Source organism: Notolepis coatsorum (assembly GCF_963971535.1).
Source record: "Notolepis coatsorum genome assembly, chromosome: 3".
Classification (NCBI taxonomy): Eukaryota; Metazoa; Chordata; class Actinopteri; order Aulopiformes; family Paralepididae; genus Notolepis; species Notolepis coatsorum.
The window spans coordinates 36,365,661-36,487,556 of record NC_140167.1 but is presented as its reverse complement, the minus strand read 5'-3'; the positions used below and the strand labels follow the sequence as shown (position 1 = coordinate 36,487,556).

At 44.0% G+C, this 121,896-nt stretch overlaps 2 protein-coding genes across 3 annotated transcripts; one reads left to right on the top strand and one right to left on the bottom strand.

The window, feature by feature from the left end:
* Nucleotides 1-1,338: 1,338 nt before the first annotated feature.
* Nucleotides 1,339-96,279, bottom strand: eml5 (EMAP like 5; the record flags this gene model as incomplete). Its single annotated transcript, XM_084309714.1, has 42 exons — nt 1,339-1,375; nt 1,988-2,088; nt 2,740-2,893; nt 7,754-7,857; nt 8,933-9,095; nt 9,906-10,078; nt 10,485-10,673; nt 11,048-11,162; nt 11,582-11,739; nt 12,115-12,323; nt 13,960-14,133; nt 14,697-14,717; nt 15,268-15,366; nt 15,653-15,782; nt 16,081-16,159; nt 21,050-21,176; nt 21,707-21,908; nt 22,076-22,252; nt 22,657-22,745; nt 22,945-23,076; nt 25,069-25,221; nt 25,331-25,472; nt 27,115-27,242; nt 27,612-27,723; nt 27,870-28,063; nt 28,310-28,410; nt 33,418-33,511; nt 34,100-34,205; nt 35,631-35,817; nt 36,158-36,276; nt 36,397-36,503; nt 37,250-37,417; nt 37,521-37,733; nt 44,513-44,769; nt 45,496-45,633; nt 46,886-47,087; nt 53,010-53,145; nt 62,089-62,274; nt 73,082-73,150; nt 73,671-73,769; nt 77,747-77,906; nt 96,083-96,279. The coding sequence occupies 42 exons, from the start codon at nt 96,277-96,279 to the stop codon at nt 1,339-1,341; spliced, it is 5,901 nt and encodes a 1,966-aa protein (XP_084165840.1).
* Nucleotides 96,280-97,783: 1,504 nt separating this feature from the next.
* ttc8 (tetratricopeptide repeat domain 8) lies at nt 97,784-109,186 on the top strand. 2 transcript variants are annotated; one of them, XM_084309744.1, is made up of 15 exons: nt 97,784-98,114; nt 98,644-98,673; nt 98,809-98,929; nt 99,011-99,074; nt 99,261-99,420; nt 99,566-99,655; nt 99,764-99,808; nt 100,100-100,185; nt 101,095-101,182; nt 101,267-101,377; nt 105,649-105,788; nt 106,182-106,356; nt 107,198-107,320; nt 107,447-107,530; nt 108,156-109,186. In XM_084309744.1, exons 1-15 carry the CDS (start codon nt 98,001-98,003, stop codon nt 108,270-108,272), a joined length of 1,548 nt encoding a protein of 515 aa, XP_084165870.1. In that variant the 5' UTR covers nt 97,784-98,000; the 3' UTR covers nt 108,273-109,186. The 2 variants fall into 2 exon arrangements, with proteins under 2 accessions (XP_084165870.1, XP_084165871.1); XM_084309745.1 differs by lacking the exon at nt 98,644-98,673.
* Nucleotides 109,187-121,896: the final 12,710 nt, after the last annotated feature.

Genomic DNA, 121,896 nt, shown 5'->3' with positions numbered 1-121,896 from the left:
AAGGAGAAAAGCTTTGCACTTTCTTTCCTATTTTCTCTCTGATAAAACATTCCAATTAAGCTATACATCTGGTTACATAAAACACAAACTTACTCTTGAAAAAATAGTCACACTTATCTCAACATATATAAATTATTACGCAACAATATTAACACTATAGCAGCACACTGAAAAGTGACCAAAGGAGAAATTGCAACAGTGACCGCATATCCCACACAATGACGGCCATTTTGCTTCTATGTCACGTTCAGGATGGGATTCCTTTCCACCGTGTTCGCAAAAGGAATGCCATCCTGACACGAGAGCAACATTGAAACATTTCCCCTTTGTTTCTTGAGGATATTGGTTGGACAGATTGTCTTTCGATAAGCCATGCACGCCCATTGCACACACAAGTCCTCAAACAGATATACACACATAAATTGTCAATTTGGGGGGGGGTTACTGCACAAGCTAAAATATTGCTACACACTGCTGAGGGAGGTTTCTTTTGGGGGGTGGGTTTGAACCAGTCACTAACACAATCACATGAATAACACATCATTAGGGCAACACAGTGACCAGGTCGGTGTACAGTGCATAGTATGCTTTGGCATGCTGACATCCAGAATATAACGGTGGGTGTTACATTCAGGAGGAAGGCCACAGGAGTTCAAATGATATACGTTAAAAAATAAATACGATTATCAAATAAATACCCTATACTGTATGATTACAAAATGAAAATAAATTCCAAGAAATTACTATACATTTTTTTTTTTTTTTCATACAAATCCAAACCCTCATCAGTTATTACACTCAGATTAAGGCTAATTCAGTTTGCTACATGCTTTTTTTTTCTTTCTTCTAAAATGGCATTGTCAGTAACACAGACTCGCACCAAGTGGCAAAACTGGCCATTTGGGATGTTTACACACAAACACTCGTACTGAAAAAGAATCTTTCCATCAAAATGATATGCGGAAGTTAAGAGACAGGTTTTCCTACGTTGACGTGGTGCTGTTAGACAGATCTGTTATGGCAGCAGGGCTGTACGCCGCCACCTCGTGTGGTAACGATCTGGACTGATGCTGTGGTTAGAATGAGACGTGCGCATCATGCATGCACCTAGTGTTGAGGCAGTAATTAATGAGTCACCTCTCCCCTCATCTACTAGCTGCTGGGTCTGTCCACTTCTATTCCTACTCCTACTACTACTTCTCCTCCTCCTCCTTGACATTCATCCCTCCTGCAGCGGGTGGGACCGGGTCCTGCTCTCTGTGTAGCCATGCTGGGAAAAGCCCATGCAGCCCCTTGGGACTCAGAGGTGTTGGTAGAGGGGTTCTCCAGGTGTGTTCCTCAGTGAGGGGCGTGGACACACCTCCAGACGAACAGGCTAGAGAGGATGGAGATGGGAGAACACATACAATGAACACGTGACAGTCATGTAATCATTTGTAAAACACAGTGGTGGAAGAAGTGCACAGTTCCTTAAAGTAAAAGTAGAAATACCCAGAAAATTGTACTCTGGTAAAAGTAAAAGTCCTCCATTCAAATGATTCTTAAGTAAAAGTAGAGAAGTATTTGCTATTGAATGTACTTATCTAAAGTAAAAGTATGCATTCTACATGACGTTTGTCTATTCCAGTGCTTGGGAGCATTCAGCCCTCGATCCATTGACCCCTATAGGTTGTGTTAAAGTGGTATGGTCCAGTTATGCTGCTCTGATTACCCTTTTGAAGTTGACAGGCTTCAAATGTGAAAGTATATAATCTTCATACATCTTTGCCATGTTTTCTATGCAAAATCCCTTTCTTCAAAGTAACTAGTAACTGATGGCTTCAGATAAATGTAGTGGAAAAAAAGTACCATATTTCCTTTGAAATGTAGTAGAGTAAAAGTATGAAGTTCCCTAAAATGAAAATACTCATGTAAAGTACAAGTTGCTTGAAAAGTAGAGTACTTGAGTGAAAATACTTAGTTACTTTCCACCACTGGTAAATCATACCTTCTGTCATCTCCGCCGGCACTGATGACGAAGCGATCTCCGCTTGTGAAGCGTATGTTAGTCAAATGGGCAGAGTGGCCCAGAAAGCGTTTGTGTTTGGCCTACAGGAGACAAGAGCAGTGTCATCAAAGTGGTCGTCTTCAGGCTAAAGTCAACAGATGTACGTATCAAGTGGCACTTTGATTACGTAAGCCTGGTCATGGTCTATCACAGGCTGTACTTGTATCACATGTACATACAGTGACACAAATAAAGCTATTAAATGTAGCCATGCAAATTACATTAGTATCATCGGAAATGCACAGTATGATCAATGAACCTCTCTCAAGCCCCGCCCCCTTTTCTGGATCTTCCAACTGTTGTGATTGGAAGATCAAGAAAAGAGGGTGGGGCTTGAGATAGGTAAATTAAATTTAGTCATCTTTATTATGCAGTTTTGTTAAGGGGCCAATTACCAGCATTTTGTTTAACTTCAATAATGGGAAATGATAACAAACAGTCTGACGCATGAACTACTATAACAATAATTATATTGGATGCACATCCAGCTTTGGGTAGTTGGTAGGGCCTCATATGATCCCTTTTTATGTCTGTAAAAAGAATTACAGACTATTGTGAATGGAAAAATTACACATTCATAGTGATCTTACAGTTTACATTTATCTTATTGAAACATGCAGTTAAAATTCAGACAAGTGATCAATCAAAACCATACACAAAATAGTAATAATCACAGAATTATTACAACTTACAAACTTCTCTGGGCAGGGGAAGTCCAGCAGCTTGACCATTCCAAAGTCGTCGCCCGTGACGATGTTGAGGGCGGAGTGGGACACGCAGGCACAGGTGACGTCTGCCTTGTCAGTGTTGCGGGACCAGATGCCCACGACCTCGTCTCCGAGAACACTGAGCAGGAGGACAGAGAGGCAGGGGTTACATTTGTAAGGGCCAGGCGGTAGATCTCAAGATGCCAGGATCTACCATTGAGCCCTCTGGAGGTATCGTGGTGGATCTGACACAATGAAACACCTGTGACGATGAGCGAAGCCCACTTGATCACACTAATGACGTACCCACACTACCCACAGCCCACTCATATACCCTCACATACTAAGCCCCTAAGTGTGTACTCAATTGAGTCTACTATGGCACAAGCCACAAGGGGTAGTTAAGTCTTATGGAGTGTATTTATAAATATAAAAAAAATATGTCATGACCAAGTACAACCTATACTAGCACAGTCAGTAGTCAAGTACAGCTAGCATCAGCCAGTAGACCTACTAGCACAATCAGTAGTCAAGTACAGCCAGCATCAGCCAGTAGACCTACTAGCACAGTCAGTAGTCAAATACAGCCAGCATCATCCAGTAGACCTACTAGCACAATCAGTAGTCAAGTACAGCCAGCATCAGCATGTACCAGCAGCACTGACCCTAATAGAAAAGTTCTGCTTATATACCCAGACGATTGTATAGTTATTCTTACACAGAGATAGAGCAAACTTTTAAAAGAGGGAGGCTTGTAGTGGAGCACTGGTGTGTCAGGTGTTGGGTAGGAGAGCTCCCCAACTTCCTCTCATCTGAACCCTTTCTCCCCCAATGTGATACCATTTAATATCCCCCCTTTATTTATGATAGGGTTACTGTTTGGATATAAAAGGTTTCAGGTTGCTATGCTCTGAGAAGGCATTACTTGTATTCACTAGGAATATCCTTGTTACAAAGATCCCCTCAATTCTGTATAACAATTCATCTATAAGTCTTAAATTTATATATATAAAAAAATATATATATAATATTCTTTTTTATCATTTCATTTGGGCTGTGGGGGGTGCTTAATGTAAAAGACTGACCTGAGGAAAAGGCTGCAGGGAGAAAGCACTGCAGTCTAGTCGATTTTGTGTTTTGAGCACAAAGTTCATCATAGATCTAGCCTCTTTATTTTGCTCAAGTGCACCAGATTGATGCATTTAACTTTAAAATGTAAAAAATAAAAAATAGTTCCGGGGGGCCATGCCCCAAGGCACAGCACCGCTGCGGAATTTCTTTTCAGGGGAAACACTGCTGTAACTAATGTCTAGAACTAATAGGAACCCAAAAAGGACAATAACACTACCTTATGCATACTGCACCTTATGTGAATACTGTGATACTGTGAATACTGTATATTTCAGTTAGTTAGATAGTAAATTATAACACTACCTTATGCATACTGCACCTTATATGATACTGTGAATACTGTATATTTCAGTTAGTTAGATAGTAAATTATATTGACTTATTTGTTTACACTGCTTGTGTTGTTTTTACTACCTGTACCCCCCCCCCCATCCCCCATGCTGCTATGATGCATGAATTTCCACAAGGGGATCAATAAAGGAATATCTTATTCTTATCTTATTCTTATAACTGTATTTTATGTGTTATGGACTCCAGGAAGAATAGCACTGCTGTGACTAATGGGGATCCAAATAAACTTGAACTTAAACTGTTAGTCTGCAACACTACTATCACCGACATCTAAGAAGGGAGATCCCCCCTTGAATGGCCCTTCTAAGGTTTCTCTCCTCCACACTGCCTGTGGAGCATTTTTCCCTATTGTTAGGTTTTAGTGAGTTTTTCCTTACCTTCGCGTGGGGTATGTCTGGGAGTGCTTGCATTCTTTCATTTATTTGCATTTATTTTAAATTTGTTGGACCTTATGGTGTTCTTGTTCTGTTCTTGACTTATTGTTATGTTTCTTCTTGACTTGTTTAAAGAAGACATGTCCGGCCCATGGGGACATTAACGTGTGTTGTCGGGCCTTACAAATAAATTTGATTTGATTTGATATTCTATATTCTATATTCTATAATCATATTTCAAATTGCATGTGTCCCGATTGCAGAATTCAGTACTGTATCTACAAAACCTTCTGTTTAATCATCTTTCCTTTATTCATTTGCTTAGATTGTTCAGGTCTGGTAAATTTGAGCATGGTGTTATTCACAGTAAAAAAAAAATAAAAATAAAAAATGTATTGATATTCTCCTTTGGTTCATTACAACTTACTCAAGCCTAGTAACAGACACAATATTTCTGACACTGGGAATACATTCCCTGAGATCCATAGATGTCCCTAGAATCAGATACCAAGAACGTGCAAATGGACCATTTAAAAAAAAAATCTGTAAATGTTTATTCTACGTTCTTATGGAATGAATGACATTTAAACAAAATAAATAAATAAATCTTTTTAAATATTACATTTATTTTTTATTTTTTATTTGGAGAAGGAGCCACACATTGATTGATTGATTGATTCATTGGTTGATTGATTGATTGATTGATTGATTGATTGATTGATTGATTGATTGACAATTTTATTAACAGATTGCAGAATGGGTACAATACAGTACATCTCAATACACACAATTGTTAATGGTATGCAGACCAGAGTAATACTTTTGTCTTGTTTACATCAGGGTCCCCCATTTTCAATTCATCATAACATATATGACATACATGACATACAGATAGACTGTACATTGGAGGAGGTTGGGTAGGTGGGGTGGGGGGGACAAACTGTACATTGGAGGTGGTTGGGTGGGTGGGGTGGGGGTGGGGGTGGGGGGGGGGGGTAACTGTACATTGGATTATCGACAAAACCTTACTTGGTCCCAAGAAGATCAGTCTCGTGTATTATTGGGTTAGGACATTTACTGTACATTGGAGGGGGTTGGGTTAGGACATTTACAGGGGCCAGTTTCGAATTGCAGTCTCCCATAGGTGCTCTTTGAGAGTGGTTTTGAAAGTGGGTAGTGATTCACATTCCTTTACAGCTGTGGGTAGGGCGTTCCACATTGATGTGGCATAATTGCGAAACGTGTTTAGTCGCCTGTTTGAGCTGAATCTGGGTTTAACATGATTTGTGGAGCTCCCTCTGGTGTTGTGGTCGTGGTATTCACTGACCTTTGGGAAGTATTTTGACATGTACATGGGTACCTTAGTCGTGCAGTATAGCTATCTTGTAGACCAGGCCCATTGCAAGTTGCTGTGCTCTGTCGCCATCCTAGGTTGTCAAAGTGGGCAGGGGTGAGGTGGGTTCTAGGAGTAAGGTCAAGCAGTAGTCTGACCAGTTTGTTTTGTGATGTTTGTAATTTTGTTTTTAGCGCCTTTGAGGTGCTTTGGTACCATAAGGTGCAAGCATAGTCGTAGTACCCTTGAATGAGTGCTCCTGCCAGAGTCTTCAGGGTATTCTTGTTTACCAGAGAGGAGATCCGGTATAAGAATCTGGTTCGTTGGTTAACTTTTTTTTTATTACATTGGATGCCATTTTGTCACAGGAAAGATTTGCCTCTAGGATGGAACCTAGGTATGTAATTTCATCTTTCCTTGTGACAATATTGTCACTCACTGTAACTGAGAAGCCGTCGGTCTTGCTGAGTTTGTTATTTGAACCGAAGAGAATGGACTCTGTTTTACCCAGGTGTAATGATAGTTTGTTATCAGCGAGCCAGGTGCAGATTTTGCCTAGTTCAGAACTGAGGGTTTTTTCAACCTGTAACTTGTTCTTGTCAGAGACCAGCAGGGCTGAGTCGTCAGGCGAACAGGAACAAGTTGCAGTCACAAGCAGACGACAAGTCATTCGCATAAATTAGGAACAGTAGCGGTCCTAGTATGCTTCCTTGTGGAACTCCACAGCTCATTGGGAGGGGGGGGATAGGGTACCGTTTACCTCCACCATCTGTTCTCTCCCCTCCAGGTAGGATTGCATCCAGCTCACTGATATACTATCAAAACCAATTGCTTTTAGCTTATCAATCAGAATGGAGTGATTGACAGTGTCGAAGGCCTTTTGTAGGTCCAGCATGACCATGCCGCAGTATTTGCCTGTGTCCACCTCTTGTTTGATGTGGTCGTTCAAATAGAGAAGGCATGTGTCAGTGGAGTGGGATGTTCTGAAGCCAGATTGGAATTCGTCGATTAGTTTTTTTTCCGCAAGGTACTTTTCGACCGAAACAATTTTTTCCATGACTTTCGAGATGGAGGTAAGAATAGAAACAGGGCGGTAGTTGCCTGGGTCCATTGACGGGCAAAGAGCCGTATGCGGCTCGCGAGCCGCGGGTTGGCCACCCCTGTGCTAGATCATCAGCCAGCCTCAGCCAATACTAACACAGACCCAGTACACTCAGTACTAAATTGGACCAAGTACAGTCAGCCTCAGTCAGTACTGGCACAAGCAGAAGTGAAGTAGAGCCATTGTCAGCATGTACAAGCAACACAGTCCCTAATAGAACAGTTGCTTCTCCACCAACTGACCCAGAAGATCGTATACTTGTTCTTACACAGAGAGAGCAAACCGTTTTAAAAGAGGGAGGGTTGTGGCCGGAGCACTGGTGTCAGGTGTTACATGGGTCGGTTAGGAGGGGCCCCCAGGAGAACGTTGCTTAGAGCCCCAGGTAGGTCAGAAAAGGCTCTGCCAAAACCAAAACCTCAAAAGAATCTACAGATTTACATTCAGATCAAAAAGCCTGTCAGTCCTTACATTAAAGCCAGCTAAACACAAGTTTCTGAGTCTGTAAAATATTTTGTTTCCCAAAAGTAGAATCTAAAAGTAAAAAAATAATAATGGCTCATTTAGTGGTTGAGTCCACAAGGTCCTCATTCCATTGGGCTGGCAATGAGGAGTTTGTTGACTCAAGCAGTAAAATGCATGCTTATTCCACATAATTGTACATAGTCCGTCCTCATTTCAAATGAACGAGAACCTTTAACAGCCTCCTCACCTTGTCCATGTAGCCCAGGTAATTCTGTCAATGTGGACCTGCTCTGTGACCTGCTTCCCAGATGGCACCTCATACACTAGCCGTTTATAAGCACCTGTGGATATCTGTTCAAGGCAAATACAGTAGAGGTTACAGTTACATTAGAGCCCTGTATAGGTTACAGTTACATTAGAGTCTTGTAGAGGTTACAGTTACATTAGTCTTGTAGAGGTTACAGTTACATTAGAGTCTTGTAGAGATTACAGTTACATTAGAGTCTTGTAGAGGTTACAGTTACAATAGAGTCTTGTAGAGGTTACAGTTACATTAGAGCCCTGTATAGGTTACAGTTACATTAGAGTCTTGTAGAGGTTACAGTTACATTAGAGCCCTGTATAGGTTACAGTTACATTAGAGTATTGTAGAGATTACAGTTACAATAGGGTCTTGTAGAGGTTACATTAGAGCCCTGTAGAGGTTACAGTTACATTAGAGTCTTGTAGAGATTACAGTTACAATAGGGTCTTGTAGAGGTTACATTAGAGCCCCGTAGAGGTTACAGTTACATTGGAGTCTTGTAGAGGTTACAGTTACATTGGAGTCTTGTAGAGGTTACAGTTACATTAGAGTCTTGTAGAGGTTACAGTTACATTAGAGCCCTGTAGAAGTTGCAGTTACATTAGAGCCCTGTAGAGGTTACGGTTACATTGGAGTCTTGTAGAGATTACAGTTACAATAGAGTCTTGTAGAGGTTACAGTTACATTAGAGTCTTGTAGAAGTTGCAGTTACATTAGAGCCCTGTATGGGTTACAGGTACATTAGAACCCTGTAGTAGAGGTTCAAGTTATTTTAGAATCCTGTAGAGGTTAAAGTAATTTTAGAGTCCTGTAGAAGTTACAGTTACATTAGAGCCTAGTAGAAGTTACAGTTAGTTAACGTACAAAAAGGAGGGCTATATTGTGGTTTACTAGCACACAACCTTGTTCCTTTGGGTGCAGTAAACCTGTGCCAATAAAACCCCATATAACATGACATGATGATTATGTTACTGCTTTTTTTTTTTTTTTTATGGCCATAAATTAACATTATGGTTTAAAGTACATACTATCTACATTAAACATGGTGAATAAAGCTAAAGGACTTGAAATGGGTCACGGTCTTATTGTTTTATTGTGAACATATGAGTCTTGAGTCCATACCTGGACATAGCTGCTGTCAGCAGAGAAGTCCATCTGCATGACGAAGCTCGGGATGTCTCTGCAGCAGTTGATACGGTTGAGCTGTGGTCCCAGAGTTAGATCATAGAAGTCCACCGCACACTCTGTAGAACCCACAGCCAGGTAGCGAGAATCTGGACTGAACCTGGGTAGGAAGAATGTGAGGTTAAAAGACGGTAACCCAGATGTATGTAGGCCAAGTCTCAAGTGTTGCACTAATGCTCTTAAATGAAGGCAACACCACAAAACAACATCTATCTAGTTTTTTTTAGAGCCTTTGGTGAATGTTTTTAAAAGTATTTCTGATAGGAAATAGCAACGCTGCTCTGATCCAGTAGATTTTAGGATTCACTCCGTCAAAACAGCGTCATCAAGACTTGGGTGATATTTTTGACAAATAACACCCGTTAGAGGGCAGGCAAGTGGGAGCTGCCAGACAGCCGTTCCCCAGATGTTTTCAGTTTTCAAAAAATATTGACCTTGGATTGATGACGTAATTAGCTATTTGCTATTTCCAGCCCTGACACGTTACTGTGTATGTTTGCCTAAGGCTTTAGCAATGTTGTTTTGTGCCTTTCTTTTAAGTGAGATACTCTTAAATGCTTGCATTCTCCAGTCTTCCCAAACCCCCATATAATGGACTGCATTTATATAACCCTTTCATCCAAAGTGCTTTACAAGTTATGCCTCACATTCACCCATTCACTCACACATTCACACACCGACGATGGAGGCAACCATGCAAGGTGCCAACCTGCTCATCGGGAGCAGTCAGGGGTTATGTGTCTTGCTCAGGGACACTTCCACACACTGCCTAAAGGAGCCGGAATCGAACCGGGAAACTTCTGATTACCAGACCTTCTGATTGCTCTACCTCCTGAGCCACTCTCGCCCCTATATAGACTAGTTCCATGGCTGTGAGAAGCACACCCATCCACCTCCAAAGGTGTCTCACCTGATATCCTGGATAGGGGAGCGGCGGTCTCTCTTCTTGCCCCAGATCTTGAGCGAGGCCACCAGCAGGATGATGAACTCTCCATTCTTCATGCCGATCGCCACCATGTCCCCCTCGGGGCTGTAGCTGACGGCACGCGCTGGATGGCCCAGGTTCACCTTATTCAGCATCTTCTGTTTCCCCACAAAGGGAAGGCCGTCACATAACTCAGCGTTATTACGGACTGTACACACAGTGCCTCACAGAGAACACCACGCCAATGGATTGAGGTCAGCTATTTTGAAATTCACATTTTAACGATTAACAGGCCTTCACGCCTAGAACAAAGGCAATGAAGATAACGCTTAAAGTCGTTCTACCTGTATAGAATGGCTGTGCCCCAATGATAACTATTTGTGCATATGCTAGAGAAACTATGCATATTGATAGTTAAAGTTATTGTTTATGGTTACAGTGCTGGATGTGATAGTGGCTTTGATGTTTAATGTGCTAAATTACAAGAGAATAACAGACTGTATGAAAGACTGCTGTCAGAATGAGTAGTTCATGAGGGTTGAAGGTGACAAGAGCCCTACTGACCTTCTCTGGGATGTCCCACAGACGTACAGTACCATCCTCTGCAGCGGACAGGAACACATCCCGAGACGGGTGGGTCCCTACGCCCCAGATGGGACCGTCCATGTGTCCGTTTACCAGGATGTTGCATGCCGCATTCTTCTCCCCTACCTCAATGATCTCTGCGTTCCTGGTCCCCACTAAGATTTTACCCTGGAACAAGAATGAGAAAAATATGGTTCGTACAGCTTTTCAAAAGTCAAATTTAAGCATGTGTTCAACAAGCACCTTCTAGATGCAAAGTCAGAGCATTGGGTAAACACAGCATAGTCTTATTGGTTTGCCAATTTATTATTATAGTTGCCTACACCAATTAAATACATCTACATATTTTCCAGCACTTTATTCAAAATTCAAGCATATTCCTGACCTTTAAAAAACACATTTGAATTCAAGCATTTTCATGGATTCCCTGCTCCTGTAAAAACCCTACATTCCATGTGAGCAATAATGAACTCAATGAATCACTAGCACTAGAGTGATGGCTTTATACCCTAATATGAACTGCACCTACAGCAGTTGCCTACCTTTCCCCTGCATACAGAACGAACGCAGTCTATGACCTGTCCAGTCTCCAATCGGAAGGCCCTGCAGCGTTTCAACTCCTGGTCCCACAGTTTCAGAGCACCTCCCTCCTTAGACCTGCGGGGGGCAGCAAACACACACTATCTATTTCAGAACTCCCAACGTTTTTAATCAATCGTATCCTGAATGCCTAAATGTAACATTACGGAAGCGTATTGCTTATAACGTGAAACCTTTATGTTATAACGTGAAACCTTTATGTTATAACGTGAAACCTTTATGTTATAGCGTGAAACATTTTATGTTAAAACAAGAAGTGATCACGTTATAATGTGAAACCTTTATGTTATAACAAGAAGTTATCACGTTATAACGTGAAACGTGAAACATATAACGTGAAACCTTTGTTATAACGTGATACAGATAAATTTTTTCTGGTGTGGCAGCAATACGCTTCCGTAGTAACATAGAGTACACTACATTTAATTTAATTTCCATGAAGACAATTATGTAGCAGAGAAAGTAGCAGTACTCACGGTCTCTCCTTGCCCCCCGTGACGATCAGGCCATCTCTCAGAGTGGTGTACATGGTGAACACAGGGCCTGTGTGGGCCTTGGCCACTACTCTTACTAGAATGTGTTCCTTCCACACACACACATCCCCACTAATGGTACCTGTAAACGTCAAGTTATTCTGAAAAGAAAACAAACCTGCACTAATCTAGTGACCTAAGAGAGCAGAGCAAGCAGTGCAAAGAACATACATTCAAGCATAATGATGGCATGGTGTGACATAGATATATCATATTACGAAAGGAAAAGTAATATGTAAGAGCAATGGGCTTAAAGTGAGATGCTTAACATTTACCGACATCAAGATTAATTATAACTGGTACATTTCATACACAGTGATAGTGACCGTTATGCTGTATGAAATAAGGTATTGTATCAAATGAAGTGACTAATCACAACGGGTACATTTCATACGCAGTGACGGTGGCCGCTGTGCTGTATGAAACAAGGTTGTCATATACAGTATCAGTATTTCAAGCGAAAGAAAGTGACTTACAGCTCCAAATGCCACTGACAGCATGGTCTGCATCCGGGCGTCCTCTATGGAGCTCATCACCCCCTTCTTGCTGAGTAAAGCCCGGCCGGCCAGTGTCCAGAAACGCACATGTTTGATTCCCACGGACACAAAGTGGGTGTCCGAGTCGGGACGGAACTCGGCCACAAAGATCCTCTGGGTGTGACCCAAGCGGCTGGCCACTTTGGCACCTTGGAAAGAGAGTGTGATGGGAGAATGATTCCCCCGCAGTTCATATGTTGATGCAATGTGGTGGTGGTGTACAGGTTAATTTAGAAGTTGCTTTTATTCCACATCTTTGTGAAATACACATACAGTACATGGCTATTTGCCACATCCCTGGATCATGTAAGGGTTCAGGGTTTTAACCCCAAAGCAAACCTGTGGCCTTGCTTGCAGTCATAGGACAGTCTTGCTAACCAGGGGTGGAAAGTAACTTAAGTACTTTTACTAAAGTAATAAACTTAAGCACAGATTTGAGAGGTACTCAATATATTAAGTATTTAAACTTTAGGAGACTTGATACCTTATATTATGAACTATATTTTAAAAGGGAAATATTAAACTTTGAACTCCATTACATTTATCTGAACCCTGCAGTTATTTGTCACACTGAAGAAACAAGGTTTTGCATACAAACAAACACGTGAACAATAATGAAAACGATTAAAAGTTCAAGCCTATACGACTTTTAAGAGGAAGTAGTCAAAGACCACGAGCCACGTTAAAATATAACTTTCAGATGTCAATGTAGAATCTGAAGAATTTAGTACCCCAGACGAAGAACCATATAAGTCTGTTTTAGGTTTTCAGAGGAACATTGTTTTCAAACTTCATTATCTAAAGATGGTAACTATGTGTTCACTCATAGTTAAAGTTGAGGTTGAGCAGTTTCTTGTGATATATCACATTCGCATTCCAAGTGATTTAGATTAACTTCACAACTGAACATTTTCAAAACTGACTTATATGGTTCTTCAGTGCAAGGGTTCATGAACGCTACCACGCTTTGACAAGAACGTCCTATACAGTGTGTACTTTTTCTTTTCATACTTACAGTAGCTATACTTAATATCAGAAAGTAGATATCTTAATAGAGACGTTTTTATTTTTACCACTACCAGGGCACTATCAGGCCATTTCTACTTTTAGTTAAGAAAATTATTTGTCCAAAGAGCTTTACAATTTATGCCTCACATACACCCATTCACTCACCGACGGCGGAGGCAACCATGCAAGGTGCCAACCTGCTCATTAGGAGCACTTGGGATTAAGTGTCTTGCTCAAGGACACTTCGGGAGGAGCCAGGATCAAACTGGGAACCTTCAGATTACCAGACAACCGCTCTACCTCCTGAGCCACGGTCGCCCCACCTTGTACTGAGGTACACCAACTTACTGAAGTACACCATACTTACTGAAGTACACTATACTTACTGAAGTACACCATACTTGACATGTATGAAAGGTGCTTTATAAATACTTACTTACTTACTTACTTACTTACTTACTTACTTACTTACTTACTTACTTACTTACTTACTTACTTACTTACTTACTTACTTACTTACTTACTTACTTACTTACTTACTGAATTACTGAATTACTGTTTACAATAGTGAATGTTTACTGTTACCAGAGCACCATTCTTATCTTATCAGGCTATTTCTACCTTTACTTGAGAGAAGAAGATTAGTGTACTTCTGTACTTTGTGTATGTCTGTACTACAGTGCAACAACACTGTCTCTGACCACCAAGGTAAAGGTTAAAGCCCAAGCATTAAGGTAAATGATTCAGTATCACTGATCACAGGTCAGCCTGTTCTACCTTCCTGCCACTTCCATATGGTGACGGTGTGTTCTGGGTCCAGGCCCACAGACAGCAGGAGTTTCCCCGTGGCGCTGAAGCTGACAGAACACACCCCGCTGGAGTGGAAACATCGCAGCACAGACAGGGTCTGTTTAGTCATGGCGTCCCACACGTGAATGGATGGAGAGGTGGCTTGAGTGAAGAGAGAAGGGAAGGAAGGAAGGAAGGAAGAGAGATCAAAAGAGATAACTCAATCGGAGAGATCGGACATGAAAGTCACTTGGTTGTCAGTCATAAATTGTCTGTTATATGTAAAGCCTGCATATGACATACAGATGACCTGATGGGACCTATTCAGCTCTCAAGTGCAGATGAATGACCAATTCCAAGCTAAATAAATGTGTCTTGTGAAAAAGATATTTTTATGTCAAAATTAGCAATTTAGCTCCCAATTGTATGTGATATTTCAGAATAATAATTATTAACAAAGCCAAGGTATATCCTCATAAATAAAGACCAAACCTTCAGGTAAAAGCAAGTTTGTGTGAGGCGCAGACCTGCCTTAAACCAAAGAGCCGCTAGGTGGCAGTGTGTTAAAGCAATCTCTCTGGTCTCCGAACCATAGCTGGTTATCATCATTATGTTAAAGACAACCAAATATAATTTCACACAGACTATATTGACTTTGTGACAGTTTTTTGCTTTGTAAACGATCTTCATTATATCATGTAAAAAAAAAAAAAAAAGTTCCTTACCCGACATATCACCAGTATCACCTGAAAAGTAGGAAAAAGAGAAACATTAAAGGATCGTTAAGCATTCTTACAATCACAGTACACATCTTATGGAGTAGTTGGAAGCCAGGAAGACTAGGTGCCACTGTGGTGTCAGCTAACAGGGACCCTAATTAAGAAATACGAAATTAAGAAAGAGTGTGTCAACTAATAACTCAGACAAACTCATAAAGAGCTGTAAAGTCAATATTCAGGATGTTATAGAATTTTTTACTTTATTTCCAAATGTGAATTCCACCGGGTTATCCTCATAAAACCATGTGTGGCAGTTTATTTCTTGGGAGTAAAGATGTTTAGAGAAAACATCATTATGTAAAGGTCCTCTGAATAGTGAGGTATATATAGCATGCATGACAATGCCTTACTAATTCAAGCGTGTAGAGACTGCATTATGCAGGTTAGTTGCTTTAGAGCACAGATAAGAGTGGGGGAGGGGCGTGGTTAATCCCCCGGTATAGTTGCACAAGTCTGTAGGGAAGAGGAAAAAAGATGGTGGCTGGTGACACGTGAGGTCAACTTCTCACAAACATACCTACTTGGCCAGTTGCCACCACGTTGGGGAATTTGGGATGTTGATTGATAGTCAGGCACAAAATGTCATCACTGTGTTCTACATAGAAACTTTGGCAGGCTGTGAGAATAAGAAAACACGCATAGCCACACATAGCCACACACACACACACACACACACACACACACACACACACACACACACACACACACACACACACACACACACACACACACACACACACACACACACACACACACACACACACACACACACACACACACACACACACACACACACACACACACACACACACACACACACACACATGTTGAAATAGATACTGTATTATACATATAGCACTGAGTCCTTGTGGACAGCATCCATTGTCCTCTGTCCTACTCACAGGTGGTCAGGTTGAGCACGATGCCCACTGATGCTGTGTGGTAGATGATATCCGCTCCCTCGTTCAGGTAGTGCACGTTGTTGCGACAGTCATTGCCACGGTAACCAAAAACCAGATCCAGCACCAGGTCCTGTGGGAGAGTCGGGAAAGGGCCAGAGTCAGAAGGGTCGATGCCGCCATGGCAACGGAGATGTTTTTTAGCCAAGTGCCATTTGAAAGCGCTCCTCGTTATTCAATTACAGGATCATCATAGTCCCCACGGAGGTTGTCTGGACAGTGTATGATTGCATTAGCAGCCTCCCTGTCCATTCGTTCTTCTGCAAAGGAAGATGCCTGCTAACGACAGCAGGTGGGCTCTCCTGATCCATCTAATCATTTGCATCTGTGTGTGTGTTTGGGTAAAGACAACATCCATTATCCTTCCTCACCTCAATGGGCCTCTTCTTCTTCCCCACGTTGTTGGTCTGTAGCTTCTCTGGCTGTGGCAGAGCCCTACTGACAGCAGGTCTGAAACAGACAGCAGAGCCCTACTGACATGATGTTTGAAACAGACAGCAGAGCCCTACTGACAGGAGATCTGAAACAGACAGCAAAGCCCTACTATGGATCCATTATTGATAGAGTCACTGAATATAAATATCTTGGCATTTGGCTTGAACATTTAAATACCACATAACCAATCTCACTAGCAAGCTGAGACAAAAGATTATTTTACAGAAACAAATCCAGCTTCCCTATGCTTTGCAGAAAGAGGATTGTTGAAGCAGTCTTTATGTCAGTTTTGGATCATGGTGATGTAATTCATAGAACCGCTGCGTCGTCCACTCGTTTACCCCTAGACACCGTCTATCACTCTGCTCTTAGATTCATAACTGCTGATTACTCAGTTATGGCACTCATCATTACATCCTGTATGAAAAGGTGGGTTGGTCTTATCTCTCAGAAAGACGAAATATACACATTGGTATCTGTTTATCTTTAAAGCCATTGGAACCAGTGGAAAATTGCCACCATATATCTCACAATGATGCTTGATTGGTCTGCCTTTTGTTTTGATGCACCAGCTTCCTGGAATGATCTTCGACTCACACTAAAAATCAATACTCGTGTTTAAAAACATGATCACAAACCTCCCTACCTCAGTAACTGTTTTTAATTGAATTTGATCTTTGTTTTTTTCTCTTTTCACCCGTGTTTTGTCCTATTTATGCAAATGTATTTCCCCTTTTATATAAACTTGAATTGTTTGAACTCGACAGCATTGCAAATGAGGGTAAAACCTCAATGTTCATTTTGAGAATAAATAAAGGTTTCAATCAATCCGTCTGAAACAGATCACTACTACTACTACTACTATTGCTAGTACTACTACTACTACTACTACTACTACTACTACTACTACTACTACTACTACTACTACTACTACTACTACTACTACTACTACTCAAGTTTCAAGTTTCTTTAATAGTTGTCATACAGAAGTACAGAATACTTTTATACAAAATGCTTTTTACTGTTACGCTCCAGAGACTGTGCTAGACAAGATAAGTATGAAATAAAATAGTATAGCATGTAAAATAGAAGTAAAAATAGAGGTCACAGTGTTCAGTATAGACATATGTACAATGTTCGATGCAGAATAGAAGTAACTGAGTTACCATACAATATACAATATACTATGCAATGTACTAATATACAATACTATATAGTGCAAAGCAGAAATGGGATGAGGTACAATTTAGGTACAATTTACAGTAAGGTGTACGAGTTGTAGTGCAAATCCTTTACCAATAAATATAAAGTGTGTTTAGGTGATCTAAAGTGTGGAGAGTGGGTGCTGCAGTGTGTTGTTTGTTTAAAGTGAGTGTGTGCGTGTGGATGTGTGTGCTGTGTGCATTTGATGGTTGTTGCATAGTGTTTATTGTTCGTTGAGCAGCCTGATGGCCTGGGGATAGAAGCTTCTTCTGAGTCTTTCTGTGCTCGCCTTGAGACTCCGGTATCGCTTGCCTGACCGCAGCAGTTCACGTACTACGTACTACTACTACTATTGCTAGTACTACTACTACTACTACTACTGTAGCCGGTACTACTCTGAACATGCCATGAGTGGGAGTCGAACCCCGGGCGTCCGCACCGCGGGCGACATCACAGACCTCTGTACCAAGAGGTGAATTCACTTCTAAGCACTCAGTCTGGATGCCTCAAGGGAGTGAGTTTTACTTCCTGGTACCGCTACCGTGCCACAGTCACTTCACGACGTCCGAAGTTCTTCGTGACTGGGCTTCGCGGTACCATCCGTTACACTAATACTACTACTGCTGCTGCTACGACTACTGCTACTACTACTACTACAGATAATAGATAATGGATTTACTCTTTTAAGCAAACTGTCTCTGTGTCTAGCCTGACATGTTCCAATGTCTGGCAACAGACTGATTGCTTTTAGTGTTTAAACTAGATTTTGGGGAAACTCAATAGTTGGAGTTTTACATATTGGCCTTAAGTTATGCCTCTGTTCACTGGAAGTTAAATGGTCAGAAACATAAAGGGCTAAGCCATGAATAAATAATATAAACATTTTCAAATCCATTCTAAATTCAACAGGGGTACAGAGGATAAAATGGGAGGAACATGGTCTCATAAAAGTGCAACTGCTCCATTCTGCATTAGCTGTAGTGAAGAAGGAAGACTAAAGAGAGTTATAATAGCCATGGTTCAGCAAATAATAAAATGACACATCTTTTCAAGAGTCAAGATTATTAATATCTTGTAGAGACAAATATAACTGTGTATCATCAGCATAGTAATGAAAATAAATGTGTTGTTTACTAATGTTATGACTGACTAGTAGAAGCGTAAATACCTGCTGCATCTTTAAGTATTTGAAGAGGGCATACTAGGAGTAACTTCCACCTTTCATCAACCAACCCCTGCATTAGACCAGGGGTTCCCAAACTTTTCAGGCCAGGGCCCAGAAAATAAGGCGTCAGAGAGCCACGGCCCAATGGACATCGTCAGGCTTTTTTTTTTTTTTTTGCCATGTGACCGATTTTTTAAGCCAAATATCACTTCAATCCTTTTAAGTTAGTTCAAGTTAGTTATTCATTTATATGTGCTATTTATGAGAGGGCTAACTTGTTGCAAAATAATAATGATAATAATAATAGCCTCATTAAAATACTATTGTTGCTTCGGTTGTTTTCAGCGTTTTATGTGCATAATCTGTTATTTAGTTTGAAATGTTCGTTGAAATAAGTAGATTTTTCGTTTTTGTTTATTTATTAAGTTAATATAAAACCATATAGTCACATTTTAGAATACAATAGAATAGAATTTTTGAATACAACTAGAAACACTGTCCTGGCCTGCTTCTAAGTTCAGTGGCCTGGTAAATGGTAAAATGGTAAATGGTGCATTTATATTTACAATTTGTTCCTCACATTCACCCATTCACTCACACACCGAAGGCAGAGGCAACCATGCAAGGTGCCAACCTGCTTATCGGGTGCAATTCATCGAGGTTAAGTGTCTTGCTGAAGGACACTTCGACACGCTGCCCGGGAGGAGCGGGAAGCCGGGAACTGAACCGGGAACCTTCCGATTACCAGACGACCACTCTACCTCCTGAGCTACTGTCGCCCCTATGGAAATGCCCTCTTCATATCAACAGGTGTAGTATGGCATGGTAACACATGTCTCTGAACAGGAGAAAAGGATAATCATCTGATTAAACGTAGCTTACCTTGACCCTCTTCATGGCAGCAGTGGTAAAGAGAAAGCAAGGGTTAGAAAAGGGTTCTTACAGCGTTGAGAAAGGGCCCGCCGACACGGTGTAACAGAACACTTCAGCCACTGGGGACATAAAATATTTTACTGTCAGCACCATGTTGTAACCATAACAACCAATACCTATCTCTATGACAACCGCTACCCTGTCGGTGCATGATGCCACAGTCAGAAGCTAACGAGACGATGGATATTATAGCCCAAAGCGGTAAGTGTCTCATACAGTCTGGTGCATGAATTCCAATGAGAGAAAATATTCCTCTTCCAAGAAGTTTATAAAGTAACCCCCCCCCCCCCAATCAATCTAAAGACAATGAAAGATTACTGAACATAAATGGCTTTACTGAATAATGCCATTTAAAGGTAGAATATGTAATGTCTCTTGTATTATAATTTAAAGGTAGAATCTGTAACGCCGTCAAACAGCTTCTAGGCAAAAAGTGTGGAGTTGAGTGAGGATAGGGGATGGGTTGCTATTGCCAGTCACACTTCAGGTTCTGACAAGAGCGTTCTGGAGACATTTAGAGTATAATCAATTACAAAACAACTCCTAAACAAACTGCAATACCAAGCAGGGCACTTTTACCTATAGAGGTCACTGTTTGACGACATTACAGATACTACCTTTAACGTAAGGTTTTGTTTTAAAGCCCATATAGGGGCTGTAATAACCTGGCTGAAGCAGCTGCAGCCTCGCATGAGACTCCCTCCCTATCAGTCTACTCACACCAGCAAGGGTACATGTTCACCTCTCCTGGACAATATGCCATGCCTTTTGACCACAGTTCCTGTTCTACATTCAATTGTATTGCTTTTGTTTTTTGATCCACTTTTTCTCCTTATTTTCTATTTTTCTCCCATCCCAATTTCGTATTTCAAATTCTTCCCTTCCCTGTCTTGAACGTTGCTAGACTATGCCTCCCACTGTAGTGAGGACAGAAGCCTTGCATCACGTGTCCCCTCCGGTACACGAGGAGGCAGCCTGTCCCATCTTTTCACCGCAGCAGCTCGAACTCTCAGTAGCGAGGAGTAACGCGTGGGAGGCTCATGCTGCCCCCGCTACTTCCTGTTTCCGCCGCACCGGCGTCACCCAACCGACTTGTAGGAGTTGCTGTCCACAACGTCCAATCCCCACCCACCGGCTTTCCCACCCTCTAACACTGCCAATTGTGTTAGTATGACGACCGGCCAAGCCGGTAGTAACGCTGAGAGCTGGGCTCGATACCAGCATATCCTGCATTAGTGGCGAGCGCCTTGCCCACTGCGCCACTCAACCGCCTAATTGTATTGCTTTTGTAAAAATAAATAGGCAAACAGGAGCATAGAATCTTACCTGACCACCCCTTGCCTTCAGGTGGTATTTAAAGGAAGGCAGGATAGAGACAGATGGACAGCCATTGAGGAGAGAGGAAAAGCAGAGAAGGACAGATTATTCAAAAGGGAATAGAGATAGGATTGGAGTCACGTGAAGGAAAGAGAAGATAAAATAAAACGACTGAAGATGTCGGCTCGGTGGTTCCAGCTTCGTCTTGATACGCGAGTCATCGGGTGTTTGTGTTTGTCTGATACTGTGCTTCTGCTCCCTGACTACACAGCTCGGCCACTGGTTACCTCTCGTCCACAGATGGCTCCTTCAGCTGCAGGTGGGGTTTGACCCCCGTCATGGGTCGCACGTTGGTGGATAAGGCCTTGATGGTGTAGTTGATCTCGTTCTCCCGCGTCACATCGCTGTCGTAACCTGGCGGATGGAGGAAATGATGATGGTACACCTCTGACAATATGAACAAAACTACTGTCACAACCTCATGACTCTGATGTGCATGTTTGTACATGAATTTGAGGATTACATTACATACAGTACCAGTTCAATGAGAAAGGGTGTCCAACCTTTTGACTGGTACTGTAATTATCTTAGATTACAGTAATAGATTACGTACATTACATTACATTACCTTGGGGGCAATTGGGACCCTGCCTGACATTCTGTTCAGAGTAAACAGCAGTATTTAAAAGAAATACGAAATGTTCAGGAATTTTTCCAACTTAAAATATGGAGTCACCAGGGAGAAAAGGTTAGGAAGCCTTGTTAACAGGTTTAACAAGTACCATGAATTTAGAGGGAAAATCTGTTCAAATCCCATTGTTATAAAATAAATGTGATCAATCTAAATGGTGATGAGATGTGAGGGTTTCATGCGAGGGTTTCATATGATAGCCGCGATGTACGGCGACCTACGCCTATAGTTATGGTGACAGTCTGCCTCTCACCTCCGTCATCCTCGCTCTCAATGTCCGACTCCTCGCTGTCACACTGTCGGATCCCTCTGTGGCCCTCGGCCTCGTGGGCCCAGATCATGAGGCACGTGTCCCCCCCACCGACTGTCACCAGGAGGCCGTCGTCGTGGGTCCATCGCACATTGGTAACATGCGTGCTGTGGGCGACGTAGCGCTTGAACTTTGCATACTTTCCCTGTGGGTTGGAGGGCAACGTTTATTTACTAGTCACAGTAATGCAAATGTATATCATTTACATAATTACATAATTAGCATGAATCATAAAACACAAGACGAGCATCTCACTGATATAGTAGTATAGGTCTATTGATGATTACAGTGCAAATACTCAATGTGTCTTACCTTAACAGGGTATCGGAAAAGCTTGACATATCCTAGGTCATCTCCCGTTGCTAGCACCTTTCTGTCATTGCTAAGGCAGGCTGCCGTCACCTCTGTGACCTCACTGACCACAGGCCAGATGCCTTCCACGGACATTCCCAGGACACACGTCCATGTGCTCCAGTCTATCTTCTCCACCTGAGGGGGGTGGGGGGGGTGGCGAGGGAAGAATGACAAGGAGGCTGAATGCATCATGAAAGCATGAGACAAGAGAACTAAGAAGGAGAGGACAGGAGAGCCTCTCCTAGTACGGGCTTTAATGACATCTATCACCTAACCTTTATTTTGTTAACACTCCCCTGCACTCTGTGCCCCACAAGGTGTATGAATGTCACAATGTATAAAGGGGCGCCGAAACACTATCCCCAATTCCACTGGCAGGTTTAGAAGGATACTGGTGTGAGAAGTGGGCCGTGTTAATGCTTCAGCGCTCTTCCCCCCCGAGTCGGCTCCTTATCCCGGGGGGAAATGTAGGCCAGCGCAGCTGCACCATGACCACAGCGCAGCCACGGAACGCTCCTTGTGCTGCTGCCTCCGCTTACCTCCGTAGCCGGGATGGTCTGCCTCTTGCCGCGGGGAGCTTCGAAGAATAACTGCTCTTTAGCACCAGTGTTGACTTGCAGTAGTTTCCCTGTAAACGAGAGAGCCCAGAGGACCCCAGGGGTGTTATTGTGTTTTTTGAGAGAGAGAGAGGGACATTTTCGATCCATAATAATCACCAACTCTAAATGGTTCTTGGAATAGCCGGATGCACATTATCGTAAAACTTCCCCATCACTTGCAAAAGCTCCCTCCGAGGGGCAGCGTATTGGTTGAGCAAATGTGTTTACCTCTCTTGTCCCAGTCCAGATGAGTAATGTAGTTGAGGGAGCCCTTGCACACCCCAACCCTTTTGCTGTTCATCACGTTGTAAATGTCCACAAAGCTGTCCCCTGACGCTACCGCCAGGTACTTCCCTGCACCTGAGCAAACAGAGTAGACAGGGCAAACATTTAACAGTCAGCTCCACAGGAGCCATCCTGATCAACAGTAGCCGACAACTACAGATGAATCAAGGCAAACTCGTTTTCATTAAAGGTGCACCGGGTGGTTTTGTCGGGGGGAAAAAACTAACCTCTGAAAAGTCTAAATAGAGTATTGAATACATAAAGTGTTACAAAAGAAAAACTGGATCCCTGGAGCACTTTTTGAAACTGGAAATGGCTGTGGTGCACTTACCCTCCCACCACCTTTACCATGCAAGCCTACCCTCCCACAGCCTTTACCATATAAACCTACCCTCCCACAACATTTACCATATACTGTAAACCTACCCTCCTACCACCTTTACCATGCAAGCCTACCCTCCTACCATCTTTACATATACTGTAAACCTACCCTCCCACAACCTTTACCATATAAACCTACCCTCCTACCATCTTTACATATACTGTAAACCTACCCTCCCACAACCTTTACCATATAAACCTACCCTCCCACCACCTTTACCATGCAATCCTACCCTCCCACCACCTTTACCATATAAACCTACCCTCCCACAACCTTTACCATATAAACCTACCCTCCCACCACCTTTACCATATAAACCTACCCTCCTACCACCTTTACCATACAAAGTGCAATGTTGGGTCATGTTTTGGGTGATGTTTTGGATTTGTGTCTCGATTATAAACAATATTCAAGCATTTGTGACTAGTTATTGTAGAGGTAATTTATTCTTCTCAAAACTACCCGGTGCAACTTTAATAATAATTATTAAAAATAAGAATAATATAAGATATTTACATCACTCAAACCAAATTAAAGGGATAGTTAATATGTTTAAGAAGCCTGTTTGATTTGTTGCAAACTGGGAGGCCTTTCAGTTCATTCATCAATTGCATTTGTTATCATGGTAAGCATGCTTGTGGAAGTGGGAGGCATGAAGCATGAATGTTGCCCAGCAACAGAATTAAGAATCATGGCACCCACTGACTCCCACTAGCATGCTAATAAAACCCTGGAGCAAGTGTGTTTTTGGACTGAAATTAGTCTCCATTTGTGACAAATCAAATCAGTTGGCATCGACGCACGAGACGAGTGATCCACCGCTAAGAGTTGTACTCTTTTTTGTTTTTGTTGTGTATCCCTTTAACACTTTCACTACCACATTACCAAATGGTTAACCCTTTCACTATGACAATACAGAAGGTTAACCCTTTCACTGCCACACGACAAAGGGTTACTATTGGTTCTGCTTAGTAACAAACTGTATAAAGACTGAATGTAGCCGACACTACACTCCGGTATACAGTACATGCTGGGTGGAGGCTGATGAGGGATCCATGGGTGCTGGGTTGAGACAGTGGACCCCCGGTGGTTTAGATTAAGGTTATTATAAGTGTCCCGGAGAGGAGATTTTAGTCTCGTGCTCTCACTCTGTCCTCCTCCAACCCCTCTCTTCTCACTCCGCATACATCTTACTACAGACAGCCATTAATCTGGGTCAGGCCAGCAGCTATATACATATCTCCCCTACTCACAGCAGGAGGGAAATACAAATGCCTGCTGGCTGACCACATAGTATCAGCCTCTTAAAGGAACATGCCAACATTATGGGAAATGAGCTTACTGTCTTCTCCGGAGTCAGACAAGAAGATTTCCTCTCTGTGTGTTCAGTTGAAAGCTAACCGTCTGCAAGCTAGCCTAGCTTAGCACAAATGAATGGAAGCGGATACAGACCACTAGCCTAGCTGTTGGTCAAACACAACTCTCAAAGTTTTAAGCTAGGCTAGTGGTCCGTATCCACTTCCATTCATTTGCCCCTTTAGAAACTAAGAAAGTTCACTTTGATGGAGCATCTTAAATCGACTCGGCTGATTTGGTGTTGTCCACCCCCCAAGCCCCCCCCCGGTGAGGATTTGAGGATGTGTCCTGCTGGGCAAAATTTGTGAAGGGAGAGGGGGGTTGCTGACCTGGAGAGAACCTGATATCAGAGATGATGTCCTTGCGGTGGTGGAAGGACACCAGGTCCTCCAGGGTGTCCGCGTTGACGATGAGGAAGCTGCCATCGTTTAGACCCACTGCCAGGGCCTTGCCGTCGGGGGAGAAGCAGCAGCAACGCCCCCCTATGGAGGGGACAAGGATGTTTGTTTAACCTGTGGACCAGTGCATGCACCCATCAGGACTGAAATGAAGGGGGGGGGGGGGGGGGGGGGGGGGGGAGTGGTGACTCACCTTTCCTGAGCTTGCGTACCGCCAGCATGCAGTGGCTGGGGGAGAGGTCCCAGATACGCAGGGTTTTGTCATCACTAACGGTGGCACACAGAGGCAGGTGGGGATGAGTGGCTAGGCCCCACACTTCACCCTCCATGTGACCCTGCAGGCACGCACACATGCACGCGCACACATGCACACACATACACACACACACACACACACACACACACACACACACACACACACACACACACACACACACACACACACACACACACACACACACACACACACACACACACACACACACACACACACACACACACACACACACACACACACACACACACACGCACACATGCATAAAGGTCAGAGAGGGTTATTGCATTCTAAAAAGGTCAAAGAAAGCTAGAAATGCACTATATAAATAGAATTACTATTATTATTATTATTATTATTATTATTATTATTATTATTATTATTATTATTATTATTATTATTATTATTATTATTATTATTATTATTATTATTATTATTATTATTATTATTATTATTATTATTATTATTATTATTATTATTATTATTATTATTATTATTATTATTATTATTATTATTATTATTATTATTATTATTATTATTATTTTCATTATTATAAAGCAAGAAAGAACACATAATGTTAATAAAGTCAAAGAACCCGCTGCCCTCAGGCTCCAACATAGATCCATTAAGCAGTATGTTAGACAATGCAAGGGCATGCATTATATATACCACTATTAATCGTGCATGACTGACTTCATACATGGAGTTCCAGTATTCTAAATGACTAAGCTACGTATATAATTAAAAACCGTATTACAACAGACCTACCAGGGGCGCCTTGGAACTGCTATCAACTGACTTCAACCTTTTGCTTATTTCCAAAAAAGCATTTCAAAGGAGCAATCAATAACATTAACTATAGCTGGCTATGATCGGGGGCGTCTGGGGACAGAGCAGGACCACTTAACTAAATTACCAATCTGAGACCCTGCAGCGCCAATTCATCTTCAAAGCTTGAAACCACTAAGCCATTTCCTTAGTGAATTTGCAGTGTAACCAATTTATTATGATAATAAGGAGGACAGTTCTACTCTATGCCAGCCAGCTGCTCAGTGCGTGTGCAGATCTTCAATCTAAAGTAATCAGAACCAACCTGACCCCCTGATCCACATCACCACCACCTCCATTACTGACACCTCCCTGGCCTCCACCCAATCTGAGAATACCCAGAAACTCTCACTGGAAATTGTGTCCCGTGTATGAGATCTGCCTAACCAGGCTTAAAAAACCTGCCTGTTCCATTACTACGTTGACTGAGCTAGTGAAGCACAGCTGGCGCTTACTGTAGTGTGAATCGTGACCTTTGTGACAGGTGTTTGGGTTGCGGCGTTTTTACACTAAACATGCTGTTAAAGGGATAGTTCTGATTTCTGAACCCCTCGCCATATTTCCTACTTACCAATGACGATGTTGATCAGTAGAGTCCTTTCTCAGCACAATCCATGCTGCTCCTCATACTAGCTCTGGCTAGTTATCCAAAACCCAATGCAAAGGCAGTGGGAACAAGCTCCTCCTGTCTGTACAAGCTGACTGAAGCTAACTGAATTCTACTGTGTGTGCACTATGGAGTACATCTCAAATGAGCTTCAGTCTGCTTATACTGACAGGAGCTTAACCCCATTGACTTTGCATTTGTTAGGAAAGGAAATAGGGCAAGGGTTCCAAACATCTGAACTATACCTTTAAGCGAGTCGCTCTCTCACCTGGACCAGCAGAGTGATGGGACCACTCTTGTCCACCTCCAAGATCTCCCCGTTCTTGGTCCCCACCAGGATATGGCCGTGGCCCAGAGATATGGCACGTATAGAGGGGTTGTCCTCCAGGAGCAACCCTACAGAGTCAGTGTGATTAGAGCATCAAGTCAAGAGACCACTTGAACCGGAACATAAGAGGGCAATCTTCATTACCGCTAAAAGCATTGCATGTTTTTAATGGATTCTCATTGGATGGTTGCATTGTCCCCCCTGCGGCGCTTGGGGAGATGTAGATTGAATCTGGGACAATAGGGGAAGAGAGAGAGAGAGAGAGAGAGAGAGAGAGAGAGAGAGAGAGAGAGAAAGAGAGAGAGAGAGAGAGAGAGAGAGAGAGAGAGAGGGGGGGGGGGGGGGAAAGACGGAGAGAGAGACAGACAGACAGAGAAGGAGAGAGAAAGACTGATGCAGGGAAGTGCACAAGAGAGAGAGATGGAGAGACATTTTACCTTTGGATCCTGGGGCCAGCACTGCTCTCTTGATGGCATATGTCTTCAGGCATCTCTCAAAGGTGTCGTCCCAAAGAGCAACAACGCCGTCCTTCCCTCCTGTCACGAATCCCTGCAGAGTGAGACATTACGATGGAACATTTAGAGCTGCAACGATCTCCCGCGGAGTGTACACTTGTCATTCTGACCAAGCAAGATACACAGGGTCTTTTGTCATCAACCCTCCGGTTAGTGTGTTAACCCAGTCCTGTCCGGTACCTTTTCCAGTGCGTGCATGCTGAACACGGGGCCGTCGTGGGCCTTCACCGTCTTCACCAGGAACATGTCCCTCCAGATACAGATGTCCCCTGTGCACGTGCCCGAGAACACCATCTCCTCTGTCCAGCCGTACACGGCGCACATCATAGTCTCCGTCTTCCCCATGTTCCCCTTCCGCCCGATCAGACCGCCACCTGATGATAGAGAAGACAGCCTGTCAAGCTCACACCGAGGTGTCATGTTTTAAGCTATGTTAGTCTCTTCTTCTATGTCTTTTCATTAAGATGCGATGCACCGCTATGACTGGCAATGTCACCCACATTATTCACTCACTCGTACATCACTCACAGCTAGCCGCTCTGCCACTAGGACAGTTCGCAGGCATTGCATTTTGTGTAAGACTCAGTTTGCTTTGCATCTGTGATTCTAAAGGGTCTTACCAGCTCTGTGCCAGAACTTGATGTGTTTCACGCCGGCTGTGATGAGCTTATCAGGCATGTATGGATTTATTTTGACGACGAATATCTTGTCCTTGCTTCCCCTGAAAACAATTTCAGACAACATAAATATTCCAAAGAAGGGCGGGGGGGGGGGGGGGGGGATCATGTGGCTGCAAGCATTAGAAATGGTTAGAATGGTTTCAACAGCTTTTCTCTGGGACAAGTCATTGGGGATTGCCGATACTACAGACTTCCATGGAATCTTCTTCTCTATATTATTTATTGTTGGTTTGATGTATTCCTTCCATTGCTAAACGAAATAAATGCGTTAGTGAGGCAGCCTCAGCGCACGAGCACACACACATGTACTGTATATATATGTGCGAAATTAATCGTTCCAGCAGTAGGATTCTATTATTCTAATGACTTGTTTTATTAGGTATTATAGTAAGTCCTACTGTAGAAGTCAATACTGAACGACGCGATTGGCTCTTGACATGGCTCTACAGACATCCGTGGAATTAAATAATTATAATGATAATAAATACGACTATGTCTCGATGTATGGCGTGCACTGGGGAATGCTTCAGGCGAGCTCCAGTGACGTCACTGAGTTTGCTGATGTTGTTGTTAGCTTTATAGCAACGCTAGCTGACGGTATTGTCCCCACGAAAAAGGTGCGAGTTTTCCCAAACCAGAAACCATGGGTGGACAATTCCATCCGAGTGGCACTGAATGCTCGCACCACTGCTTATAACCTGGGCAGAGCATCAGGAAATATGGATGAGTATAAGGCTATAGTCTATAAGGCCGTAAAGCTTGCTAAGAAGACATACGCTGGCAAGATAGAGGCACAAATGGCCCAGAACGACACAAGAGGTTTATGGCGAGGACTACGGACGATAAGTGCTGACGCCTCTCTCGCGGACCAACTCAACTCCTTTTACGCGCAGTTCGGTGCAAACAGTGGCGACGCTAGCTCACCGGCTAACGACGTCACTGACGCACCGGTCGTCGTGGAGGGGGGGGGGGGCATCCGCAGGGAGGGGGAGGGGCACTCTCTCATTGACGGAACACAGTGTGAGAAGAGCATTTATGCGGGTGAACACCAGAAAAGCAGCTGGCCCAGATGGGATAACAGGACGGATACTTAAGTCCTGTGCTAACCAGCTAGCCCCAGTGTTCACCACCATATTTAATCTATCCCTGACTGAGTCCGTGGTCCCTGCCTGCTTCAAAGTGTCCACTATAATCCCGGTATAGCATAAGGATATATAGTATAACTGTAGATTGTATAGTATAGTATTGTATAGTAGTGTACATAAGACCCAGTGCCTCATCCGTAGCTAACATTGTATTGCACTATCGCAGGACCTTAGCATGTCTTTTACCATGCTTTTTGTAAACTTTATGTACATTATACCTGTTATGTCTTATTCTTATTACTTGTATTATTGCACAAATATCTTATTCTTATTACTTGTATTATTGCACAATCGCTGCGGGCATGACCACCCGCATTTCACTGTATGCTTGTATGCCATGACAAATAAAACTCTTGAATTGACTCTTGACTTGCACCCGAGTTTGGAAGAGCCTTCTTTTGGACAAGTCCTTGGGGTGGATTGCCATCACTTCTATATGACAGATATCCGCGGAATTAAATAATTATAATGATAATAAATACAACACTATTTGTATCATTAACAATCACGTTTTACATATAGTCATGACTCAATGAACCATGTCCGAAAATAAATAAATAAATAAGAACTAACCCCCGATCGCTATAGTGGGATATACTATTAATATTCCATATACTGTCTTGTTATTCTTATATTATTTATTGTTGGTTCTATTTATTTATTACATTGATTGCGCACATCTAAGAGCCAGTGTAGAAACGGCTTGATTGTACTTACATTTGCACTCTGGTTGGATGCCAAACTTATTTTCGTTGTATGTACTTGTGCTGTATGATGACAATACATTTGAATCTAATCTAATCCAATTTTGAGAGATTATATAAAAGATTATCATTTGGAGATGCAAATCGCTGTCACGCTACGGAGCACGTGCGTGCATGTGTGTACAGTATCAGCTGCTGCATCGTAGATTTATGTGGAATTCGTTAATCTATTCTTAGTCTATTCCAGTATATCGCGCAATTGGGTTATTAAGATGCAGCAGTGTGTGTGTGTGTTTGTGTGTGCTCACGCGCTGAGGCTGCCTCACTGGATCCTACACAATGGAGCATTTATTTATCCACTCTGGTTGGATGGTGTATTGTACTTGTGCTGTATAATAACAATACATTTTAATCTAATCTCATTTCGAGATCAGTCGCAATCGCTTCCGTGCTACTTGTAGAATACATTTTTACCAAGATATTTACCAAGGCATTTACGAAGACATTCGAGAATGAGGACCATTGTTCACAACGATTTGCATATATCGACTGTGATTGGGCCTGACATCGAAAGGGTTACAGAATACAAATATCGTGGCATCTGGCTTGATGAGAGATTTACATTTAAATACCATTGAGACTATCTTGCAAGATAGTACATTGTGGCAAGAATGGGCTTCTTGTACAGGAACAGAACCAGCTTCCTAATAATCAGGGATCCTCAGAGAGGATCATTGAAGCAGTTTTTCTACATTGGAACTATGGTCCCTATCTGACACGCTCAAATGGCTGGCTGATGCGTAAGGTCTCCAGAGTGCAGACTGGAATCATCCCCAACTCCTGCTAAAAATCCATACCCCACTATCGTATGGACAGCTACAAATCTCCCTGCTTCAGTCTGGCTTTAATTTTTTTTTGTTTTTTTATGCCTGTAATCTCGATATATAAAGGATTGAATGAATGCCCCCCTCTCCCTCTCTCTCTCTCTCTCTCTTCTCATCTACACACTCACTCACTTCCACCATTGCTTACCCTCTCCCTCCCCCATCCCCACTCATTCTCTCCATTTTTCCACCCCCTTCTCTCACCCCCCCCCTCGCGTGCTCTCTCTCTCTCTCTCTCTCTCTCTCTCTCTCTCTCTCTCTCTCTCTCTCTCTCTCTCTCTCTCTCTCTCTCTCTCTCTCTCTCTCTCTCTCTCTCTCTCTCTCTCTCTCTCTCTCTATCTCTCTCTCTCTCTCTCTCTATCTCTCTCTCCTCCTCTCCCAGCTGAAGACTAGGCCAAGGCAGGCGACTCTGTCAGGCCCCATTTCCCTCTGCCTGCCTCACTGCACTGCCCACCAGGGTCTGCAAAGCAGCTTAGTGTGGCTCCAAGCTGTCCCCGAGCTGCTATGGGGAGCCCAGTGAACAGAAAGCAAGCAGGAGAGAGCGGCCTGCGCTGTGCGACTAGCCGAGGGGAGGGGGGTTTCAATGGAGTAGATAATTAAGTGGGCTGGGGAATAAGACAGAGACAAATATTGGGATGCCTGGAGGGGTTTCCTTGTGGATTCGATCCCTTCATCATTTTGCGCCTCGTGTCTAAGAACCTTTTTATGAACGAGGGCCCAGGTTATGACGAGCTGGTTAGAAATGGAGAAAGTCCCTTATGAATTCCCTAATTTATTTCTGTATTCCTTTCTTTCTGGAGACAGTAGGAGAGGAAGTAGGAGGCAGGGAGGGATCTGATCCTAGGCCAGTAGGGGTACATGTGGTCAGTAGGAGACATGGGGGGATCTGATCCGAGGCCAGCAGGGGTACTGTAATGTGGTCCCTCGTTCATCCCTTCTCCTTTATTATAGCAACTCATACTGCAGGTCTGACAATTCATTATGCTTTTATCTGATGTACAAGACTGGTCATTGTCTACATCTGGTCACATGTATCATTCACTATGTGAGCGGCTTCTATGTGTGCGGCACCCGTCCCGAGACACTAGTTCATGGGAGGGGATGAGATAGTTCACGTGGGTTCAAATATTTCAGATTTATGACAAGACCGCAAGTGGTTCCCCAGACCAGACCTCCACTCCAATCACTCAGACCTGCCTTGGCAGCGCTAAAGTGTTCTCTATTCAGAGAGGGGACAGACTTCATACATTATGGGGCGATTCAACATACCCGTGTCCTCTATCAATCATACTATATAAACCCTGGACAGCATAGCCAGTTCAATATTACCCTCATCTATAAATGTCTATTTAAAGTGGAGGTACTCAAACTGTCTCCAGAATATTAAAGGGGAAGGTTTGGAGAGGACAAACGGATCCTATTCTTGATACTGCATCTCTCATCCTACTGCAGGGCACTGCTGCTGCTGGGTGGTGACAGGTTGATATTAAAGCATGTAAAGTTATGACATGAAAGCATGTATACTGACCGTATGGCCCAGAGCTATTAGCACATATACTGACCGTATGGCCAAAAGCTATTAGCACGTATACTGACCGTATGGCCAAGAGCTATTAGCACGTATACTGACCGTATGGCCAAGAGCTATTAGCATGTATACTGACTGTATGGCTGAGAGCTATTAGCATGTATACTGACTGTATGGCTGAGAGCTATTAGCATGTATACTGACCGTATTGCAGAGATCTATAAGCACGTACTGTATACTGAACGTATGGCCTAGAGCTATTAGCATGTATACTGACTGTATGGCTGAGAGCTATTAGCATGTATACTGACTGTATGGCCTAGAGCTATTAGCATGTATACTGACTGTATGGCTGAGAGCTATTAGCATGTATACTGACCGTATGGCTGAGAGCTATTAGCATGTATACTGACTGTATGGCCTAGAGCTATTAGCATGTATACTGACTGTATGGCCTAGAGCTATTAGCATGTATACTGACTGTATGGCCTAGAGCTATTAGCATGTATACTGACTGTATGGCCGAGAGCTATTAGCATGTATACTGACCGTATGGCTGAGAGCTATTAGCATGTATACTGACTGTATGGCCCAGAGCTATTAGCATGTATACTGACCGTATGGCTGAGAGCTATTAGCATGTATACTGACTGTATGGCCCAGAGCTATTAGCATGTATACTGACTGTATGGCCCAGAGCTATTAGCATGTATACTGACTGTATGGCCCAGAGCTATTAGCATGTATACTGACCGTATGGCCCAGAGCTATTAGCATGTATACTGACCGTATGGCTGAGAGCTTTTCGCCTTTCCTCCAGTCCCACAGCACGATGGTGTGATTGTCATCCAGGCCAACCGAGGCCAGACGCTTTCCATCCGCTGTGGAGAAATTATATAAATAAAAAAATAACGTGTTCAATACCAGACAGTTCCTGTTAGGAACATTAAAGTGGTCTGCTTGGGTTCGATCCATGGCACGTAATTCACGGATATTGACATACAGAGATCACCCCTTCACCTCTGCCGATGGCAAATTAGGGGAAGTGAGATGAGTGGCTCTACTTTGATGCTGCCAGCGCGGACGCACAATTGTTAATTGCAAATTGGCTATGGGTTTTGAACACATGCCAATATCCTCTGTGAGGGAGAGAAGTCTCTCTTTTCAGTTTTTTCAAGCCAGAAGATCTAAGATAAGATAAGATAAGATAAGATATTTCTTTATTGATCCCCTTGGGGAAATTCAGGCATCATAGCAGCATGGGGGAGGGGGGAGGGGAGGTACAGGTAGTAGAAGACATGGTACAGGTCATATAATTATAGTACAGTGGAGAAGTAAAAATAGAAATAAAATAAAAAAAGGCAGTGAATACAATATAACCATATAATTAACGGGATAGCAGGTAGCACCTGCTAGCACCTGGGTAGCAGGTGTCAAAACATTCAGTAAACAAGCTCCAGGGTTTGTACCTGAGAAGTCCAGGGCACACACCCCGAGCTGGTGGAATCCTTTGAGCACAGACATGGGCTTGAGAAACTCTGTGTCCCATATGTGGATGGAGGAATCTCTGCCCACCTGAACAGAAAACAAACATTCAAAGTGTCAATGTGTGACTTTGCCCCAACCTACACAAAGTGCTTCGGTGTTACACTGCAGTCTGCCACAGATTCATTATGCAATACAAGATTTCATGAATGCAAGGCAAACGACTAGGCTGTACATACTTTGCACACACACATCAACAAGGCTAATCGCATCGTACACAATAAGGTCACTCAAGCAACAACACAACCATGAAACAACTATGCCCTGCAACATCATCCTCATCATCATCCTCATCAACCAAATCAGCATTATTTAGGACTTGGGAATGCAATTGAGGATGGGCCCTCATTTTCAATGCAGCCAAGATTGCATTATTAGGTAATAAAATACATAGTTGAACATACAATGATGATGAAAAAAGCAGAAATAAAGATAAAAACAAAGCTAAAACAGGGAAAATCACCTAAAAGGCAAGATAAAAACATAGATAATTATTTTTTAAATCAGCTAAAACAGTTCGACTAATACACAATGGTTAGTGATCATGGTTCTGAACTGCGTGTGTCTGCAGCATCATTGATAGCCGTGTTTAGTATTTAGCTTATCCCGTTTTGGAGACTTGCTTTCTCCCATTTATTTTTCCCTGTTTAGTGCTTTTGTTTTACGTATCGTGTTTTGTGGAGACTGAGCTGTCTCGTCTTTTGTTTGCTACGTATCCACGTGCTACTCGCTACTCGGAAATAAAGAGTAATGCTTATATTGTGAAAATCAACTCCTGCATCCCGTCTCCTCTGTTCTGCACTGCACCTGGGTCCAACACATACCCAAGTGATCATGGTTCTGAACTGTGCATAGGTTGGAAGAGTATTGATCTTTAAACATCAAGGATGTTCCATGAGCATAATGGAAAAGGCAGACCTTCCAAGCTCAGAACAAGCTTGAGGAACCTTAAGCCAATCATTTGAGTGAGACAATAGTGAGTGTCATACTTGTCACCAGTAATGAATCTTAGGCCAGAGTGACAGACCGAGTCCAGTGGTTTAAGAGTGGAAGCAGCAGCATGTCTAAATACATCACCATAGTCTAAAACTGCCTAAACTATCCCTTTCCTAGGAAAGGAAAGCTGGTTCTTTTCTGTATAAGACGTCGATTTTCTGTTGCAGCTTGCTGGCAAGGTTGTCTATGTGGTATTTAAATGTACATTTCTATTAAATATTTCTGGCTCTAGTAAAACAGCATGCACTTTGTTCAGATGGGTGCAAAATAATCGATCTCTCTATCGACAACCGATATGCACATCCTTGAGTCCTATAGCCACGCAGAGAGCCTCCAGGTCCCCAAGGGTCTTCCCTAGAGGTCAGCCACTCTATTCTCAGACCTGGGTGGGCCCTGACCCTGAGCCACTCTACTCTATTGTCTCTGAATATTTCATGCTAGGAGTGCCGTGTTAACTACCTGTCCTGTTGCTACAAAGTCCTTGAGGGGGTGAATGGCCAGACACAGGATGTCATCGTCATGTCCCATGTAGAAGCGCTGGGTGTTCTGCTGTCTGTTGTACACCACCCCCACAGCTGCCACATGGTACACTATCTCCCCTGTCTGGGTGTAGAACAGGTTGCTCCGGCAGTCGTGGCCCCTGTACCTGCAAACGAACAGCACATTGAACAATTCTTGAAGAAAAATATTTATCCAAATATATATATATATATATTTATATATATATGGGCATTCCCCGTTTTCACACACTGAAGTCTTTGAGACAAATAGCTCTGCAAGCATTTGCATCAAAGCCAACACTGAATAGTCTTCAAATGCTTTTGATATACACAAATTGGGCGACACGATGTGAGTTATTCAATGTCACTGCACGGAAATTCCTGTACAATTGTTTTGTATTTAGCCAATAAAATGACTTTGATTCTGGTTCTGTATTAAGTTGTTAGGTTGGTTTAGAGGAGGACTCTGATGCTGTGTTGTCCTACCCATGAATGAAGTGCAGTTTGACCCCGCTCCCCGGCGCTCTCTCTCTCTTCTTCATGGCCATCGCTCGGTGCTTCTCCTTGCACTGCTCCTTGAGTTGAGGTAGATCTTCTTTATAGACCTGAGTATGTGCAGACAGTACCGGGATATCTTACAAGCACTGAAAATATTCCAACAATGTACACTGTTGTTCACAAAAAACGCCAAGTTAGATAGGACAGAGTGCGTTGTTATCACCGACCTGTCGTCGATATGTGAGCTGCGTCTCCTGCTCGATCTCAGAGTCCATCTCTGGCACGTCAGACTGGTCAGAGTCTGATTCCTCGCTGTTGGAGTCTGCCAGTGTCTCTGCGGGGGGGGGGGGGGGGAGGGGGGGGGGGAACTGCGTCAAACCTCTTCATAAAAAAAACACTTTCCTGCCTCTAAATCACAAAGAAATATCCCACAACTCTGACAACAGGACAATAGAAAACATGGCATCCTGTTTCAGTCAAACAATAGTGTTTGACGGTCGCCGTGACATCTCCGATTTATCAGGCTGGCTCGCTCCACAGTGACACTCGAGATAAATACACAGAAAACGCTGACGTGGAGAAACAGAGCCGTGCCAAGACGAGGCAATAAGCGGCCCTGGCAGCCTGAGCACTGTTATTCACAAGATCCATTAGGAAAATTAAATGGAACGGAAGTAATGGTATCATTATAGTTACTTGTTCAAGTAATGCAGTACAGGGGTCCGTGCACAGAGTATAATTAATCTGCAGCTGTTTAGGGTCTGTTTCCTAATTTCATTGTCCTACCCGTACTAATATATGTTGACGTGTGAGCTCGTCCTTCGAGAGCCGATGCTGCCTAGACGCTGTTAAATGCTTTGCCTGCGTTATTGTCCATTCAATATCATACTTCTTGTGGAGTGTTACATAAAAGCTAAAGACAAAGAAAGAATGCAGGCTGTTATGTCACCCAATTTCATATTTTCCCTGGAAAAGTACACAATATTCTTGTGTTGGGTGGCAAGGGAAAAAAAGCATTTTAGTTGTATATTTACATTAATAAACTGGATGACTAACAATGCTAACCAGCTGGAGCTTTACCTTGAGGTGCTATGTGCAGGGCCTCTTTAGACTTCCTCTCTGGAACAAACTTCCATTGGAACACTGAGTGGTCTGCGCCACCAATGGTTATCACCCACTGGTAATCGTATGACCATCTGGCGTTGGTTATATGGGCTGAATGACCTAAATACTTTTTAAATTTTGCACCTGAAATCAATAGGGAGATGTATCAACATCAACATGACACAAAGACTAACAGAAATAAACTGTGTATTCCATAACCAATATTAAACAATGTGGGTTTCCTTACCTTTTTTTACACACGGGTATCGTAAAAGTTTTACTAGTCCATAATCATCTGCTGTTACTAAGACTTGATTATTAAAGTTGGCGTCCACAGAGTTGATGTCGTTGATCTCGGAGTACTTGGGCAATATTCCATTAACCTCAGGACCCAACACACAGGTCCACGATGACCACTGCACCAGCTTCAGCTCCTCCCTGTTGGTGATCTCCTTACCACCTGAAGATAAGATAAGATTAAATAAGATAACATACGATACGTAGCTATATACGTGGTGTGTGTGTGTGTGTGTGTGTGTGTGTGTGTGTGTGTGTGTGTGTGTGTGTGTGTGTGTGTATGGGTGTGCGTGTGCGTGTGTGTATGTGTGTGTCAGGGCGGTGATCAACTGGCCCCCGCCCCTGTGTGTGTGTGTGTGTGTATGTGTGTGTGTGTGTGTGTGTGTGTGTGTGTGTGTGTGTGTGTGTGTGTGTGTGTGTGTGTGTATATGTGTGTGTGTGTTAGTTATATGGAAAAGACAGGTTTGGTGCCACTATTCGCCCTTATAAAATAACATACCCCATGGCCCAAATATTTGGCGTAGAACTCTAACCAAAGAGAGATATCTTACATTCTACTGGTCTAAATAGGTAGTACCTGTCTCTTGAGGGGGTGGACTACAATGAGATTCCAAACAGGGGTTTAGGTGTATACACTGTTAGAAACCTGTCTTGTCTAACCAAGCTAGTTACATATATATGGCCACGTGTCGAGCATTTCTTTTATTTTTTTTATTTTTTTTTGAATTATTATTATTATTATTATTATTATTATTATTATTATTATTATTATTATTATTATTATTATTATTATTATTATTATTATTATTATTATTATTATTATTATTATTATTATTATTATTATTATTATTATTATTATTATTATTATTATTATTATTATTATTATTATTATTATTAAAAAAAAAATATATATACAGGGTGCACAAGGTTAGCTGTAATGCTAGGCACAGTCAGTGTTACTATGGCTGTGAGTAGTCACGCCCCACGGGGACGTGAGAGGGCGTTCTATGTTTGTTTGTTTTTCATTGCTAATATTCACAGTGAATATTTTTGTCTATTTTTGTTTATTGTTTTTTGTTTCTATTCTTATGACTTTTTCTCATCTTTAATTGTAAGCACCCTGGACCACCACTTTGCCATCTCAAATGTCATGAATACTTTTTCACTTTGTTATGCCAGTGTTTAATCCTAATAAGGGGTCAGGGGGCAATACTAACATAATTAGTTGGAATGTGAAGGGTGTAAATAACCCCTTGAAACGTACTAGGATCCTTACTCACTTACAGCAGCTTGGGGTTGGCATCGCCTTTCTGCAAGAAACTCACCTCCGGCGAGTAGACCACCGTCGAATACACAGAGCTTGGGTAGGTCAAGTGTTCCACTCTGGTTTTCAGAGCAAAGCCAGAGGAACAGCCATTCTGATTAACAAAAACACACCCTTTACTCCATCTGATGTGATCTCTGACCCTAATGGCAGATTCATTATAGTTTCAGGAACTCTCTATTCCACAAAGGTAGTCCTAGTCAACGTATATGCTCCCAATTTTGGTGACACGCATTTCATCAATAAACGTATCTCTGCACTCCCCGACCTGAACTCTAATCAACTGATTATGGGAGGTGACTTTAATTGTGCTCTTAACCCAGCCTTAGATCGATCATCATCTAATCCAGCTCCACAATCTCAGACTGCTAGAGCCATAGTGTCCTTCCTGAAGCAATATGGTATTTCAGATGTCTGGCGCTTCCTTCACCCCACCGCCAAACAGTACTCTTTCTTTTCACCAGTTCATCATACATATTCTCGAATTGATTATTTGTTTATCGACAACACATTTCTATCTCAAGTGTGTTCCTGCTCTTACGATAGCATTGTTATTTCAGACCATGCAGCAATAGTCTTAGAGCTAGCCTTCCCGGACAAATGTCCATCATTCAGGCCGTGGAGACTTAATCCACTATTGCTATCTGAGGACTCATTCTCGTCGTTCCTGTCCACTAAGATCAATTTTTTTATTGAGGTAAATTCTACCCCTGGCATGTCTATGTCCATCATTTGGGAAGCTCTTAAAGCTTTTCTCCGTGGAGAAATTATTTCTAACTGTGCTCGACATAATAAACTGCGCAACAGCAGACACGCTGAACTTTCAGACCAAATTCTTAAATTGGATTATTCATATTCAGTAACTCCGACACCTTCACTTTATAATGAAAGAGTGACTCTACAGACGGAATTTAACCTCCTCTCCACCAGACCAGTCATGCTGAGCAGCTTCTACTCAAATCACGCCAGTCCTTTTTTGAATTTGGTGACAAACCTAGTAAAGTGCTGGCACTACAGCTAAAACACTGCACCGCTCAGAACTTGATCACGCAAATTAACTCTGCCACTGGAGAGATCTATACGGACCCATTGGAAATAAATGGTCAATTCAAAACATTTTATTCTTCACTATATACCTCTGATTCCCCTAAAGACCCCTCTCTCATGAATAGTTTTTTCGCAGATTTGGATATACCAGTCATAGACAATGATTCAATGATGCTTTTGGAAGAGCCCATTAGTGCTGATGAAATTCAACAGGCTTTAACTATGATGCAGAGTGGGAAAAGCCCAGGCCCAGACGGGTTCCCAGTGGAATTCTTAAAAAAATATTCCACCCAGTTATGTCCCATTATGGCTTCAATGTTTGAGGAATCATTTCAATCCCGCTCGCTTCCTCCGACTCTCTACCAAGCCTCAATATCCCTGCTCTTAAAAAAAGATAAGGACCCGAAAGACTGTGGCTCATATCGTCCTATTTCTCTCCTCAACAATGAAGCAAAAATCTTGGCAAAGGTACTCGCTCGACGACTGGAATCTGTTATACCAAGTATTATCCATCCAGATCAGTCTGGTTTTGTGAAGGATAGAATGGCTTTTTTCAACCTGCGGCGCCTTATGAATATAATTTACTCTTCCACCGAGTCTCCCGTTGCAGAGGTTGTTGTTGCGCTAGACGCAGAGAAGGCCTTTGACCGGGTTGAATGGGACTACTTATTCTATACTCTGCAGAAATTCGGTTTTGGCGAGAAATTTGTGTCCTGGGTCAAACTTTTATACTCCTCTCCAGTGGCATCAGTGAACAAATGATGTGACTTCGGAATATTTCCCCCTACAACGCGGTACAAGACAGGGTTGCCCTCTCTCCCCGCTACTATTTGCGCTAGCGATCGAGCCACTAGCTATTACCTTTCGCATGGACCGCCATGTCCAAGGCATCATTAGAAATGGACAGGAACAAAGAATCTCGCTATATGCGGACGATGTCCTGCTGTATATTGCGGATCCAGCGGCCACACTTCCACGTGTCCTTCACATACTACACGAGTTTGGTGTCTTTTCTGGTTATAAATTAAACTTAAACAAGAGTGAACTTTTCCCCATAAACTCCTTAGCTAGAAATATCCCCCCCTCTATGTTCCCCTTCAAGCTTTCCCCAAGCAGCTTCCGTTACCGTGGCATAACGATAACACATAAACATTCTAATCTCATAGCGTCCAACTTCACCCCTCTACTGGAGCGCACCAAGCAGGATTTTATCAGATGGTCATAACTTCCTTTATCACTTGTTGGCAGAGTGAACACTGTGAAAATGAACACATTACCGAGATTTTTCTGTACTTATTTCAAAATATTCCAACCTTCATTCCAAAGTCATTTTTCAAAGCCCTCGACAAGGCAATATCAGATTTTATCTGGAATAAACGCCCAGTCCGAATAAATAAAATGGCCCTCCAGAAGCCTAAATCGCAGGGAGGCTTTGCACTACCCAATTTCTTGGTCTACTATTGGGCTGCAAATATTCACAGCATTCTCTATTGGAGTCATTCCCATTACGGACTCTATCAGTGGGTACCGGCATGGGTGGACATGGAAAGGGCATCTTGTTCTAGAACATCTTTGCAATCCTTAGTTTGCTCTTCGCTCCCAGTCACAACCTCCCAGTACACCAACAACCTCTTAGTACAACACTCCCTCCGGATCTGGTCCCAGTTCAGAAAACACTTTGGTCTCCACGCCATGTCACCGTCGTCACCTGTCCACAAAAACTTCCTTTTCCCTCCCCCTATGGTGGATGAAACCTTCAGCAACTGGTTTAAGAATGGCATTCTGAACATTTATGATTTGTACCAAGACAGTTCATTTATGTCTTTCACACAACTGTCCCTAAAGTTTAACTTGCCAAATTTTTTTTTTCAGATATCTACAGATACGTGATTTTGTTAAGAGCAAATTTGCCCAGTTCCCCCATACACCTCCAAAAACTGTGATCGACCGCATCTTGGAGGTGAAGGTTGTAATCAAAGGCTCAATATCTAAACTATATAACATCATATCCCTATCCCTACCCTCCTCAGTATTGGCTATAAGACAAAACTGGGAGTCCGATCTAAATCATCAATTTACAGACAAAGAATGGGAAAATGCTCTTGCCCGAATACACTCTTCTTCAATATGTGCCCGCCATTCACTGATACAGTTCAAGCTCCTCCACCGTCTATATTGGTCAAAGACTAGACTTGCGAAGATAAATCCTGGCATGGATCCCACATGCGACCGGTGCCACCAAGCCCCTGGCTCACTTATTCATATGTTTTGGCATTGTCCAGTACTGGCCCCTTTCTGGACTTCCATTTTTAAATCGTATTCAGACATATTTTTTATGAATATTGACCCATGCCCTCTTATTGCATTATTTGGTCTGACACCGGAGAACGCTGCAATATCTATTGGGCAATCCAATGCCATGGCCTTTGCCTCACTCATTGCCAGACGCCTCATCCTATTCAACTGGAAGGCAGCCACTCCCCCTTCACACTTACACTGGATGAGGGATGTCATGTCTCTTATACATATAGAGAAAATCAGATTTACAACACAAGGCCACACAGATACCTTCCACAAAACATGGCAGCCCTTCCTATCTCATTTCAAAACCCATATGACTCCTTCCAAACTTGGGACCCCATGACCCCCCTCCTCCCCCTATCTACCTTCCTGACACTGCTAGCCCGCGTATGGCTGGGGAGATGGCATTGTGGTGGTCTGCTAAGGGTGTTAAATTTACTTTCCATTTTATTTGTTTTACCATCTGGAAATCACGCTACTAAAATGGAGAGTATTACTTATATTATATATTATTATTATGGTCTTTCCTATTTATATATATTTTTTTCTTTTTCTCTCTTTTGTTTTCTTTTAATTTTACTTAATTTCTTTTTGTGTAGCTTTGTCTGCCACATCTGTACTTATGTTTAATTATTTAAATTTCTTTATTTTTTATTTTTATTTTATTTCTGTATGTTTGTCGTCGCCCTCACTGGGTGGGATGGGGTGGGATTAGGGGATAGGAATGGGGAAGAAAATGGAAGTTGTATAATTTGGATAACTGAAATGTATAAATATGTACCAACTCTTCCAATAAAAAAAGATAAACCTAAAAAAAAAAAGATAACATACGATAAGATATGTTAGGGTATGGTAAGATAAGATAAAGTAGGGTAAGATAAGGTAATGTAATGCAGGTGCGATAAAAACCACCTGCAGCTAAATGTGGTGAAGACCAAGGAACTGGTTGTGGAGCTGGGGGGGAGGAGGAGTGCACCTGTGACCCCCGTTTCCATCAGGGGAGTCATGGTGGAGGTGTACAAATACCTCGGTGTGCACATCGACAACAAACTGAACGGGTCAAAACATGCAGAGGCTCTACAAGAAGGGCCAGAGCCGACTCTACTTCCTCAGAAGGCTGAGATCCTTCAATGTCTGTACAAGGATGTTGAGGATGTTCTATGAGTCGGTGGTGGCGGGCGCCTTCTTGTATGCTGTGACCTGCTGGGGCAGCGGACTGAGAGCAGTGGACACAACCAGGCTGGATAAGCTGGTCAGGAAGGCCAGCAGCGTGGTTGGGGTGGAGCTGGACTCTCTAGCGAGGGTGGCGGAGAGGAGGAGCCTTGCTAAGCTCCAGGCCATCAGGGAAAACCCCACCCACCCACTATACACAGACTTGGCTGACAGGAGGAGCATGTTCAGTGCTAGGCTCACACTACCCAAATGCAGCACTGAACGGCACAGGAAGTCCTTCATTCCAACAGCCATCAGACTATACAATGCATCACTGTGCCTCACTGCATCACTGAGCACAGAGCGGCAGCTCAATAGTGGCAGCGACTAGCGGCCTCCAGGCTCCAAAACAGGGGGCAGCGACGGCTGCCAGACATTGACCTTGGATTAATAGGAACCCAAGGAGGACAATACACTACCTGAAGCATACTGCACCTTATGTGACACTGTGAATACTGTGAATCTATATTTCATTTAGTTAGATAGTTATATTGACCAAATTGTTTACACTGCTGTGTTGTTTTTTACTACCTGTACCCCCCCCCTTCCCCCATGCTCAGTATATCTTTACTGTATTTATTTCTGTATATTTTATTTCATTTTTATTCTATTTTACTCTACTCTTATCCTAGGCAACTTGATTGATTTGTGTTATTATTCTAATTTGTGACCTGTCCTGTCTAAATGTTTAAATGTTGAGCGATTTGCAGTGTCAAATTTCCCACGGGATAATAAAAGTATTTCTATTCTATTCTATAAGATAAGATAAGATGACATTTCATCTAACTTGACATTTCATCTCACACAGTAAGTGTTAACAATGCAATAACACAACAGAGAATAAGGCATAAGAATGGTCTAGCTGGAAACTCCACTCAGCAGAGTTGACCTGTCCCACAAGCAAATCAAGCAGGGCCCCCACCAATGAGAAATATGGAAAAGGTGCTGGGTTACAAAGCATGGGGTGGCAAGAGTGTTGAGAAGCGGAGCCCCCCCCCCCCCCCAGATTGATTCTCCCCAAAAGTCAGGGGATGCAGCCTCTGCCAACAGCCACTTACTTGGCATCCTGTAAAAGAGTCTCCTCCCACTGCCATCGTTGGTCTGCAGGTACTTGCTGTCTGTGGACCAGTCCATGTGGGTGATGAAGCTGGTGGAGCCGATGCACTCGCCCACCTTCTTGTACCGCTGCACGACACCATAGACGTCTACCGAGTTGTCATTGGAGCCCACGGCCAGGTGGCCCCCGTCTGGGGAGTACTTCAGCTCATGGATGGCCTCCTTCCTGTCCTTGATGTGGACTACCTCTGTCATGTCTCTGAAGAGAGGAGAGGAGAGGAGAGGAGAGGAGAGGAGAGGAGAGGAGAGGAGAGGAGAGGAGAGGAGAGGAGAGGAGAGGAGAGGAGAGGAGAGGAGAGGAGAGGAGAGGAGAGGAGAGGAGAGGAGAGAGTATCTGGTTTGATTTCGGCTTCAGGTGTACACATGTACAGTACACCAGGCACTGCTTCATCAGCTCTCTTCTCTCTGTACGTGTCCCTCACAAATAAACAAATAAACTAAACTAAACTTGTAAAACTCAAATAGATAGGTTTACTCTGGGTTTTACATTTCTAGAGCTTTGAATCCAAATGATTTGTCATGCGAGTGATATTACTGCTGGTTCTGCTGTTTGTATCATGTATGGATAAATGTGGATATGTCTTGTATAGATATATTTATAGATTTATTAGCTGCAACCAGCAGCTCGCTATAGGTCGGTCAGTCGGTCTGTCACCCTCTAGAGAGAGCTGAAATTGGGCATGGAGGTCAAGTGTATGTGTGTGTGTTCATGCGAATTGACAGGGAGCGGCCTATTGCAAAAAGGTTTCAGCTATTCCAAATTTGCGCCTGTTCATAATCTAGGTACTGTATGTGTGGATGTGTAGCCTACTGTGTGTACAGACTTCCCGCGAAGGACAGTAAAGAATCTATCTATCTAATTAATCTATGGACTAAAATTCTTCAAGAGGAATGTGAGATGGCCATTGACCTGCATACTACCCACCTCACTCTGAGGACGGTGAAGGAGCCGTCCTTCATGCCGAGTGCCAGGTGAATGCCATCAGTGCTCACTGCAGCACAGCGTATGGGCTCCTCCATGTTACACCGAGCTATCAGCGCATGATCTATGAGGCTCCATATCCTGTCGATGCACACAGAGAGGGATCACTCTGGCAGTATGAGGACGTTAGTAGCTCACAGTTCTGTGGGTAACTCATTACTGTAGCTGTGAGTTAGGTAATAATAATGTTACTTTGATGACTAACCAGGAAATACAACATATTAAGTCAAGCTGTTATCCATACTACGATTAACTTCCTGTTGTTGTTAAGCACAAACGCAACTGTGATGTCATTCTGCATACTCCTCTCCTTGCTTTGTGGAAATTATCATTACTTTGAGTTAGCTGACAGTTAAATGAATGTAAAAACAGCTGTCAAATGTGTCTCCTACATTGGACGAATAACACAATTAACTTTCAAATAATTTTTATGTGTTAGTAAAAGTAACTCCAAGGCAACATCTCAACCTGTGATACACTAGTATCTACAAATATAATGATTTAATATCACTCATTACTTTGATTGAAAGGTACTTAGTTAATTCATAAATGTTTATTTTTCATTAAATAACACCACAAATAACCACATCACTGCTGGCAACATCAATAATTATGAATTATTATATCAAACCTGCCCCTTTTTCTTGATCCTCCAATCGCAACTATTGCTTCCCTCGGACAAAGCAACAGTTGTGATGGGAGGATCAAGAAAAGAGGGCAGACGAGGGGCGGCCGGGTAGCGCAGCGGACTAAGTGTCTGTCCACCACCGCAGAGACAGTGGGATCACATCCGGCTGCCGCGGTCCCTCCGGCTTGGTCGGTCGTCCATACCGACACAATTGGCAGTGTCAGCGGGTGGGAAGCCGGTGGGGTGGGTCCTGGTCGTTGTAAACAGCGACTCCTACAGGTCGGTCAGGGCGCCTGCACAGCGAGGGAGGGAACTGGGGAAGGTAGTGTGATCCTCCCACGCGTTACACTTCCCCAGTGAGAGTCCTCGCTGTCAGGTGAAAAGAGGCTGCTGGCTGTCTCTGTATCGGAGGAAGCATGTGATAGACTTCAGGGCTCCCTAGACCGGCAAGTGGGGGGGAAATGCGCGCAACAACCAGGAAGTGGAGGGGGAATTGGCATAACGACTAAATTGGGATGGGAGAAAAATACAGAAAAAAAAAAAAAAAAAAAAAAGGAGGGCAGACGCAACTGACTGGAATTCTGCTGAATAAATCATTCATGATCCAGTCTATTGATTCAGGACGTCTCCCTCCGGCTGCGTGTTCTGTGCTGCGAGCGCACAGGGCCAGTCTCAGTACTACACACGGTGCTGATGATGACTCACCTGACGGAGCGGTCGTCACTGCCGGTCATGGCCAGGGGCTTGGAGGGGTGCACGGCCAGCGCCCACAGCTCGCCCTCGCAGTGGCCCTGCATGATGAGGAAGGGCTTGTTGCGGTCGTGGACCACCACCTCAAAGATCTCACTGTCCTGGGTGCCCACCAGGATGTGGTCCCCCCGCCAGCACACACTGCGCACAGACAGACCTGTCGACACGCACCGCAGACAGACAAGTCAGGACAAACGTACAACAACCAGAGCCAGACAGACGTATGCCCACACACGTACCAGGGTGGGTGTCATAGACAGGACAGGGGAAATCACAAGCTTGTGTAAAGAGCCTTCTATTGGCTACCCAGGATGGGGAATTAAACCAGAAATGATGGACATGGTGTCAAGCTGGTCTACGGCTGACTCTTGGTTAAATAACAGATAGAACGAGGATGGAAGAGGTATGTACTGTATACATTCATACACGCAGATGACATCTGTTTACAGTTCAAAACTACTGTACAGCTGGGACTTGAGTCACTGACAAGAGGAACGTAATGATGCCATGAACACTGACATGAGTACTGACACGGTAGTTTACGATGCCATGAACACAGTACTGACACGGTAGTTTACGATGCCATGAACACAGTACTGGCACGGTAGTTTACGATGCCATGAACACAGTACTGACACGGTAGTTTACGATGCCATGAACACAGTACTGGCACGGTAGTTTACGATGCCATTAACACAGTACTGGCACGGTAGTTTACGATGCCATGAACACAGTACTGACATGGTAGTTTACGATGCCATGAACACAGTACTGACACGGTAGTTTACGATGCCATGAACACAGTACTGACACGGTAGTTTACGATGCCATTAACACAGTACTGGCACGGTAGTTTACGATGCCATGAACACAGTACTGGCACGGTAGTTTACGATGCCATGAACACAGTACTGGCACGGTAGTTTACGATGCCATGAACACAGTACTGACACGGTAGTTTACGATGCCATGAACACAGTACTGACACGGTAGTTTATGATGCCCGCCTTCACAGCGTTTACCCACCTCGGCTATTTTCACCTCTAGCTACTGTTAGGTCCAAGAATACAAATCAACCAGACGGTGAAAAAAAAGAAAGAAAAAAAAGAAAGGAAAAAAAAGAAAAAGAATGTTGGTGTTGAAGCACAGAAAAGAGTGGGTTTCTTTGTTTACGATACAACAGAAGGCTCTTTACTTTTGCACAGTTCTGGCAAGAACTCAGTAAACATCTGGGCCCTCATTCATCAACCCGACTTACGCACAGATTTGTGCTTAACCTGTGCGTACGACCATTTCTAAGCAAAGAGTGGGATTCATCAATTTCAACTTGAACTTGACTCCGTGCTTATGTGTACGCACAGCTCGGAGCACACTTAGCTGACGCCCAGTGGTAGAACATCGTTACTACGGCATAAGCGCTCCTCAGTTCTGCATTAGTTTCAAGGCGGAAATAAGCTTCCGTGCATTAGTGTTCAACTTCTGTATGACCCGTAATTCATTATAGTTCATTATAAAATAGCGACAGTAGTGTAATTATAACGGGCTCACACGCGAACAAGAGGTTGGCCTGCTTGTTTGGCACGGGGGGGCAGACGCAAAACACCAACCTCCAAACGCGATTAAATATTTCAAATAAAAAGCGAATTATTTTGTGTTTCATGTTTCCAAATAAGATTGGTCACGAAATGCTTTCTACTTCAATTTGTTGGTTAGAATAGATGACCTCCGTTGAAACTTCACTGAGACTAACAGTCTATTTGTGAGCTCCCGCTCAGATGTGATGATAATAACAATAATAATAATAGCTTCATTTTATATAGCGCCTTTCAAGAGACCCAAGGTCGCTTTACATAGATAGAGGGGGGGAATAACAAAGTAACAGACATAGTGGACAGACACACAACATATAAATATGATGATGGAATTCATTCAAGATCCTCTCCACCCTCGGGTCTTTGCCACCGGCACGGTCCATCGTGATATTGGAGATGGATCGAGCAATAGACTGTTACTGTAGCTGTCAAAGCTCCATCACAAATGCAGTTATGTGAATAGAAAGGGATTCCACTAAGTCAATGTTGCGATGCGCATTTGCCTGATACATGTCGTGGCTGCATGCCGGGAGGAAGGCGATGCTGAATGTTTTCAATTCATTAAATAAAACGGATACTTTTTGCAAGGGTTTACTGACTGTCATACAAATAATCAACCAACTACATACTGTAACTTTTCAGTGCACGTTCTTATTTACATTGTGACAACAGCCTTGTGAGTTCCCGCAGTGACCCGCACACAGACATGATGGAATTCAAGTTCAAGTTTGTATTGATCACATATAGGCAGGCTACACATGGCGTATCGCTACATCATTGGCAGTGAGATTCATTGTTCTTGTATATGCTCTCGTATTATTGTTTATATAGGCTACCCAATACTGACATCAAAATAGATTGTATGACTCTAGAAATCATATGCAGCAGGTAGAAAATTGACGGAAAATCCGTCGCGATTTGGAATAAAATTGAGGAGAACTTTAATCCCTGGGTATTAATCAAACAAAACGGGAAAAGGCAGTCATATTCCAGCACGGTCTTTATTAGTGTTTGCGCTGCCCAGGCAGCAATGGTTAATAGATATCATATCCGACATCTACGTGTACACGTCTGTCAGCCTGTCACATAACACGCTTCCCTCGGCTTAGTCCATTTTTCCACATTTCATGGGGGTATTCCATTACCGTATATGGTTAATCGGGGCGGTTCTGGTATGCAAATACTTGAAACAGTGCACGAGCTCAAACGTAGGATCAAAGACATTATCAAGACAGGTGTGCGTAGAACCTGCGTACGCACGTGTGGTGAATCCCGTTTTTTCTGTGCGTGCACTGATTCTACATTCTGTGCTTACATGTGGAAATAGAACATTTTCTACGCCACGTTGATGAATGAGGGCCCTGGTCTGTACTGAAGCCTTACTGTAGCAGTGCTTTTCACTATGAATTGTAAATGGGGGACCCTGATGTAAACAAGACAAACATCTTTCTCTGGTCTGCATCCCCTTAACAATTGTGTGTATTGAGCCGTACTGTATTGTACCCATTCTGCAATCTGTTAAATAAAGTTTTCATTCATTCATTCATTCATTCATTCATTCATTCATTCATTCATTCATTCATTCATTCATTCATTCATTCATTCATTCATTCATTGTTTTTTCTCCAATCCCCCAACTTAGTTGTTATTCCTACTGTCGGCCTGGACAGGGTGTAGACCACCGCCTGCCTCCTCCAATACATGTGGAGTCGCCAGCTGCTGCTTTTCACCTGAAAGCTGGGAGTTTCACTGGGAGAGAGTAACACGTGTGGAGATTCTCGCTATCTCCCCCAGATCCCCTCCCTGCTGAACAGGCGCCGACCAGTAGGAGTCGCTATTGCAAAGACCAGGACTCATCCCGCCCACGAACACTGCCAATTGTATTTGTAGGGATGGCTGACCAAGCCGGAGGTACCGTTGGATTTGAACCCCCGGGTCACTGTGGTGGTACTAGGCGAGTGCTTAGACCTCTACACCACCCAGCCGCACCTAGCTTTGCTTTCTGTACTAAGGTTAGTGTGGGGGAGACAGAAGGTGCTGCTGAAAGGAGAGAGGACTGGAGCTCCTCAATCTTACTTATAGTCAAACCTTTAGCACATCACACATGTAGTTTAGAACGTGTTTACATTATTATTGTTACACGTTAAAACCAGCAAGGCCTAAAAACTGTAACATTCTACAAGCCATCAATCTTACCAAGACAGTTCTACAAGCCCTACATCTTAGCTACTTCATTAGATGGGCAACACACTGTTTAATCTGCGCTACTGTGTCCCGCCATTTTTCTTTAAAAACACACACACATACACACACACATCATTGGATGGGCAACGCTCTGTTTATTTGTTTTCTTAAACAAAAAAAACGACAAGCCTGTCCTTCCTGGCAGAGAGGCACAGCCTCTCTGGCAGAGCCCAGTACGACTCTGTACACACTGTGAACATTCCGGCCATGGAATCTTATGCCGTGGAATCTTATTGGATGATTAGAATTGACAATTTTTTTTAAAACTGTAACATTCTACAAGCCATCAATCTTACCAGACAGTTCTACAAGCCCTACATCTTAGCTACTTCATTAGATGGGCAACACACTGTTTAATCTGCGCTGTGTCCCGCCATTTTTCTTAACTTTTTTTTATTTTTTATTTATTTATTTATAAACACACACACATACACACACACATCATTGGATGGGCAACGCTCTGTTTATTTGTTTTCTTAAACAAAACAAAAAATGACAAAAAAAAATACGATAAGCCTGTCCTTCCTGGCAGAGCCCAGTACGACTCTGCTATACACTGTGAACATTCTTGTAAAAGAGCTGTCTATTAGAATGCATCAAACGCATTAGGTATTCTGAGGAGGGATTCTGAAACGCCAATACCAGTCTTCAACATATCATTTATAAAGTAGACAAGTTTTAAACCGCAGAAATGTGTAACATGTGTGGTAACCTTGACTTCATAATTTCATAATTTCATAATCAAATTGTTAGAATAACCCTGAAAACTGAAAATATCTGTAGTGAGGCATTACATAGACTCTCAGAGCACATTTTGGAGAAAACCTGCAGGCCAAGCCTATAGGGTTGTTTACACGGTTGTACAAGAGACATTCCAACCCCCCAAGAACCAAACACCTAGACATGTGACAGTTGAGCACAGCAGAGAGACCAAAAACGGAAATGCCTCTGTGAGACCAGAGTAATGTGGTCAGAAAATACAAAGTGTCAGTTGGTAGACAGGGTTTTGGGATGGCTCTTGTGAATTGAATAGTATTAACCTAAGACGCACTGAATATACTGGGTTAGTGTTTTCAACACAAACACTATTAAGGCAGAAGTCACCAGACCTCATCAGTTGAACACCACCAGGCGACACCTCTCTCATGACGACATTGTTTACTCAGTCACACACCACAGAAAAACGGTGACTCAATATAGCACTAAAGACAGTTGTCTAACCAAGATTAGAGGTCACAGGAAATATAATTGCATTATATTAGTTTAGAATGAAAAACAAGGTTGGAATAATAAAACAAGAGTATAGTAACCTATTAGAAAGTAACTTACAAAGAAGAACCATATAGAAGGAATGTTAAAATGATTGATTCATTCAAAGGAGGCCACAGTCCAACCCCCCCTCTGGCCAAAAAGGAGGGGGCTACCCATGGCTGTTACAGACACATACGACCAGGAGACACCAAATGAGGACTGCCTGTGTTTAGATACTGGTGATTGGTGGAACTAGGTTAAGAAAAGTGAGGTCATGAAATCTATAAGTATAAAACAGTGGGTTTTGGTGAGGAAGGCCAGGCCAGCTCAGGACACCCGCCACACACCGTTACCCAGGGGGTCTGAGTCTGCGTCCTCCACCATCACCACGACCATGGTCTACTTTGTCCCTATGTGAGTAGAAACTGTATATGGAATAATGTGATAAACTAGAGTAAGATGCCTATCTTAGGCCCAGGTTTCATCATGTGGTGACGGAGAGTACTATGGTCTTATTTCATTAACATAACATGACTAAAATGTATGTACAATACTGTCTTTTGATGTAAAAAGCCAACGAGGGCTATTGTGATTTACCTGCATCAAATCCTTTTGTACAAATCATGTATTATGTTTTGAAGTGTCCTGTATGTAACCAATGCATTATTCCAATCTCGGCCCACGCTGCAATTAAATGAATATTGGACCATAGCTACCGGTTGTCTGGCTGTATACAACTTATTCTCTACTGGCTAAATTTGGGAGCCCAGATGAGGACCATTGTTTCTATCACACTGTGATCTTTCCCTTCCTCTAGTTAACAACCTCACTACTGTGCTGTAATTAATGGATATTCATGTTGTGAATATACAACACATGCTAATCGTTTAACTATAGGTACGAGTGATGAGCTCCCATCCTTTTGTTCCGATGCAGAGGTTCGAGACTGAGACTGGGGGGGGGGGGGGGGGGGGGGGTTGACTTCACATCACCTTTATATCCTTGGTCTGTCTCCCTGAGATCGATGACGGTAATTGGTTTGAAGTTGAGATCCCACAACCGGACGCAGCCGTCTCTGCCCCCAGTGGCGAAGCCCTCCTCACAGGCGTTCATGCTGAAAATCCCTGACTGGAGGAAATGACAGACTGTCAGAGGGGATCTGCACAGCAAATGGACGAGACAGAACGAGCCGTAGCTACAGAGACGGCATGGCGGCGGCACACAGCGCAGCCAGGCCATTGTTTAACAAGGCTTTCACGATTACAAACTAGCTGCTGAAGCCTGGAGATAACATAGCGCTGGGTTACATAAAGCTTTGGCTGTATTTCCTTGTATGTGTGTGTGTGTCCATTCGTGTGTCTGTGCGTACTTGTGTGCGTGTTGGTTTGTATGTATTATTTGCAGACTCTGGTGGTGGCCTGCTCTGGCTCAATGAGAGTGCTGGTAGACCAGGAGGCCCTCTGGTGGAACCCCCAGAAACAGAGTAACCGGGCGCGACACAGCGTACAGAACAGCAGGAATGAACGTGTGTTTTCACAGTCCCCTCCCCCCACCCCTCCACCCAGCTGAGAACACAGATATCATTTAATCCCGAGTAGTAAACGCTGATCCTTTTCTACTGAGCACAATCAAATGAAGCCACAGGGTTGCATGGGTCAACCCAACCCCACCCAACCTCCCCTCCTTCCCCGGCACAAGTTCACCGGCGGGTCTTGCTGTACGAACATTACAACGGCCCTTTCCCCACCACCTCAACGATAAGGAGAGGAGTGTACTGTAGGCGGACGAGGTTGACGTAGTGATATGTGTATAACAGCAAGAGGTACGTATGGGCTGAGCAGAGCAAACCTTTGCAGTCACACACTCCTACGCAGAGCTGTCTCTATGCCTGTTAATCACCTCTGCCCGAGAGAGCAAAAAAGTTCTACCAAATTGGGACAACCCCGGGATCAAATTGGTTTGAAAGAAAATGCAGCTCTAGCGTTGAATTGCGCGTATACAGAGTATTACTAATAACCACAGATTAAGCTTGTCTGAACATCTATGAGTTATGCAGTTATACCTTTATGGCTGCGTTCATCATTGTTTCCATAGATACAGTGAATAAAGAGGCTGTGAAATTAAATTATTTATAAAAAAAACACCAACAAATATGAGGGGAACAATAATATAATATAATTTATGAGATGTTTGACAGTGGAGCGCAGTGGAACATCGTCCATCTCTCTGCGTAGGAGAATGTTTTGCAGTAGGGTGGGTGGAAGCAGCCAATGTGGTTGAGTGAGTCTGGGTCTGAGTGTGCGAACAGTCTGCCTCTGGCAAATGTGTGTGGGGGCTGCAGAAATGGGAAAGCAGCCTGAGCTGTGTAGCACGACATCCCTTCATCTGAGAGGAGCCTGCTTAGCATTTTCCGCTAGCCTGACACGCCAGACCCATGGAATGTACGCAAGCTAGGTCTAACTCTAGTTCTAACTCTAGTTCTAACTCTAGTTCTAACTTTAACTCTAACTCTAACTCTAACTATAGCTCTATTTCTAACTCTAACTGTAACTATAGCTCTAGTTCTAACTCTAACTGTATATAGCTCTAGTTCTAACTCTAATTCTAACTATAGCTCTAACTCTAGCTCTAACTAGATCTCTAAATCTAGCTCTAACTATAACTCTAGTTATAACTCTAGCTCTAACTATAACTCTAACTCTAACTCTAGTTCTAACTCTAACTCTAACTATATCTCTAACTCTAGTTCTAACTCTAATTCTAACTAACTCTAACTCTAACTCTAGCTCTAGTTCTAACTCTAACTGTAACTATAGCTCTAGTTCTAACTCTAATTCTAACTATAGCTCTAACTCTAACTATAGCTCTAACTATATCTCTAAATCTAGCTCTAACTATAACTCTAACTCTAACTCTAGTTCTAACTATAATTCTAACTAGCTCTAACTCTAAGCTCTAACTATATCTCTAACTATAGCTCTAACTATATCTCTAACTCTAGTTCTAACTCTAATTCTAACTATAGCTCTAACTCTAACTATAGCTCTAACTCTAACTATAGCTCTAACTCTAACTATAGCTCTAACTCTAGCTGTAACTCTAGTTCTAACTATAACTATATCTCTAACTCTAACTCTAGTTCTATATCATACTAGCTTCCGCTCAGCGTCATTCTGCACATATCTCACTTCGTGCATATGCACTGAATAAAAACTCACAATGTACCTTTACATACCAATATTCGTCTGGCCACACCCCTATCCGCTACCTTCATAAGCAGGTGTGTGGCCCCACACTCGCCTCCTTCTTCACTTTCACCACAAGAAAGTGCCTGTATACCAATCACTTGACAAGGGTATTAAGCTGAAGAAAGTTGAGTTACGTGTTTACATTTTTTCTTGGTTTTTTCTTTCTCTCATACTTTTACAAAGAAAAAAGCTAAGTCATAATGTTTACCTCGGAGGGTCGTGCTAGCAACGTTACCCTTCACCAGCGGTTCTTAATTTCCTCCTCTGCCGTATGTCTTGGAGCGGGGTTGACGCCACGGTCGTGGACGGCATCCGCGCCCGGTAGGCGTCCGGTGGGTAGTTTGCCTCTCCAAGGAGCTGGTGCACCAGCGCCGTCTCCTGTGAGATGGCCTGGTTCCTGCTCTGGTTCCTTTGCCGCCGGAGAGTCGTCCGCTGTTGGGCGGCCGGCTCCTCTGGTGGCGGAGGATTTGAGACGCAAGCTTTTTGCGTCTGCTCGCTCCCGTCGTAAGATGGTGGCTTGTAGACGCGAACGGCCTGGTTTTGGGGAGTTGCTGGAGCCGGATGAGGATGCGTCTGCTTCTCCGTGGCAGATGGAAACTCAGGACTACATGGTAGAGGCAGACAGGTTCTTGTTTGACACCCCGGTGGAGACATGTCCACCTCCCGTCCAGGTTACACTGGCGGGGGGTGATAGGTCTCCTTGGGGTCCCTCGTACGCTGATGTTGGGTTAGAACCTCCGACTCAGCGGCGGGATGCCCTGCTATCAGCCACATCGGAATGTGGCTCTGCGATGTCCAGTAGTCTGCCGCATGTGAGGGACGCGAGCTCGGTGGGGGAAAGTGTGCAGGGGGAACTGCGTGCTTTGTTCTCCGAGCTCATGGCGGCGGCGGCAGTCGCAAACGGTGTGCCGCTGCCGCAGCCACTGCCTGTTCCTGTCCCTGATGATCTCATAGGTCATCTATGGCAACGTCGTCCTGTGAGAGAGACGGGCGTTGTCTGCCCATTTTCCCCCTCGATGGAGGCCTACGTCCGTCAGGGACAGGTGGTCTCCCACATCACGGGCCTCACCCCCGCCTACGTGCGAGTCACGAGGGTGGTGGGCTTGGTAGAAGGTATGAAGGAGGGGGTGCCTCGGCTTGATAGGCCGATGGCAGCTCTCCTTTGTCCTGAGGTGTTGTGGGAGCCTTTACGGAAGCCGGTTCCCCACGGGAAATCGGCGAGGCGGTTGGCTTACTGGAGTGACCAGTCATTCATCTCCGCGACTCAATCTCTGGCTGCCACGTCTAACATCCCGCAGCTGGCGATATTCATGTCCGGGATAATGACGGGCGGTACGGAGCTGACCGAAGTGCAACGTGATCAGCTCGCCCAGGCGGCAGGAGCCATCCTGCATCTGATCCAGCTGCAGGCCGTCGCCGCTGGGAAAGTACGCGCCCTGGCCACTCTAGCCCAGCACCACCTTTGGCTGGAGCAGGCGCATGTGCCGGAGAGGAAGAGGACTCCACTTCTGACGGCACCCCTCTCCGATGTTGGGCTCTTCGGGTCGGCGTTGCAGCTGATTACCTCAACCTGCAGGGAAATGCAGTAGGAGCGTTCCGTGCTCCAGCCTCATTTCCCCCCGCCCGATGTCGCCGGTGGAGTCAGACGGAAGGCTCGTTGTCAAGGTTCCGCCGCCGAAGCCACCGCTGCTACCACCGCCACTGCTGGTCCTTCAGCGAAGAAGGCCAGGAGGAGAGAGGGCGCCTCGGCCACTGCAGCCGGCCCATCCACGCTCGGAGGTGACGGTAGGGATCGTCGAGACCAGCCTCCAGTCCTTTACCGTCCCTCCGGGGCTCCCCGGGGTGGCAAACCCCGAGCGGCTCGTGGCAGGCGTCGCTAGTGACTTTTTCCCTCTATTGGTTCCCCCTGTTCCCTTCCCGGCCCAACATATGATTTTTGTCTAAAATAAAAGGTCCCTCCTAGGAGGGACTGTATTTTGTTACAAACTGTGTGTTTATTCACTACATATGATGGGGATATGATGTGTGAACCTTCGCTAGTGTGGGTTTGATAGAAGGGCTAGACTTATAGTCTTGTTGGTCGCTACATTTCATGTTATAGAGCTTAAGCAAGGCCTGCAGCTTACACTCGGTTGAAAAAAGGTTTTTTCTGCCTCGACCTGAAGATTAGGTTCTTCACATAAAGGTAGAGGTTAGTTGTGTGCTCTGTTGCTTAAACAGTGATATTGAGCCGCAACACTGTTGTGTTGGTCTGCAGTAATGCTTGTGTGTGTAAAGGTACCGCGGTCTTTCAGGCCGCTCTCTCTCTCTATCAAATCTTCTGTGTCTTGCAACATAAACACGGGTGTCGGGTTCACACATATAAAACTTTGGCCTTGTTATAAACCCTGTTCACAGACTTGTCTGTGGCTAGAGTGCATTGAGTTAGCTTTGCGCTGTTCATTAGCATACTGGCTACTTAAGGTATCATATGGCTATTTGTTGTTGTCGTATTCAAGGGTTGGGCTTGCGAGGGGGTACCGGAGGGTTTCCCTGACTCCGCACCTATCACGGGCAGTTGAGTCATGGGATTCCCCCCGTCATAGAATACGTCACTGGGCACGTTTCTATTGGACGACGGCTTCCGTGAGTTTTTTCAGACCCATGTATGGTTCTGTTATTGTCAAGTTGTCGGGGCAGAGCGTAGGAACTTGGGGTTCTGCTACGCTCGATATATGTGTAACTTGAGTCTGTTGGTCACATGGCTCAATGTTACCGTGACTTTTCAATTCATGGCTCACGTGGGAAGTCTCTCTGAGGATTCCCGTCTCCTCCCTGTGGTGAGGGTGGCGGGATGTAAAAATGAAAAAAATAAATTTTACCCTCAGCAGCGTCACGTGGGATTCATGTCAGTCTGTGTTTTTCTTTCTTTTTTAATAAAAAGAGGAAATAACATGAAGCACGACGGCTCCTTGTCGTTCTCCCAGGCGACTTGGAGGAACAATGTCTGGTGTCTTGTTGGACTATCCATTGATGTGTTTGGGTCTCGACGCGTACATAGTGCTGGCTCGGGGTGTTTCTGAGGTTTTTATAGGGCAACTGGGATGGAGGTTTTCTCTTCCGAGCACCTGTTACTAGGTCTCGACGAATTCTCGTTCATATCTGGGGGATGTTAACGGAATAGATCAAAACATAGGTAGAGGGGTCTCATGCCCTTGGGGTGGGCCACTGAGCGCGGTACGAATGGGACTGTCTGGGTGGCGCCCTCTTTAATGTTTTAGATCGACACGCGTACCTACCCCCTCTCTTGGAGTGGGGATGTCGGCGTGATTAGGGCACGGGACTGGTTCTGGTCACGCTGGTCCAGGTCAGTTAACCCGTTGTCCGCCGGGGACGCAGATCTTCTGTTCTGGTACCCTGAGGGACTTGTGCTTTTTTCAGGGGGAAAAATGCCGGGTCGGCCCGGGTGTCACAGGGTTGGGCGTTATGGAGACCCTTTGTTGGGTACATGTTGTACTCTGTGCTATCATAAAGGGGCTGGTTCTCCATTCTTTTCGCCCCTCTCTTACGCATGGTGAAGAGGGGGCTGTTGGGGTGGTCTTATGGACCTCCTCTGGCATCCCTGTGTGTTTCCCGATCCACCGGGCCCGGTCCAAAGTTGTGTTTCGTCGACCCGTAGGCCTGGGATAACCCCTTTTTGAAAACTGAAACACTTGTACTGCGGTATAGCCAGTGTATACCCGCAGGTGTGTTTTGGAGTTTTTTCTTGAGGGGTTATAGGAACAACCACCGCATGTGGTACCAAGAGGGTGGTTGATTCCCTGGTGTGTTGGAGCGGAGTCAACTCCCGGGTTACCCGGTTGAGTGTGCCCCTGCACGTTCATGACGTCTGCCAATCGTGTCAGCCTTCTCTGCCTCGGCCCCTCTGGGTCGGGGTTTTTTGGTGGAGGCTTTGTCATGGTGCGCAACAATGCCAGCATACGCCCCTTCCGCCGGGGTGCTGTTTTCAGTTGACCCCTTTGGCGCCTGTATCGTCCGCAGTGCTCCAGGCTCGGGTCAAGTGCCTGCTGCCTGGATTGAGGGATCGACCTCTTCTGGAGGTCGTCTCCCCGGTGCGCTGCCTGCTCCCGCTGTAGTGTAGCCTCTTGAGTGCTTCGAGTTACAGCCATGCTGACTGCCTGAGTATGCCAGGGTCAGTGTGCCAGGCGGCGTGCTAGTGGGGGGAAGGGCCCCCTCTTGGATGGGCCCTGTCCGAATACGCTGGTGATGTGGGGGGCGGTGTCACTAGTGACCGCCTGGTGAGGTCTTGATGCTGTGGCGTCGTTGACCTCTCCGGGGCCCCTTTTTCCGAGGGATCCAGTCCCTTCAGTGGGTCTGGGTCTTCCTTCGCGCTCCGCTGCTATGGCCTTGCCACGGGGTTGAGTTTGCTCTTGACCCCGTGATTTTGGGGGTGGTAACAAGGTTTGTTCCTTCCGTTCGTTCCCTGGTGGCATGCGGGTTGTGCGTGTGCGTAGTCGTGGGGTCAAGCCACGGTCTGCTCACCCTGTGCTTTGAGTTGCTCGAGTTCCTCTTCGCACGGTCGGATCCGTCTCCCTCCCGTCCTCTAATAGGGAGGGTATCCTCCATTAGGGAGGGTCGGGGGGCTCGGTCCTCCCCGGTTCTGATGGTTGTGGGGGACCTCAGTGGGGTACATTTGTCGAGCTTCAAGTTCCCGCTCAGCTCCCGTTGTGCAGAATGACGCTGAGCGGAAGCTAGTATGATATAGAACGATAGGTTATGAATATAACCGTAGTTCTATGAATACTAGTGACGCTCAGCGTCTAGACGCCACTGCGGCCTTTGATCTTGCCTTGTGGTGAAAGATTGGGAAGGAGGCAAGTGTGGGGCCACACACCTGCTTATGAAGGTAGCGGATAGGGGTGTGGCCAGACGAATGTTGGTATGTAAAGGTACATTGTGAGTTTTTATTCAGTGCATATGCACGAAGTGAGATATGTGCAGAATGACGCTGAGCGTCACTAGTATTCATAGAACTACGGTTATATTCATAACCTATCGTTCTAACTCTAGTTCTAACTTTAACACTAACTCTAACTATAGCTCTATTTTTTTTTTTTTTTTTTTTTTCCTCCATTTTCCTCCGATTTTCTCCCATCCCAATGTTAGTTGTATGCCAATTCCCAGTCCCTTCCTGATCGCTGCGCACTTACCCCCCACAGTCAGATCATCTGGGAGAGTGGAGGCTACCACGTGCTTCCTCCGACACACGTCCAGCCAATCACCGCTTCTTTTCACCTGGCAGCGCGGATTCTCATTGAGAGGGCGTAGCGTGTGGGAGGACCACACTATCCCCCTCACGTCCAATCCGCGCTTAGCAGGCGCCCCGACCGAACTGTAGGAGTCGCTGTTTACAACGACCCGGACCCACCCCGCCAGCTTCTCCCACCCTCTGATACAGCCAATTGTATCAGTGCAGACGGCCAGCCAAGCTGGTGACAACCCCGGAGCTGTGAGCTGGATTCGAACAGGCGAATCGAGCTCACAGCTCCGGGGCTGGTGACGAACGCAATCTCCGCTCGGCCACCTAACCGCCTATTATAGCTCTATTTCTAACTCTAACTGTATATAGCTCTAGTTCTAACTCTAATTCTAACTATAGCTCTAACTCTAGCTCTAACTATAACTCTAACTCTAGCTCTAACTCTAGCTCTAACTCTAGCTCTAAATCAAGCTCTAACTATAACTCTAACTCTCACTCTAACTCTAGCTCTAACTATAACTCTAACTATAACTCTAGTTCTAACTCTAACTCTAACTATATCTCTAACTCTAGCTCTAACTCTAGCTCTAACTATAGCTCTAACTATAACTCTAACTATAGCTCGAACTACGGTATATCTCAAACTCTAACTCTAGCTCTAACTCTAGCTCTAACTCTAGCTCTAACTATAACTCTAAATCAAGCTCTAACTATAACTCTAACTATAGCTCGAACTACGGTATATCTCAAACTCTAACTCTAGCTCTAACTCTAACTATAGCTCTAACTCTAGCTCTAACTCTAACTATAGCTCTAACTCTAGCTCTAACTCTAACTATAGCTCTAACTCTAGCTCTAACTCTAACTATAGCTCTAACTCTAGCTCTAACTCTAAATCTAGCTCTAACTCTAGCTCTAACTCTAACTATAGCTCGAACTATATCTCAAACTCTAGCTCTAACTCTAACTATAGCTCTAACTCTAGCTCTAACTCTAACTCTAGCTCTAACTCTAACTCTAATTCTAACTATAAAGCTCTAACTCTAACTCTAGTTCTAACTCTAACTATACCTTTAACTTTTAATGAAATGGTTTTACATACAAGAAATGCAAACTTCAAGAGGCAGCCATGACTGGTCCACCAACCATTTTAGCTTAAAAAATGCATCAAAGATATTTTTGTACCGAAACGTGAGGACATTAAGCACTTAACATTTAATATGAAGTACTTTAATACTTCTACATATTGTTGCTGTCGGGTAAAAACCTTGCATCTCACAAATGGGTCCACTTTTGTGAAGCACTACGTTGGGGGCTTTGAATTGGTTTCAATGTCCTTCGGGTCACAAAATGTATAGTCACAACATCGATAACCATGAACACTTTAAATTCAAATAAAAAACATGAAGAAATCACCAAAATTGAAGATGAAAAGTTTTCACCTGACAGCAGCGATATGTTGGATTTTGAACGGAGGGTTTTTCCTTTCACTATAGTACTATGTCTACTTTTACTGCCACTTTTAAGTAAAGGATTTGGGTCATTCATCCACCGCTGCTCAAATCCCCGGCCACTAACACCTACCCCGTGGGCTCCCTGCACCGTCCTCATCAGATTGATGCCTTTCCAGACGTAGATGTCACCATTCAAGGCACCGGAATACGTGACCTCGTCCTTTGCACAGGCAAGACAGAGGATGGTTTGGAGATCCCCGGTTTTGCCGAAAACACCTCGCTTGGGGGTAAGGGCGTTGCCACATAAGCTCCAGAACTGAAAACACAGGGGGGGGGGGGGGGTTAATACAACTGTGAAGACATTGTACATTTGTACATTTTTAGATGGTATTGAAACTGGTATTTCAGTTGTGACTGATCCTCAGTCACTGAGATGTAAGCTTCATGGTTGAGTGCACACATATACACACACACACACACACGTGGTAGGCTACATGCATGCCAACTGTACTTAAGAAGTCTTTGGTGCACACTTGCAAGCAAGAACACAAAGCAGAGCACTGACACACAAACATCCACAAATAAATACCATAGCATACACCAGCACTTGCACACACACACACACACACACACACACACACACACCAACCTCTCCATATAAACAGCCCAACATTTTAAATCCACCTCTGAAATGGTGAACTGAGGTCAGTGCTGTAGTCACCTGATCAGCATGCACACACACACACACACGCACGCACGCACGCACGCACGCACGCACGCACGCACGCACGCACGCACCCACACACACACACACACACACACACAGACAGACAGACAGACAGACAGACAGACAGACAGACAGACAGACAGACAGACAGACAGACAGACAGACAGACAGACAGACAGACAGACAGACAGACAGACAGACAGACAGACAGACAGACAGACAGACAGACAGACACACACATACACACACACACACACCTAACACACGCACTCACGCAGAGAGCCTCATGGTTTATGAACAAGGTCATTGGGATGCACGGCCACAGCCCCGTCTGTGGGCTAAAATCCATCATACGGGGAGACTGTCTGCATCATGATGAGATCACAGATAGAGGGCTCATGGTGTGTGTGTCTGGAATTCTGAGACAGAGGGCTCACGGTGTGTGTGTCTAGAATTCTGAGACACTGCCACCGGCACGTGACAGAGAGAGAGAGAGAGAGAGAGAGAGAGAGAGAGAGAGAGAGAGAGAGAGAGAGAGAGAGAGAGAGAGAGAGAGAGAGAGAGAGAGAGAGAGAGCAGCTGGAAAATGACAGGCCTTTTCATTTTGTGTCTAAAGGAGGAGATCCCTCGCCACATCTCTGCTGCTCTGCTTTAGATGCTCGTATTAAAGCTTGGTTCACCAACACGTGAAAATGTGAGAAAGAAAAGAAAAGAAAAAACTTGAAGCTTAGGATGTTTCTGTGGGAGAAGCTGAAAACGGACTCTGCAAGGTTATGTGTCTGCGCCCACTACCTCTAATAGGACAGGAACAGAGTCAATGAGCTCCTTCTATCACAGCAGCCTGTCAGCCTCCTCCTCACCAACACACCTCGCTTCAGTGACTGATAGGGGCTCTGCGTGTTAACAGGGGGGTCGATTATCGGAGGCAGGCATCGCTAGGGCTCTGATTCAGCCCTGCTGTCAAACATCTGACACATCTATGCTACCTCAACAGGAGAGTGGCAGCCTATTTCCTCCAGTGGGTAGGAGGGGTGGGGGCATGGGGGGAGGAATGGAGGCACAGTAGAAATAAGTAAAGTTGTGAAGGTCACAGACAGGTAAGTGAGTAATCTGGGGGTGGGATGGCGGGGAGCAGTGTAACTGTGAGGGCTGTGCAAGGGTCAGGGGGGGGTCTTTCTGGTGCTGGCCTGTTGCAGAGGCTGGCGGGGATGGATTGCAGCGTGACTGCACGGCCCTCCCTGCTTGAGACTGATAAGGCAGGGAGACACGGGCACCGGCTAATCCCCTCACTGCTGAATTACTGACAGGAGATGCATGGGATGCTGCAGGCGAAAGAGAGAGAGAGAGAGAGAGAGAGAGAGAGAGAGAGAGAGAGAGAGAGAGAGAGAGAGAGAGGGGGAGAGAAAGACGGAGAGAGAGACAGACAGACAGAGAAGGAGAGAGAAAGACTGATGCAGGGAAGTGCACAAGTTGAAGCCGGCTGTAAAACAAGAGGTAAACTGACAGGCGGCTGAATAAGGGAACCGGTAAACAGTGACATATCATTACAGTATTACAGTATTACAGAATTAATTTCTCTCTTAGAAGAACTCCTTTCTCAACTGAAATAGAACCCCATGAAGAGAGGCCATGGTGGATCCTGGTCTTCCTCAGTCCAGAATTAGCAGCATGTCAGTCAAGGCGCATGTTGACAGCCCCCCCCCCCCCCAAACCGCTTTAATGTAATCAATGCAGAGAGGGTGTATAAATCATCAGTTTGCTAGGCAACCCAACCCAACCCCCTCCCCACCACCACCACCAATCTCATTCATTATATCCCCTCTCTCCAGAACAACCTCACTGACCCTCAATGTCACAGTGCTGAGTGCTACATTACATTAAGCACTAAGGCAGAGACAGAAGGACGATTCCTTCGTGGCTAACTATGGATACTAGCTGTGGTTAAGAGAGAGAGAGACACAGGTTCCTTAATCAGCTTCAGAGGTGAACTAATCACCCCCTATACAGACACAGGGTGGACGGGTTAATGTGTGTGTGTGTGTGTGTGTGTGTGTGTGTGTGTGTGTGTGTGTGTGTGTGTGTGTGTGTGTGTGTGTGTGTGTGTGTGTGTGTGTGTGTGTGTGTGTGTGTGTGTGTGTGTGTGTGTGTGTGTGTGTGTGTGTGTGTGTGTGTGTGTGTGTGTGTGTGTGTGTGTGTTTGTGTGTGTAGTCATGATCCATGATCCTCCAGAAGGAGACCAAGCCAAGGTTCTCCTTCTGGCTAGGAGGAGCTCCGTGGGGAGGGGGGGGGGGGGGGCTGTGGTAGGTGTGTCCAGCAGCAGCTCTGGTCCTAGTCACAGAGAGGTTGTGTTTTCCTCTGCCCTGCTAGTGAAGGGATTACTGGGCTAAATCTCCTGAATGCACTGAGTGCTATAATCGCTGAGTGAGCACCGAGCTAGGGAGCAGATGTCACATGGTCCGCAGGGTAACGGGGAATTATGTGGGACGAATGTTGGATTGCCCTGGCATCATGAAACAGAAAGAGAGAGGAAGGAAAAGGAGGTGAAGGGAGGAAGATGGAGAGGGAGTTGGGTTCACTGGGGAAGGGTAATGGTCAGGGGGCATTCGGGGTGGTGATATTACCACTGGAGAGGGAGATTTGGAAGAGGAGGCAGGTCAAGCCGGATTGAGAGGAGAGAGTCATCAGCGTACGGTCTTACTCCACAGGGAAATACAGTAGCCCGTTCAACTGTATAAAACCAATTTGAGCAAACACTTCAACATTAAGCCACAAAAGGCAGAGGCCAGTCTTCATCCATTTCAAGAACAATTCAATCTTTCACTCCTGCTTTGGGAATAAGCATCGGCACTTGTAGACTTTAATGGCCACGCCACTCCAGGAACCACTAGTGTTGTGAAGGATCAGATTAAACCGAATATATATATTTATTTATGGATATATATTTAATAGTATTTGTATATCGTTTGATATCCCCTGTATATTCCTTGTACAATATGCACTGAATATCCCTTTAGTCTACTAAACAGCCCATAATAGTTTCATTCTACCATTGGACGAGAACCTGGCGCCAGCAGCCATGCCCCTTGGTTCAAGTTCAATCGTGCCGCCCAACATGTCGTGGCAAGCCCGGTTCCGCGTAGGAATACGTCTGGCGAAATACGAATGGTACTATTTGTTCACAGCGCATATATATATGGCGCAAGTAAAGTAGAACTTTCTTTTAGTCCATTAGTTCTTTACCCTCCAACTAAGTAACAGACGCAAAGCCTCACCCACGACGCACGTGTGGTGCAGTAAGGCCTACTTGGCCTCAGAATAGGCATTGAGATATCGTGTGGATTGATAGTTGAATTGTCATAGTTTGGCACTATACCGTCGAGTTGGACGTATTTCTATTAAGCTAATAATAGTCTATTATGTATGGTGCATCGTTCGGTTAGAGTTATAAAGTGAGCAGTACCCCCATCGTTCCTGACGTTATCTGGAGTCTTAACCAGGCTGGGCAGACCACGTGTGGTGCTTGCATCCGAGGAGCTCCGGGCCAGGACGAGTGGACCTGTACATTGGATTACTTTACCCGGACGACGGCGAGCCTTCCACGGCTTGGATTATCTACATGCTTTGGGTGCTTTGATTATTCCATGGATAACGGCCAACACTGCTGAGTGTTGGAACTACCCCCCGGAGAGGAGTCCAGGTGAGACGGCGCTCTACTCCAGTGAGGTCGCCTCACGTCTCTTCATCTGTGGACCGGCAGCTACCGTCCACCAGAGGGTCCAGCTGTATTCATCTGCGGACCGAGGTTCTGTGGGCATCGTGTTCAGGACTCTGAATTCTCCCAAGAAATCGTCGGCCAGATGGGATACCGCCAGCGGATCTTCTAACCCCCCCTACTGTCTTACAACCAGCGGGACCCCCCCCCCCTTAGTGTATCCAGCTATAATCATTTAAGTACCATCGCTATAGTTCCCTAAAGAACCAGGTTGTATATTTGCTCCCTGCGTAACCAGAGATTGGACATTCAATGTTGATTTACCTACGAATACTCATTTGCCATACAAGTGCATTTCAAATCATAAATGTCATTAAGTGAACGTTGTATATACCCTTTGCTATATAAAATATTCGATTTATACATTTGTGTGGACTTCGTTTCATCAGGTGGGAAAGTGTTCATCATATCTATATCATGTACTGGATGGCCAGAAGTTAAAGTACAAGAGGTAGTGGTTTAATAATACCATACTTATCAATACAGTCAGGGAATTGTACCCCTCAGTTACAATTGGTCCTTCGAGCCGGAGGGTAACTAGTGTAATATTAATATAGTGTTATTAATATTGAAATGGCCTATGATGAACACTCCACGAAACGGTCCTCCTAACGTAGAACGCCCGCAGCGCAGACGACAGCCACCTCAGTACTTAGAGGACTACGCTGTCAGTCAACTACCTAGCCTTCAACAAACGGTAAACGCGGTAAAAGTAGAAAGTAAAATTATGTCTGACCTTAACGACCAGGTTTCCCCGACCACAGAGGCCCTAGTGGGTTCTAATGTAACTGACCAAGCTCACGGTGGGGACCAGGAGGGAGCTGACATGCCTTTACCCCCCGCCAATACCGAAGAAGTAGTCCCCGACCAGCCCCGGGAGGAAGACAACCCTACAGAGAGAGAACTCTGCACGGAAGAAGAGGAGGAGAGCGCCGAGGAAATAGAGCGCCAGGACTCCCCAACGAGTACAGCCACGAGCGGCTCACCCAGGAGCGGCTCACCTCTACAACCGTCTTCCCCCAGCGAAGCGGAGAGGATGCTACAACAGGCGTTCCTCGTCAGCCTGACAGCCTCTACCGAACGCGATCGACTTCAGGGTGAACGCGATCGACTTCAGGGTGAACGCGATCGACTTCGGGGTGAACGTGATCGACTCCGGGCACAGACGCTTAGCGAGCGCGAACAACTCCAAGCGCAACGACGGAGCGAAGAAGAGCGCAGACGCCTGGAGATGAGACGCCTTCAGACGGAAGAGAATATGGCAAGAGACCGGGCCGACGCCCAGCGCGCCGCTGCTGGTGCCCAAAGAGAAGCAGATCTCATCCAGCGCCAAACCGAGTGCGACAGACTACAGGGCGAGCGCGACAGACTACAAGCCGAGCGCGACAAGTTACGGGCGCGGCTAATGAAGCGGCTGAGCCTCAGGGCAACACCCTCTCCCTCCGCCAGGGGTTCAAGGAACTCGTCGAGACAACAGTCAAGGGCAGCGTCTCTTAACCGACCAAGCGACCCTGAACTTGACCAACAGACCAAGCCTATACCCCCCGCAGACCCCCTTCCCAGACCGGTCCAAGCGAGACCCAGCTACAAGGAAGGAGCGGCATACACTGCGGAGAAGCTAAATAAACGACTACAGGATCTAGAGGACCTGATAGAAGAAGAAGAGGGAGAGGAGGAGAACCAAGCCCGACGACAGCACAGTACTCCACCGGACCAGGAGGTCCAGTACAGCCCAGGCTATACCCCCGCGGCGCTGCGCTACAGACCCCCGACTCTATTCACGGGTGAGCATGACGCACGACCAGCCCCGAGGAATAGCACCTGGACCAGCGGGCCATGGTACCCTGCCGGTACCAGCCCACAGAGAGGCGCAAGAGGAGACTCGCCTAGGAGGCCTCTCCCCCAACGCTCGCCGATGTATCAGCCATCCACGGCGTCATACATTGCCACACCGCCCACCAGACGGAGTGTGTACAGAACACTCGCCAGACAATATGACCCGTTGGGATGTATTCTACCTTACACCACCAGGGCAAAGATGATTGTACGAGCACTATGGGACAAGGACCAGGGCTGGGACGACCCAATACCCGCACACCTTGCCTCCACATGGAGAGAGTGGGAGACGGAACTCCGCTCACTCCCAGGCGTCAATATACGCCGTAGCTACTTCCCACCCACGGTGAGGCCAGAGACATGCAAGATGGATCTACACATCTTCAGCGACGCCTCCGAAGTAGCCTATGGATCGGTGGCCTACTTGCGTGCCCAAGAGAAGGGAGGCGAGATACACACTGCTTTCATCCTGGCTCGCTCAAGAATAGCCCCACGAAAGCAACAATCTATCCCGCGTCTAGAGTTCTGCGCAGCCCTAGCAGGAGCGCATCTAGCCACGTTAATCCAACGTGAACTCACCATTCCGGTGCACAGAACAATCTTGTGGTCAGATTCCACGACAGTACTCACATGGATCAAGTCTGATTCATGCAGATACAAAGTCTTCGTGGGAGTCAGAGTCACCGAGATTCAAGAGTTAACAGAAGCAGCGAGCTGGCGGTATGTGGACACCAAACACAACCCAGCTGACGTCATCACCCGGGGAATGTCCCTGGATGACCTCACCCGTCGCAACATCTACAGTGACGGACCAGAATTCCTCAAGCTCCCGGAAGAAGAGTGGCCTACGCCCACCCCACGGGAAGCAAGTAAAGAGGAGGCTGAGAACAAGAAACCTATGTTCTGTGGACTGAGCACAGTCGCCTCCACAGACCCCAACATAGATGACTGCATTACCCTACAGAGTGCGCAACTAAAGACATTCCTGTGGCACCACCCAGAGAGTCAGTCCACCACTGACATTTCAGCAGCTGACTACGAAGAAGCAGAACTTCTTCTACTACAACGAGCCCAGAGAGACTCGTTCCCCGATGAGCTAGACTGTCTACAGGGAGGAAAGCCCGTCCCATCAGACAGCAGACTGCTCCACCTGGCACCCGAGAGTGACGCCCATAATCTCATCAGAGTGGGTGGTCGCCTGCGGAGAGCCCCCGATCTACCGGATGACATTAAGTACCCGATAGTCTTGAACAGCCGACACAAGGTCACAGAGCTGATCATAAAGAAATACGACGAGGATGTACACCACGCAGGAGCAGAGAGAGTCTTCGCGGAGATCAGACGTCGCTATTGGATACTTCAAGGAAGAGAAGCGGTGCGACGCTTCCAGCGAACCTGTCTAGACTGCCGAAAGCGGCGCGCGCAGCCCAGCATACCACGGATGGCTGACCTACCCCCCTGTCGCCTCCGACTCGGCGACAAGCCATTCCACTCCACAGGCATGGACTGTTTTGGCCCGTTGTATATAAAGAAAGGAAGAGGAACCGAGAAGCGGTGGGGTATTGTATTCAAATGCATGACCACCAGAGCGATACATATCGAGCTCCTTCCGACCATGAGCACAGACTCATTCCTTATGGCCTTCCGAAGATTCACATCACGGAAAGGAAAACCGTCTACATTGTTGTCTGATCACGGGACAAACTTCAAAGGCGGAGAAAGAGAGCTGAGAGAGAGCTTCCAAGCTATGGGCCCAGAACTTAAGACCCACCTCGCTCCATCCCAGATTGACTTCCAGTTTAATCCCCCGAACGCACCCCACTTCGGTGGAACCTGGGAAAGAGAAGTACGTTCTATAAAGACAGCCCTGTACGCCGTGCTTGGGGCCCAGACTGTGGCGGAAGAAGTCCTAATGACAGTCCTCACGGAGATCGAGGGAGTATTGAACTCCAAGCCCCTCGGCTACGTCTCCAGTGATATAGCAGATGTCGACCCAGTCACCCCCAACACACTCTTAATGGGGCGGCTGGACCCCGCGCTACCCCAGACAATGTACAGGCCTGAAGAAGCGAACGGCCGAAGAATGTGGAGGTACAGTCAAGTACTAGCTGACAAGTTTTGGAGCAGCTTCCTACTCCACTACCTACCGTCTCTACAGACCCGCCAGAAGTGGGTAAAAGAGAGAGACAATTTGACAGAAGGAACAGTCGTCATGATTATCGACCAGTCACTACCCAGAGCTATGTGGCCGGCTGGCCGCGTAAGCAAAGTAATCACCGGTGCCGATGGCAAGGTCCGAGCAACTGAAGTGCTCGTCCAAGGGCGAACTTACACACGACCCGTGGCGAGGCTAATAGAACTGCCCCGACTCCCAGACACTATCGATGATGACCATGACCCCATGACTTTGTGAGTTGACTGACCCTTACAGCGGACCTTGAGTGGTAGACAGTGCGGTTAATCTGTCTCTGCTTAGCTAATTAGGTGGGACTAATTAGGGGGCGGCTGTTGTGAAGGATCAGATTAAACCGAATATATATATTTATTTATGGATATATATTTAATAGTATTTGTATATCGTTTGATATCCCCTGTATATTCCTTGTACAATATGCACTGAATATCCCTTTAGTCTACTAAACAGCCCATAATAGTTTCATTCTACCATTGGACGAGAACCTGGCGCCAGCAGCCATGCCCCTTGGTTCAAGTTCAATCGTGCCGCCCAACATGTCGTGGCAAGCCCGGTTCCGCGTAGGAATACGTCTGGCGAAATACGAATGGTACTATTTGTTCACAGCGCATATATATATATGGCGCAAGTAAAGTAGAACTTTCTTTTAGTCCATTAGTTCTTTACCCTCCAACTAAGTAACAGACGCAAAGCCTCACCCACGACGCACGTGTGGTGCAGTAAGGCCTACTTGGCCTCAGAATAGGCATTGAGATATCGTGTGGATTGATAGTTGAATTGTCATAGTTTGGCACTATACCGTCGAGTTGGACGTATTTCTATTAAGCTAATAATAGTCTATTATGTATGGTGCATCGTTCGGTTAGAGTTATAAAGTGAGCAGTACCCCCATCGTTCCTGACGTTATCTGGAGTCTTAACCAGGCTGGGCAGACCACGTGTGGTGCTTGCATCCGAGGAGCTCCGGGCCAGGACGAGTGGACCTGTACATTGGATTACTTTACCCGGACGACGGCGAGCCTTCCACGGCTTGGATTATCTACATGCTTTGGGTGCTTTGATTATTCCATGGATAACGGCCAACACTGCTGAGTGTTGGAACTACCCCCCGGAGAGGAGTCCAGGTGAGACGGCGCTCTACTCCAGTGAGGTCGCCTCACGTCTCTTCATCTGTGGACCGGCAGCTACCGTCCACCAGAGGGTCCAGCTGTATTCATCTGCGGACCGAGGTTCTGTGGGCATCGTGTTCAGGACTCTGAATTCTCCCAAGAAATCGTCGGCCAGATGGGATACCGCCAGCGGCTCTTCTAACCCCCCCTACTGTCTTACAACCAGCGGGACCCCCCCCCCCCCTTAGTGTATCCAGCTATAATCATTTAAGTACCATCGCTATAGTTCCCTAAAGAACCAGGTTGTATATTTGCTCCCTGCGTAACCAGAGATTGGACATTCAATGTTGATTTACCTACGAATACTCATTTGCCATACAAGTGCATTTCAAATCATAAATGTCATTAAGTGAACGTTGTATATACCCTTTGCTATATAAAATATTCGATTTATACATTTGTGTGGACTTCGTTTCATCAGGTGGGAAAGTGTTCATCATATCTATATCATGTACTGGATGGCCAGAAGTTAAAGTACAAGAGGTAGTGGTTTAATAATACCATACTTATCAATACAGTCAGGGAATTGTACCCCTCAGTTACAACTAGTGAATACCCCACAGAGATACCCCTATGTGAAGAACTCATACAGAATGCAGCAGCCCGCCTGATCTCCAACCTACCAGCCCACATTACCCCACTTCTTAGAGAGCTGCACTGGCTTCCCATTGCTGCATGAATCTGCTTCAAGGTCCTTGACCTGGCACACCGTGCAGCGAGGGGAACGGCTCCCTCCTACCTCCGGTCAATGGTCTCTAACTACACACATCCTCAAAACCCCTATACTCTGCATCTTCTGGCTGCCTCAGACCAACTCCTATCCGAACTCCTGGGGGTTATTAAAGAGAAGGCAGGCTATTCTAGGTCCTCGCTCCACAATGGTGGAACGAACTTCCCACCACTGTTGGAGGACACCTGAAACCCAATTTTCCCTTGTCGACTAAAAACACACTTCTTCAATGCTACTATGCTAATATGTCTATACTACTATGCACTCAAGACTGTATCACTCAGGTTAAACACTGTTTGATTGAATAAGAGGAACTAAAAAGGAATATCAAATACCATACAGTCTTGTAGAGTCATGCTCCCCCAACAAAAGAGAAACATTTTCCCACTCCACAGTCGAGAATACTACAGATGAAATTTGAAAGGAGAGTTTTCTCTGAGTCATTGCCCATCCTGCCCATCAGGGTCTAATAACCATGGAAATGAATTTGCATACATCTGTTCTAAGGCTTTGATATGGCTATGCCGATAAAGAGGAGAGGATCGGAGGAGAGGGACGCAGAGGAACCGTTAAATTCCCATGGGAACCTTTTGGAAGCACACAGTGTTTTCAGATATTATGCAAATGGTGCACAACAGGCACACAGCCTTCCAAGCGGACTGTAATCTAAGTAATGTAACAAAGAAGCAGGTTTACCTTGATATGTTTGACACCACAGCTTACAAGCTTGCTCGGCTGGTACAAATCCCATGATATGTCAAATATCTATAGAAGAGATTAGAACACATGCATCAAATATCGATTCACTCTTATACCTACATACACTACATCATTTGTATTGCATTATATTCATCATATAATTGATTACTATGGTGCAGTGTTCTCACACGCATGTGTAGATGTATGTGTGTGTGTGTGTGTGTGTGTGTGTGCGTGCGTGCGTGCGTGCGTGCGTGCGTGCGTGCGTGCGTGTGTGTGTGTGTGTGTGTGTGTGTGTGTGTGTGTGTGTGTGTGTGTGTAGCACACACCGCCTGTGATCGTGTTACAGTAAGAGTGCTGGGCTGAAGGAGGAAACAACAGCTGTCTGTGTTTCATCTTCTTAAAATTCCATTTCATTAGCAGAGCATCTTCCTGCAGACAGGGCCCGGAATACCCACAATCAATCTGGCCTAACTGGTTTATGCCTCCGCCGGGCAGGAGCCATAGCCCACATTTACGGCTAACGGAGGCGGAGGTCGATACCTGGAGCCTGTGACTGAGACAGAGGGGGGAAGAGACCGCTTACCCTGTCTGTGTGGCCGGGAGCCACGGCCAGAACCTTCCCTCTCCTCCAGTCCCACACGCAGATTGTGTTCTTGGAGTCCAAACCCACTGAGACCAAACACTGCAAAGGGAAAGACACACACGCACACACACACGCACACACACACACACACACACACACACACACACACACACACACACACACACACACACACACACACACACACACACACACACACACACACACACACACACACACACACACACACACACACACACACACACACACACACACACACACACACACACACACACACACACACACACACACACACGTTATTTAGCTTAAGTCACCACTGTAGTAATGGTAATAATATTTTTACATAGTGAAACTAGTTATTGTCCCATCTCTACTTACAGTAACAGCCACAATTTGGTCACACCACATTGAATATGGTCAACAATCTGCCTCCACTGTACTGGCACATCTACAACCACAATAACAAGAGGCTAATAATGGCTACCGCAGTTTCCAGCCCCTGGCACTAGAACTAAAACACATTAGAGTGCTTTTGCTGGGAGAGTCTCCTATAGCTGATTGAATGAGTGAGTGAGTGAGTGAGTGAGTGAGTGAGTGAGTGAGTGAGTGAGTGAGTGAGTGAGTGAGTGAGTGAGTGAGTGAGTGAGTGAGTGAGTGAGTGAGTGAGTGAGTGAGTGAGTGAGTGAGTGAGCGAGCGAGCGAGCGAGCGAGCGAGTGAGCGAGCAAGCGAGTAGACAGCAGAAAAGGGCTTATGGAAATCCATCCACTTTACTCTGTATAACTTGTTTTGTGTGGTGGCGGGTGTCCTCTGTGATTGGCTGTTGAATCTGGGCATGGTGGACAGAGGCCTCAGGAGGGGGTCATGCTTAAACTATATCTGAGAAGTCTGTATTTCAATGAGGAGTAAAGAGTGCATGATGAAATCTGGTGAAACTGTGGATAGTCATGCGTGATGATTACACTTTCAGCGGGAAGCAGGAATGGTCGGGATCAATAATAATAATAATAATAAAGAACAAAGTCTAAGACTGACGAAAACAAAAAGAAGTTAGACTCAAATAGCGCTGTAGTGCAAGTGGTACACTTTGTGTCACACAGCGCGGTTAACATGTATTGAAACATCTCGAGGAGATGTCTCGATTATCAGTGTTCCTTTTGGCATTGCTTTAATAGATGGACCAGGGGGGTCAGTGAGGAAACAAGAGATTCCTCCAGATAGTCCTCACTTCAACCCCCCGGCCTCAACTGAGGAGAGCTGGGGAGTAAATAGAGTCACTAAACTGAGGAGTGAGGGGGTGCCTCCTCTGGCTTTTAAACACTGTCACATCCCATCTATATCCCCCGCTCTGGAGCCAAGCAGGATAATGCATTGGGCCACCATCTCACACGGCACATAAAGGAGGTATAACTCTGCTCCAACAGCTCCTGTGGGAGGATGTGAGTGGCTCAGAGAGATAATAAAAAGAACAACCCAGCGCTGGATTCATGAAATATAGATTTTTTAAATAGAAAGTAGTACTCCACACGTCACATTGGGTCTACATACAGCCTTGCAAGTGGCATGTCTGCATACAAATTAAAATTCCACATTTACATAAAATCTCTATCTTCTACAATAATTCTGAAGCGACTAGTCTAAAACTCCCAGGCTCATCGGGGAGCAGGGTGTCATCACAGCTTTTTCACCGGAGGTCTTTGAGTCAGTGGACAAAACACTCCGGTGGACTCTGGGATCCTCCCAAGCACAGCATGTCTATGTGCAGCTGTCCCACTGCTGGCTATTGATGGCTGCTGCCGCTCAAGACCAACTCTGCTGTTCATACTTTTGATGGCTTCTGCAGCTCAAGACCAACTCTTCTGTTCAGACTTTTAAACTATGTCCATTTTCCCTGACTATAGAGGAGGAGCCTTGTTGTAAAAAATATATATAAAAAAATATATATAAAAGAGGCAGTTGAGCTACTGGAGGCATTAGGAAGAATGCAAAGGAACTGTGCACTATATTAAATAGTAAGTTCAGAATTTCTGACCCGTTTAAACATCAGTTTAAGCTTGGTTCCAACTTCCAGTTCTCAATTTAGTATGATTAAGTAGGATTAAGTCATCATACCTCAATGACCGCTCCTACCAAGTGTCATGGAGAGGGACCCTGTCTGCCACCCGCCCCCCTGCGGACGGGTGTGATTGATTGATTGAAAACTTTATTAACAGATTGCAGAATGGGTACAATACAGTACAGCTCAATACACACAATTGTTAAGGGGATGCAGACCAGAGAAAGACTTTCGTCTTGTTTACATCAGGGTCCCCCATTTTCAATTCATCAGGATATATATGACATACATGACATACGGATATACAGTACTGCTACATCTATACATTTATGACATACCAGATTTGCAAATACAGTACTGTTTGTGATACAAAAAGAGTCCAGAAAAGAGTATATACATTTGACGTAAAAACTGTACATTGGGGGAGGTTGGGTAGGTGGGGTGGGTGGGGGGGGGGCTGTACATTGGAGGTGGTTCGGTGGGTGGGGTGGGGGTGGGGGGAGGTTGGGCAGGAGGGGTGGGGGGAACACTGTACAACTGTACAAGCAAAACTGTACATTGGAATATTGACAACCAGTGAGTGAGTGAGTGAGTGAGTGAGTGAGTGAGTGAGTGAGTGAGTGAGTGAGTGAGTGAGTGAGTGAGTGAGTGAGTGAGTGAGTGAGTGAGTGAGTGTGTGTGTGTGTGTGTGTGTGTGTATCTATGTAAGCAAAGTGTACAGCTGAACTGAACTGAAGCCTCTACTGTTTGTTCCTATGCAATAACAATGTTAATGTAGAGTCTTCACTACAAAGTATAATGGAATCAAAATAATAATCGTATCAATAAGCAGGTGGCGCTGACTAAGGTGATGGATGCCTCAGGGTCTTGGCCAAGATTGTAGTGACTGCTCTACATGCACCTCCGAGGCCTTGGATCAGTTATTTACCGTCGTCTGTCCGTGGTCCTGTCAACTGATTAACAGTATTAACAGACTGTTAACAGATTAACAGTCAACGCGGTTTCATTGCTGGGTTAAGTACTTCTATTCTATTCACATAATATGCTTACTTCATATATCTACTCCATTCACATATATGCTTACCACTTGTATCTATTGCTATGTCCGCCCACTACAATCACATGAGCTGTCTAACGCCTGTCCCGTCTCCCTGTCCCCCTATGACTTGCTGTCCTGGAGTGCTGACCGGAGTGTCGGACATCCCGTGATGAAGGCCGGGAGGTTGCGACCCCCTCTGCGTTCCCCCCTGTCTCCGGAGGTCTCGTAGTGGTGACCGGAGTGCCGGACGTCCCGCGATGATGTCGGGGAGTTCGCGACCCTCTCTGCGCCGCCCCCTATCTCCCTGTCTCCGGCTGTCCCTGAGCAATGACCGGAGTGTTGAATGTCCCGTGACTAAGACGGGGAGGACGTGACCCTCTTTGCGCCGCGCCTGTGCCTCAAATAGATCCGCTATCAGCTCTATCTTTAATCTTTCAAAATGTTCAGTTGCTATCGCTATTAGCTTTATCTTTAATCTTTCAAAATGTTCAGTTGCTATTGCATGCACTCATCTGTGTTTCACTACACACATGAGTGCATGCTTACCAACTGTCCGTCTGCAACACTACTATCACCAACATCTAAGAAGGGAGATCCCCCCTTGAATGGCCCTTCTAAGGTTTCTCTCCTCCACACTGCCTGTGGAGCTTTTTTCCCTATTGTTAGGTTTTAGTGAGTTTTTACTTACCTTCGCGTGGGGTATGTCTGGGAGTGCTTGCATTCTTTAATTTTTTATTTTTTTTGCATTCATCTAAAAATGTTTGGACCTTATGGTGTTCTTGTTCTGTTCTTGACTTATTGTTATGTTTTCTTCTTGACTTGTTTAAAGAAGACCTGTACGGCCCATGGGGACATTAACGTGTGTTGTCGGGCCTTATAAATAAATTTGATTTGATTTGATTTGATTTAAGTCAATAACTGCCCCCGGAATCAGTGTTCTTCCCTATGATGCAATAATACTGTACCTGTCCCTCCAGGTCGAAGGCCAGGCATGCAATACCATGCGTGTGCATGTCCTTAAGGATGGCCACTGTCTGGACCGTGTAGGAGTCCCACACACAGATGTAAGGCTCCTTGCCCACCTGTCCTGTGGCCACCAGCACACGCTCCGGATGCAGCGCTAAACTGCACAGAGAGAGAAGGAGATGAAGAGAAAAAATTGTCAATTCAAGAGTCAGCTAAAACAACTAGACTAGGAGTTTGACTGAGTTAGCCCAGTCTGGTTGTCCATATATATGTGTGTGTGTGTGTGTGTGTGCGTGCGTGTGTGTGTGTGTGTGTGTGTGTGTGTGTGTGTGTGTGTGTGTGTGTGTGTGTGTGTGTGTGTGGCAGCTTTACCCCCCCCCCGGAGGTGACATGGTTCAGTTAACCCTTTCATGCTCAGATACATTCACACTGACATGCCTCCATCCATACCCACTGGGAATTCATAGGGTTTTCGGGCAGACGATATTCAGGAAACTGCACTATATTCAGAATCCCTCGGATTCCTCAGCTCCTGTTCTTTGGCACCTTTCACCTCTTAATTCATCCTGAGCACAACTAAACATACTGACTGTTACATAACCGCACACTCCCTACATCCCCCCACATACAAGCATTTCCCATTCCACTACTGAGCAACAGCCTGATGTATGAGCCCCCCCCCCCACTTCCAGCAGCCGCCAGTCATGTTCCAGGCAGGGCTGACTGATTCACTGGGCAATTCTTCCTCTTGCCTTGTCCTGGCCTATATATTTCATGCTGGGATGGAGATCCCTCCATTATAATCAGGCCGCCTGTTTTGCCAACTGCACTCAACTGCACTTTCTAATCCTGGCGTGTATTCAGAGAACAGGAGAGAAAGGCTTTGCCACGCCGGCATCGGCACACGCCGACTCAAAGAAACCCATCTCCCAGCGAAGGTGGCGTCTCCCTCTGTCCGTCCTCCCTCTCTTGTCTCGTCCGGCTCGGGAAAAGCCACAGTCCTCTGTCATGAATTTATTCTACCCATATCCACTTGTGACACTCCATTTGCACTTGAAATGTGCTGCCTCTTGTTCTGGTCTGAAGCGTTGCAGCTTTTCAAATGGCTTTTTAGTCGTGCAGCAGCGTATGTTCTCTGCTGGGAGACGGAGGCTCCTCAGAGATAAAAGTCAGGGCCAGGGTAATAGGCTTGGGTGGGGGTTGTCATGGTGGGGTCTTAGGTCTTAGGAAGCTACTGTACTATCACCCACCACAACCCCCACCTCCCCCGTGCTGAACACTCTCCAACCTGGCACACAGTTTCTCCTTTTCCCTTATATGAATTACATAATCACAGCAAAGCGGCTAAAAATAGTAGGGAGAGAGGAAGAGAGAATGATTGTAAGGGCTTTGAGATGCAGACACTACTAGTCACGGCACAGCAGAATGCTCCTGCTCAGACAGGCACCATACCACGAAGTAAAATATTTCATAATAAACGCTGTTCCTTCCATTATGAGCTCAATAGTGGCCTGAAGTATAAAATATCTAAGAGTGATATATTATAGCCATCTCTGACAGATTTAAATTAAGTGTGTATCAGTAACATAGTGTGGTTGAAGCCTGTATTTATCTCCCTTTAGCCTACTGTATATCATAGTGTTTAACCGGTATGTTCATGCAAACTGGCACATCTCCCTTTAGCCTTGTTGGAGCCATTATGTTGTGTTCTTAGTGTATCTATTATTTATTTACATTTGTTTTCTGCACCTCTGTAGTCATCTACCCCACCTAGCATCCAAAGGTTGGTAGTGCACATTGAGGGTGGGGGGTGGGGACTTTTGGATCTCAGGTGGCTTAATGAGCAGGAAGAGAAGGCCTAGGCATGGTCAAAATGTTTGTTGAAGGTGCCAGGTTATAAATTTTTCTTTAAATCACATCAGTGTGAGAATTCAGTTATTTTATGAGTATTGGAATCTTTCTTTTGATGTCTTCTTTAGATTCTTCAGATGCTTCAAATAAACCTATAATTTAATTCATAATACCCTGGATGTCGTTTTAGATTTTTGATGGTTTATCAACAAGAAGCCATTACATTAAAGTTGAAAGAAAAATCTACCATGGATGGAATTCAACACAATGGAGTTGAACTTGGAACAATACAGACAACAATGGAAACAGTGAGTGAACCAAGTTAATGAAGAACCAAAGATGCTCATCTACTGTCTACCATTCATACCATGTAGCGAGCGTAATGTGCGGTGGGGTCGGTCCACGGTCTACTCACCTTGTGCGTTTTTTGGGTGCTGTTAGGGCTGGGCGATATGGCCAAAAATGATATCACGATAACGATATGATAATGTTATCATATCACTTGATATAGATAATTATCGATATTGTTATAAGTATTACATTTTTATTTTATTTTTTTTTTTAACAACAGATGCATGTTTATTTTGCAGCAATTCTTTGTCGTTGCCGCCATCTTTAGTGTTACAGCCCCTCACACTCCAGTTCTCAGGCTACAGCTGGTTTGAAAGCGAAAGTAAACAAGCTTCTCTGCTGGCTGTGGCTCCAGGGGAGTTGAATAGTTCTGGCTCTGCTAGTTTCTTTTCTATCTTTTGGCGCTTTTTTGGTGGACAAGCTCTGGTGTAAACAAGACGAAAGTCTTTCTCTGGTCTGCATCCCCTTAACAATTGTGTGTATTGAGCCTTACTGTATTGTACCCATTCTGCAATCTGTTAATAAAATTTTCAATCAATCAAATTTGATTGATTGAAACTTTTATACTATCTATCTATAAATGAACATAGGCATAAAATTAGCACACAGATTGACAGAATAAAAAAACAATGCATAAATTGCAGACATAAGAATAGGTATAAAATACAATAAAAGTAGTGTAATGTAAACATGCAGACTTAATAATGGCATAAAATAAGTACAAAAGTACAATGTCGCTCAAAGGCATGTGAACCCCCCCCGGAACAGTCAGTCCCCCCAAAACACCCCACACATCAATCCCTACCACATCCCCATCCAAGACGCACCCCCGATAAAGCACGCCATGACCGAAGGAAAAACACAAAACAGCCCGTGCACCACTCACCATCGCCATGCACAGCGACAGGAATGCCACCCCTGCGGGCCACCCCTTTCTCCCCCGGTCCCGGTGCCCCCGCCACCATGAGGAAAACCAGCGAATCCCACATCCCCACCCCCAAACTCCACAGAGGAATGACAGGCCATGCGCCCCAGGACCCGCAGCCATGCCAAAGGAGACCTAACTCCAAACACTCAAGCAGACAGACACGCAGGATCGGGATGGTCCGAGATGACACGGGACCCCCGGAACACCCCCCCGGAACACAGCAGAAGCCACAGCAAGCCCCCCGCGCAAGGAACCCCAAAAACCAGCCATCGAACAGAGGAAGCCCAACGACGAAGACCAACCAAAATCCACCAAAGCACACGCAATAGACCAATACCCAGCTCCAGGGAAGGTCCAGGAAAGGTCCAGCCGAAGCCATAGGCGCCATAGGCTCCAACAAGACCTCCCCCAGAGTCGAACACCAGCCCCCCCGCATGCGCCCCGATGGACCCCGGCCAGCCCCCATCGCCAAACTCCCCCAAACCCACCGACACCCCAGGGACCCCCCGCATGAAGAACCCACCACAACCCCCACAGGTCTCAGCACCATCCCAGACCACCCACAACGGCACATGCCCCCCCCCCCCCCCCCCACCCACAGAATCCAAAAGTAAAAACATATATACCATGTACGTGTGTGCCTTCACAAAATCATCAAGGGGGGGGGGGGGGGGGGGGGGGGGGGGTAGTCTTACTCCAAAAATGCAATCGTTACAAAAAGCTTGGTTTAGGTCCGGTAAAATACGATACTGTGATCGTTACAGAAATATGTTTCAGGTTCGGTAAAATAGACATAGAATATACCTTACCTTAGCCAGAAGGTACTCCAAACAGAATAATTCCATCGGCGATCGCGATTGCTCGTTTATATGTAATTATTACTATAGGTTTTGAGGCCGTATAAAACGGGATCAAAGGAAAAAGATCAAAGAAATCTCTGGTATGGCGCTCAACGCATGGCGGGATAACCCGACTTATCTCAGGTATGGCCACCAAAGAGTTAAGTAAGGGATAATGTATAGCTATACTCGGTCATTGTCGCAAAATAATTGACCGACATGGAGTTTAGAACACCGAGGCGCCTCGCCGAGGTGTTTTAAACGTCAGTTTAAAAGTCTATGAGAGAATCATTTTCTGAGCCCTCTCACCTTTTACCAAAACCGCTTCAAATCACTCATTTCTGAACGGATTTTTATGAAATTCGGACATATACTACAACAGACTTCAGGCTGTCTTTTCAGCCATACCAATGTTTTTGAAAATACTACTTCTGGACTACTAACTACTACAGAAAAACGTGAGTAACAAGTTTTTCTACAACTCAAGTTCAGGCCTATGTTACTCTATTTCATTAGCACTAAAAGTGGGTTTTCTTTATTGTACTTCAGAATGTCATCTTTCAAAAGAGACCAGGCTCATGCATGTGCTATAAGTATAAAGCATAGTATTTTGGTTTGCAAAAAAAGTATGCAGTCCTCAAAAACTAAAACTAAAATCGCCAATTTTGGGGGCGCCTGTGTTAAGAGTCGAAGGGGCAGCATTTCTATAAATCACATCTCCATAATCCAAGACATATAATTTTAATTCATAATACCATGGATCTCGTTTTGTTTTTTTTGTGCGTGTTGAAGACACTACCACCAACAAGAAGCCATTACAAGCCTACTGCTGTATATGATATTGTTTAACCAGTATGTCCATGCAAAACGGCATATCTCCCTTTTACGGTCCTTGGCCAAATACAGTTTGAGCACAACTCATAATATCCTTTAGTTCATAAAGCTTATCCAGTTATGCCCAGACAAAAATCCCTCAGTTAACCTTTTCATTTATCTTTGCTTGTGCTGATACCAGGGTCAGAGCAATATGAGATGTTTGGTAAAGATGTGAAAGGTAGATACACATATTTCCTTGCAAATATCCAACATTATATTATTTAAAAGGTAAATACTAAAGATCTAACCAAAATCGGATAACTGATGATACATATTTTTTTCTTTTGTAAAAACGTCCTTGCTTTATCCTTAAACAAATAAGAAAAATATGAAAACATACACACACAAAAAAGTACTGTGGAGGAATCCCTTTTGTTTGTCCCAACACTAGCTTAAATATCAGTGTCCCCATCTCTCCCTCAGTGTTCTCCCTGATGGCCACTGGAAAACACTCCTCTAAGCAAAGCTCACTTATCTTACATGTAGTACTTTGTATTGTGTGTTTTACTATTAAACCTATATTGATCGTGATGATCCGTCTAAGATCATAATTGAATCCACTATAGCACAAATAAATTACCATGTGATTAAAATAAGAACGTTAGAAATATCAACATATTTGTCAAACAGAGATAGTTGGATAATAATATTATTATTATTATTATTATTATTAGTAGTAGTAGTAGTATTATTAACTTTATATATCACCTTCAAAAGTGTTTTACAATAAAACATAATACAAGAAAATACGATCCAAACATAAGATATAAACAAGATAAAATAATTTGAATAGTTACAACAAATACCATCCGTTAAGAAAAAGCCATAAGATAAGAGTGAGTCTCAAGAAGAGATTTAAAAGAGGACACTGAGTTTGCCTGCCTGAGATCTCCAGGCTGGGAGTTCCACAGCTGAGGGGCCCGAACAGCAAAGACCCAGTCAGCTTTAGTGACAAGTCGAGATTTTTGGAACCATTAGTAGGGCCCTGCTGGAGGATCTCTAGCAGAGATTAGGCTCATAGGGAGTTAGCAGATCACAGAGATACTGTAGGCAGGAGCCTGACCATTCAGGGCTTAAACACGAGCAGTAAAATATTTAAATACATTCTAAAACCCACAGGTAACCAGTAAAGGGCAGCAAGGATTGGTGTAATGTGGTCGCTTCTCTATGTGTTAAAAGCCTGGCAGCAGCATTTTGTATCAACAAGGATGGGTGTAATGTGGTCACTTCTCTTAGTACATGTTAAAAGCCTGGCAGCACAGCAGTGTTTTGTATCAACAAGGATGGGTGTAATGTGGTCAGTTCTCTACGACGTGTTAATAGCCTGGCAGCAGCGTTTTGTATCAACTGCAATCTTTGGATGTTTCGCCTGCTGATGCCAGAATAAAGTGCGTAAGTCTGGAAGAGATAAAAACATGGATGGCCTTTTCTAAGTCTGCAGAGGAAAGGAATGACCTGATCTTGGTTTAGCTGTCTCAGTTGGGCAAAGCAGGACTGCAACACTTGGTCACCTGAGCATCAAAAGACAACTCTGAGTCAAAAATTACACTTAGGTTGATGGGCCTCTTTACCAACATTATTAGATAAGACTAGCGGAGAGATTGTAAACCCTGCTAATGCTGGGGCCAGAGGGGGTAATTACAATAACCCTGCTAGTGCTGGGGCCAGAGGGGGTAATTACAATCACTTCTCATTTGGAGTCATTCACAGGACATAACGGGACATAAAATTGGGTGTAAAATAAATGTGTGCAGCAATAGAAATCAATGTCTATGCATGATTTGCTCCAGGAGTAGCATGAATATATAGTGAATAAGAGGTTACCCAAAATAGACCCCTGGGAGACTCCACAAAAGAGAGGAGCACAAGAGGAGGACGCATCTCCAAGCATTACAGAGAAGGACCTGTTTGACCGATAGATGAACCAATCCAAAGCCACTGAGTGGAGACATTTTTTGTCAGCTTGGCAGCTTGGAGATGGGTCTAAAATTACTTAAAACAGAGGGATCTAGAGAGGGCTTCTAGAGGGGGTTTAAAATAAGGGGGGAAAACACCAGTAGACAGAGAGCAGTTAATAATGGATAAAATATCAGGACCAACTGTCTGGAATAGACAGCTTTTAAAAACCAAGTCGGAATGTAGTCAGAAGGGCAGGTGGATGATTTGAAAAGGTTTAAGAGATGTCACTGAAGTGGGTTAATGTTGAAGGTGGGCAGGATTCAACATCAACCAAAGTGCTGCCGAATCGCCACTATTTAGTTAGAAAAATAATGAATAAATTCTTCACATCTCTATGGCTGAGTGTACTACGGGTATTGCACTACCACCCCTGCAGGTCTTATATGTAATGACTCATACAAGTTCCTTGGGGTACACCTGAACAATAAACTGGACTGGTCGGACAACACAGAGGCCCTCTACAGGAAGGGACAGAGCAGGCTGTTCTTCCTGAGGAGACTCAGGTCCTTCAATGTGTGCAACAAACTGCTGCAGTCTTTTTACCAGTCTGTGGTGGCCAGCATCCTCTTCTATGCTGTGGCATGCTGGGGAGGCTACATCAACTCAAGGGACACCAACAAGCTCAACAAGCTGGTGAGGAAGGCTAGCTCTGTGGTGGGAGTCGAGCTACCTAGACTTGAGGTGATGGTAGAGAGGGGGATGATAAGGAAGCTGGATGCCATCATGGAGAACCCCTACCACCCCCTCTACGACGAGCTAGTCAAGATGAGAAGCTCGTTCAGCCACAGACTCATCCCCCCCCGACACTCAACTAACCGCCTCGGACAGTCCTTCATACCAGCGGCCATCAGGCTCCACAACAGTGGGCAGCGACTAGCAGCCTCCAGGCCCCACAACAGGGGGCAGCGACAGCGACTGCTACCAGACATTGACCTGGGACTTATAGGAACCCAAGGGGGACAAAGTAGACTACCCTGGTACTTTGATTAATGTATACTCAGTAGATAGTAAATTATTATAACACTACCTCTTGCATACTGCACCTCATGTGACACTGTGAATAATGTGAATATTCCTCAGCTAGTCAGATAGTAAATTATATTGACCATATTGATCAAATTGTTTACACTGCCTGTGTTGTCTTTTACTACCTGTATACTGTGTTGTTTTACTACCTGTACCCCTCCCCCCCTCCCCCCCATGCTGCTATGATGCCTGAATTTCCCCAAGGGGATCAATAAAGGAATATCTTATCTTATCTTATCTTATATAACAAGAGGTGCAAATCCAGAGCCTGCAGAATAATGAAAGACCCTCACCACCCCAACAACAGCCTGTTCAAGCTGCTGCGGTCAGGCAAACGCCTGCGCACACCAGCAACTAGGACAGAGAGACTTCGGCTCAGCTTCTTCCCCCAGGCCATCAGAGTCTTGAACACTGAACTCTCCACACACAAGCACACATGAGCACACACACAACACACATACTGTATACGCTCACACACTAACAGTCACTTTAGCACGAACACACACACACACACACACACATGCTGCACACGCTCACACTCAACGGTCACTTTACACAATGAAAAGGTCACTTTAAAAAAAAAAGAACAGGAGTGGTTCTTGTATAGTAAATAGATGGATATAGCAAGATAGCATAAGGATATATAGTATAACTGTAGATTGTATAGTAGTATTGTATAGTAGTGTACATAAGACCCAGTGCCTCATCCGTATACTGTATTGCACTATCGCAGGACCTTAGCATGTCTTTACCATGCTTTTTGTAAACTTTATGTACATTATACCTGTTATGTCTTATTCTTATTACTTGTATTATTGCACAAATGTCTTATTCTTATTACTTGTATTATTGCACAATCGCTGTGGGCGATATAGGAGGCGGTGTTAAGCATGTTATGCTATTAGATACAAATAAATGGAACACTGTTATGACTTGCCACAGGGGCTCTGCATTGATTTTTGCTATTGTTGTGAGGAAATATATCTGTAGTATTCTTTTTTTGTGGCAATAACGATGAACCATAAAAGCCTCATATAATAACTATTGGCTGACCGATATTATCTGTCTAGCCATAGTTGATATCCAATGACAAGTGTGAAGCACTTGATATTCACTGGGGAGTGATTAGGTTTTGTCTCACATTCTACGATCTTAAAGAGCCCCATGAATCCTGTACTCCTGTTACTGCCTGGAAAGGAAAGCACAGGCTTTTCCTCACAGTCTGCTAAAATAAGATCCCCATTTCAATTACATTTCTATGCTACATTTCTATGCTGCTGAAGATATTTGGGAAAGGCCTTAAGAGTAACTAATGGTGGGGAGCTCCAGTAGCTCACCACGTACCGCGAGCGCTATTTCAGCGCCGGGGACAACCGTGCTCGTCACGGATCTGGGGTTTAGCAAGTTCGAATCCCGGACTGCAGCCGTGCCTTTCCCAGAGTGTCTTCCCCCCCATCTGAACCCTTTCAGCCTGTTTCTGTCGGTCATCCTTGACCAGAATAAATGCGATAAACGTATAAAAGAGCCAGGGGAATGGCCAAAGTTAAAAAAAATAATAATAATAAAAATAAAACGAATGGCTTGGCTTGTGATGCAGTCCCACAGTTCTGTTTGATATACAGCTGTTTTATGTGGCTGCCTAAGACCAGGCACTGGACTCTAAAGCCTCAAGCCATGAGGGCTGACGGTTAAAGATGCCATGTCATACAGGTAAATATTTTAGGAGGCAATGTAAAAAGCATTCTGCTAACAACCTGGATGATCGAATAACAGAGGAGGCGTGGCAGGGAAGGAGTCAAAGGTACTTTTGGGGCAATCAATTATCCAACCACGAGTCAGAGAGCAGGCTATAGACTAAAGTCACTTCTCTTCAGTCACTGAGTTCACAGAAAGACTTAATTAATTTGTAAATACTTTTGGTGGCATGTCTCTGTTTTATCAGGATAGATACTGGGTAATATATAGTAGAGTTACAAGAGAGGTGGGAGAGAGAACCCACAACACTGCAGGTACAGTAACTGTACATAGTGCACCTTAGCACAGAGTCATCGGGATGACCCTGGTCATTCAAAATGTCCTCCTCCAATTCTGACTGAGGACAGGAGATGATTCAAGTTTATGTAAAGGGTAGATGTGGCCAGGAATGACGACATGGCTGGTCACTGTGCCTGGTTTCATAAGTCTACAACAGCAGTCACCTTGTCTGTTTTTGTCTGGGATGGATTCAAACAAAGTAGATGATTAGCACATTTCTCAAGGTCTGTACATTATAGACTATCTGTATCTGCTTCTAGAGAGTTTTTTTTTTTTGTAATTCAGCTGCCAATACTCTACTGCACCAGCCCTTCCAATGAGTGGGCGCCTGCAGTAAAAAAGAAAAAAGAAAAAATTAATGACTGTGATGATGAGATTCAACAGCAGACGAGTGCCCAAGTTGATATTAAAATGGACTTCTTGGCCATTTTGTGATAAAGCTGATGGCCACACAAAACAGCTAATAGGCCTATATCAGGTATCATATTTCACTGTAGAGGAATGATCTGCTTAGGCTTGCCCAGAATGTACCACTATGGTTTGAATGATGTTATTATATTAAGGCTGGGCAATAATTCAGTTTTATTCATACAAAATTCTGTTGTCCAAATGAACAATAGAAAAGCACATATTAACTCAAAGTTCACACAAACATTTAAGGGAATATCATTCAGAAATCAGGGTTTAAATGCAATGAACGTCAACTGGATTATCTGACATATGATTTTGCATGGGTGAACGGATATTGTGATGGCAATAGTGGAAAAAGAAAATCCTGTGATATGAATATTGTGATATTAACTTAATATCTATTCATATTAAGGCTTCCTGCCCTATGTGGCATGGTCATCTTCAAGGGCTACTTTTTTCTTCATGCGGGTCCAAGTGAGGTCAAAACTACAGTTGTAGAGACGGTATGAGTGCAGCCCATTCAACTCTGTCTGAAACAAGTCAGCTGACAGCACCAGTTAAAACCAACATCTGTCTTAAGTACAACTGTAAGTTGTACAGTATATATGCCAGTTTTGCCAGATAAAGCCCCTCCCGCACTTTGTAGGATACTAATTGAGGTGGACAGCTCTGCTCTTTAGACTGCACATAGCCTTTTTGCGGAGTGGCGTGGAAGCTCCTTTGTGCAGCGATGGAGGCTCCTTTCTGGTCCCACTGACACTCTGCACAGAGCACCTGGAAGTACAGCTGATCGCAACGGACCAAGATCAAGTCAACGTTTATTCATCACATAGATTATCCATGTACAATGCCAGGGAAATGTTTCTTTTGTGAGCCTTCCCCTCGAAAATGTGTGTATCCAAAAAAAGAACTATTTCAATAAAATACAGTAATGAATAAACTCAAACTCTTAATTAACTCTTAGTTTTGCATCGCCATACCTCTCTCCACACTACGTTAGCACTGTGCCAGTGCCAGAGAGAGGTCTGGTGGCTGAGCCTATTATCATTCTGCTCTGGCTTGTTTGTATTTCTTTAAACCAATCACAATCATCCTGGGCGGCGCTAAGCCCAGGATGCAGCGACGGTGCCCTTGAAGAATAGTGTTGCGGATAGCGGAAGGCCAGGAGAATTCTGACTGAAATAGTCGGCCAATGGCGATGCTTATAGCCATAGTCTGTGAGTAAGACTAACTCAGGATTGACACTCCATTTGGCCCTGGCACTCTGGCTCAAAAGCTCCTATATGAATACTGTTTGATATTTTTCAATAGAAAAAACATTGAATCCGAATTTTTGGAATTAAATTAATACATCTGCTTAAAACTATGAATGAAACCAAAAAACCTTAAATGTGTGTATTTCCCAAAGAGACGCATGGCTGTTATTAAGTTTGATGTAGCTGCAGCTAGCTGAATAGCTCCCCAGGAAACTGGCTGTTAGTGAATATGAATGAATGAATGACCTTTATTTATATAGCACCCTTCACAGCACGAATGCACAGGGTGCTTTACACTACAGCTTAATATAAAAACACAATAAAACAAAATCAGAAATAAATGACAACAAAAACAAACCACATTAACATGTGAGGTTGGTTAATGTTGCTTTTAGCCTGTACATTAACATGTGAGGTTGGTTAATGTTGCTTTTAGCCTGTACATTAACATGTGAGGTTGGTTAATGTTGCTTTTAGCCTGTACATTAACATGTGAGGTTGGTTCACGTTGCTTTTAGCCTGTACATTAACATGTGAGGTTGGTTCTTTTAGCCTGTACATTAACATGTGAGGTTGGTTCACGTTGCTTTTAGCCTGTACACTAACATGTGAGGTTGGTTCACGTTGCTTTTAGCCTGTACATTAACATGTGAGGTTAGTTCACGTTGCTTTTAGCCTGTACATTAACATGTGAGGTTGGTTCTTTTAGCCTGTACATTAACATGTGAGGTTGGTTCACGTTGCTTTTAGCCTGTACATTAACATGTGAGGTTGGTTCTTTTAGCCTGTACATTAACATGTGAGGTTGGTTCTTTTAGCCTGTACATTAACATGTGAGGTTGGTTCTTTTAGCCTGTACATTAACATGTGAGGTTGGTTAATGTTGCTTTTAGCCTGTACATTAACATGTGAGGTTGGTTCACGTTGCTTTTAGCCTGTACATTAACATGTGAGGTTGGTTAATGTTGCTTTTAGCCTGTACATTAACATGTGAGGTTAGTTCACGTTGCTTTTTGCCTGTACATTAACATGTGAGGTTGGTTCTTTTAGCCTGTACATTAACATGTGAGGTTGGTTCTTTTAGCCTGTACATTAACATGTGAGGTTGGTTAATGTTGCTTTTAGCCTGTACATTAACATGTGAGGTTGGTTCATGTTGCTTTTAGCCTGTACATTAACATGTGAGGTTGGTTCACGTTGCTTTTAGCCTGTACATTAACATGTGAGGTTGGTTCTTTTAGCCTGTACATTAACATGTGAGGTTGGTTCTTTTAGCCTGTACATTAACATGTGAGGTTGGTTCTTTTAGCCTGTACATTAACATGTGAGGTTGGTTCTTTTAGCCTGTACATTAACATGTGAGGTTGGTTCTTTTAGCCTGTACATTAACATGTGAGGTTGGTTCTTATTGCCTAGATACATTAACATGTGAGGTCGGTTCTGTACATAAATTTGCATACCGCCCCAACAGGTCCACGGAGGACGCCATATCCCATGTGCTGCACACAGCAGCATCACACCTGGACAAGAGGCAGGGGAACTATGTGAGAATGCTATTCATCGACTACAGCTCGGCATTCAATACCATAGTCCCCTCCATACTCATAGCCAAGCTCAGGGACCTGGGCTTGGGCTATGACCTCTGCCAGTGGGTCTTGGACTTCCTGACTGGCAGACCCCAGGTGGTGAGAGCAGGCAACTGCACCTCCTCATCCATCACCCTCAACATAGGGGCCCCCCAGGGCTGTGTTCTGAGTCCCCTCCTCTACTCCCTGTACACACACGACTGTGTGGCTCAGCGGAGTAGCAATACAATCGTCAAATTTTCTGACGACACAGTGGTGGTGGGCCTGATCTCTGCCAACGACGAGAGGGCCTACCTGGAAGAGGTCAAGGTCCTGGCGGGATGGTGCCAGGAAAACAGCCTCTCCCTGAACGTCAGCAAAACAAAGGAGATGATTGTGGACTTCAGGAGGTCGGGGGTCAAGGACTACAGCCCCCTCAGCATCGACGGGGCACCGGTTGAGAGAGTCAACAGCTTCAAGTACCTCGGAGCCTACATATCCGAGGACTTGACATGGACCACACACATTAACAGTGTGGTGAAGAAGGCACGACAACGCCTCTACTTCCTCAGGCGCCTAAGGAAGTTCCAAGTCAGCCAGAAGATCCTTAAGAACTTCTACTCATGTACAATAGAGAGCATCTTGACCAGCAACATCACCTCCTGGTTTGGGAATAGCACTGCAAAAGACCAAAGCAGACTACAAAGAGTGACACGTTCAGCCGAACGCACAATTGGAGGGGGGCTCCCCACCCTCCAGAACATTTACTACAAGCGTTGCAAGGGCAAGGCTAAGAGAATCATTAAAGACTCCAGTCACCCGAACAACTGCCTCTTCGAACTGCTGCGGTCAGGCAAGCGATACAGGAGTCTCAAGGCGAGCACAGAAAGACTCAGAAGTAGCTTCTATCCCCAGGCCATCAGGCTGCTAAACGAACAATGAATGAACACTACACAACAACAACCACCAAACGCACATAGCACACACATCCACACGCACACACTCACTTTAAACAAACACACTGTAGCACCCACTCCACACACTTTATAGCACACACCCACTTTAAACAAACACACTGTAGCACCCACTCCCCACACTTTATATTTATGGATGAAGGATTGCACTACAACTCGTACACCTTACTGTAAATTGTACCTAAAATTGTACCTCATCCCATTTCTGCTTTGCACTAGATAGTACTGTACATTAGTACACTGCATAGTATTGTGTATTGTATATTATATGGTAACTCAGAACATTGTACATATGTCTATACCGAACACTGTGACCTCATTTTCTTCTTCTAAATTCATGCTATATTATGTTATTATGTTATTTGATACTATCTTGTCTAGCACAGTCTCTGGAGCGTAACAGTAAGAAGCATTTTGTATGAAAGTATTCTGTACTTCTGTATGACAACTATTAAAGAACTTGAACTTGAACTTCTTTTAGCCTGTGTACATTAACATGTGAGGTTGGTTCACGTTGCCGCTTTGAAAAAGACCCATGGCCAGGCTGACACGTTTATTTTAGCTCTCTGCACCTACCTGATTGTGACAAGCCAAGATAATTCATTAGCAGTTGAATACAAAATGCTGAAACAATGTTGAGGGTTATGGAATTGCTTTCCATCCAATTTACTGCAGTTTCTTCCAAGCTCACAGAAGTGGGACTACAGCCTAAGCCTTGGCATGTATAATATATCACTCTGGGGGTAGTCTACCAGAAGATTAGCAAGCTATTGTAGCAGGAGAAACTTAGAGCTCTTGTATCTAAAGCATTCTCACATTGGCGCTATCATAATAAAGAGCATCATGAGACAGCCTGGATTAAGGATTACATCAGAAACAAACGCATTCAAGTGCACACGGCTTAAAGATGAAGCATGTGCCTCGCTATGGAACACATGACAAAAAGCAAAGGTACAGATGCAGCTCTTAGGACTCTGAGCTCTGCTCTGCTACTGCGGTAATCATGCACCATTAACCTGGCAGTGCTGTTAAGGAGGCGTTAACGATACTGCGCCCTTGCAGTAGAGGTTTGACTTTTAAGAGCTGGATCTGTAAAAAGAAAAAGAAAAGTGAACCCTGAAAATCTGAGCTGGTGAGTGAGGGAGGAGAGAGGGATGCTCTGACTTTGATGGTTTGCCTCTGGGATGAAGATCAGCGTGGCTCGCTGAGAAACAATGCCGCTCCTCCTTCACAAACATGTCACTCACTGATGATGTAGTGTAATCCTGACACAACACAAACAACACCAATACATATTCCCCTACGCCTTGGAACAGACCCTCTCTCGTTCTATTACCTCTTTTGGACTGAGGTCCATCTTTTTTTTTTTTATCCACTTTTTCTCCTTATTTTTCTCCCATCCCAATTTCGTAGTTTCAATTCTTCCCTCCCCTGTCTTGAACGTTGCTAGACTATGCCTCCCACTGGTCGGCTGTAGTGAGGATAGAAGCCTTGCATCACGTGTCCCCTCCGGTACACGAGGAGGCAGCTTGTCGCATCTTTTCACCGCAGCAGCTCGAACTCTGTGGCGAGGAGTAACGCGTGGGAGGCTCACGCTGCCCCCGATACTTCCTGTTTCTGCTGTACAGGCGTCACCCAACCGACCTGTAGGAGTCGCTGTCCACAACGTCCAATCCCCACCCACCGGCTTTCCCACCCTCTAACACTGCCAATTGTGTTAGTATGATGACCGGCCAAGCCGGTAGCAACGCCGAGAGCTGGGCTCGATACCAGTATCTCCTGCGTTAGTGGCGAGCGCCTTGCCCACTGCGCCACTCAGCCGCCCGACTGAGGTCCATCTTGATGTGTGAGGTGCTTTACTTATCCCACTAACTTATTCGAGGACCATACAAGGTCGACATTTATTGAATATGATACGGTACATTCTGGAGCAGCATTTGGAATAGCAATGGATATCCTCTGAGTGGTAGCAAATAATTTATAGAGATGTGTACTTGTTTTACAAAAAGGCTACTGAGTGCCTTTGATGCCAAGCTGCATGCTCTGTTATTGGCAGCTATTAGGGACGCTTTGTGCACCAATACCGGTATCCACAGATACAGATACAGATACAGGTATTGGATACCAGGCTAAAATAAAGTATTGGTATCGAAGAATTTCCTAAACACAACAATCTAATAGCAAGAGAGTCACGTCAAACATGTCAAGATAACAAAGCAAAGCTACTCGGTTTTCTGCATTTCATATACATAGAAGCATGTGTCTTGTAAGCCCATATGGGCTGGGCATACACCTGTATGTAAGACACGGAAATAAATAAACATCAAATCAAATCAAATCAAATCACTAGCTATGAAATATATAATTAGTCAAAAATGACAATAAAAAAGGCCAGCGTATCTGGAGTCACCATCAGTCCAAAGGAAAGCGAGTGCCTTTCATTCATGCTATAAAAAAAACCCTGTCCATCGGCTCTCCTCCTGAGGCAGTAGCATACCGGCGTCTCTGTGGGGAAGGTCACACCAGCAGGGAGATTCAAGGACAGCAATTAAGTAATCAAGTAGACCCCATAAAACGTAGAACGTAAGAGAGAGAGAGAGGGGGGGGGAAGGTGCCTCCTCACTCCAGACTAGTCTCAAGATTCAGAGAGGGAGAGATCTGAAGAGGCTGTATATTTTCTAAGGCCAACCTCACCCTTCTGGTTCTCCAAACAGGTTAAAACAAATGCTAAGATATATTTAACCCAGGTACTGTACTGATCTGCAAAGCCAATGGTGTAATTGATGAATATTTAACACCAAAGCTTTGACAACTTGGCCAGCCACTGTGCGTAACATTTGTCAAGACTCGCTGCGTCCCATTAGGGATAATGACACCACCAAGGTCCCACATGTAGTCCCATGTCTAAGATTTCCAACTTAATTCCTCCAGACTGAATCTTGAGACTAGTCTGGAGTGAGGAGGCACCAGTCTCTCTCTCTCTCTCTCTCTCTCTCTCTCTCTCTCTCTCTCTCTCTCTCTCTCTCTCTCTCTCTCTCTCTCTCTCTCTCTCTCTCTCTCTCTCTCTCTCTCTCTACACTGTGAGGTCTGTTTCATCCTATTTTTTTTATGACGAGGTGCCAAGCCAAATCTCCAGCCTGTCCCCCAAAAGACCTCATCGATGCACCTGAAATGTCAATCTAGAGTTATTTCCCCCAAAACCCCAAATATCATAATGTGGTTGGATCAATGGCTCCTCGACCAACACAGCGTTTGAACTGAGGCATTTCACCCACAGAGAAGGCAGTGCAAGACTGGCGTCTCTGTTGTCCAATTAATAATGGAGCAAGAGGCCAGCTGACTAACGACACACTGGATATAATTCTAGTCATCTCCAGGCCAACACACACACAATGTCAACACAACCAGTGAAGCATTGGACACCAGTCATTGTTGCGCAGCATTAGGCAGACTGATCTCAATTCGCCCCATTAAAGGCAGGATTATCTTGAGCAATAGACGTGAATCTTGGACCTTGTCAAATAATGTTAACTGGCCTTTTATTATAGAATGTCATAATAGGGGCATGGGTCTGTTGAAGTTGGCAATGCTTTTTAGGGGCTATTATGGGCCATCTAATATATCCAGTGATTAGTTCCATATCGTATAATTATTTATAGGCATGTTCGACTTTATTTTGGCAATGGGATTGGGTTTCTTCATTGAGTGCTTATCCTTATCATTATCATTATGGCACAAGTAGCATGTGTTTTATTATACATGCATAACTTGTTAGGCTATTGTGCTGCATCTTAAGAAGACCAGGCGTTTTGAGGCTTCTCGTGTGAGTTTACCATGCAGTGGATTCCCTCCAGGACAACTTTGTCCATGCACATTTTGCAGAGTTGTCCTGGGTCACTGGCCAGTCAGCTTAAGGAAGTGTTTGACAAATTGTATGCTGTAACAGATGGACAGGCAGATGGGCTGTTATTAGCTAAATCAAGAATCTCACATGTGTCCTAAGAAAGCCTGGAGCAAGGCTACCATCAACCAGCTCTAATGATGACAGTTCTACCAGCACTCCAACAACTTCACCAAGGCTAAAGTTATGTTGTGCAAATACCAGCGCTGCAACCAGCAGAGGCAAAGTGACAAGTTATACACACGATGACCCTATACCACTTCACAATGACATGCAAAGGTCTGGCGCTGTCCATGGTGCTGAACGCTAACTGTCGTGTGCGCGTGGCTTGTGCATGTGCTCAAGTGGTGTGTTATTACACTACCTGATTATGTCATCGTTGTGTCCCAAGTAAAATTTCTGCTTGTGTTCCCGTGTGTTATAAACAACTCCAACTCCGGCGACAAAGTAGACAATTTCCTTGGCCGCTGTGTAATACAGGTTGTTGCGGCACTGGTGTCCCCGGTATCCGTAAACCCATTCGAGTCTCAAGTGGCAATTCGGAGCAGTTCTGTCAGCCATGTCCGCAATTCCGTGTCTCTCTGTCGCTTCTAGCTAGTATCTGAAAAATGTGTCATTCACCAAAAAATATTTCTTTCAAGCTTGTGGGTATCCCATATTAGTCCCGCTGGATTTGCATCAGTCCAATAAGAGTATTAATAATAGGCATTTGAGTGTAATGTGCATAACAGTTATCCTATATTATGGGATGAAAGGCCTCTATCTTTCGGTTAAAAAAATAAAATAAAAAGGCTACCTATGCTGTTCTTTTCATAGTGAGAATCTACTTCTACTTCAGCCCCGAGCTCGCAGTGCTCCTCGAGACATGCAGGTCAAAGCTCTTGTCAAATCCTGCAAAGATGGAGCTGTACTGTTATTCCACAAGCACCGCCCACGACTGTGACAGATCAACCACCTGTCCAATCGTATCCATAACCATCCTAGAATGAAACTGTAGGAAGAGCCACTCTCATCACGGCCAGTTAGAAATGGGGTTGAGGCGCTTGCGCATCGAGACTTTTCCGAGATCACAGTCAGTTTTCCAAGTATGAAGTGGGTCATGAATGCCACTGCGCAAGTCCTATGACTGGCAGTGATGATGTGTCTCATCCTGCATTGCATTTACCTGCTAGTCCAACAATGGGCCCCGCCTTATGTGCCTTATTAGCCAATGAATTGTGTTGTCGAGCTTTTGACAGCTGTCAATCAAAATATTGTATTTGTAGCTAACTTTTTACGTTATTTGATTTCGGATTTCATCCTTTCAGTTTGCTTGGACTTTTCAAGTATTTTAAGATAATTAAGTGTCAGATCACGCACCTTAGAGGAATTCGGAATGCAATTCAAATGAACATGTTTCTGATTACTTAATGCCTGGGCCTCGTTTGTACAGATTTTTCAGAAGTCATCCACAAATTATAGGGAACACAACCATCCCTTACAATAGCTCATCTCTGAATATGTGTACATCCCTAAGGTGTAGACGACCACACTGAAATGACTTCCTTGTTCTCCCTTTTCACTCTTAGTAGACAGACCCTAGTTTAAACATGCCTTAATTTCAGCAAGGTAAATTACAGAGTTTAATTTTAATTAAATCTGGTTGCACCTGCACCGGGGTGGTTTGCCCCTTAATTATACCAATTCCGTGTACAATTGTACTAATTCCGTGTAATTACGGGACTCTGAGTCTGTTCCCTTGTAGGTAGGGTTTTCTAATATGACGTTGTGTGTGACATGTATTAACTGAGCGACGTTATAAATAAATAAATAGAATCGTGTGCGATTCTATCAGAGACTTTTCATATTCATATAGCGATAGATAGCTGACATCTGCATTGGAGTAGTAGACGTTTGGAAATAAATAGTACTTCTGGACAGACGTTCATACATTTCTTCCCAGAGGAGAAGGAGGCGTGTCCCAAGGTTGACAGACAGGTCCAAGGAAAGGAAACCATAAGGACCTCCCCTTTCCTGCTTCGTTGCCGAGTGACGGAGAAAGCTTGGCCTAGCCATGAATGAATGAATGAATGAAAACTTTATTTAACAGATTGCAGAATGGGTACAATACAGTACGGCTCAATACATACAATTGTTAAGGGGATGCAGACCTGAGAAAGACGTTTGTCTTGTTTCCATCAGGGTCCCCCATTTTCAATTCATATAGAATCAAGCTAATGTTCGCTAGCTTGCTAGTCAGTTGCGTTCAGTACTGAAATTGTGTGTTTTGTTCGACCAAAACAATGGAAGTGCCAATGGACCCTCTGTTTCTCGCATGGAGCTATTTCAGAAGACGGAGGCTCCAACAGTGTTCTGATATTTGTACAAAGATATTAGAGGACAGTCCATACGACCAGGTAATGTAGAAGCAAAGACGACGCTAATGATTATCCAGGAGGAGACCGCCTGCTAACGTTACTATGAGCTACGTTAAGCATAATCCTTGATTGATAGATTGAAAACTTTATTAACAGATTGCAGAATGGGTACAGTACAGTACACAGCTCAATACATACAATTGTTAAGGGGATGCAGACCAGAGAAAGACTTTCGTCTTGTTTACATCAGGTCCCCCATTTTCAATTCATATATGACATACACGACTTACAGATAGACAGTACTGCTACATCTATGACATACCAGATTTGCAAATACAGTACTGTTTGTGATACAAAAAGAGTCTAGAATGACTCCTGATCAGACAGGTCATGGTTGCATTGCTGCTGTAGGTAGCTTCATAGGTGGGCGAATAGACCTATTCTGAATCAATGCGTTTTTAATTTCACTTTCTTTTCCTCCTCTTCTTGGTGTTTACTTTGTCACATGCATGCATTCAAACCTGTCATCAAACTCCTCTCTTCAACGTCTCACTCACGCTGTCTAAAGGACGCTGGCTCCTCTTTGCTTATCTCAGAGGTAATATTTACTTCCCACTTTTCTTTCCTATGTTGCCTTTTATAGTTTCATGTCACGGGTTAGGCTAGTTCAGCATGGGTCCTCCTCACTGCACCATACCTAGCTCTGTGTGTGTGTGTTTTTTTTCTCTCTCAGGCAGCATGGAGTCTGAAGACCCGTGCCCTCACAGAGATGGTATACATAGATGAGGTCGAGGTGGACCAGGAGGGGATTGCAGAGATGCTGCTGGATGAAAACTCTATCGCTCAGGTTGCACGTAAGGCTGGACTCTGTGTATTTGCCCCGTAAAATAATTGTTTGCTAAAGGATTTTGACGACTAATTAGACATTATTTCAGGGCCGGGGACATCACTGAGACTCCCCGGTACGAGTCATGGAGGTGGACCCACAGCGGCTGTCAGGTACCGTATGCCCGATCACACCGACATGGATCAAAACCTGCAAGAGGTATTGTCGTTAATTATATTGTAGGGAACTTTAATAAAGATAACAGACGTGAAAGCAACATGACCCAGTCTGTTCTGAACGGAGTGTCCCCCCCCCCCCCCCCCCCCCCCCCCCCCCCCCACAACCCCTTTAAATTTAAGGCCCATGACCCAGTCAGGACGTCCCATCACAGGATTTGTGAGACCCAGCACACAGTCTGGGAGACCTGGGACAATGGAGCAGGCCATCAAGACCCCCCGCACAGCCAGCACTGCTCGTCCTGTCACGAGTGCTTCTGGAAGATTTGTCCGGCTGGGAACGGTGAATACCTACAACCCAATTTCTTTTGACTGTTGATTTGAGAGGCTACATGATGTCTGCAGTCATCACGCTATAATGTTAGTGTTTCTCTGTTTGTGTTTCAGTTCAGGACACCAGCTCATGTTTTGTTTCCTTGTGTCCCCAGGCCTCCATGCTGACTAATCCAGATGGACCATTTATACACTTATCAAGATTAAATTTGGCTAAGTATGCCCAAAAGCCCAATTTGTCCAAGGTAAGATTATGTATTGAAAAAAGAAACATGTCTATTTGGAATATCATACCACCTTCCCATATGTTTGCTCTTTCATGTGAGTTCAGTAACCTTTGTTCTCTCTTTCAGACTTTGTTTGAGTATATCTTCCACCATGAAAATGATGTAAAAAATGTAAGTTACTACATCAAGGCCAGTAATACAGATTTAGCAAGTTTTGTGTGTGTTTGTTTCTTGTTGAGATGCAAAGCACTTGAAATATCACTAGCTCACTCATTCACTCACAGTTAGCCACTCTGCCCCTGGTGGCATCTCATAGGCATGGCACTTAAGACTTGTTCAACCCACACGAGACTGCTTTGCTTCTATTACTCTGTGCCCTTGTTACAGTATATACGGGGTATTATTTGTCGACATTTGTTTTCCGTTGTCCCCTGTAGCAGTAATTGTGTCTCTGATGTACAGGCTTTAGATTTAGCAGCCCAAGCCACTGAGCATGCTCAGTTCAAAGACTGGTGGTGGAAGGTTCAATTGGGGAAATGCTATTACAGGTGAGCATCTTGGATATCTAAACTCTTTGATTTACATAAGAGTGGTGTTTTGTGATGCCATATCAGTAGGGGTGCCCTAATAACACTTTTTGTTGACTAAGTACACTCACAAGTACTTTGTATCTTTTCATGATAATTTTTTTTTCATCTACTTTTTCTCCCCCTTTTTCTGTGATTTTTCTCCCATCCCAATTTCCTCTCGTGCCAATTCTCCCTCCCCTCCCCTGGTCGTTGTTAGCATGTGCCCCCCACTGGCTGGTCGTAGGGAGGATAGAAGCCCATCACATGTCCCCTCCGATACATGTGGAGGCAGCCAGTCACTTCTTTTAACCTGCCAGCGCGGACTCTCATTGGCGAGGAGTAACGTGTAGGAGGCTCACACTGCCCCCGCCATTTTCCTGTCTTTGCTGTGCAGGCGCCCTGACCGACCTGTAGGAGTCGCTGTTTACAACGACCAGACTACCACCCTTCGACTCCCCTCCCGCTAACTCTGCCAATTGAGTCAGTATGACGGCCGGCCCAAGCCGGAGGCAACGCTGACAGCCGGTTTCGAGACCAGTGTCTCTTGCATTGGTGACAAGCGCAATGTCCGCTGCGCAACCCAGCCGCCCTATCTTTTCATGATAATTTAAAAAATGTTGAAAGCTACAAAATGAGGGGGACATTATTGATAGAAATGGTTACATTTGACATTTTAATCTAATCGAATGCAAATCTCCTATTTTATATTCTAATGTAACTGACGGATCAATCAATCATTATTGTTCAATACCATTGGGCTAGTGGTCTGTTCTGGGCTGATACAGATACTCGTATCAGTATTGGTACACCTCTATCTATACTGTATATCAGGAACTCAATAGCATTTACATCCATCCACAAACAGCCCACTTTTGCATCCTTTTACAGACTGGGTTTACACCGTGAAGCAGAAAAACAGTTCCGATCAGCTCTGAATCATCAAGAGGTGGTGGATACTTACCTTTACCTTGCCAAGGTAAGAAACGCCACATGATATAAACACACCATAAACCTGCTATTGAATGGATTAACTTGTGGTTTTATTTTTCTACATGAATAGGTGTATCAGCGCATGGATCAACCAATAACAGCTCTGAATCTCTTCAAGCAAGGCTTAGACCACTTTCCAGGGGAGGTCACTCTCCTAACAGGAATTGCCCGCATCCATGAGGCATGTTGCTGCATTCATTATTACTATAGTTCCCCAAAGAAATACATCTGCCATAATGAGACTTCCCAAGTCAAAATTATTTTTTTCTTACAGATTTTTTTTAATATAACGTTTTACCCATAATATGTACTTTTCTGAGTATACTTGCAATGTATTTCTTATGTGCTTTCATGTAATAATTCAAAGCACATGTTTAGTATGATTGTCATTAATATGCTATATATGCAGTATAATAAACTGAGATGTTTACCAAACGTAAGTTGACCTTAACATCTTGAGCCCTAGCCATATTTTTTTGAAAATCCGCCTAAAAATACATACCTAAGTAAATGGAAGATTGCTTCACTTCTACAAGGTCCATTTGCATGTTATTGGTATCTAGGGACATCTATGGATCTCAGGGAATGTATTCCCAGTGTCAGAAATATTGTGTCTGTTACTAGGCTTGAGTAAATTGTAATGAACCAAAGGAGAATATCAATTATATATATATTTTTTCTTTTTGTTTCCATCTTTGATGGTGAATAACACCATGCTAAAAATGACCAGACCGTTCAGCACCTTCTTGAGATCACGTGTACAAAAAATCTGATGAATAAAGGGAAGATGATTAAACAGGTGTTTAACAGTACAGAATTCTGCCATTCTGCCATTGAAATATTATAGAATATAGAATATCAGGCCTATAAATTACCTTATTATAGCCAAGTCTCACATCTATGGATCGGGCCAAATCTCTCTTTCCAATGGCAGAGTTCAATCTGGATTTAGTATCACCAGGCGTGCAGCAAGAACCGTAAATGAAATCTACTGTAAATACAAATACTTTTTTATTATGTAGATTCCTCCGCCATTTTCTATCTGATTGCAACGCCGTTTTTTGCTAGACGTTCACAGAAAAGTAGATAAACTAACCGTTCTAATTTATGCCAATAACGTTCAGTTTTGTGGTAGATAATCCCGAAAAATATAATTAATAAAAAAGTTAATCCACAAGTAATTTGATTGACAGGAGCTGGGTAGTGTCTTTTTTCGAAATTCCAACGCCATTCGAAAGCCCTGGGTCTCCTATAGACCACCGTAACACTTCCGGGATTCTGAAATCAGGGAGGAGATTGCGGGGGGTGCATATGAATGAATGTGGACGAGAGCCGTGATGTAAGTGGTTGCCGATACGGCTGTGGAGGTGCTAGAGACATGATCGAATAGACGTTTATGCGCCTCGCTCTCCTGAACACGGCGTGACCCATAACTAATCGATCAGAACTAAATCGGCAGAGAAAAAGCCCATTTTAAAGCACCTATTCCGCTTGGACATGCGCAGAGTGCCCATGGAGTCTGGACGACGCGAGATGACGCTCGAATGAATGTGGACTGTTCCATCAGAGGGGGGAGCTTCGATGGTCATGTAAGTGGCTACAGACCGCTGCACTTAAATATAAACATTAGTCTACCTGGAGACTCGATGAGGTAATTGTAGATGTCGCCATAAGACACGTCTGGCCATTTAGTGGGATAATTTTTTCATTATCCTGTTCGGCTGGCCACCGAAGCTCCCCCCTCTGATAGAACGGTCCACATTCATTCGAGCGTCATCTCGCGTCGTCCAGACTCCATAGGCACTCTGCGCATGTCCAAGCGGAATAGGTGCTTTAAAATGGGCTTTTTCTCTGCCGATTTAGTTCTGATCGATTAGTTATGGGTCACGCCGTGTTCAGGAGAGCGAGGCGCATAAACGTCTATTCGATCATGTCTCTAGCACCCCCACAGCCGTATCGGCAACCACTTCCATCACGGCTCTCGTCCACATCCATTCATTTGACCCCCCCGCAATCTCCTCCTTGATTTCAATGTAACGCGGAAGTGTAGTGGTCTATCCTCATATGACTACAAACAAAATGGCGGTGCGCATTTCTTTCCGTCGATATTCGCTAGTTTCTGAATACATTTCCAAAACTGATTCACTAATAACACTTTAACCTATTGGTAAACAAATGTATTGCTGAAAATATACACTATGATTGCTGTTTTGACATGGTTAGGGTCTTTACTCTTGGCTACATTTGGAAGAAAAGAAAATGCAACATTAATTCATACAGTCTGTAGAGAGGAATTTATGATGTGATGTCATTTGCGGTCCGCCGACGGACCGCTCGGGCTAAAGAGATTTTAAGTAAACATATTAAAAGTGTACTATTTTGCTAAGCAAAAGTAACCAAAAATACATCAAAAGTATAATTTCAAGGGGCGGCTAGGTGGTGTAGTGGGCAAGGCGCTCGCCACCAATGCAGGAGACGCTGGGTTCGAGCCCAGCTCTCCACATTGCTATCAGCTTGGCTGGTCGTTCATACTAATACAATTGGCAGTATTAGGGGGTGGGAAGCTGATGGGTGGGGATCGGACGTTGTGGACAGCGACTCCTACAGGTCGGTTGGTGCGCCTGCACAGCAGAATCAGGAAGCGACGGGGGCAGCGTGTCCCTCCCACGCAGACCCCCGCCGCTGAGAGATCGCGCTGTGCAGGTGAAAAGATGCGACGGCTGCTTCCTCGAGTACCGGAGGGGACATGTCAATCAATCAATCAAATTGATTTATAAAGCACATTTCACATGACGCGTGTCAACCAAAGTGCTGTACAGAGGGTAAATACACAAGATACATATAGACAACAATCACACTCCGTTTTATGGGAGGGCACACAGGCAAACACATAGAAAAACAGGGCATGAGTCAGTGAACGGGAAAGGCTAGTAGGTAGAAGTGGGTTTTGAGCCTCGATTTGAAGGCATCTATCGAGGGGGCGAGCCTAATGGAGGTGGGGATGCTGTTCCACAGTTCAGGGGCTGCGATAGCAAAGGCACGGCCCCCCCCATGTGATGTAATGTTTCGTCCATATTGCAGCCGGCTTGTGGGAGGCATGGCCTAACGGCGTTCGAGACAGGGGAGGGTAGAATTGGACGATACGAAATTGGGATGGGAGAAAAATTGAAAATGGGAGAAAAAGTAGATAAAAAAAATAGTATAATTTTAATATATTTAAGCACATCGTATGTACAGTACAAAGAACAACTTAAGTGGTTTCAATTTAACACAACTTTTACAAAGCATACTTACAGAAAATCTACGTAACCCTTTCACTACCACACTATAGAAGGTTAAAGGATAACTCCACTTTTTTTTTAAATTAGCTTATTTAACATCTTCCCTGGAGTTAGACAAGAAGATGCATACCTTTTTTGTCTCTGTGCGTGCATTTTAGCTTTGGGAATAGACGCTCCGTTAGCATAGCTTAGCTTCATCACTGGAAGTGGGGGAGGACAGTAGCCTTACAGTGCCTTACAGTGTATTGCAAGGTCTGACATTGACCAAACTTGATATGCATGACCTTGGTGGGCTCTAGGTCAACTCCTGAAAAGGGGGTCAATGTCAGACCTTGCAATCAAAAGTTAGGGGCGCACTGAAATTATGGCAAGGGTTATTAGCCCCCTAACTTTTGATTGCAAAGTCTGACATTGACCCCCTTTTCAGGAGTTGACCTAGAGCCCACCAAGGTCATGCATATCAAGTTTGGTCAATGTCAGACCTTGCAATACACTGTAAGGCACTGTAAGGCTACTGTCCTCCCCCACTTCCAGTGATGAAGCTAAGCTATGCTAACGGAGCGTCTATTCCCCAAGCTAAAATGCACGCACAGAGACAAAAAAGGTATGCATCTTCTTGTCTAACTCCAGGGAAGATGTTAAATAAGCTAATTTAAAAAAAAGTGGAGTTATCCTTTAAACCTTTCACTACCACACTACAGACTGTTTGTAGTGTGGTAGTGAAAGGTTAAAGGAACACGCCAACATTTTTGGAAATTAGCTTATCATCTTCTCCAGAGAGGGACAAGAAGATGGATACCAGTTTCCTCTGTGCGTTCAGTAGAAAGCTATCTGGCTGCACGTTAGCCTAGCTTAGCACAATGAATGGAAGCGGACAGTGCCGGTTAGCCTAGGCATTGTCCAACTAACACCTTTCCGAAGGCTAACCGGCACTGTCTGCATCCATTCATTGTGCTAAGCTAGGCTAACATGCAGCCAGATAGCTTTCTACTGAACGCACAGAGGAAACTGGTATCTATCTTCTTGTCTCTCTCTGTTGGCGTGTTCCTTTTAACCTTCTGTAGTGTGGTAGTAAAAGGGTTAAGTATACTTTTAATTTTATTTGATTATTCCTACTGGGGTTATCTAATCAATATCTATTATATTATATTATATTTGTGTCTCATCACAGGAGATGAACAACATCACGTCAGCCACAGAGTATTATAAAGACGTCCTGAAACAGGACAACACTCATGTGGAGGCCATTGCCTGCATAGGCAGCAACCACTTCTACACGGACCAGCCGGAGATTGCACTTCGCTTTTACAGGTCAGAAGAAAAACAATAGTATGCCTGTCGTTATGAAAACAATTTAATTTAAAGGTTATATATCTTTATAATCAGTATGCAAGTTTCCTCATGCAAATAATTTCGTTCAGTATAACTACTTCACACTGGACTAATTAATTGCTACAATTGCGACTACACTATAGTATGCCATGCTTAACTGAATGTACGGTACATATGTAGTATTTAATGTGTACATGTAGAGTTATATGTATAGTCCTCTGCCTATTGTGTGTTGTGCTCATAATTCTGTGAAGTCCTGTTGTTAAGTTGAATTGTTAAGTTCTTATGTCTCTGCACCAGTGACACAGAGACACATTCCTGCACACTTTTCTTTTTAGCTAGAAAATCGGGTGTCTCTGATTTCTTTGCTAGGCGGCTACTCCAGATGGGGGTGTATAACTGCCAGCTGTACAACAACCTGGGTCTGTGCTGCTTCTACGCCCAGCAGTACGACATGACCCTGTCCTCGTTTGAGAGAGCCCTGACCCTGGTGGCCAACGATGAGGAGCAGGCTGATGTCTGGTACAACATAGGACATGTGGCTGTGGTGAGTTACAGCAGAGCAGGTTGATGTCTGGTACAACATAGAACATGTGGCTGAGGTGAGTTACAGCAGAGCAGGTTGATGTCTGGTACAACATAGGACATGTGGCTGAGGTGAGTTACAGCAGAGCAGGTTGATGCAAGCAACTGATACTCCAGTGTCCAACAATGCTGAGTTTGTCCACAAAGGGGAGTTGAGACCGACGGGAAGGAACCAAGACATGGAACTCCCTACTAGCTACTTCCGTCACCAGCTCTGGGAAGATAAGCAGACAAGGGACCCCACGAAATCAATGGAATGAATTGTAAAATTGGTTATACCAGTAAAAGTAGGGCAGGCTTATTTTATTGAGCAACAGATCTGCCATGTTTAGGGTTTTAGAAACATGTTAACATTTTAAATTCAGAATGTCATTCAGTGGGTCTTTTTGTAAAAGACATCTTTGTTATATTTTGGGTGCATACTGATGACTTATTTCACCTTTTTTCATGAATTTTTCAAGATTCAGAAAATATTTTATTTACAATATTGAACTCGACATTCTTGATATTGAAGCAGTTGATTGCCATTCAGCACAAGTCAGTTTCTCTAATGACACTGCGAGTGACGTGTGTTGAGCTTTCAGCAAGGTCATCGCCTCCCATTAATCTTTCCCGCCTGTCTTCCCTCTTCCTATATCAAGCCTCTTTGGTTGAGACTCACACATGAGCCTTTCAACAATGGGGAGTCAGTCTGTAACCCATATTGGCTCTGGCCCCAAAAAAACAAGAAATCAAATATTGACTGCTTTAACCAAACAGAACCCTATCCGTTGGTACAAAGTGCATATTTTCTCTGTTTACAGGGAATAGGGGACGTGACCCTGGCCTACCAGTGTTTCAAACTGGCCTTGGCCTTCAATAACGACCACGCTGAGGCCTACAACAACCTGTCTGTGCTCGAGCTGCTCAGAGGCCGCATTGAACAGGTGAAAAACATATTTAGCTTTGCATGCGTTCGTAAAATCTCGCTCACTGTTCAATTCAGATGTGAGTATGAATAATAAAAGTGAAGACATTATTGATCACTTGTCACATTTCTGTGTTGGATGTAGTCTAAAGCCTTCCTACAGACCGCGGCATCGCTGGCCCCGCACATGTATGAGCCACACTTCAACCTTTCCACTCTCTCAGAAAAGGTAATGTATGACTTATATACACTACAGTACATATATTTGAACAACACCGATCCTAATTATTGTTATACCAAAGTGTGTCCAAAGAGAATTCAGTTCACTCTGCCTCCGTCTTGGTAATGGGGAGGTGATCGCACACTGCAATTTTCTTTTGCATTTCTTTTACGTCAGATTATGTGACGGGATAGACATAAAATTGTGCTTATCATCCTCGGCCGTGTGAGTTGGAGCTGTTCTGCTGTGTCCTACATCAGCTGATGGCCGACACGCATCATTTCAGTATCACTTTAACTGCTGGCCATATTTGCATGCATGTGTAGGAATTATATTCATCTGATTTCTTGTTATCTAGTTTGCTCATGCGGTAGCTCTACTGTTTCTCCCCAAGCAGTGTCCATTTTGGGGTCTGTCGTCTTCGTTTGACATCATTTCTGTATGTGTATGTATATATATATATATATGTATGTATACATTATATAACCGCAAGCTTGGCAGGCGTTTGGTGACCCTGACTCATCGATTCATCACAAATTAATGCAGACATTCTTTTCACATCCCTACATTATAAGCGTGTTCTGACTTGCTAATTGCTATGCTGAAGTGATGTTTTTTTTCTGTGTGCATCCAGATCGGAGACCTTCAGAGCAGCTACACTGCTGCCCTGAAGTCGGAGGTTGCGTTCCCCGAGCACGTCGACACCCAGCTGCTTCTCAGGCAGCTGCGGAAACACTTTGCAGTGCTGTGAGCCTCTGACCAGTGCACCTCATGAGCCCTAGTGTGAATCCATGTAGTCCTCGGCGATAGAGCCATTGCACAGTAGTCTCTGGCCTCAGGCTATAGGGAGGTGTAGTGGTTACGTCATTGTTGTTTCCGGCCGGTCCACCTCGCTTGAAATTGCAATGTATTTCCAATGGACACATTTCTAAATCTCATTTAAAACAAATAAAGCATGAACATTGGCATGGTGTACCTTTCTGTGTGTATTCATCCACAATCTATAGCTCAACATAAACCAATTCACAATTAATCGTAAAATAATTAAGTATAATTTTATTTAAACTAAAAAGGCTTAAAACAATAATGTTAGTGATGGAAGGGAACTCATTTTGTGCAAAAATGGAAAGCTTGCCAATGTTCATGAGGCAGAATTATTACAATAGCCAATAATACATTTTCCCAATGATAAATCCCTATACGGGTGGACCGTGCGGGAAACTAAAGTGACGTTGGACTACACCTCACTATGGAAGTGAAGGTAATCTGAATGTTTGGAAAGGCACAGCATTGAATTAGACAAAGGGCGACACACCACTTAAAAGTTGACCGTGAGAGCAGATGGTTAGAATTACACCACATGTTGAAGGCTTTATGAAGTTCCAATATAATCTGCATTCGGTTCAGTAGCCCATGAGGTGCTCATGAGAAACTATCTGGTTGTCTGGTGTCAGTAAGGCTTTTCAGTTGGTGTGTGCAATTCAAACTATTTGATATTAGCATTTTCTGGCATTTGTTAATTTGTTCAGTGGTCTCTTTAGAGACTTGTATAATAGTAATGTACATAGTGAAGTGCTGATATGGAAAGGATATATTTATTAAGAGTCAAGTGATTGACATTGTTATCTTTTTTATAGTTCATTCCATAATCTCCTTTTTGCCATTTTGTAGTCTGAGCTAATATTAACATGACAATAAAAATAAACATTTCATAAGATGTGAAATAGACTAAAGAGTTTATTTTCTTCTGATATTACAACAACAATAACTACAAAAAACATTTGTGGTCAAATGACCACTAACTCTTCGATATCGGTGCCATTTCACATATCCACTTGAGTGGATGTCCACACGGAGCGTCGTTCCAACTTTTGAAGGGGTTTGTTCTGGGATAGATAGCTGCACAGTCTTCAATACCCATATCATCATTGGGCTCTCCCTCAGCCCAATATCTATATGAATTAAAAAGGTTACTCACTGGAAGCATGTTTATTATACCAAAGACAGTATGCATTTCATTCCCTTTCAGAACATTTATTTAAGGATATTATTGTGACAAAAGATAAATGACTAACCAATGACTTTACATTGTAAATCAATCATAGTGTTATAATGTTTAGTTCTTACCCCTCAGTCAACACAGTCCCATTCAGCCACCTCCATGTGCCCTCTTCTCGATCGTCTTTCAGCCCAATCCAGAAGCCATTAACGTACATGGGTAGCGAAGAGTCGTGAGCATCATTTATCATCTTACTTATTGACAGCTGATAAAAAATAGTAACACAAAATGTTCACTCTTACAGACTCAGGGACGTCGACCGTTCTACTCAGTAAAGCAAAAGCCTGTGTAAATACAGGTGCATGTGAATTGAGATGCATCTAGTACTTAATCCTGATCAACCTGAATACTGAACACTTGATTGTTACCCACCTGCTTTTCCATGCTGTCTATGACGACCAAATCAGCTGTTTTGCTCCTGCAGTGTTCTCTGGCATTTGTCCACGATCTCTTGGTAATAGTGTTGGAGAAAGGGAAGTAGTAACACATGGAGTTCAGAAGATGGAATCTTGGCAAGCAGTGTCTACAGTTCATCTCTGTTGCAAAACGAAAAGGAAACTGTTAATGCGCAGAATATCATCTAGTTTCTTTCTGCCTTAAGAAGGTTTTAGAAGAATGCCTTCAGATTTGGGATGGGCATCGATTTTCGAATATTCACAATTATAAAAAAATATCTAAATATCATTTTGTCTCAAAAAATATATTTTCCCTTGAGAGGGGACCCTATTAACTGTTACACTGCTGAATGGCATGCTGGGTACAGGTAACTAGCACAACCATAGATATATAACTAGATGGTGCAAGGCAGAGACTCCTTGAGTCACAGGCAGCACTCATAACATGAATGTATGGTGTATGTACTATTGAAATAACCATAGCATGCTACATTTTCAACCGATTTACAAATGGTTTGGTTTATTATTACAAACGTTATTATGGATATTATATATACACCATGGTTATTATGGTGTAATTATGGATGATAAATTAACATGGAAATCTCAACATAGCACACGTTAAAAAAATGACGTCCAAGAGTATTTTTGTTATGAATAAAGTAAAGGATGTGTTAGAGTATGAGGCAATGAGAACACTCTACTGTTCACTCATCTCACCTTATCTCAGTTATTGTGTTGAAGTATGGGGGAATATATAACCATTATATATACTACAGAAGAGGGCTGTAAGAATCAGACGAAGTGAATTATCGAGAACACACAAACACTTTATTAAATCTAGAATAATTTAACTTGAAGACATGGTTAAGTTTCAAACGATGTTAATTATGTTTAGGGCAAGAAATAATACACTGCCAGAAAAACTACAATATCTTTTTCATTTAGAAAGTGAGTTTAGTAGGAGGAAATAAAATTTTAAGCATCAGTTTGCACGTACCACTTAAACGGATATGTCCTTCAGTTATTGGTGTAAAGTTGTGGAATTCTCTCCATAGCGAGCTTAAGGGATGTAATAGTGTTTGTAAATTCAAAAAGAATTATAAAAAAAAAAATTGTCAGTATGAAAGTTAAATGTGATCTGAATAGTGAGATTTTTTTTTTTTATTCTTTATTATTATTATTATTATTATTATTATCATTACATTTGTTCTTGTTTAAACTGTGGATTGTTTGTTTCTTTGTATATGGTATAAATGATTATTTTGTGTGAATTAGGTTGTACGCCGACCATCTAGTAATACTTGTTTAGTTTAGGGGCAGGTAACTATAAGAATTATTCTTCTTCCTGCTCCTTTTGCCCATGGTATGGTATTTATGATTTTGTATGAAAAACTATGATTGTATTGTTTCCATGTGGCAAATAAAACTCTGAATCTGAATATTAACATGGTTATGATTAATGCTTGGACATGTTGAAATTAATTTCATATGAAAGTCCATTATAAGTATGACTCTGACGTTTATATCAAACCAAACTGTTTGAAAATCGGTTGAAAATTGAGCAAGCTATGGTTATTTCAATAGTACATGCACCATAGATATTCATGTTATGAGTGGGCGTGCTGCCTGTGGCAAGATGGCCGCCATGTGGCAACATCTGTCTCCATTGGCCAGCAGCATGGCTGCTATCTATGAGCAGCTGGGATGTTACATGGTAGCAATATTTTGTAAGTTTGCCATTGTCATGTTGAATGGTTTAGTTCCTGGAAATACGCTATCTTGTTAGCTGTTAGCAATGACAGCAGCCGACTAGCTCGCGTGTTGGATTAACTCACGTTCGGTGTTAAGGGAAAACAAATAGTTTAGCTAGTATATCGAATAGTAATTTTGTGAGTTTTGCCCATCCCTACTTCAGATATCATTACCTTACTAATTTCCATCTACAGTATATTTTTATTTTGTATACTATTCTATAGTATCCATCCATATCTCTAAATTATTTGTAAGGATCCTATATGTGGATTTAAACTAGAAAAATATTAAAACGTAACAAAAAAGCCTCACGATGTTGAGGGATGTGGGTTTCTAGTTGTGCGTTTTCATCCTGGAACCTCTCAATCTGTGTGTCGTACTCCTTGCTTCTCCTCTTCTGGTGGTCAAGCTCCCACCTGGCCAGTCCTTGCTGAATGATCTCTTTTGCCAGCTCTCTCCTCGCCTCATCTCTAGTCTTGAGCACAGTCACGGAAGCAGCCTGGAGTTCGATTAATTCACGGCTGAGGTATGCTATATCGGTGAATTGATTGTGTCCTTCTCTGAGTTTGTCATCTGTGATTGATAAAGATATACACAATGATGACATTGCAGAGAATGTTCCCTATTTAAGCACTTGAACTTAATAATAATAATAATAATAATAAAACATGTTTATTTAAGAAGCGCTTTTCAAGTAACTCAAAGAAACAGTTCTCAGTTATGAATATTTAACAATGTTCTCCAGAATGATTGGCACTCATCATGAAAATTAACAAACGGGTGGCAATGTTATGTTATGTTAAGATGTGTTAACTTGGATTTTAGTTTATGTCTGCAGATTCCGCACACATGACCCATCATTCCTCCGACTCAATTTCTGTTCAAGATGTATGGAGCCACACTTGACTCAAAATTAAAATGAACGGCCAAGGCCTTCAATCTCCGGGAGTTGTAGTTCAATAAAAACACAGATTTGGGTGGTTTGCCATAGGCTGATAGTTGGATGATTAGCCGAGCAGTATAGGGTTTATTAGATTTTGTCAGTTCCATGGCAAATGGCAAATAAAATGGTGTACTTGAAGGCTGAAAGGGAGCTGTCAATCAAGCGTGATGATGACACCCACACACATTGAGAACAAACGCTATAGCGGCCAGTATGAGGAAGCTGGGTGGGGAAAATAAGTAGCCGTGCTCTCACCTGCCGCCGATGTGGCCTTGAGCAAGGCACTTAAAGGAACATGCCAACTTTATGGGACATTTGCTTACAATCTCCTTCAGAGTCCGACAAGAAGATTAATACCAATTTCCTCTCTGTGTGTTCAGTAGAAAAGTAGGATAGCTAGGAAATTGGTATCCATCTTCTTGTCACTCTGGTTGTTTTTTTGTGTTTTTTTGCTCTGCTATATAGTATGGGTCTGGGTCACACTTAAAACACAATTCACTGAATATCACTAATGTTACTGAATTTAAGTGGAATATATTGTTCTTTTTTTAAAGAATCAAATGCGTTCCTGAACAATTACATTTATAGTAAAATACATTTCTATCTACAGTATTTCATTTTCTTCAGTGGTGCCAATAATTCCAAAGAGCATTGTTTGTGTTGCCAGTGACTTACAGTAGACCCCCAGGCCAATATCAACCACTAGTAGAAGAGCACTAAGCAGCCCCAGACACACCGCTACCAGTCTGTAATGTCCCCAACTGGACCCAGGTCTTACCATGGACATGGACACTAGACAAAAAGGTCATTGTTTCAATGTCAAACCATGTCAAACTTTGACAGTAATATAAACAACATTTTCTATCTGTGTTTATTCATAGTATTCTCATGACATGTTTTGCCATACAATAGGGAGCAAGGCTCATTCGTCACTGTTATTGAATCATACTCAAGATGTTTGCAATCAAATACTATGAATAGATATTGGTGGAATTGTCCCAACATTATTGGAATAGCACATTATAAATTTTGCTTAGGGTGGGTTTTCCATTTAACACACACCAGGAAAAGTCATACATCAAATGTATACACTGACTCATTTTTAAAACGTTCAAATCATGCAAAAACTGTAATAGATTTAGTTTTTTTAATCAACGTTTTGAAAAAGAGGAACATGTTTCTATTATTTTTGTATTATTATTATTATTGTTGTTTTTTAAATCTAGCACTAATGTCAGGAAAAAGTTCAAAGAATCTATCAAACAAATTCACCATCACAAGTTATAATTTAGCACTTATACCTTTTTGTCGACCATGGTTGTCTTCTGCGCTGAAATCATCCTGACATATCAATTTGTTGTATGTTTCATTGAAAGTTCTGTCAGAATTCTCTGCATTCTCCATTTTCCCATATGTCGGTCTAGATTAGAGGCATTTTTTTAGTGTAGTGGAGAGAGAGCCTGTCGGGGCCATTGCCCTCTATCAGCACTTGCGAAATCCCATTGCTGAATATGCAAGAGGAATACATGTGTCCAACAAGTCCAACGCACTTCAGAAGCTTTGGTTCTCAACAGCACAGGATGGCACATATAAGCAAGGCTTCTCATGACCTGGGCACTTTACAAAATAGAGTGCTCATAAAGTCTGTATGTTTATTAAGCACTTTGAACTGAAATCCCCTGTATGAAAGGTGCTATACAAATAACGTTATTACTATTATTATTATTATTACAGTAGGGGGGTGGGTGACTGAGGAAGATGCATAGTTAACTGTACATTTTTGTACACAATCTTGTTTGTTATTTTCTGGACATAATTTAAAAACTAAAAATAGAAATTATTACCTCTGTGTGACCAGGACAGTGCCTTGTACAAAAAGGGTGACAGTTTAGGAAGGTGGTATAATGAGGAGTTGAATGATAGTGAACAGATAGAGCAACAAAGGACAGATGTTGTAGAGGGGATAGGAAGGATAGAGAAGTCAGGGCTTCCAGGCAAGTTGAAGTTATGGTGTTTGCAGTTTAGTTTATTCCCTAAGTTGATATGACCATTGGACCTCATTCTCGAACATTCTCCTAAGTTTCCCCATAAATAACCTTGTAAGAAGTTCGTAAGAGGAGGCCACTGGCCATGACAACATCCCCTCCAAATTCCTCAGAGACTCAGCAGCCGCCATCACCCCAGTCATCACACACATAATAAACCTCTCTATAAAACAGGGACACGTCCCCAAGGACTTCAAAATTGCGAGAGTGACTCCTCTGCACAAAAAGGGCAGCAAATTAGACCCAGGCAACTACCGCCCTGTTTCTATTCTTACCTCCATCTCGAAAGTCATGGAGAAAATAGTCTACGAACAGGTTGAAAAGTACCTGGCAGAAAAAAAATCGAATCTACGAATTCCAATCTGGCTTCAGAACGTCCCACTCCACTGACACATGCCTCCTCTATTTGAACGACCACATCAAACAAGAGGTGGACGCGGGCAAATACTGCGGCATGGTCATGCTGGACCTACAAAAGGCCTTCGACACTGTCAATCACTCCATTCTGATTGACAAGCTAAAAGCAATTTGTTTTGATAGTTTATCAGTGAACTGGATGCAATCCTACCTGGAGGGGAGAGAACAGATGGTAGAGGTAAACGGTACTCTACCCCCCCCCCCCTCACAGTGAGCTGTGGTGTTCCACAAGGAAGCATACTAGGACCGCTACTGTTCCTAATTTATGCAAATGACATGTCGTCAGCCTGTGACTGCAACTTGTTCCTGTTTGCGGACGACTCAGCCCTGCTGGTCTCTGACAAGAACAAGTTGCAGGTTGAAAAAACCCTCAGCTCGGAACTAGGCAAAATCTGCATATGGCTAGCTGATAACAAACTATCATTACACATGGGCAAAACAGAGTCCATTCTCTTCGGTTCAAATAACAAACTCAGCAAGACCGACGGCTTCTCAGTTACAGTGGGTGACAATATTGTCACAAGGAAAGACGCAATTACCTACATGGGTACCATCCTAGAGGCAAATCCTTCCTGTGACAAAATGGCATCCAATGTAATAAAAAAAAGTCAACCAACGAACTAGATTCTTGTACCGGATCTCCTCTCTGGTAAACAAGAATACCCTGAAGACTCTGGCAGGAGCACTCATTCAAGGGTACTACGACTATGCGTGCACCTCATGGTACCAAAGCACCTCAAAGGCGCTAAAAACAAGATTACAAACATCACAAAACAAACTGGTCAGACTACTACTTGACCTTACCCCCAGAACCCACCTCACCCCTGCCCACTTTGACAACCTAGGATGGCTTAGAGTAGACGACAGAGTACAGCAACTTGCAATGGGCCTGGTCTACAAGATACACTATACGACTAAGGTACCCATGTACATGTCAAAATACTTCCCAAAGGTCAGTGAATACCATAACCACTACACCAGAGGAAGCTCAACAAATCATGTTAAACCCAGATTCGGCTCAAACAAGGGACTAAACGCGTTTCGTAATTATGCCATATCAATGTGGAACGCCCTACCCAAAGCTGTAAAAGAATGTGAATCCCTACCCACATTCAAAACCGCTCTTAAAGAGCACCTACGGGAGGCTGCAATTCGAAACTGGCCACCGTAAATGCCCAAACCCCCCACCACCTCCTAATAGACAGTCTCCTCCCCACCGCATGTATATATTCCCTCCCCGCCGTATGTATATTTCTCTCCCACCCACCCACCCCCTCCAAATGTACAGTCTCCACCCCACCGTATGTATATTTCTCTGCCACCCACCCACCCCCTCCTAATGTACAGTCCCCTCCCCATCATATGTATATACTCTGTCAGGATCTAGGGGTAACAGTACTGTATATTTGAATAACGTTTATGTCACAAATGTATCAGTACTAAATACCTATATGTCCCTATGCCATAAATGTCATGTATGTTGTGTATGTCATAAATGTCTATATGAATTGAAAATGGGGGACCCTGATGTAAACAAGACAAACGTCTTTCTCAGGTCTGCATCCCCTTAACAATTGTGTGTATTGAGCCGTACTGTATTGTACCCATTCTGCAATCTGTTAAATAAAGTTTTCATTCATTCATTAATTCATTCATTAATTCATTCATTCATTCATTCATTCATTCATTCATTCGGAAACTTACAATAGATCTCCCGGATACCTGAACGCTTGAAAAGGTGTTCGTAAAATGGCCAAAGTGTTCTCAGCTGCGATCCCCTGAATGAAGAACATCACTCGTTCTTAAACTGAAAGCGCATTCTTGTACACCTGAATTTGCATACAGAAACGCCCCACCAGCTCCTTATAAGGCCATCCAACACAGCTGGTGTAGAGGTGAAGCATCTGAACAGGCAGCCTGTATATTTTCCCCAACGGAGTTTCACTTCCGTGTTGATTCTCTTTCGAAGTTGGTTAGGATTAGGGTAACAGCCTGCTGGCGCGATTGTTAGGAGTAACGCGATTGGCGCTGAAAAAAAAACGTCAGTGGCCAATCAGATCGCGCAAACCGAACGCGGGAGTGAAACTCCGTTGGGGAAAATATACACGCGAACAGGCAAGGTAGGCAACTGCTTGGAGCCCCCGCCAGTAGGGGGCCCCCGAGGGCTGACTGAATGTACTCAACAGCAGTGACCGCAACAATCAATGGATGATATGCAATGGAATTACAGTAGGGAACCCCCTTAGGGACCCCATGTCAAAAAAGAGGAAAAAAAGGCCTTCACGTGAAACCTAACCTTTGAGCGTGCATCAGGAACGACATGTAAACATGTAAAAATAAAGAAAGACAGTAGAGCAGAAAAGCTACTGATTAAGCAAATAACTGAATTATGTTGTTTAGTAATGGTATAGCCTTAATGGGTGAGATACTTTAAAACTCTCCAGCTATCTAGCTATAGGTGTCATGTTATTTTGTTAGTTAACCTAGCTAGCACAAGACAAACAAGAAAAGGACACTTTAAGAAAATAACTTGTTGTGATTATTGCATAGTTGCATTGTTAGTAACAGCAAGTATAGGGACATAGAAGTAAAAACTGTATATTGTATAGGAGTGTACATAGGACCCAGTGCCTTTAAGTGATTTATTAACATGTCTATTTTATCATGTCTATTCTACTTATTTGTATTACTATTTACTATTATTACTATTGTATTTTTGCACAATCGTAGCGGGCATGGCCAACCGCATTTCACTGTATGCCCTGGTATGTATGTGATGAATAAACTCTTGAATCTTGAATCTAGCTAACTGCAAAGGACAGGAACACTCAATTTCTCATGTTTTTCACACTAACATGCAATTGTCTAGTGTCTCATTGCTTCATTTTGTGAAAAATATGCACTTTGCATAAACACTGTTTGTGACTTGTCTTGAGCATATATAAATTTAGCTGTTCTTGTCATTTTAAGCTATGATGCACCGCTTTCTACTATAATTATATAATTGTCTTATCTCTCCTAGGGTCATTATCATTCAAGTTTTTTTGGCACGCCACCTCCTGCCTATAATGTGCAGGAAGATACACCAGCCAAGGGGGATGATGAACAAACCCAGGAGGACACACTACACGAGGTACATGATATGATCCCTTTCAAAGTGCTGATATTCATATCTGTTTGTCCAGGATTCTTAAAGTCTTAAATTTAATAATCAGAATTGTAGCCCTTAAAAAGTCAGATAGGTCTTAAAATTGAATTGGATAAGGAAATTGCTTAACTTCTCTGTATCATGTGTAAATGTGTTTGGGGGGAAATGTCCGGGCTGCAAAGTAAGCAGTATCAGGTAAGCAGCCTATCAGTTCCCTCCCTAACAATACATATGGAATTACTTCTTAGTAATTTTCCTTCATAATTGTTTGCTGGTATGGCCATGAAATAAGTATTAAATTATATTGAAAGTGGTCTTAAAAAGGTCTTAAAAAGTCTTAAATGTAACCTGTTGAAACCCGCAGGAACCATGCTAGTCAGCTATTTTATAGAATTGACTGTGCCCTGGGAGGATTCACTGGAGGAGGCTTATGAAAAGAAAAAGCTTAGATATGCAGACCTGGCAGCAGAGACTGAACAACGAGGATGGTAGAAGTAGGATGCAGAGGATTTATAGCATGCTCAACTTTATCATTATTGGGAGAGTTGGGATTTGGTTGAGGAGAAATCATGTCTGCTGGGCGCCAAAGTAAACAAAGGGTTAAGAGTATTCCCTTTCTTCTCTAGTGTTGCTGTTTCATGTGTGATATTGGTATCAGGAATTGTTCTATTTTTGACATAGGATAACACAAGGAAGTTCAGTGTGAGTGTAGTATGGAAAATGAGAGGCAGCATGGAGGAGGCCGGTTCTGGGATGCTGGAATTAACTCTTGAGCCTTCCCGAGGTGTCGTGTGCCTAACTTTACCAGTGAAGAGAGGTGGCCCACTTTTTATTTTATTTATTTATTTGTTTATTTGTCAGGGACAATGCAAAATAAAACATTGTAGCAGGTTAAAATAACAAGATACAGATGCATTGCATGTAGGATTTCTAGCCAAGGCTAATTTGCAACCCCTGTCCCTGGTTCGGCTTTTCTACTTAAAAAGTGGTCATTACATATCATCATTACCAAAATTACATTAGTTAAAATGAGCACATAATTAATAGTGACATTCTTTACATGATCATACAATAATTACATCACATTACAGTAATTTTACATGTGTTGCGTACAGTATGTGTGTATGTTCTCTGATTCTTGGCAATATATGTATGTGTATATGTTTATAGGTGTGTGTATGTGTGTCCGTGTGCATGCATGCATGCATGTACTGTAGTCTTATGTAGTAATATGTATGTATATGTGTCTATGTGTGTCTGTTCCTCTAGCTGTGTGTACATGTCTATGTGTGTCTGTTCCTCTAGCTGTGTGTACATGTCTATGTGTGTCTGTTCCTCTAGCTGTGTGTACATGTCCATGTGTGTCTGTTCCTCTAGCTGTGTGTACATGTCTATGTGTGTCTGTTCCTCTAGCTGTGTGTACATGTCTATGTGTGTCTGTTCCTCTAGCTGTGTGTACATGTCCATGTGTGTCTGTTCCTCTAGCTGTGTGTACATGTCCACATGTGTCTGTTCCTCTAGCTGTGTGTACATGTCTATGTGTGTCTGTTCCTCTAGCTGTGTGTACATGTCCATGTGTGTCTGTTCCTCTAGCTGTGTGTACATGTCCACATGTGTCTGTTCCTCTAGCTGTGTGTACATGTCCACATGTGTCTGTTCCTCTAGCTGTGTGTACATGTCCACATGTGTCTGTTCCTCTAGCTGTGTGTACATGTCCATGTGTGTCTGTTCTTCTATCTGTGTGTACATGTCCACATGTGTCTGTTCCTCTAGCTGTGTGTACATGTCCACATGTGTCTGTTCCTCTAGCTGTGTGTACTGTACATGTCCATGTGTATCTGTTCCTCTATCTGTGTGTACATGTCCACATGTGTCTGTTCCTCTATCTGTGTGTACTGTACATGTCCACATGTGTCTGTTCCTCTATCAGTGTGTACACGTCCACATGTATGTATGAGTGCATTATCGCAGGTTTGGTTTTGTTTCAGCCAGCGGTTCACCTTTTCATTAAATGTTTTAAATCAGTTTGTGTTTTTATTTCAGTTGGTAGGGCATTCCAAAAGAACCTGATAACCCTGGTGATGTGCTGGATTTCGCTGCCTATTTATCTACACTTGATAACCCTGGTGATGTGCTGGCTTTTGCTGCCTATTTATCTACACTTGATAACCCTGATGTGCTGGCTCTCACTGACCGCTCTGCTCTTCTGGCCGCCTCAGACCCACTCCCATCCGAGCCCCAGGAGGGTCATCAAAGAGAAGCCTCCTATTCTCTGTCCTTGCTCCACAATGGTGGAACGAACTTCCCACCATAGTTAGGACAGCCGAAACCCAACCAATCTTTCGCTGTCGACTAAAGACACACTTCTTCAATCAATATCTGAAATTAACCCTCGAGTCAACCTTTAAAAAACCCACTACCTGTCTCCCTAGTGACTGAAACTGCGATCTCAGTAAAACATATCTTTTTCATGTATTGTTCCAATTTTCTTTCATGAATATCATTATTAACTTCAGTCCTCACCATACGAATATCTATTCATTTTCAGGATTTTAACCATTTCTTAAATTAGGGTTAGGGTTGGGGTTGGGGTTAGGGTTAGGTTTAGGTTTAGGGTTAGGGTTAGGGTTAGGGTTAGGGTTAGGGGGTTAGGGTTAGGGCTAGGGTTACCCTAACCCTAACTCTAACCCCCTAACCCTAACCCTAACCCTAACCCTAAACCTAAACCTAACCCTAACCTGTCCAGTTCTGCGACTAGGGTGAAAGGTGTGACACTTGTTGTTCATGCGCTTAATAGTGATTGTTTTAAAAAAAAACAAACATGGATTATTGTAATGTGAGTCCAAGATGTGATACTGAGCAACTTTTTTGGCATACATAAAATCTAGCCAACGCTATCCACAAACACACATGAAGAACCCCTAACCCTAACCCATTTGATCAGTTCTGCGACTAAGGTGCCTTGAGGGTTAAAAAGAGATTTAAAAAAATACTAACGTTCTTACTGTCCTCTAACTCTAATATATGCACTCTTCCTAATATACTATATATGTCTCTACTACTATGCGCTCAACACTGAAGCACTCAAGTTTCAACACGTTGATGAACATTGTTACTCAGCTGATAGAGTTGTACTCTTCCTGCTGACTTCTCGTACAGAACTTGTAAATCGCTTTGGATAAAAGTTTCAGCTAAATGACTAAATTAAACTGTAAATGTAAATGTATCTACACTTGATAACCCTGGTGATGTGCTGGCTCTCGCCGCCTATCTACTGTATCTACACGTTGGGTTGTGGTGTCCATTAGAGGCCATGTGGTAGGCTATGTAGCATCTGCATTGTCAATACCTGGAGCTCACATTTCAACAATTTCCCCCTTACCCCCCCCCCCCCCCCCACACACACACGCACGCACGCACGCACGCACGCACGCACACACACACACACACACACACACACACACACACACACACACACACACACACACACACACACACACACACACACACACACACACACACACACACACACACACACACACACACACACACACAGATACACTATGATGACCTTTTTATTTGATCCCCATGATTACCATAGGTGTTTGTCAAT

Excerpts from the sequence above, each read along its gene's own strand:
- ttc8 (XM_084309744.1), top strand. The coding sequence starts at position 98,001 with ATGGAAGTGCCAATGGACCCTCTGTTTCTCGCATGGAGCTATTTCAGA. Across the intron at positions 99,075-99,260 it reads GGACCCACAGCGGCTGTCAG|GCCCATGACCCAGTCAGGAC; the intron begins GTACCGTATGCC and ends TTTAAATTTAAG. Across the intron at positions 99,656-99,763 it reads AAAAGCCCAATTTGTCCAAG|ACTTTGTTTGAGTATATCTT; the intron begins GTAAGATTATGT and ends TCTCTCTTTCAG.